Below are 144,179 nucleotides of genomic sequence, written 5' to 3' on the forward strand. Positions count from 1 at the left end.
ACCATTAATTCAATAGTTGAAAAGCCTTAAAAAAATATGGAGTCCAAAATAATGGTTAGAGTTGGTATTGAACACAGATTACAAGTTAGAATTGGTATTGCAGCACATCAGAAATGTAAAATAACAAAATTAACCTAGGTTTTAAGAATCCAAACACATGTCTGTAACATGTTTTCTGGAAAGAATACTCCATAACCTGTTCTTGAAAGACACTCCGAAATCATAACCATATGGGAATACTCTTTCTGAAATAGATTTTATAATATCTGGATTTACGGTTTCAAAAGTAAAAAATATCTTCGAGAAAGAATATTTCAGAATTATTTCTTTTATCTTCCAAATTTTCTATTCCAAAAATACCTTTTACTTACTAAATACTCCCTATTCCAAAACCACCAAAAACAGAGAAGGGTAATTTAAGTATTTAAAAAAATATAGTAGTGCAGAAACACCCCTCAATCAAATGATTATTTAACAACATTTCAGTAACACATCAAAGCTAAAACGAACACTCAAAAAGAAAACGTAACATATTTTTATCTTATTTGAAGAAATTGAGAAGAGATAAAATTTTATTTTTTTAGCAGAAAAATAGATTTTCTTATAACTAATAAAATTATGTTTTTTTAAAAATATTTTCCTTATGCAGCCTGGTCCATGAGTTACCTCTTATGCGGAACAGGCCCGCGAGCCAACCTGTGAAATGAGCCTGCACTCCTTGCACATGCAGGACGGACCAGCCTGTAATGCCACTCCCAATTGTCGATTGGCAGTAACAATGCATTGATACAAATGCGGTTATTTCATTCATAACAAAATGTTTGCTAAGATGTTTTTCTACCATTCAGCTTCGCTACTAGCCATTTCAAGAGCAACAAACTCATATTCTATTTGATCTTGCAATAATTTTTTGCCTGACAAATCTCCATGTAACTGCATCACTCCCAAGTGTAAACACATAACCACTAGTGGATTTTGTCACTTCTGAATCAGAGATCCAATTAGCATTATTGTACCCTTCTAGCACAATGGGAAATCTACTGTACTCAATGACATAATCCATTATACCTCTCAAGTATTTCTTAAGTCTTGCAAGCGCATCCCAATGATCCTTATGTTTAATTAAATACACTTTGGTGTATCTAGAAAAATCATCTATAAATGTTACAAAATAATTTTTACAACCTCTAGACATGGTTTGTTTTAAATCAGCAAGATCGGTGTGAATTAAACCCAGAAGTTCAATTTGACGTTTTACAAAATGAAATATTTCTTCATTATTTTAGATTCTACACATATATCACATTTACTATTTTTGTTTGTCATGCATGTTGATTAATCCTAATCGTTTTAATTTCGTAACCTAGGAATAATTCACATGTCCTAATCTAGCATGCCACACACCATACAAATCAATAATATAAGAAGATTCATATTCATTAATAACTTCATAAATGTTCAATACAAAAAGACCATGATCACAATATCCCTCACCCACAAAAATATTATTTTGTTAGGTATAATTACCTTTTTGGTCCCTACATTTGAGGTCAACATTCAATTTCATAAAGTGGCTTTTAAAAAAAATCAATTTGGTCCCAAATTTTTTTAAAAAGGTTTAATTTGGTCCCTTTCGTTAAGTTTCCAACAATGACGTTAACTATTGATGATGTGGCACACAATGATGATGGTGGTAGTTTGTACACGTGGACTGAACGAGACTGCAGAGTGAGAAACTAAAGAAAAGTAAAGAATAAACTCACCTCAGTCAAAAAAAGGTAAAGGGAGAATAAGATGGGTAGATTGCGAGTCCAACAAGGACGATGAATGCGACCAAAGTCTTTCACAACATTCCAAAGAGGCAGCAAGAACAACTTCTTCAATGCTGATGGTGGTAGCGTGGTTGTAGATGAGTGAATTGAATGAACTAGAAAGTGGTGAGTAAAGTAATATATTTTTCTCTCATGATTTAATATATAATAATACTATTTAAACATTAACTATTTTTATTAATTATATGCATCCAGGTTCAGTGTCAACCCTACCATCGGATGTGCCCAAGATCGTTGCCACCACAATTGGGAATTCTGCTGGTTTGAACTTTATGTAGAGCATGGGAGCTTTGATGTTTCAAATTTATGATACAGGTTGAAGCTGTGCTGCTTTTGGTTTGGGCTTAGTCTAGGTTGTTTAGAATTCTTGTACAGATCATTCCTTGTCCCTTGCACAAGCTTGCTCAATCTATTTCAAAAGAGAAAAGTGTTTTTCTAAGCAAAGAGAAAAACAATCGGTTGATTCCTCGAAATAATCAGTTGTTTGTCACTTAGCTTGTTTGAAAGTTTTAAAACTGTTTTTGGCTTGGTTAAATAACTAACTAACCAATTCAACCGGTTAAAACAACTATTCAACCAGTTGATTGTCACATTTTCATAACAGCTTTTTGAAAACCTGTTAATCTGTTTTGTAATCAAATCTTAACTGTTTTGGTTCATGATTGCTACCTTAAACGATTAATTCTGAGAGCTATAAAATGGCTTTGCTTTCAAAGTAAAATACAACAACAAGATATCAAATATAGTGAGATTGAGATTGATTTTGAAAAGTTTTTCAAGAGTTTTTTGCAAGATTGTTGAATAGCTTTGCTCTGGTTCAAGGTCTGATATTAGGATCTTTCTGATTCCTGTAAACTCAGGTATATTCTATTCCTTTCATGATTCTTGTATTTGTTCTTTTATAAACTTGTAAAGTGTGTGTGAAATCCTGTAAAGTCAGAGGTTGTTCTGGCTAGAGGTGTGTGTTTGGCAAAGAGGGTGAGTGGTTCTTGTGGTTTCAAGATCTACTATTTGTGGTTGTGTAATTTGTGAGTGATTACTAGTGGAACCCAGTGGTTGTTCTCATTCCTTATAAACTGTTTGTTTTAATTATGCTTTTGTTGCTGCTATAAACAACCGGTTAAAACGAAGTTTCAATCGATTGAAAATCTGCAAACAGTTTATTTTACATTGTTTGATTGGCTTCCTTGATTGCTTAATCTGTGATTTTTTTTTATAAAGGTTCATTCTTATAAAAGATACAAAAATATAATCTTATTGTAGTATTAAATTTATTTTTTAAAATAATATCAGAGTTATATAAAAGTTTGTTAGATTTAAAGGTTGATACATCACATAAACTCTCAGAAAAATATGCTTTAAATGGTTTACGAAGTTATTTGTATATAATAATTATTTAGGAAAAATAATATTTATAGAATTAAGTGATGATAAGTTGATTTTAGAAATTGAGGTATTTAGTTAATTGAATTTAAAATTAGATTTAACCATAAATGTTATATTAATCAATTTTGCAAGTATATATCATTAATAAGAACATGTTAAAGGCACGTTGAAAAAAATAAATATTAACTAAAATGTATGCTTCCATTTAAATCAATTCTATTCAAGACGAATTATACATAAACTCAATTAATATATTCACAAATAACCACAATTTTTGATAATACATGTTGTATAAGTTGATATGTTGCAATCCTTGCATATTTTGTGGTTGTATTGAAAATTTTGGATAGGATGAAGTCATTGTTCTTGATTAATGAAACTAGGAACAACACTAGTGTTAATGTCATCTAGGGTTACGTCGTGGATACTTTTTCTCTTCTTATTTTTCTTTAGGCCATTTTGATAATGCATATACTTTTGAGCGTGACTTGCAATTTGAGTTGAAGTTTTTGATGGAATGTAACGTTTTGAAATGCTTTTCCAATCTCCTGGGCTACAATTTTGGAGTCCAATAAGAAATAACCTGTAATGAAAAACCTCAAAGTTAATTCATCAAAAACTTTAATTTAAATTTGATCTTACAAAAAATGTATTTGTAACTTAATATTTATATATAATTTTATACATCTAAAAAATAAGACTAAAAAGTTGATAATAATAAATTCATCAAATTTAACATAAAATTTAATAAAATATATTATATTTCTATAAAACATTTTTTTTAATTAAAATCAAATAATCTCACACTAGCTCTTGGAATTTTTAGCCATTTATATACCCAATATAACGTAGAAACAAGGAAAATAAAATACTAGAATTTCATTGAAAATGTACCTATGTTCATTTTCTGTCCAGCGCTCATAACGCTTGTGATGTGACTTCGATACGGGAGGTGTTGAGTGATTTAAATAGTTAGGCATTTGAACCCAACCAGATAGAACATGTTCAGATATAATAGTGTTTGGTGATATGGCAGAAACATGAGTGGCAGGAACCGTGGAAGGAGTAGGAGCGTGATTGTAACAAAATACGTTAGGGGAAATAGGTTGAGTGGTTAGTGTAGGAAATCACTCCTAAATTGAAGTAGATTCATGAGGTGAAACATTTGATATAGAGATCGTACTTGTTCCAACACAAACCTTTATAGAAGAAGATGTTCAAAATTGAAGTTATTAAAATCATCAATCTAGTCATAAAAATACTAAATTAAGTATCATAACTTAAGAAACTACAAAAATTTTACTTTCAAAATTAATAACATTTGCTACGATGAAAATGTTTTAACTCTTCAAGAATTTAAAATAATATATATAATATGTTAACAAATTTCATAATATCTAATAATGATGTCAAATAAATATATATATATATAAATATTTTTTGAATAATTTTAATATATCCTATTAAAATTCATAATTTTCGTGATGAAACATTATCAAATATCAATTATATAAGATGATTATGTGAGTAGTCATTATCATTAATTAAAATATTATATGAATAATTAAATTAAAAGGAATTCAAAATATTGAAATAAAATTAAAAGATGATAATAAGAATAGGAAAAACAAATATTATATTGAAAAAATTGTTAAAACTCAATTTTAAATCAGAAGAATTTGTAGATATAAAATACCTCATTATTAGTAGAAATCAATTCGTCACCAGTGAAGCCAAACATCTTATTGATATCATCATCAGTTATAAAAACGACGTTATCGTCTTTTTTCCACTCATCGGTCAATCCTAATATCCTATCGATTTCATCATCAAAAGAAATGATATCAGTACTATCATTATTGACTTCACAATCAATTATAGAAATAACATCATTGTTTTGGTTAGTCATTATTCTTCTTTCTTTTTCAATCACTAATCACTTAAACTCAATATTATTTTTTTCTCTCTTATACTCTCCTTTGGAATGTGTTTTCTCATCACACACTTCTTCTATCTATAAGAAATTGTTTGAAAAGAAGATTTTAAATAATATTTTTCTTTAAAATTAAAGATACGATTATAAATTTAATATTTAAATATTTAGGATTTATATAGATATTATATTTCATGAAATTTATTTAAATTCAAATTGTAAATACTTTTTTATTGTAGGTTTTAATTTTTTTAAAATTTAATTTATAGTTTATTTATTTTTAAATTTGAAACGTATCACACATACACAGTAAGAATAAATTTTGAGTGATATTAATTTTTATCAGAAACTTTTTTTCCCTAAAAATGCATACTATAACTTTAACATTCGTTCTTTGATTAATATTATAATTAATATTAAAAGACAATATTACTGAAAAATAGGCACCCCGAATATTTGAATAAAAAAACTAGAAGAATTCTCATTGAAGGAAAAACTTGTATTATTACTACTTTAGAATATATTACAAATGTTCTAATAATATCTAATTTCTAAAATAAAATTAATTGTCCAATGACATATTTTTTTCAATTATTGTAGAAATAATTGACTGATAATTTCCAATATTTGTCACATTTATGAGAATGAAGAAATGAAAAAAATTAAACTTTAAATTAATTTCAAAAAGAAAATTATAATATTTTTAACCAATTATTACTTTTTTTGGCTAGAAATTAATTTTTTTAAAATTTTTAATTTAAAATAAATAACTACTAAAAATTTTATATTTTAATGTTATAAAGGATCAAATTGAAAAATAAGTATACAAAAAGAAATCTTCTTTTATATATTGTTATGTTTAAAAGTCTTTAATGATAAAAATAACCTCTTATACTAAAAAGAAGTTAAAGAACCTTAAAAAATAATTTATAAATTATTTATGCATTGAAATTAATCACTCTTATTAACATACTTAACCAACTAACATAAATATTCTATGAACCATTAACTTAATATAATTAGTTACTTTATTAAAGAGAATTAACTCACTTGGTGTTTTTTAAGGATATGTCGTGAATACTTTTTCTTTTCTTATTTTTCTTTAGGCCATTTTGATGAAGCCTGTATTTTTTAGCGTGACTTGCAATTTGAGTTGGAGTTTTTGATGGAATACAATCTTTTGAAATTTTTTTCCAATTTCCCGGAGTACAATTTTGAAGTCCAATAAGAAATAACCTGTAATGAAAAACCTCAAAATTAATTCATCAAAAACTTTAATTTAAATTCAATCTTACAAAAATGTATTTGTAATTTAATATTTATATCTAATTGTATACATCCAAAAAATAAGACTAAAAAGTTGATCTCATAATTAGTAATAAGTTAATCAAATTTAATAAAATAAAATATATTTCTAAAAACACATCCTTTTTTAATTAAAATCAAATAACGTTGAAATTAACTCTTTGAATTTTTAAACATTTATATATCCATTATAACATAGAAAGGAAAACAAATATAAGAATTTCATTGAAAATGTACCTATGTTCATTTTCTGTCCAGTGCTCATATTGCTTGTGATGTGACTTCAATACGGGAGGTGTTGAGTGATTTGAATAGTTAGGCATTTGAACCCAACCAGACGGGACATGTTCGGATGTAATAGTGTTTGGTGATATAGCAGAAACATGAGTGGTAGAAACCTTGGAAGGAGTAGGAGCGTGATTGTAACAAAACACATCAGGGGAGATAGGTTGAATGGTAGGTGTAGGAAACTCAGAAGCAGCTTTCCCATTATCCTTAAATGGTGTAGATTGATAAGGTGAAACATTTGATATAGAAACCCTACTTGCTCTAACACAAACCTTTATAGAAGAAGTAATTCAAACTTAAAGTCATTAAAATCATTAATTTAGTCATAAAAATATTAAATTAAGTATCATAACTTAAGAAACTACAAAATTTTACTTTTGAAATTAAAAATATTTGGTATGATGAAAATGTTTTAGCTCTTCAAGGATTTAAAAAAATATATATAATATGTTAATAACTTTCACAATGATGTATATTATTATTTTAATTAAAAAGTTTTTTACTTTTATTTTTATTATTTAAATATAATATTTTATTATTAATAGGTTATCAAATTGTTATTTAAAAAATGTGTGTTCCAAATGATTATATTTCAATTTAAAATTCAAAATATTTAATTTTTCTTGTTTAGTTAAAGTTTTAAAAAATAGCATTCACTTAACTCTTTAAGTGTTTTTCTTAAATTTAAATTTTTGCAAGATTGTTTATGGGAAGAAAGTGAAAATCTCATTTTTCTTACTTGTTGAATTTTTAAATGCGATAAATATATATATTACTTTATTAAATTGTTTAATTCGAGAAATGATAAAAAGCTATGATAAAAATATGACCTAATAATAATTGTAATAATAATGGTACATGAGTAGTCGTTATGATTATTTAAAAAAATTATATGAATAATTAAAATAATTAAAATTCATTGGAATCATAATTTGTCACTTAGGCTTCTAAAAAAATAATAAAATAAAAAATAAAATAAATAAAATTAAATAAAATAAAATAAATAAAATAAAATAAAATAAAATAAAAATAACAGAAAATAACAGAAAAATAAAAATAAAACAAATAAAAATAACAAATAACATAAAAATAACAAATAACATAAAATAACAAATCAAATCAAATCAAATCAAATAACTAAAATAATAAAATAAAAAATAAAAAAATAAAATAAAATAAATAAAATAAAATAAAATAAAATATAAATAATATAAAATAACATAAAATAACAAATAAAATAAAAAATAATAATTAAAATAAAATAAAATAAAAGGAGTTCAAAATCTTGAAATAAAATTGGAAAATGATTATAACAATAGAAAAAAATATCCTATTGAAAAAATTATTAAAACTCGACGTGTAAACCTTAAATTCAAAAAAATATAAAGAAGAATTTATCAATATAAAATACCTCATTACTAGTAGAAATGATTTCATCATCGGTCATGTCAAACATCTCATTCATATCATCATCAGTTATACTAACGACATCATCGTCTTTTTTTCACTCATCATCACCAGTCAAGCCAAACATCTCATTAATATCATCATCAGTCATAGAAACAACATCATCGTCTTTTTTCCACTCATCGGTTAATCCCAAAATCCTATCGATTTCATCATCAATAGAAATAATGTCACTATTATCATTATTGATTTCACAATCCATGGTAGAAATGAAATCACTGTTTTGGTTAGTCATTATTCTTCTCTCTTTTTCAATCAATAACCACTTAAACTTAATATGATTTTTGTTCTCTGTTATACTCTTTTCTTCTTCGGAATGTGTTTTCTTACGACACTCTTCTTCTATTTATAAGAAATGAAATTGTTGAAATGAAAAGAAGATTTTAAAAATATTTTTTCTTTTACAATTAAACAATTTTATTTAATAAATGTACTGGACAGGAGTGCTCATGTGATCAGGACTTTGGTCCAAGTATTTGGGTATGGTCAGCTCGGTGGAGAATAATTAAAATAGGGAAAATAATAAGTTTAATCATATGGTAATATAATGTTGTTAGTTAAATATATATGTCGATATATTAAGCTGTTAGAATAGAATATATGTGAATATATACAAAGTTGTTGGTTAAATAAATATACGCATAGAGTTGTTATATTGAATAGATGGAGATATTATACGGTGAGCACCCAAGAATAGAATAAAGGTGTACGAGATTCTCTTTTGTTGTTAGCCCGTGAGTAAAGGTGTCCGTAGGACGAATATTTTTCTATTATATATGCTTTCAGTTGAGATTATATTCTCATGAATAAAAGCTGTTAAGGGATAGCTATAAAAGGGGCTTGAGACCCCGATAAAGGTATGTTGTTTCTGAGTATTAGAAACTAGAACTAATTATTATTGTATGCTCTCACTAACTTGATCGCTTGATCGCCAGAGTGTGATGAACTGGTAGAGTCCCCTCTGTCTCACTGGAGTGCACCAAGAGGAGACAGATTAGAAGCATTGCTCATCCAGACAATTCGAAGGTCAACCAGCAAGAACAATGAATAACTTAGTTATTATTGTTTATATTTAAATATGTGAAGCAATTCTGTTATGTAAATATTTTCTATTAGGATCCACTTAAATTTAAGTTGTTGATATTTCTTAGGATTTAGATAGATATTTTATCTTTAAATTTATTCAAAAAAAAAATATTTATTTTATCTTAAATTCATTCAAATAGATTATCAAAAACTAAAATACCAATTTACTTAAGATGTAGTTTATTCCAACCACGTTTAACTTAAAATATACGGGGAAATGAAATGTATTATTATTAATTGTTATAAATGATTAATTAATAATAATTTATAAATATGTAACAATTTATTTATTTAATATAAATCTATAACTCTATAGTAATTAATAACAGTATCCAGTTTTGTAATTTTTTGGTGTGTATATTTTTAATTATTTTGCTTTTTATAATCTAATAAATATTTCATCTATATAATGGAAATGTAGTTACTATAAAAAAATATTTGACAGACTATAGCCTTTTTTTTAATAATAAATTGATAAATGAAACTTACTAAATTATATCTAACATAATATGTCTATTTTTTTCATGGTATGTTTTAGGTTTAGTTATAGTTATTGTCGATAGAGATGACAATGCGAGACAGGCCTTGCGGGTCGGTCTGCAACCCGCTACTAAAAAGCGCAAGGTAAACTTATTAATCTAGTCCACTAAACCGCTTAGGCCCACCTCGCATAATTAGCAATCCACATGGACCAACAACGGAACGGTTTCGCCCGCTAGCGCGCATAAATAAAAAAAAATTATTTTATTTTCCCTTAAAACAAGAATCATACCTCCACTCACTAATTAATGTAGTGTAACATTTATTTTATTATATTTAAAAAATTGAGTTTAATGCAATAAAAAAAGGAACATTTTGTTTTAATCATCTAAGGGTTAATATTAAGAGTGATAGTGAATTTAATTTTAAGTAAACTTATATTTAAAATTTATTAATAAAAATAAATATAAAAAAGAGATTTCAATAAGATACTTGTTAAAAAAAATAGTCATTTTCATTAAAATATTTTATAACAAAACTTTGATAAGATATTCTAATACATTTACATACACATATAGGAAAAATAATCAAGCCTTCTAACAAGACTCATACTTGAATTCAGATGTTAGTTATCATGTGAATTTATTTTGGAAGTGTTATTTTGGTTCTTTGGAAGCTTTATTTTATTTCTTTTCTACATAAAAAAAATGAAAAATTCATGGCATGAGCCAAGGCTGAGGAAACTCGAAGATATATATCAATACAAAATGCATCTAGCTTCACTGCCCCCAGTGAAAAATATTGTACCTAGAAAAAGAAGAGAAAAACTTACAGGCCTAAATCATGTTTACAAGTGTCCTTTGCAACATTCTACCTTCCCAGTGATTATCAATTAAATTCTAACCAACAGGAAAGGTACCATTTTAGCACCAGATTACACACAAATTAGTTACATGTTGAAGGTCGTGGTTTTGGAGGCATATAATAAGAATTACCACAATCAATTGGAGTTTGCATAAGTGGATTCCACCGGTCGAATATTATCCGGCCACCTCTACCCATTCGGCCGCGCAATCTGTACGACGCAGGTGACACCCCATTTGTTGCAATAGAATCTGGTGGCATAATGCCTGCCATGGCCAACTTCTCTGGAAGCAGAGGCTTGGTGAACAATAAAACTGGCTCAAGTGGATCCTGCATAATCCCATGCCACACAACAACTCATCAACAACCATGCTCAACTACGAGGGTTGGTGTATAGAATGTTGAGTTGTGCGAATAACAACTCTTTGCCATGCAATCACACATGGGTGGTCAAAATTGAATTAACTACATAAATCATTTAGGATTATACCATCAAGAATTGCTCTTCTTGTGCACTCACATGATACAGTTCTTTCTAGATAGATAGGTAGATAGATAAAAAATTAAATACCAGTTTATGAGGCCACCCATGCGGGACATATCTTCTCCTAAACTCTTGCTTTGTGCTGGCTGCAGGAACCATGGGCAGGTTGGTGTCATGGGAAGGCAAACTCTGTACTGCAGACCGTGTTCGAGGAAAGCGGTTTGTCATGACATCATCCGAATCAAAATATTCCTCTTCACTTGAAACAAACTTGGAAGAGAAGGCAGTAAAGCCAGAGAATGCCAAGTTGTCTTCCAAAAATTCGGTTTCATGCTGAAATAGAGAATTACACATTGGTTCATAGGTTCAAAAAATATGCTCGCAACGGATACAAGCCAAAAGAATAATTCTAAACTCCACAGCGCTAATAAATTATAAAATTGATCCAGCAAGGTGCATCAAATAGCATAGTTATATACAAATTCTTACTCCTTTTTTTTCTTTTTTGAGCCTTCTTATTCTTAGTCAACCACTAAGAACTAGAGCATGGAGATTGCTTATTACAACTCTGATTAGCAGATAATATACTTAGTGCAGATGGCCAAAACCAACAAATAAGAGTAAATAAATTCTCATTGTTTTCACTGTGTGAGGTCTCAAAATATATACGAGAAGGTTTGTATTCTAACTCAACGAACCAAAGACAAAAGCAATCCAGTCAAGATTCAACCAAACACGGGAATTAACACTAAGGATCGGCTCTAAACAGCCAGTAGATTCAACATAATAAACATACAAAAGAATATCCATACCTTGTACTTCATTTGCATCCTTTGCAACGTAACTTCACTCTCCATTACTTCTCTTTTTTTCTCCTCCCTCTGGTCATCATTGTATATCAACACAATAAGTATTAAGTATGAAGACAAAAAAGGATATAAATACGGTACAACACCCATGAAATAACTTGAAAGTCACACCTTGATCAAAGCTTCCAACAAGCTCTTAGCTTGGTCAAGGTTGCGCCTGACCTGTTCGTGATGAAAGCTTCAAATAAGTTTTCTAGTACTATATATTGCATCAGAAACACTCTAGTTGGGAAGAAAGAAATCTATCTCTTTAGCCATTGATTTCTTCAGAAAGACAATATGAATTATTAACATTTTTTACATCAACATTCCTAAAACATAATGAAATGAATTAAAATCATTCTTTTTTAGTATAACTGACAATTATATCAATAATAGCAGCAATACCATCTATTGTACAAACAACAGTATAAACAACAGATCAAAGTAAGAAAGTATTAGAAAGTGGGTCTTAGGCTTAAATCCACTTTACAAAATTGACTTGCAAGATTAATTTTGTACCCACTTTTATATTATAATATAGTCATATCTCTAGTTAATTTTAGATGTCCAATATACCCCCTTCACACCGAGAACTAGACGTCTTAAGTGTGGGAATAGGTATTTATGAGTGGTTTGATTGCAGATGACACGATATGCTCTATACACCTTACTAGAATAGGCTCCAATGCTATATTAGAAATAACTCAATCTTATAAAACCAACTTGCAAGTTGAGGTTTGTATCTTTAGATATTATAAATTGGTCAACGATGAGCAATTTCCAACAGAAACCATAAGCTAAAACTTGTGTTTCCATTTCCAAATTGTTTCTTTTTCAAGTGAATTTGCAATTACTTCAACACCAGATTATTCAATTTCATTAATCTAGCTGTAACTTGTCTTATCCACCAAATGGATTTCATTAAAGCATGTCAGCGAAAGAAAATTCATGACAAATGACACTTCAGTTAGATGAGAACTTTTGTTTACCAAATACTATGTTGCCTTTCAAAAAATATACAGCAAACAAGCCACGCACTAAATTATTGGATATATCACTTGAATTATTCCTTTTCTTAGGTCAAATCATGACCACATGGAACAAGGGTCATACGTCTTTCAAGAAACTCAACATTCTCTGAAACAATAATTAGGGAAAAGAAACCTCTACAAATCCTTTAAAAAACTTTTAATCCCTTTCTTTTAAGTAATAATTCATAGTGTAAGGGAAAACCACAAGTTCATAAAATCATTATCGCACACTTAACCAACAGTTGCCTAAGAATCATAATCAATTAGAAGAGCTGACCTGGCGAAGCTTTTCAAATGACTGCACATTGTTCTCCCTCCTTTGCATCTGAAGAGAACAATGTAAGGGCTTAAGTCAACCAAAAACCATTCCAAGTCTTAAATAAACTCATGCCTTTGAGGAAAAAGCATTTACCCAACACTGAGGTACAATGAAAACATGAGCCAAGTTTTCCACCTACCCTTCTTGTGTGAAGTCTGTGGGCCTTCTCCCTTGGCCGAAAGACATTATACGGGTTGGTGTCGTTAACCGGAGGAGGTGGCTGTATGCAAAAATACAGTTCATCTTGTCAAAATTCTTCACAATATAGGCTTGCCCAGCATACTACTTTAGGCAAACAAGCATAGATATAGGCCCCCTCCCCTCCCCCATGAGCAAAACAAATAAAAACAAAAAATATTGAGTACTATGTTAGCAGCAAACTACAGAGTAAGATAACAGGAAAATAATATATTAGTTATAATGTTCTAAAGTCTAACCTGCAAACGTCGCAAAACAGGCTTTTGCCATCGTTCTCGCTGCCCCCAAAAACACGCAAACAAGGGAAAAGATATTTGTCAGATACTAACTAATAAAAGGAAATAAAAAATTACCAACCATAATTTTAATAGCATGAATACGCAATGCCATAATATACTTTGTAGCACAACTTAGGCACTTTGGATCTATCACATAAAGTGACATAGGAACAGACATAAATCAAATGTTTCAAGCTAGGTGGATGAAATGGAGACATTTTCAAGTGTTATTTTTCTTTTTCAATGGTGCAATTCAAACACAGGAAAACTTTCTGGAAAACAATAAGATCCAATGCATCATGGTACAAAATATTTAGTAAAGAGCAAACAGGTATGTGCTTAGCGTTATTGATATAAAAATGTTGTGGTGGATAAGTGGAGTTAACTTGTCAAATGGAAGTGTGATGCCACCATGGCAGAATAGCACGACAGTTTAGATTCCTTCTACTATTTTACATGGATTACACAGCATTTTACAGTGTCATCCACCATTTTCTACGATTGTCATTGCCACATGGCAAACATTGGTCACTTTTTAAAAAATATTATAAAGACCAACTAGGGCAGCTTTTACAACCTTTTCTGTTATCATTTTGTTATGATCAACTCTGACAATCTTGTCTCACCACTACCAGGAGACAACCACCAAGGTGTCTTCGTCAGTTATTCCCTTTCTTTTGTTTTTCCTGTCCTCATTTTTATTTTCTTCCTTCCATATCACAACCTCATGTCTATTTATTCGGATGTTTTTTCTTCTTCCTTTCAACTCCCGTGACCACAAGTGTCATTAGTTTTTGTTATTTAATTTTAGTAGACTTTAATTCATCCACCATGTTTACACTATTTATCTGCAACGTCATCCATATCATGTGGCAGGCTTCAGATTTCCATTATTGTCAACCATCCCCAGCTGAATGTTGGCGAAAATAAAAGACAGGACAGGGAATGAATGCATTTGATAAAAAGTAGAGCCAGCATCTATTGGGCAAATGATGGTACAATCTAGCTTGAGATCATTGGGACATATGAGGGTAAAACTAATAAAAACCCTATTAAAACAGTCTATGCTTAATTAAAGGTAGAGAAAGACAATGTAAAACTCAGAGAAGTCACTAAAAAGGACAAATATCTAAATAGCATTTGTTATGGCCAAAAACAACCAAGGTTATAAGACTCGAGAGTCTACATAGACTTGTGAGAAGTCTGTAAACTCAACTCGTAAACCCAACTCGTAAGAGTCTACTTCGTATAAAATTTCAATAAAAAAAATATTCATAATACCAATTTTACAATATTGAAATAAAGAAGTTTATATACCAACAAGTCCATTAAGACTTTAACTTCTTATGGTACTAAAACATAAGGTTCATAATCATATCTAGTCCCAGCAAGATGACGTTTGAATCTGAAAAGGTCTCCATTAAATGTCTTTGAAGAGTAATTACATCTCACTTTTTTTCCATTATGCAAAACATCTCTTCCGTGTTTCCATCCAACATTTGTTCTATTTCCCACAACATTTTATTTCTAGGTGGACGTGATGAAGATGTACCAACACTGCTAAAATTTGAACCAGTTCCCAACATCACTAAACTTTACCTGCTAGACACAATCAATAAAAAAGTAATTATATTAACTTTGTTTCCAGCCACACTAAACAAATCCCCCCAAATCACTTTATTCCCGAAACCTCCATGCTTTTTAATTTATGCATGAAATCTCCATCCCGAAACCACACATGCCACTACCATTTCTTATTCTCCATTCACCATTCACCCCAAACAAAATCACGAACCCAAACCCAACCTCAAATTCCCATTCACCCTAACCCCAAACAAAATTGTGAAACCTAGCTATGACACAGAACCAGAGTATCTAACTGAAAACGAAGGTAGAACGAGACAACGGTGCTAGGCGAGGCGACGAGACGCGAAATGACGGTAGGGCAATTGTTACACGACGCAAGACGATAGTGAGAGACGACAAGGTGACGGTGAGCAACGGCGAGGTGAGAAGGAAAACCTCAAATGAAACACGAACCAGGACAAGTACAAAGCAATAAAAGTCTAAAATCGTTCACTCAGCTTGAGAATCGCGGGTTTAATTGATTCTACCAAGTCTATCTCGAGTTTGCTGAAAAACGAGTTTGTTCACATGTTGACTCGTGACCCAAGAGTAGACTCTTAAACTCGGACGAGTTAACTTGCAAGTTTGATAACAATGAGAACACAATGGCTCGATTCACTCGCATCAAGTACGGGATAAAATTCAAGAGTCCTTTTTCACATGTCAAAGGCGCATGCTCGTCAACTTCACATTGTTCTTCGAGCCACCTCTCTAGGCAGGAAAATTATGTGCAAGTTCTTGTCACATATCAAGAGTGTTGTTGATGAGCTCCCTCCATGAAGAACATATTGATGTGATTTTGGAAGTATTACCTAAAGATAATGCACCATTAGTTTTAGTTATTGATAGCATATTCAAGAATACTCCAACTCTTGAACTTGAGGCTCTTGTGCATTGTGCATGAATCTTAGGCCAATAGGTTTCAAAAACAATCATAATCTTAATGGTGGATAATGTTTGTGGTAGTGATAGCCATGTACAGAGATTGAGGTGGCAACAATGGTGGTTGTCATGGCGATGGTTCTGGCATAGACCATGAAGGATGTTTTATGAACTTCCAACTTCAAATTTGCTTGAAGTATGGTCACACTGCCAATATTTGCTTTTGTAAAGCTAATGCAAATTATCAACCTAGTGAATCTCTTGTCTCTATAATCCTACAACATTGCAACCTACCTAATTCAACACATCCCTGTCCAACACCAAGACTTTTAAAAACTTGGGTCAATCACAACTTGGAGATTCCAAATCAAGAGACTAATACCATCTCACTCAGCTACTCCTAGTGTTATGCTTGCTACTGCTTCTTCACAAGTTGTTGCTAACTCTACATGGATCCATGACTAAGATGCATTTTTTAATGTTACTGGTGAGCCTGATAATGTACATCAATTGACTCAACTTGAGCCTGAACCAAATTTTCAATAAAACACCATAATATAAATTTCTAAGGACCTCTAGTTGTGCTTGTTTCTGTTTGAGATCCTATACCACTCAATCTTGATTTTCACAAGATTGTTTTCTTGGGATATTTCCTGGGAAACTCAACATCTCAGAAGGGCTATAATTGTCTCTCTGCTCCAAGCAGAATTTACATTCTAAGGATGTGATCTTTATTGAAAAAGTTTCCTTACTCTGAAATTTTCAAGAAAAGGCCCACTAATGCTATCTCGCTCCCTATACTTCACTTTTAACCTAGACCTGTCTCTCCACCATGTCTTAAATCTTCCTCTCTCTTCTCCAAACCACGCACCTCAAAGTTATGTCTCCACCTTCACAACAGCTTGTCCCTTCCTCTGAAAACAATTATCAAAATATGGGTGTAAATATTGCATATTGTACAAATGGAGTCTAGTGTTGAAATATGAGTGTAAATATTGCACAATTAACGTACAATAAATATAGATTGATTGGATAATAAATATAGATTTGTTTGCAAGAAATCCCTAAAATTAAGAGATTGGGATTAGGAGTTTATTTGGTATATTTGCTCAAAATTTAAAGTCTTCGTGTCTAGAGATTTATTTCCTTTTATTAGGCTTTCGATTTTCCTTTTAAATACTTTAAATACCAACATATTGTTTCTTTTTTAGATTAAGAAAAGTAATTCCATAATTATTGCTTGCGACCTACACATTTTTTCACATGGTATCAGAGCTCAAGGTTTTCCCTAGAGCCCTGATCTCTCTTTTTACCACTTACCACGTTCATTGCCATTTTATCTTCAAGATGCAGCCTTTAATTGCTACAGTTTCATCATAAGAGCCTTTATTACTATTTTCTCTTCTATATAAAATCACCCATCGACAAAGGGAGGATTAAATATGGAGAAGATAAAAAGACAGAAAGACCTATTGGGAACACTTAGGAAACCCTTTTAATTGTACTCTCTTGCTCTCTCTGCCAGTATTTCTTGTACGAGTGTCTCATTTAATGTTAACTCTAGGATTGTGGATTTGGGAGCTACGGATCATGACATACTTGCCTTAACTCTTTCATTCTTATACCCAAGTTTGTCAAACTCGAGAGTCTACGTAGACTCGTAAGAGTTTACTTCATATGAAAAAAAAAATATTTAAAAAAAAAAAGAGCACTCCAAATAAAAAAAAGCACTCCAACTTAAAAAACACTAAAAAAACATAGCACTCCAGCTAAAAAACAAAGCACTCCAAATAAAAAATCTGCACCAAGGTTCCCCCAATTTAATGCACCCCAATTAAATAAAAACGCCCAATTTAATGCAGCCCAATTAAAAAAAAAACAAACCAACCCTAATTCCCCACGTATTAAGCATAAACCTGTAATGCACCACTCAAAAGACAGCACCATCAACAACCAAAACAGAGTAACTGCAGCACCACCCACCTCTAACTTATATGAGATCACCACCGCAGAACACTACTCTAATGAACGCACCGCAACCCGCGACCACCCGCACGAACGCCACCACTGCGCGACCTCCACACGACCACCAACATCACCACCGCACGATCAGAGAAGACGCAACAACCATGAAAACGAATGTGAACCCTAAACGACCCTTCAGAACGACACTGTATTGGATTAAAACAAATACCCATCAGAACTCGCCAACTTGGAGCAGACTCGCGAGTTTAACCGAGTTCATCGAGTTTACTCTGAGTCTGCTAAGTTTACTCAAAACCGAGTTTACTACCGAGTTAACTCGGTTAGGGTGGGTGGAAATGTTAACTCGAATGAGTAAGCGAGTTCACTCACGAGTTTGACAACCATGCTTATACCCCATCTCCAAGCAATGGGAAAATCATTGTTGCCAATGGTTCTTTGGCTACAGTGGTAGGATATGGAGATATTTATTTATCTTCAAAACTTATTCTTAAAAATGTTCTACGTGTCCCAAAACTTCAACAAGTCTTACTCCATAAAAAAACACATCACCTCTATTGTTTTGCAATGTTTTCCCCATCTTTGTGTGTTTTCCAGAAGCAAGACTCGGGGAGGAGGATTGGACTTGCTAAGGAAAGAAATGGACTTTACTACCTAGAACCATCCCAAGAATCCAAAGTTGATCAACCCATGTCTCTACTAAACATATCAAATAAAGAAACTCTTTGGTTATACCACTATCACCTAGGACATCCATCATTTTTTGTTTTAAAAATTATGTTTCCACATTTATTTGAAAATCTACATACCTCAAACTTGCATTGTGAGGCTTCTAAATTAGTTAAACACACTCGTGTATCTTTTCCCATTAGCAATAATAAAAGCTCACAACCTTTCCAATTAATCCAGTGATATATGGGGACCATCTATTATACCTAATATCTCTAGGGAGCGTTAGTTTGTAAGATTTATGTACTTTTTCTTCCAGAAAAAGTTTAATCGAATCAAGATCTGATTTACCACATTCCAGGTCTGGATCCAATGGTCAGATGTGCTGACCAAGCTTCTCTCTCCAGCCAAAAGGCAAACTCAATGTGAAAGGGTTTTATGAAGAATCTTCACCTTGAGTTTAAGGGGGAGCGGATTACAGCATAAATATACATTTTTCATTGTTTTAAAATAGAATAATCTTAGTTGCCAACTCTAAAGTTTGTTAGTCTGTTATCAACCCTTGTACAGCTGAACCAATGAGGGCAGCCACTATAAATGCTCCCTGTGTATTCTGTTTGGTTGAATGAAATGAAAAACTCCATTCTCAGATAAATTCTCTCTAAAATGCTTAAAGAATTAGACATAGCAAAAAATTTGTACTCACGGGTATTGTTCAAACCCATCCCAATATTAATAAAGAATGCCGAAATTGACCGGACAGGAGTATGGGTATGGGTAGTCCCGATCTTTCAAATCAGAACAAGGATGAGGATGAGTATGTACATATGTGTTCAGTCCTCATCCTCACCCATGCTAGTTTTAAATTACTAAAACATTTTTAGTTTATTTGGTACTTTATTTTGAAATTTATGCAATTATAATTTCTTTATTCTTATTTGGCATTGAAGAGAAGAAAATGTGACAATTGACATTGAGTTCTTAAAATTATTTTTCTTAGACGTGTGTACAAGTATATGACAAGAATGGAGATGGGACACAAATTTCATACCCATCGACTATTGGGGACAGGGATGGGTATGAGATTTTACTTCAGGGACAAGGATGGGTATAGCCAAACCCACACCTACTCTGCCTTGTTTATCATCCCTACAAAATATGTATGAAGACCTGGTATGGTACACCTTCCATATTCCTAATGAAGGTCATTATTGAAAGTCATTCACAAAGTTATATATAGATAAAAAAAGAGGCATGCCCCTCATAAATGATGATAACATGATGTTGATTCCATACCTTCTCTTTCCAATAATCATATACAGACTGGATAAGTGAATATTTGAAGCCCTGCGCTTGTAAGGCCTAACAAATAAAGGAGACAACTTTTGATAAGCCCAAAAAGAATCATATACATGATACAAGCAAAGTAATATAATATTTGCATTGCAGAACAATGAAACCAAAAGCATTCTGAAATTTGAAAGATCGTCCTACATACCAGGAACAATAAATTAATAGATAATAACCTAGATATGGAAATCTTTGAAGAAAACCAATAATTCATCAGCATCAGGTTAAAAAAGACTACTAAATCATATTGAGGTTTTCATCTAACATGAAAACTGTACAAATACATCCAAAAATAATATTAAACTTAAAAATTACACCTTCATCATTCACATAAAATGTTCAGTTTTCGCACTCAGATCCTTGAAAGAAAAACACTTGAATAACAGGAAATATCCATGATTTGTCTTTACAAGAGTATTGAGATTGAGTTTGAAAATCGGTGCATAAACATCTAGCCAGAACAATGTAATCAGTCCGCTTTCATTACAGACAGGTTAAAAAATGTTACGATAAGCCCAACTGGTCCTACACATAACAGCTAAAAAGAGTTGGTTTTTGACAGCAGATCAAATCCCCTACAACAAAGTATCAAACCATTACCACTTCCATTCTCCTTAATTAAATGAACTGCAGAAAAAAGTGACAGGTTTAGCCTCTTAAAATTTGGGCTTAAGGCCTAACTCAATCCCATAAAACTAATTTATAAGGTGAGAACTGCCCAGGCTCTACATGTACTGCTTAGACAATGAGACTAAACATAACCCAACACACCCAGCACAATGAAGGCAGACCAAGGCTTGGGCCTATAGTGCGGGCAAAGCAAGTGATCCAATAATGCATAGGACAGAGTCTAATATTAAAATTTGACTTCAGCTCTAATTCAACTTTACAAAACTGACTTGTGAGGTAAAGATTGACGCCTTACAGTATTACTTCAGCCATATCTTTAGAGTATGTGGGACTACAAACACCCCTCACCAGCACAATGAAGGTGCTGGAGCCAGCAATAAAAGACAGACCAATGACATGCAAGTAAGGCAAGATGGGGGTGGTTAAAAATAAAAACAACTTTTCAACATAGCCCTTAACACTTCAAGCTAATTCAGTTTTCCATGCAAAATATAAAAACCACTCTAGGAAAAAGTAGCTGAAACAAAGAAAAATATGCAACAAAGCAGTCCAGTCTCTTTTCATATCAGTGGAAAAAATCAATCAAAACAAACATGAGAGTCTATGAAAAATGTTAGAGCAAAGATATACTAAAAAATTTGAGAACTGTATAAACTATAAGCTGCACGCAGTCTATATCTCCTAACCCATTTCTGCACTAGGGCTACACATAGCACACAGATTAAGCGTAAATGCTATATAAGGTTCTGAATTTCCATCAATATAATTGTATTACTGGAAATTTGCTGTAACTTGCTCAAGGCATGTGTGAAGGACTATGGATGAAAATAATACTTAATGACCTTAAAATAAAGGTTGACATCCCTATGCAATTGTACTATGATAACAAGTCAACCATGAGCATTGCCCATAATCTAATCCAACATGATAGGACCAAACATATTGAAATTGACAGGAACTTCATCAAAGATAATCTTGACAGGGACCTAATAGTTACAACTCATGTCCCTAGAGTATTTCAGATAGGAGACATTTTCACTAAAGGACTTCCTCCAAGCAAATTTCAGGATCTTCAAGATCTTGTATGCAATTTGGGAATGATTGATATTCATTTACCAACATGAGGCGGGGTGTTGTAAATAGCAAAGTATTAGGATTAAAAATATTCTCAATATCTCCACAGTAATTAGGAAAAAATATCTTCACAATCTCCATATTCATTTCAACATCTTTTTATTTCCTTTTTTAAAGGTTTTGATTATAAAAATAGAGATGATAAGAATGTAATTGGTGTGTTATCAATAAAATATTTTTTTATTTTCTTACATAGTTCAAGTACATTCTTGCTCTTCTTGATTCTGGATCCGCATCAATGATCAATCCCAAATTGGATGAAAATATGCAATAAAAATTTCTTACTTTATTTTGGTTAATCTGTCTATATTACAACCAGTATCATAGATCAAAATCTCTAACAAAGTATGCGATGCACCAATGAAGCATGATTTTGTTCCAGATCTTAGCATTTAGGTTTTAGCATAAAGTATAAGACTTCCATCACATTCAATACATTTAGGCTTTTCAAATATAAAGGACTTTCTCCTTAGAAAATATAGTCAATCAATTCCTACCATTAGTTCACACTAATATTAATGGTCTGAATTTCTCAAAAAATGGTCCATGAAGGTTGGGATTTTTATATTACTGGAGTGTGCTGCTAACTGGTTTTCGAAATAATCAAATTTCGGTCATGATGCATAACCCTTTTTCTTGTTCTTGTAAACTTTATTTCTCAGAGGGTTAATGATAAGTCCACCAAGTGAGGTTCTCGACATCCAAACAAAGAAAATACAAAAGGAGTTCAACAAATTTCGTTCACTCTATTATAGAAGGATTCCAAACAACCTGCAGGTCATTTCTGTAGAATTCTACATGTAGGACCATTAATATAAAAATACATACTTCCTAGCTAGAACATTAATGACTAATCATTCAAGAACCATAGGGACAACTGCTTGTTCTTAGTAAATAAAGTACAAAAGAATTAAGTTCAGTAATAACTAGACCACCCAACACAAAAAAAAAAACTTATTCAAGATGGATTATGAACAGGTGAAGACACAATAAATTTTTTTGACCTCAATAGCAGTATCAAGCCGTAGTTGCACAGGAATTGGTGAACCAAGAGTAGGTGTTATAAGTCCAGCTCTTTCTCGAGCTTTATGATCCAATACCTCCAACTTGAAAAGAAGACTCTCAAACCTATCCACCAAATAAATTAAATGAAAACTGAAAGAACCAAAAACACAATGGAATAAGAATTAAGCAAACCAAACAGAGGAATAAAAATACTTGTTGGGCTGCAACACAAGACTTTCAAGTTGGTGAAGTGTTAGGTTAAACTCAAAATTAAACAGAAACACATTTAAACACTAACAAAATCATTATGTTGAACATCTTAACCGTAATCAACTAGTTTACATGAGTAGAATTTGGATTGTCTTGCTTTTGCCTCTTTTTAACATAATGCTATTTTGTTTCAAATTTCTAAGGGCGCACTCAGATAAACAACTTAATTAAAGACTTGTTGAATAAGTACTTATATATAAGTTGTTTCTATAATCAAAGAAAAGATAGGGTTAAACTGTTTTCATATAAGTATTAAGTTATAAGTTGTTTTCATAAGTTATCTTGAAAAGCCTGTTGAAATAAGCTAAAAACATCTTATGGACATATAATAAGTCATTTCCATAAACTCTAACAAACACTTATACCAGTGCTTATGTCATAAAATAAACCTACATAAGTTGTAAATATGCTCTTTCAAACCCACCCTATATCTACTTATAAGTACAAATACAATAAAAAAAAGCTGATGCATTGCAAAAGAAATGAGAGTTAACAAATTCAGCTAAACCAAGATCAATAGGATGCCCTGATTTTAAGAGGTCTAGAATATATAATGCATTTGATAAAATAATGGAAAAAAGAAAAAAGCAGCAGATATATGTTGGAACACAAAACATTATCTTATCATATCTTAGATAACTTAATTTATCCTCTAGGTTTATCTTCCCCGTATCTTCATTTTCTCTTAGGATTAGTTACCATATTTCTTTATCTTATCATGATTTCTTTCCCTAATAAGAGGACTATGAGTTAGAAGTCTAAGTTTAATGAACATATCAAACACATCAATACATTGTAATATATTTCTTCAACTAATAGAATATTATACAAAATCTCTCTACTCCCTGTTCTAGCCTTCAATACATAAAACTCCATAATATCAATGTAGTACAATCCTCTGTGAACTGTCCCATCACTACTACATTGTTAAGCTCCTTAAAATTTGGAGTTCGTCTTTCTTGCCATATCAACCCTATGTATCTTCTCACTGTTTGCTCCCTATAGCTTTTGGATGGTCATACCACTTTGCCTAGCACTATTTACCTCCTGCTTCATCATTTTGCTCTCTCTTTTTGCTGGTTGGTTACTTTGTCCTCTAAAGAAATAGTTGACATCAACTTACTATTTCTAGTTTTGCTTGGCTCTCCCTACTTTGCCTTTGAACTCATTTGGAGGGTCCTCTTGTTTGGATGTGTGTTGCTATTTGTTGCTGTTTGGTGACTGTTGTTTGTAGATCCTTTCAAGTGTGACTGTAATTGATCTGTTGCATCCTTTTGTTGTTTGATGGATACACTAGTCTTGTTTTTCCGTTGTGTTTTTGCCCCTCTTGTTTGGCTGTTTGGCAGCTGCATTTCCTACACATCACCTGTTTGATAATAGCTCTCACTTTTTAACTTGTTCTCTCCATAACCTCTATGTTAGTGCTTGTTATTTCTACAGCATCTATTTCTCTCTTTTGGTTTGCCCTAGTTTTACTTTTGTTTGTCTACAACAATAGGTACTCTAGTTTGGTTTTCAAATTGTCTTCTACGACATGTGATACTGATTTTGAGGGAGAGAAAGGACGAAGGTATTGCCCATTGCTTTTGTCCAAAAACTTTTATTCTCTCTATTCTATCCTTCACTGTCTAAAACTCTACAGTTGCAACAAACAACTTATAAAGATGAATACCCTTAAACTGAAACCAACCACTAGAACCACAAATAAATAAATTAAAAGAATCAAGCCAGAAATAAGAACAAAAGATTACATTTCAGGTGCCAAAATCCTCCTCTCCTCATTAAAATCATAAAGCCAATCCTCATCTTCGTTATCTAAGTCATACTCAACAAACTCTCCAATCTCAGCCCGAGCTGCAATAAATAAAAGAACTATCAGTACAAGAAATGGAATTTACAAGAGAACCTTCCAAAATTATTTTTAACATAACTAAATGATCTAAGAAGTGGCAGTACCTCCTCTTGCCCGCAAATAGGAAGTTGGTTGAGAGAAAGTGCAAGAATAGTCCCTTTCATATGTATCCACAATAACAAACTGAGGAGTAGGTATTTCCGCAGCCAATTTCTTGCTGGGAGTTGGATGATGTACCTAAGAATAATAAATAGAAATTACTGAAAAAAGCAACAATATTTCAACCACAAACACATTATCAACTGGTTCCTTTCCTACAATCAATTTTTAATAGAGGAGCCACATCCATACTTTGTCCCTAAATATTGACATTTCAACTACCGAGGCTTCTAATCTGCAAAATATTTAGACTAACTTATCGTTATCAGGATAATAATGACTTAATAAATTAAATACGAATAGTGTAGGTTAGCATGGTGAACATCTTTTCTATTTGAACAAGGGGAAGTGCTAGTTAGATATACTGCAACAGTCATTGCCTTGACGCTGAGTACATAGCATGTAGCTGGAAACTACTAGAACACTGATACAAATAATTGATAAACACTCGGATTTAAACAATTCAACAGAGCGGCATACACCAAAAAGTTAACAAACAGAATACTGGAAAACAGGGTACAATGACAAAACACCACGAACAGTCCATACCTCATGTTCAACCTCAGGAGCAGGAACAGCACGTAACAATTGGGAATTCCGGGTAGAAGCAGGTGCCTCATCGTCTTCAAAGTCCTTGATGGACTTGACAATGGGGAGCTTCTTGTGAATGTCAAGTGGTCGAGGCCTGAAAGACAATCTACTCATTTCCACTCATCTACTTATTCCCCCAACATTTCCACTGTGTTTGAGTCTTCCAACGCCACCACGTTTTTCTATCCCAAGGTTTGAAACCACATGTGAGAGTGTCTTAATCCCTGTGAAGCGAAAAACATATCCCAAACACACAATGTGAAAATTCAAATGTTGTATCCCCTACGAACACAACCAAAGTGCACAAATTCAAATGCCTTATCACATATCATCACAACCAATACTCACCGAAAATTCAAAAAATTAAATGCCTTAAGTGTCTCAACCCAACCCATACACAAGGGCACTGCATAGCACAATTTCAAAATCCCCAGAGGAAAAAATTATATTTGGGGGCCCAAAACAGGGAGAGTTGAGGCATTTAAAGAGCAACCATTCACATATATATTGAATCCCTATGCTCACAAAAGTTCCCCAGTTCGAAAATTTCACAGATGCATACCGAAAGTAGAGAAGAAAATGAAATAATTGATTGAAAGGAGTTTGAGAATTGGGAAAACCTAGCAAGGCAGTGATTTGTGGTTCCACCAATTTGGGGAATCTGCGTTAGATTTGTGTGACTGTGTTTGATGCGTAGACAAACCCTAACCCTAAATTGATCGAACTTTTTTTCTCAATTTTTTCTACCTTGTTGTTTCATCTCCTTGCCCTCTTTTTTCCCCGCGTTTCAGATAGCTCCACTACCCTCTTCTTTTTCTCTTTTGAATTTAAATATAACAATTTATTTCATAAGTTTAATAAATAATAAGTTATTAAAGAATATTTAGCTAACATTGCACTTCTCATCCAATCCATGAGTGTTCAATGTTTCAAAAACAAATAAAAGAAGAAAATTAAAAAATATAAATTAGATTACTTTTAATTTTCAGTCTGAAAATATATATATATATATATATATGATTTAGGAGAAAAACATCATAAAATAAAAATATAAAACATTCGTTTCCAACAAACTTGGAATGATAAACGAGAAATGTCTCTTCATCACCAAACCTTAGCAACTTTCTTTCACTCATACATTCACGGAAGCTAACCAATATAGGAGAAGAAGATTTTAGGTTTAACATTTTTTTCCACTGTGATTTTTTTAATTTGGTTTTGCTATTTTAAATGTTTATCTTTTAAAAATATAATCTTTCTTGTCAAATTTAAGTTTGTGTTACATGTGAAAAAAATTTAAAAAATCCAAGAGGGTCATTTTTTGAATAGATTTTTCTCACTCTCGCATTAAAGAGTCAAATGAATCATTATGTGAAGCTTGTGAGCGAGTCTAAGAGGGTGTTTAGAAGATGTCTAAACCATTGGATTTGAAGATATCCTCCAACATAGTATTTTTTCACAATGACTTGAGACCTGACATTAAGATGATTGGATGTAGAAGTTAGAGGAACTATGATGGTTGTATATGCAGAATAAGCAACAAGAATCATTAATGTCCTAACATCAACAGACTACCAAGTGTAGCGTGATAGACAAGTTGTTTAGAGGAATGGAATGTTTGATCTCAATACCACTTATGCAATCTTGGCTTAGAAAAAAAGTTGACACAGTAAATTAATCAAGAAGATGTTTAAGTTGCCTCAACAACTGCATGCTATCAATACTTCTCCAATGCATTGATTACAAAAAGTTTATTCAAGCAACCCATAAAGATCACTTTCCTTTACCCTTTTATGGATCAAGTGCTTAAGAGACTTGTTGGACAAGCTTTCTACTATTTTTTGGATGGCTACTCATGTTATAAGCAAATTGTAGTAGATCCAATAGATCAAGAAAAGATTGCCTTCACTTGTCCATTTGGAGTTTTTTGCTAACAAAAAAATTACTTTTGGTTTGTACAATGCACCAACCACATTTCAAAGATGCATGTTGACCATATTTTCAAACATGGAGGAGAAATGTATTGAGGTTTTCATGGATGATATTTTAGTTTTTAGACCTTCATTTGATGAGTGCCTCGAGAATTTAGATGCGGTCTTAAAGAGATGTAGTGATACCAATATGATGTTTAATTGGGAGAAGTGTCATGTCATGGTTATATAAGGTATTTTCTCAGGGCAAAGTTTCACCAAAAGGCATAGAGGTGGACTAGGCCAAAGTAGAGATTATTAAAAAGCTTCCACCACTAATAAATGTCAAAGGCATTAGCAACTTTGGGACATGTAGGATTTTACAGATAATTCATCAAAGATTTTTTAAAGATTGCTAAACCAATCAGCAACCTCCTAAATAAAGATGCACCTTTTAATTTTGATGAAGAATGTTTGCATGCTTTTGAATTATTAAAACAAAAATTGATTTCAACCCCTATGATCACTACATCAGATTGGACTAATGATTTTGAACTAGTTTGATGCTAGTGATTATACATTTGGGGCCATGTTGGGACAAAGAAGATCAAGATTTTTTCGTGTCATATACTATGATAGTAAAATTTTAAATGAAAAACAAATAAATTATGCAACAACTAAAAATAATTACTGGCTATAGTGTATGCATTGAAAAAAATTAGATCTTATTTGATTGGATAAAAAGTAACAATATATATTGATCATGCTACAATAAAATACTCGTTGAACAAACCTGATTCTAAACCTAGACTGATAAGATGGGTGCTTTTATTGCAGGAATTCAATATAGAAATTACAGACAAAAAAGGATGTGAAAAATTGGTTGCAAGCCACCTCTCAAGACTTGTGAATGAAGAGGTTACCACAAAGGAAGTAGAAATCTAGGAGAAATTCCCTAATGAAAAGTTGTTAATAGTTTAGGAAAGACCTTAGTTTGTAGGCTTAGCAAACTTCAAAACCACAAGAGTAGTTCATGAAGAATATGATTGGCACCAAAGGAAAAATTTATTTAGAGACATTAAACAATATATCTAAGATGATCCATATATTTTCAAAATAGGTGTTGATAAGTATCTTGTGGCATTGTCATAAGTCTCCATATGGTGGTCACTTCAATGGAGAAAGAACTGCAACTAAGGTGTTGCAATCTAAGTTTTACTAGCCAACTATATTCAAATATGCACATGCTTATGTGATGAATGCCATAGATCAATGGGAGTTTCTAGGAGACGTGAGATGCCTATGAACAATATTATAGAAGTAAAAGCATTTGATTATTGGGGTATTGACTTTGTTGGACCTTTTCTCATTTCATTCTCTAATTAATATATCTTATTAGTTGTGGATTATGTTACACGTTGGGTAGAAGTAGTGGCAGCAGCTAAAGCAAATGGAAAAACTGTGACGAAATTTTGAAAAAGAATTGAATGTTCAAACTTAAAGAATACATTGTAGGAGAAGTTCCTTTGTGATGAAAAAATCGAGCTTGAAAGGTTTAAGCGCAAAATCAAATAGCTTGGAAGAATTTTACAATTTATTGAATAATGAAAAAGCACAGTCTTTTAAATGAAATAAGTGTCCTGGTATCTCAATTAGAAAGTGTTGAAGCAAAACTAGGTAACCTGGAAAGAAGGTTTACAAAATTGAAAGAAAAATATGTTGATATGGAGAAATACAAAGAAATTAGAGTCAATCAAGTAAAATAATCTCATTTGTTGCTTTTGGAACAAAAAGAAAAGGTGAATGAATTGCGACCCAAATTAGAAGCCCCTTATAAATTTACAAATGTCCTTGAAGCTATCAAGAAGTTGAGGGCAGAACCAAAGGCCAATGAACCAAAGGCCAATGACAAGTATCTGTCATCTTTTGTTATTATTGATGAGAGTGTAGGAAATACTTCAAACAATCTGACTACGGGGTTCAATAATTTTTTTTGTGGCAATAAGAAACTTTGTTCATATGTTGTACTTGAAAATAGTGGTTATGATTTGATAAAAGACACTAAATGGAATGTTGTCAAGCTAGTGAAAATTATTGGTTATATTGGCATAACTCTGATACCAATTTGTGAGCATAAAATATATTTTATTTTACTGCTCCTTTTCAAATAAGAATACCATCTCTATAAATAGTCTCACAATAGACTTTTCAAATTCTACATGTTCTCTTATAACAATTGTACTATAAATTACATTTAAAATCATAGTATAACTGACATATAAAACCAAAATTAAAGGTAATAATTATCGGTCATTCAAATTTTCAAAACAAAACTAATGACAACTTTGAGTTTAATGCTTTAACAGATAATCACCACCATCTACACCAAGAGAGGCAAAAGAAATCCAACCTATTTTAGTATAGGGGATAAATAAGAAGGAAACAACTTCTTAACAAGAGCCAAGTAGCACAACTTTGTGCAACTGGAATCAAAAGCCATCCTTCCTGAGAAGATAGTGGAATTACTCCTTGATGAGTATGAGGAATTCATTAAAGAGATCTCAAGAAATAATTGGAGCATACTAGCCAACCTAACTTCCAATTTGAACGAGAAAATTGTGAGAGAATTTTATGCAAATGCTTATCTATTAAAGCCTAATGATGTTGCTAGAATCTCTTGGGTCATAGAGTTAAAAATTGATTATGACAAAGATGTAAGTATTTGCAAACATAACTATAATAGACAAAGGAAGAAGTTAGAGACTTTAAGAGGATTAAAAAAAAAATATTCTTCCTAACAAAGTGGCAAAGCATTTTTGCATATTTGGAAAGAACTTTGAGTTGGGAAGATTAGGGAAACCTCGAAAAATATTGAAAGCAAACATGAAGACCTTCTCCCAAATTTGGGACACATTCCTTTTTGCTAAGATTTTTCCTAGCACACATGTGTGTGATGTCAACCTAGACAAGGCAAAATTATCCCCCTTTCTAATTCAAAAGGTGGTGGTAGATATAGCTGAAATCATTTTGAATGAAATGCATACATTTGTTTTATCCTAATCCACTGTTAGGGGTACTACTAAGCCCCTCAGATTCCCAGGTATGATAAATGGATTGTGCAAGGAAAAAAGGGTTGAAATCCCTAATCATCCCATGAAGAGGTTGAGACTTCCATTGGACAAATCATATATTGTGACACACTATATAAATCCCTTAACTATAGTATAAGGTAAGAGCCAACACCAAGAACAAGTCATACTTCTCTAGACCACAAATAGATCTAAGAACAAATGAGCAATATCAATATATTTTACATTCTGAAGAAATTAGAACATAATTGTCTCATGTCGAACAGTAGCTAGTAGTGAATCATAAAGCTTACACCACCTTGTTTGATACATTTATATGTATAGACATCAACACCAACATCCATTCTCGCTAATTTTTTCAAATGAATTCGGAAGATTTTTAGTATGCCTTGGGGATAGGCCAAACACTTAAAATATTGAAGGTGCTACTAAACCTGAAGAGAATGAACAAATAGATGGTGTAGGTCCATCTCAAATTGTTGGATCTGAACCAAAACAATATGAACGAGTTGCACCTCCCCCAAACAGTCAATACCATCTAAAATAACACATGGAGTGGAGGAAGCTAACTTTTATGAGACCGAGGATAAAAAGTTATTTGACAAGTCTGAAGATGATTTGGAGGAAGAGACTGAGGTAGATAATTGTTTATTTTTTTATATTTAAACTACTATTTTACTTTTAAGTTTGTAGAATTTTAGTTGTCAATTTAAGTTTTATTGATTTCATGTTTGTTTTAAACTTCATTTTTCAATTCTTGTTTTGAGAAATAGTACTAGATTTTCTTTTGTATGATGAACAAAACTCATGAATGATAACTATTTTCAATTGTATCTAGTGTTAGTTATTGGGCGGAGCAATAATTAGGACTAAAATGGCAAAGAATTCAGTAATTTCACCTTTAGGGAGTTGTTATCAGAGACCAATAGATCACTAAATTGAAAGAATTAGGATGCATGAACATGGACTAACACAATAACAACACACAATGTGAGACCCAACCTAGTGAGGTGAGAGTGCTGAAAGAAATATCAAAGTGAGAAAGAGTAATAATGATCACCATCAAGTGATCTCATGTAGTTTTGTGTTGAATTTTTTACTGATATTAAGTAAGCACAAGCACTAGTGCAAAAAAGACATTTTACACCAATTTTATGAGGCATTTTACATCGGTCCTTTCACTGATGTAGATGTGGACGTTATAAAATGTCAATTAGATATAACATCGGTTAAGCAACCAATGTTATATGTAGCCCCATATTACACCGATTATTAGAGCCAATCAATGTTATTTAGGGGCTTAATATGTGCAAAGTGTGAGGCACATATTACACCAGTTAAGGTAACAACCGATGTAATATGTGCCTCTGGAGCACTTTTTTTTTAATGAATTGAGCCCCCATATTACACCGATTAATGTATTAACTGGTGTAAAATGTGCCATTTTTTTATAAATTTAACAAATTGTGCTTTTTCCCAAAATTTATAAACCTGTAAATTTAATAAAGCCAGAATACCTGCCATATTGATTTGTATATATAGAGAAATATAAAGATGGGCAATTGAAACTAATCAAAATTGTATAATTACATCTAGTGAAAATGTACATATGTTAGAAAGTTACAAATCATTGAATGTATTGATTTCTAAGTTGTAGAAAGTACTTGGCCCATTCCTGATGGATTTGTTCAACACTTTGTGTGCTTAGTTCCTTATTCAAATCTATTTTGGTCCCTAATTGAAAGACTAAAACGACTATTTTTTAGGCTTTATGAATGGTTTTTAAATCTCTAATTAAAGAGAGAGATCAGATTACAAAAGATCAAAAGGTTTTTCAAAGATTGCAAGATTGCTTAAAGCTTTGCATTGGTTAAGAGTGGAATAGGATCTGTTGTATTCGTTGTGTATCAGGTGTGATCCTTCCTATTCTTTGTTGTTTTTTAATTCATATTTGTAAAAGTGTAAGATACTGGAGTCTACAGTCAGAGGGTGTTCTGACCTGTAGTGGTTGTGTTTCAAAGAGGGTGAGTGTTCTTGAAAGGTTCAAGATCACCTCTTTGGTGCTTGTGTTGTGTAATCTGTGTTTGATTTCTTAGTGAAATACCCAGGGGTTTCTGGGGACTGAATGTAGCTTAGGTTAAGAGTGAACCAGTATAATCCTTGTGTGTTGAATCTTTCTATCCCTCACTCCTATTAAAATTGTTTGATATGTGATTTTGCAAAGTGCTGATAAAAACAATCGGTTGATTCGCATAAACAACCGATTGATTTTTTGGAATCAAATTAAAACAGTTTTGTTGTTTGGCTGATCTAATTGCTTCTTCAGTAATTCTGCATTAATATTCATTCTTGGCACTTTCGAAAATCTTTCATTAAACAATTCTCCCCCTCTTGTTTAAGGCCTATAATTCTAACACAGAATAATCCTACGTTGTTCAGGGTCTCAGGGCCCTTTTATAACACTCATCGGTCCTTCTTCAGGAATTTGTAACAACATCATAAATTGTCATTATATCGTCTCTGGTTTTTATTAAACTTGGGCTAAAAGAGAGAACATAATTAACTAACTCAGATGTATCAAATATTAAGTTGTTTTCTATTTTTCGTTACCTTAGCGCGCAACGTTTCATGTACTTACTATTTGTCAAACTCGACCTCTTTAAATTGTACAATCTCTATTGGGCCTGACCTATTGGGCTGAAGAGACAAGATCTACACGATCGGGTCCTAACCCGATCACGATAGAACGGTACAAATACTTATGAATTTTGCATTTATCATATAATTTGTAAAAATCTCTTTCCAGTAATTCTTGATCATAAAAACAATATTTTAATTCAAAAAATAACGTGTTGAAATTAATTCATATATTTGTTTCTTTTAAAACAGATTTAGATCTTTTCACTGATTTAGAAGATCATTTTCTAAGATCGGTTTATTGATTTAGAAGAGTTTAAACATATTGATTTTTTGTATTAGTGTTGTTTCGGTACCACCAATATAGTCTCACATCGCTCAAGAGTCGAGACTAAAGACATTTTATAAACTCTTTCCTCCTTCAACCCTCTGAGGCACCTTTTAAGTTCAAAACCGTGACGGAGCACCAACCTCCAAAGCGGATAATACCTCGGATGCGATGATTGACCCTAGCGATGCTATCTCTCATCTTGGGGTTAGAACATAACTCTGAACTGAATTACTAAAAGAAACCCCCACTGACTTGAGTGTCGAAGTATCTTTGCAGGTACCCCACCCTCTCGAACATCAGATGAAATAGTGGCAAGCATGAACAGGTAGGAGCAATTCGGTATGGGATATTCAGTCTCAGATAAGTTGTAAGAACATGTGCATTTCAACTACAAAATCAATATGTTGTTTTGGAAAATAATCTGTTAGGATTCTTTTTGAATTGTTGTAAACAATTATTTATGAATTTTTTTATGTACAATTCACCCTCTGTTGAACTTAACTTCCCCTTATTTCAACATCTATGACTCTTGCATACACACAAATAGGAATTTTTTTTTTGAAGTTTCTTTTGAGGAAGATTTGTTAAAGATATTTGAAAAATCTCTAGGTAGGAAAAACTTGGTTCTTAAGCGGTCCTAGTGACTCACCTCTCTTTTTTCATAGAGAACTCAGAAAAAATTTAACCTTTTGACCTTGTAAGAAACTTCCAACCTTGAAAACCATTTGTGAATTTTTTTATTACTCTCTGATGAATCAAACCATTGTGATTTTTTTTATTCAACAATAAGTGATCATTCTCTTCATTATTCTTGTGTGCATGAGTCAGAGTGATCATAAGGGAGAATTTGCAAGAGATTAAAATAAGAAAGAAATTATAGATTATATAAGGGACATGTTTTCTCAGATAATGAGAATTTAAGAAAAACTTAGGGGCAAATACAGAGAGGGTTCAAATAAAAAAACAAGAAAATTATAGGGACCTTTACTGCCAAAGAGAAAAAAAGGGTGTGTAGCAATCCTTACTATATTCATTCCTATCAACCACCTCTTAAGCATCATTATAAGCCTAAAAATTCCCCTTATTCTATAGAGCCTGATTTGTACCTTCCCTCTTTTGATGGAAATAAAAATATTGAGGCATATTTAGAAAGGGAGACAATGGTTTATGAAAATTTTGAAAACCACCAAGTGAAATATTTTAGAAGATAATCCATGGTTACCTTAGGTTTTCAAGAACATGCCATGTCTTGGTGGAAACAAAGGCAAAATGATGTTAGGATTGATAGAAAATCAGAAATTTTGAATTGGAATGAATTGAAGGTGTGTATGAGAAGAAATTTGCAATCAAAGCTCACAGAGTATACTTCGCAGAGTGAAGAATTTACAAAGTTTAACACACAACCCAACTAATTAGACACTTTGTGATGGAGGATCATCCAACCATATCCAACCACCACAACTCTGGCTAAGATAAGAGAAGAGAATAATTCACAATTGAAGACATTCTTTCTCTTAGCCCTTTAGAAATTGTAAATAGTATAATAGGATTTTCAGTTTTAAGCTTTGTATTCTAAGTCATGCATAGAATTGGAAGAATATGCACTTAGACCTAGGGTTAGAAAGTTCATACAATAGCTCCTATAAACTCTAACTTGTCATGCAATCTAGGGTTTCGATAGCTTTCTTAGCACACTACTTGATCCAATTTTCCCTATTAATAAGGTTCATCTCCGTGTAATATTCAGACCTTGAATGAGAATAAAGAAACTCTGCACAATTCATATTTCAATTACTTTTGTGTCTCACTTTATTCCTTGTTAGAGTCCCATGTGAACTATCTTAGAAGCATCAAGAAGTTAGCTCAACCTCTTTTTGTTCTATGTGTGAATCCATACACACTTCATATATCCATGGTAAATTCCATTCATCATTCAACTTCGCTACAAAACTGCAAACTCCATGCATCATTATGCTTGGAACGTCTAAGGACCGAGCCAATTTGCATCACTCTATGTAGCATATATAATTTTGTACAAATAAAACTTTCTTTCACGTTCTCACAAACTTGCATTTCTCTTGTTGTTCTTTTGTATTGTTTCTATATTTTTCTTTTTCATCTTCATGGTCTTTATATAGCTTGCAGAAGATGATTGTTGAAGATTGTGCATTGCACTTCATCACATAGACGTTAGACGCTCCATATGAAAACTTTTGCTTTGATGATTTCTTGCACATCTTGAATGCGTGTTGTAATTTGAATACTTTCTATCTTTTTATGAATTTGAACATTGACGTTTTTAATCCATTTAACTTTAAATCTATTCGAATTTACACTTTAACACCTTATTGTCATTAGAGGCTATATAAGACTACTTCTGCTCTGATGATATCTTTGCATATCTTAACCAATTAATATCACGCATTTTGAATTTGAAATGTTTCTTTACATGCAAATATTTGAATGTTAAAGATTAATTCTATTATAATCAAAGTCTGCACAAATTACCTATTGTAGCACCTTTGTTTTTCCTTTAGACGCTCTATATGGAAACACGTGATTTGATCTAACTTCACATCTTCACTTTTGTTAGCAATTTCTAAAAAAAGAATAAACATCATATCAATAATAATCATCATTAGAAAGCATGGGAGTCACTAGATAATATTCTTTTATTTTCATAATCATAAATTATAAAAACCTTCTATTATAAAATTTTTACTGGTAATATATTTTCAAAAACCTTATAAGTTTGTATAAGTTTTAAATGTTGAAGAATATCAAACTTTAACATATATTTATTTCATCAAAATATAATTTTGAAAAATGCATTAACACTATAGTTGAATATACCTTTGTTTTTTGAAAACATTCTAGTTTAACATTGTATTTTGAAAACTCTCTAATACTGATTTCATTTTTACCAGTGAAGTGTATTAGTATATAAAATACTTTATAACCATCCTAAAATATATATTTCATTCAAAAATAATCAAGACAATCAAGATATGCATTTTTTCAATATGCTCTATTTTATGTTCATAATACGAAAATTCTCTAGAAAACATAATCAATTGTTCTCATAAAAACTTTGTCTTATCTGATTTAATATTTTCAAATGAGGCTCTAAAATATTCAACTAGTGTTAGAAATAATTCTTAGAACACTAATATTGAGTTCAAACACTTTCTGATACATTAGATCGTCTAATGTGTAGAAGAGAACATGATAGTTTGACATGCAGAAAATGAATTGATCGTCTAAGAGGTTCATGGTAACTATTTCTTCTAACTTGTCTTGTTCTTTGGAATCATTTAGCATGTTTGAGCATCCAAAGACCATCTAAGATATTAAACTGTAAAATTTGATTTTACTCATTTGAACCCGGTGACCATGTAACAAGCTTAACTCTGAGAGAGATTGTTTAACAGTTTTAATACTTCAAGACTGACTAATAGGTTTAATCTTAATAAACTGTCTAGAGTGCTTATGTTTATGTTTGCACATAAAGTAGCTTTGTTAAAAACCATAATACATCTTATAGTGTTTGTTATCATAAAAACTCATAGACTCTCTTATCATGAAACCGTTTAATGGGTATTAGATCCTTTAACAGGTAATAGATCGTCATGAGTCTTAACAAATTGTAGCATAAACTAAAAACAAGGGAAATGAAACAAAAACAATGAAATTAAATTTTTAGACAATCTAATCTACAATCACCTATTAGATCGTCTAACAATTGTTATGAAGAAAGTAACATGAGTTGTGCAAGAGGGTATACAAAGAGAGAGCGATAAAGAAAGAGAGTGAGGGCGTTAAACATAAATATTAGAAACGTAAATGATAGAAATTTAAATTGTGAAAACTGTAAATGATTGAAATATAAAGTATAGGAAAAGAAAATTGCAAGGAATGTAGGTAGGAAAAATAAAGTTCAGAAAACATAAAATAGAGCGTCGTGGGAATGTAAATTGAAATTGAATTAAACTGAAATCAGAATTAACAAAACTTGTAAGCTGAAAATGTAAAGTGCGAAAACTTAAACGATCAAGAATTGAAACAAAATTAAAAAAAAAAGAAAATTTAATACTAGAATGAAAAACACGAATAAAAAACCATGATTAGTAATCTTCAACTTCAATTTGCAAGAGACTCAAATATGGAGTCCTTGTTATTGAAAAAGAGACAACTAATTAGTTTGTATCATCTTAAAAAAGCACTTTCAATCGAAAATAGAGTTTTGAAAAGATTTTGAAGAAGAAAACACTAAAACAAAGTATCATCAAACATGATTTTTTATTAGTTATTACCTATTTCCATAACTAAATTCAAGTTGAATGATAAAGTGAAGAATGTAAAAGGGTAGAGGGAAGAAGAATTGCGAGAGAAAATGAAGGATAAAAATGAAGAACTAAACTACCTTATTATCGCGTTGAAGTGTCAAATCTACTTGCTATCTAAGTCATGTGCCTTTATATGTATGTTTCTCTTCAACTTATCTCTATTTATAGAGTTTTGAAGCTTTACAAATGGATCTTGAATCAGGTCCACAAATACGTTCTAAAACTATCTAAACTAACTTCAACTTCTTCCTTAAGTGCTCTGTTATGCATCTAGTGCTAGTTGACCAAGAATCTTTGATCTTCAATTGCATATTTTGCAAATTTTTTCTTAAACTCAACTTCTTATATTATTCATTGTATAAATGTATTTATTCAAGCTTCTAAGATCAAAGTGAAATTCAAAAAATGTTCCTACAATTAATCAAAGCATCTGTTAGACGGTTTAAACAAAATTTAAGCTATAAAATGCAATTTTTATTATGCTTTTATTGAAATCCTAAATTTATATAGAAAATACAAATCTAAACTATAAACAAAAAACAAGTACAGAAGAAACCCCAAGGAAATGTAGTTAGCCTAAAAAAATTTATCAAAACCGAGAGTTATCAACCATCAATAAGTATAAAAAGGTTTCATGATAGACGACCTAACAGATCATATGAGCTTTTAACTTGAATTCAACTTATAAACAAGTTGTAATGATGAAATGATTTTTAGATAAAATTTAAGTTTTTAAATCTTTATTCTCGACGTCCATAATATCTGGACGTTTTATTACCAAGGGTCTTATAATAAACTACTTAGGAAACAAGAAATCTAAGCATTTATGATTAATTGTATACGTTGAAGCTTTGATGTCTTTTTTAGTTCACATAGTCGTTAGACGCTCAATATCGAAACTCTTTAATATGATTGACTCTTTTGTGCCTTGGACTTTAAATGTATTTTGAATTCTTTTTTTCGTTGTTGATGACTATTTTTCGACAAGTGTATCGCATCCGAAGTAATAATTTGTCCCTAAGGACGAATATCGAACTCACAAGGAATATTTGAATTATCAAGTATAAAATTCACTAAATAGAAAACAAAATAATGAAGTTCGTTGGAAGTTTGTTATGATTACGGGAATTGTAAAGAAAGCAAGTTAAAGAGTTTGTTGGTTCAATTGGGAAAATTAGGATTGAGATTCATCCTTCTTACTCTTTTGTATTTTGGAAAGCATAGTACTATTTTGTCCTTTGATTGATATTGATGCCCATATAAAATTCATTTATATTGATTCCTCACATAAAATTATTAAGAGAGTCTCCTAAATATCGATTTCTCGCATATTTATAAAAACTCTTTAGCATTACGATCAGATGTTGATAGCAATTAACATTTCAATTATATTCTTATCATTCAAATATGTTAAACATTATCATTTGGGTCAGAAACTTAGAGATACTTTTCTGTCAAATCTAAGGATCTTAATCATGGTAAACAAGCATTACAAATAAAATGACAATACCAATAATCAATCAAGAACAAAATATTATATTTAAATATCACCTCAATACATAAGAGTTTGAACAAATTACTCTCAATCCCAAATGGTAGAATTAGTCACTCCTGTTGACCATTATAAGCATGGAAAACAAGAAAATAAGATCTAGGATAGTTCTCCTTGACGACAGCCTCCTCTGGGGTTTTCTAACACATTTTATTCTCCTAATTGATATCTAAGGTTGTGCCTCATATTTAATCTAGTTGGACTTGGGCTAAGTGACTTCTCACCTAGGCGTGACTAAGCTCGCTTGGGCAAGATCCCTTAGGAGCTTCTAGCTTAGGCGAGTTTGAGTGAGTGTTTAGAGCATTCTAGCTTTCCCTTTATATCTTGTATTTTCTTCGTTTGCCCTTTCATCTCCATTTTTTCCTATAATCCTGAAATTAACACAAATTTGGGAATAATCATTTGTATTCATATTATAATCACAAAATATGTAAAAATATTTAAATTCATAAATTAAGGGTTATCATATCATTATTTTATCAATTAATATCCATAAGTATTTGTATTTTAATATGAAATATTACTGAAATATGACACTTATCAGTTGTCCAAATGTCAATGTTGTAATCTTGGGTATCTTTAATAATATCCTTTGTTGTGATGCATTTTTCATCATCTTCTTCTCATCAAACGTTGAATATGGTAACTTCTACTTTAATCATATATTGCATGTCCTTGAGCATGTGAAAGAATTTGAATCGTTTCCTTTGAATTATTTGATGTGAACTTTAACCCTTTAATGCTTCGTGACTGCATCTTCAATTATTTTTGTCACGTTGTTTCTCCATGAATGCAGTACACACTTGATAAAGAAACTTTAGCTTTGTTAATATATGTGCGCAATTATCATTTGATATTTGCATCAATGCATTTTGCATTCCTTTTATACTTATGATTATTTGAACATTGAATATATATTTCCGTAAAAGGTTGAATCATGTTCTTTATTTCTTTATCACATACTCGTTCTTTCAAATTGTTTCCTTAACTAGATGAATTACAACATTGTGTTTGATCTATTTAAAATTGATTTTTCATACTTGTTTCACTACATATCCTTCATTCTTGTATCAAATGTTGGAATTGGAATGTTATGGTATAAGCTATGAATACTTATTTGACCCATGATTGCATTTGAGAGTAAATTTGTTACGTGTGCTTCCTCTAAGCAATGACTGCATGACACTTTAATGTTTTATTGCACAAATCTCGTTCATCAACTCACGGTTTCCTTAATCAAACACGGAGTATGGAAACTCTAGATATTGACTTTGTGTACATCTTTATGTTCCTAAAATACATTTAGAAACCTTTCATAAATCTCAACAATCAATATAATCTTTAAATTAAAGCATGGGTATCACTACAAAACAATATCTTCGAATTATCAAGTCTTTCTATTCTTAGATATTAATTCAAATGTATTATCAAGATATTACAGGTTTATACTTAGATTAATTCTTTTCATTATAAACATAATTCCTCTTAGATATTTTCCACAAAACATATTTCAAAAAATCTTTTAATGTGTATGCAGGTTCGGTGATTCATGCCATGTCGGATGAGCAAGATATGCGGAAGATGGGGGGGCTTGCCTCCTCGTTCCCTTTTACCTATGCCATGATGCTCATGGGCAGCTTATCTCTAATTGGATTTCCTTTTCTAACTGGATTTTATTCCAAAGATGTGATATTAGAGCTCACATGTGTGCTCTGTTTTTCGAAATCTTTCTAATACAAATTTAATATTGGTTAATAACGCACAATTATATGTATAAACATTTAAGAAAATGTTTTCATTCATCAAGCATTTAAAGCACATGATATATTCATTTAACGTTGTGCTTTATTTAACTTTCTACTGTTAAAACATTCTATTATTTTTTTACTCAATTCGTTTTGATTTTATCTTTGACTTGAATGCATTTGCAATATCAAAAGGAGTTTAGAAAACATTTTATAATCATTTGATCATGTAAGTAATTAAATTATTGAGTATGGAAACTTCCCTGTCAAATGATCATCCAATGCACATTATCATCTGTCATTTTTTACATAATCTTCGTCTGATTTGTTATAGAGTTTTCATCGTTTGGAACTTTAGTGTTAACTCTTTCTAACATATGCGCTCAACTTTGCTACATTGAGTTCTTCTGTAGACATTGTTTGATGCTTTAGGAGACCTCCATATAACTCTTCAATATTTGAACATCATCTAGTGAGTTTCTCTGAGACATCATTTGTCATTTCTTCATATATAAATCGTTTAGTACTTTCAATGAAGACAAGTTTTTTGTTCATTTCAACACATGTTCATTTCTGCACATTGTTTGACAAGTTCAGTTAAGACTTAGTCTGTCTTTTGATCTTTTGTTCATAATGGTGTTTGACATTGTCTAACACTTTGTGTGAGATCATCTTTATCTTTTGTTGAGACAATTGTCTAGCATTCATTCTTTGCAACTTTTAGCTCATGTATTGTTTGATACTTCCAATTTTGAAGATTATGTCTTAGTGTGCTATATATTACATTGTTTAATGTGTTCTGTGAGTGTTTATTTGTTCATAATTTCTGCTTAGCTCTCATGATCCCTTGATATATGATTTCAAATGGTTTTGTACATGAGTGGTCTTGGTTATACATATTGTAAAGTAACAGACAATTTATCACCCATAAACTGAGAGTCTATGAATTTTAATGATAACAAAGCACTATAAGATGTGTTATATGTATGACCAAGTTCACTCATGTACAACACAAAAAAAAAAAACAATTTGCCTTCGTAAAAAGTAATTTTTTTGAGAAATATTTACTCTTTGTCCCAAAAGAAAATAGATGACAATTTCTTCTTAACGTTTCATTTTCTAGTGGGTTAAATATGAGTACTTTAGTAAATCACCATGAAGACAAAGATACATTTTTTCCCTCTCGATAGGCTTTCCCTCAGAAAACGAAAATCACCATTTTGTTTCACCAAAACCTTCATCATTTTCTCTACACTAAACCCCTAGAAGAAGAATGGCTTTCAAAACTCTTTTTTCCTCAACAATCAATGGGCCAACATCATTAGACACTACTCTCCTTGTAGAAAGGCATTGTGCACTCCAAGACTTAGATGAACATGGGATTGAAATCAACATTGATCTAGAAAGATGTGGAATTCGTGGCTTTTTCCTTCAGCCTTAACCCATCTATCCTGAAATGATAAGGATGTTTTGGAGAAATTTAAAATTGATAGAGAACAGAGCCATTATCTCCACTGTACTAGGAAAAGAGGTAACTTTAAATCAGGAAAGTATCTCAGCTACTATCCAATGTGAGAGAATACCAAATTGCTTCTTCCCTGAATGGGAAAAGATCTACACAGGCACTGGTATTGCAAGCTTTAAGATGACTTATTTTCAGAAAACCTAATAGGAAAAGAAACTGTATACGAGAAGCTATGGGATATGGGAAAAATATGGCACCAAATTTGTTAAAAATGTATTTTCCCAAAGGGTGGGTTAAAGGACCAAGTTACTGAATATGGCAGATTTGTGATTTTCCACCTTCCATTTAAGAGAGGAAGGGAGATGACTTTGTACTTATAGAGGTAGGATGATACGTAAGACATATGAAGTGTTTAGTAAAAAGTAAAAGAAAAAAAAAACATTCTTCCCTTGTGACATATAAATGGCTCGAAATAGCAAAGATTGACGTTACACTCAATTAGTCTAATCCATAATAATTAACAAATTTTACCCTTGGTTGGTTGTGCATTATTGGCTGAAATTAGTGAGTGATTGGAATTGACTCAATTGTTTTCTTTCCTCTTGTTTCTACTAAATATAGCACCTTATACTTGAACCAACAATTTGAGAATCACACTTACTTGTATTAGTTTGACACAATTAAATTAATTAAAACCAATTATGTAAATTTAATATGTTAATTTTCATTCCAATCTAGATACATATTTATATAAAATAATTTTATTTACATGTTAATGTACTCAAAATATTACTCATTAAAGATTAAATCTAAACTTTGTAGATAAAAATCATCTTCAAAACGTCAAACATAATTTTAACAAATCTCACATAAATACCATTTTTGAAATATCAAATTTTGTCATTAAATCTATCATCTCCTTGACCCATTTCAAGCTTCTAAGATGATATGTCTTTATCATATTTATTTCTAATAGAAAAAACTTCTCTTTTTCTATTTTTCTAGCATACCAATCAAAACCATCACACATCTCATATAACCTAAAAATATAATCAAACTCTAGGAACAAATCTCAACTTATAAGTTGAATTCAACGTAAAATCTAGTTTCTAAGCACATATCAAGTTCCTTAGTACTCTTGAATCACAATTTTACCAGAGGCGTTTCACCTTTAGGACACTTCTAGTGCGACACCAAAAAAGATGCTTGATTCAAATTATTTTGACATAGTTTTATTTTTATTAACTATCTAAAGGCACTTTCGAAAAATGAGTTTTTTTAAATGCAACTCCCTAAAATACACAAACAGTCTTGCAACAGATAAAGCCAAGCTTCAATGTTAACCCGAAGGAAACCAATCTAAAGCAAAGCCTCATCAAGTGCACACACCCTAAATACTTTTTCTATAGCCACAGAAAGTACTGTTAAGTACTGCTAAGTAATTTTAATGTCATCAAGGAAAAGAAGCAGCAAATAAAATTCCAGAAGTCAAAATTTTGGATGTTGTTAAACAAAATGTGTGGTTCCAACAAATACTGCAAAAAAAATATCCTCCATTAAAGCTAGCAGCATCTCAGGCTTCTGTGACTGGATAATCAAATACTACATCTTTTCCAGTAAGCTTCCTGTAAACTCCAGAAAAAGTCTCCAGCTTGTACTCAGTGTTATTGCGCTCCTTGGGATCCAAGAAAACCTTACATTTAAAAGGTTGTAAAAAAAACAATTTATAAGTTACATGAGATGGGAAATGTCAAAAAATAAATTCAAATTAATGAAAACTTCACAAGCAATTACCTTCATAATTTTTGACCCATCAATTCTATATCTGGTCCTTTTGCCAACAATCTCTGCAGGATACACAACATCCTCTAGCATGGCATCATGGACAGAAGTCAATGTCCGGGTCCGGGGACGCTGAACGGCAGAGCCCTTCTTTGGTGGCCGCAAGATCCTCCTTGTGGCAATCAAAATAACATCCTGTCATTTGATATACATTCTTCAGTTAATAATACAATTTAGTGTTCCTGGAACTCAATATAATCATAAAGTGATATGGTAAATATGTACATAAAGGGGGAAAATAGAAAAGAAAACCAAAAAGACAAACTTTTCATATCAAGATATATTGCAGTAAAATACAACCTTCCCGCTAAATTTCTTCTCCAACTCTCTGACAAGTCGGAGATGAATCTTGTGGAATGCTTTGCTCAATCTGAAAGGCACATAGATGACTACAGCCTTGCGATTATTCGCCACATCCATTTGACTGCACGAGAAAATGTTCTTCTGATAAGAAAAACTTTTATGAGCAGGAATACATCAATTGATTATTTGCAACACCCTTCTTACATTGCTTGATTTATATAGAGATCTTTCAAGTCACTTTTCAGCTCCTGGTTGGTATTCTCCAAGTCAAATAAGTACTGCACAGTCATAAAATAACAGGGTTTCAAAATTAAGAATAATCATGAATTCGTGAAATAAATTCATTCTAACAACGAGAAAGAGGGCAATAACCTGTGCAACTGTCTCCTCAAGTTCAGTGGGCTCTGCATCCTTATCCTTGAGAATTTTCTTCCTCGAAGTGTACATTTTGTTCAATCTGTTTCACCACATAAGGGCCAATATCAGAACCTTAGCTTAGGAAACAAAAATAAGAATCACAGTGAACAGCGTTCCCTAAACCCTATTACACGGCAAGTGACAACCAACCCGTCTTCACAAGGTTAAGGGCAAATAAATTAAAAAAACTGCAAAACTAAAAAAGCAGAAATAAAAACCACCAAACTCAAAATTTTCAGAAGGAAGACTCAGACAAAAGAAAGTGTCAGCAACTAATAGTCTTCCACCTCTCCATAAAAGCAAAATCAGAGTGAATATATTTTACGAAATCCTACTACGAACAAATCTGACATCAACCCAAACCAATATTCATCAAGGTTGTAAGGGTAGAAAAACTTAAAAGCTGCATAACCACAAACCCAAAGGAATAAACACCATCAATCTCCGAATTTTCACTACAATAAGCATGAGAATTTTCACTAGAACAAACACGAAACAGTGCTTCTATATCTACCCCTTAAATTCTCACTAGTTACCAGGCACAATATCAGCATACTCTGGATGATACATTACATAAATTAATTGTTCAAAAACCCTAATTACAATTACAATTGAACAATTGAGAAGAGTAAATTGCAATGATTTGAAATCACTAAAATATCAAATTCAAAGAAAATAAAAACAGGCTTGATTAAAAATTTCTGTAACTTAGAATTAATTGAAAAAAAGTGAAGGGTTAAGTGAGAGAAAAAGTTGAATAATAGGAGATAGAGAGTGAGTAACAGGCTTGCCTTCGCCTTCACTTTCAGTTTAGCAGACCACGGAGAGAGAAAATGGAGGCGATGGGAGGTTTTTATAAGTAACAGCTTAGCTTTCAGGATTGGAGGTTGCCCTAATTTTAGATACACAGAGAGACAACATAATCCCCTATAATCTATACCTATATTTATATTTTCTAATTAAGGGTTTATTTGTATGTATTTTTACTTCTTAATTTTATCTTTATATAAATATTTATTTTATTAAACATTTTAGTTATTTTATATTTTTTTACCATTTGTTAAATAATCTTATAATTAGTTGGAAATTGTTTTTTTTTTACTTTTTAAAAATTAATATTTTGTCAAAGTAGTTACCAAAAATTGAATTTTGAATTATGGAATAATTTTAAACATAATTTATAACTGTAATTAGGAAGCAGAATTTGATTCTTCATTGTCAAATATGTTCTGAAAAAGTCATATTTTTATCATAATTTGTCGAATTTATAGATTGAATTGAGAATAGAATTGGGGTTCACATTTTGTATGATGCTCTCAATCTATCGGCATGCATTTGGTTTTGTTCTTTTAGTGTGAACTCTTTATTTTTTTTCTTTTAATTAGAACTCTTTGAATGAAGTATAATATTAAATTTTTCTTTAGATGGAAGACTATATAAAAATAAAAAATTGATATTATGAAAGATTAAATGAAGATAAAATTTGATATTCGTGATTTTTTTTCTACATCAAAATAAATAAAATTATTGTTAACGAATATCTAAATTAATTAAGTTATAACAATATATACAATTTTTTTTTTACGTATTCTTATCAAAAATTTAAAAAAAAAAGAGTTATTATCATTGCTAAGTATTATAATTTATTTGATTTTTATAAGAAAAATAAAAATCAAATTATAACGTAAAATAAATAAATAAAAGTAACAAAAATGCACATGAAAGTAATGAGAGTGGAAGAAGAGAAAACAAAAAGAAAGAAGTTTTTCCTTTAGGCAAAAGAAAATGGAAGTTATTACTCTCCTATCCTTTTTTTTTCTCTTTTTTTTTCTCACAAAAGTTATTTTCTCTTCTCCCACTCCCTAGGTTCCCACTCTCTCTCCACTTCTTCTCCCAACATAAATAATTTATATATTTACATAATTTTGTTTTGTTGGATACTTACACATCAGAAAAGCAGTTTTTAAAACAAAAATATACTATCATTCTTAAAATCTAATTCACATTTAATAAAAATTTCAAATGCTCATAATAAAATAATAAAATAAGTATTAGTATAAGAATAAAATAGGAAATAAAATGTGATGATGAATATTTTTATATATAGGTATAGATTATCATATTTATATTTGTATTTATTAACATAAATTATAAATTTATACTCTTAATATAAGTACAGTATGCAAATAATAATATCTTATTTGATTTTAAATATTAGTTTTCATACAATTTGTCTTTTATTCAGTGATTATTCACAAACATGATAAGTACTATATAGGATCCAAATTTTGATTAAAATCCTTACTATATTTTAAAAGAATTACAAAATTTTAAAAATAAAATAAAAAATATTTAAATAGATATGTATTTATTATAGTTTTATATTTTATTTATTTAATAAATAAATATAGAAGAAAAGAAAATATGTTGGAAATATTTATTTCAAAATTATTTTGTGGTTGAATACTTTTCTAAAGATTTGAATTGAATGTTGTTGTAACGGTAATAAGATTTAATTAGAAATCAGTTGTCAAAGAAAGTGATAAATGGATCAAACATTTAGATTAAAAATATTAAATATTGTACATATTTGATTTGATAATATATATATATATATATATATATCTTAATTAAGAAATATGTTTAAATAAATATTTGTTTGATTGATTCAGATTCAGATTTAAGAAAAGAAAACAATGGGATGGGGAAATTAAAAGCTACCATTGTTCACAAAGAAGTTGCAAAATATTAACAAAATTTATTTACTTATTATTGTTATTATTTAATAGATAAAAGATGATTATATATATATATATAATTACCACATTCTCTCTAATTAAAAAAAAATAGAGAAAAAAAATAGGAACACTAACATTGCGAATTTAAAAACATGCATTGATTAGAACAAACTAATTATCACTGCTCTACTCTTGAAGATGACAATGATCTCCCTCTGGATTAATCTAATACAATTATATATTTTATGTCAAACTATTAATAAAAAAGACAAATTAATTAAATATTGGTAAAAAAAAGAAAAGAAGAAGAATAAAGTGTTTTGTCATCATTTCAGACACTTTTTGTTTATTCTAGAATTTTCGGTTTCCGAATACACATTTACTGGTTGGGTGTTGCAATTGTGAAGCCACCCACAAATACAAGGCACAAAAGTCTTAAAACAGAGGTCAAACAATATAAATTCATGCGCGGCAAGTATTTTTGTGGGCTTGCAATACAAAAACGCAATGCATGTAAAGAAGATGGAACAATTGAAACAAAACAATAAAATAATAGAAAAAAAGGAGGATGAGGTTTGAGATAAGTTAATATTGTAACTGATGAGTTTAAGGAACAATGATTAATATAGGAATCGTAATTAACATAGTAACCGGAACCGCAATTAAGAGTGAGAGAAGTGAGAAGTTTTGATAGAGAGAAAAGTAGAGAGTGTTGATAGAGAGAAAAATGAGAAGTTTTGAAGGAAGTTTTGTTTCATTTTATTAGAAGAAAAAAAAGTGAATAAAAAAATGACGGGAATGTCCAAAATAAGAATAAAATGACAAAAAACCTCTTATTATATATTTTAAAATAATAAAATAAAATATTGGTATAAGGATAAAATGAGAAAGTAAATGTGTACACAAAAAAGCGTGGAGAATCCTCTTTATATATAGGTATAAATATATTTACATAATGTATATTTAAATTTGAATATAATATAATTATTGATTTTTCTAAAATGTGTTTCTATCATAAAAAAAAAACAACAACGGTTTAAAATTTTATTAGAAATAAAAAATATTTATGCAAAATATATATATATATAAACAAAAGTTGAAGGAGACAATTTTTTATCTTTTAATAGGGTGTTTCTTATTTTCTTATTGCACCACATTAAATTTCTACTTACATCCCATCAAAATCTTTTTGCACACCATCATCAATTTTAAAATTTAATTTTCATAACATAAAAGTCAATTGCAGAAATAAAAATTTAGAAGAGGATTTTTTTATTGAAATAATCTTTTCATAATTACTATTTTACCTTCTTATTGGAATTATTATATTTTCCATATAAATGTATATAGAAAGTGTATCAATGTATAATATACATGGTAAAAATAAGGCAATAAAATGGTAGATAGGCATAACATATGAAGTAGCGAATTATATGGAGCATGTCTCTCTGACGGTATATAAACAGTAGGCATGCGTTGGATGAATATACAAAAATATTCTTTTCATAATATTTGATATGGTATGGGATCATTCTTCTACATGACATAAAGATTATTTGTTGCCACCTTGCGCCAATCAATCCACTCCTAGCCAAGGTTCTCTCCCAAGTACAAGATACCCACTTTCTCATTTTATTTCTTATTCCAACTTATTTTCGGCTCACAACAATTTTTTAGCTAACATTTGTACGCATAGAGAGCCTTCATCATATGATCAACTCATTCTTTCTCCCCACTGGAAGGAAGCCATGGAATCTAAATTATTAGCATTGACATAAAACAACACCCAGAGCATTGTTTCATTACCAGCTGGCGACAAACCCATAGGATGTCGATGGGTTTATAAAATAAAATGTAGGTCAGATGGGAGCATCGAACGATAGAAGGTGCGCTTAGTCGCCAAAGACTACACGCAAGTGGAAGAGATTGACTATATTGTGACTTGTTCTCCTACTACTAAACTTACGACATTACGTTGTCTTTTGACTGTTGCAGCTGCTAGAAACTGGTTCACCTACCAACTTGACGTAAAAAATGCATTTTTGCACGATGACCTTCATGGAACTTCCTCCCGGATTTCGCCGACAAGGGGAAAATTTGGTTTGTCGACTTCATAAGTCTTTGTATGGATTAAAACAAGCATCCCAAAACTGGTTTGCTACTTTCTCTAAGGTTATCCAAAAGGCAAGATATATTCAATCAAAAGTAGATTATTCTTTATTTAACAAGACTGTTGGATCATCTTTCACACTTGTCTTGCTATATGTCGATGATAAATCAAGCATCTTAAGGAATTTTTACTCCAACATTTTCGAATCAATGATCTTAACACCTTAAAATGTTTTCTAGGAATTGAATTTTCTCAGTCTAAACATGACATTTTTATGTCTCAAAGAAAATATGTGATGGACATTTTGGACGATACAGGTTTAACTGGGACAAACCCGGAGAAGTTCCCCATTGAGCAAAATTTAAAACTCACTTTTACTAATGGTGATTTATTACGTGACCCAACTAAATATCATAAGTTAGTTGGAAGACTCATTTACCTCACCATCACTAGGCCAAATATTGTTTATTTAGTTAGAGCTTTAAGCCAGTTTATTGCAAGAGTCTCGCAAAACACACTGGGATGCAACATTACGATTTCTAGAGTACATTAAGGGGACACCTGGACAATGATTATTACTTCCATTTGATAATAATCTTAAGATGAAAGCCTATTGTGATTCAAATTGGATTTATTACTCACTCTTACCGATGGTGATTTATTACATGACCCAACTAAATATCACACGTTAGTTCATTTACCTCGCTGTCACTAGGCTAAATATTATTTACTCAGATAGAACTTTAAGCCAGTTTATGCAAGGGTCTCTCAAAACACACTGGGATGCAACATTATGGGTTCTGAAGTACATAAAGGGGACACTTGGGCAATGATTATTATTTTCCTCTAATAATGATCTTAAGATGAAAGCCTATTGTGATTCAGATTGAGGAGGATGCCATATTACTCTAAAACTATTGCATTTTCCTAGAAAATTCATTAGTATCTTAAGGATAATTAGTTAGTATACAATGACTCTTTTTGTTTTGTTATGATTTATGATACAATTGACGCGTTTATATGATAACAAAATGATTTATTACTAAGATTAGGTTTAATTTGGTTTGATCATAAATTTTCTCTCTATTTATTGATCAGGTATATGGTAATTGTCTAGAAGTATAACATTGAAGCAAACAAATAAATAGATGAATTCTCGTTAGAAACTTCACCAAGATTATTTGTGCAACTTACTAATAGATATATTTGTCTGTATTTTCCTGAAACACAAGTTCGTAGCTAAACTCGCAAGTTTACATTTGATTTATTAATTCAAGGATTATTGTGTCAGTAATTACCCACTAATCATTTTATTGGTAAAGGTGAAAACAATACTTTCCATCTGTGTTTATCCATTTGAAGTTCTATTTGATAATTTGCACACACAAAATTGTCACTAAAAAGCTATTATAAGTTATTGTTGTAATTAAAGTTGATCTTTAAAGCCTTTTAAAAATATATTTATTAGTTGATATTTTAAGTTATCAATTCTTTATTAAACTTTAACATTTTTAAAATATCGTACTGAAGAAAATGGATAAAGGTGTATATCCAAATCAATATATTTTCATACTTTACTATTACTATTATTATTATTATTATTATTTTAATTTAAAAAAATCAGTTTTAAGAAAGACTTTAAAATGCAAAATGGCGGAAAGGGTGGGAAACAGAGGTCATGCTAATAGGGTGGGGTCAGGGAAGTGAAAACGATTTCTCTTCGTTCTTCTTCTCCAACTTTTCGCATGGACTTGGTTAAAAGGATATGATTAAGGTTTTCCAAAAACGGACAAGGGTGAAGGACGTTTTTATCTCAAGAAGATTAAACAAATGGGGGAAGAGGTTTGGTTTCGTGAGGTTTTTCGATGTTAGAGATGAAAGGAGCCTGGAGAGAGATCTGGACCAGATTTACATTGGAAGTAGGAAACTGTACGTGAACATTCCGAAATATAGAAGACATCAGTATGGTCCAAAAAAGGAGGAGAGGAGGATGCCGTGGGAACTGCCAAGAGAACGTCAGGTGACAGCAAGGAAGAGCGTTACGAAGGAAGATGAGACCATTAGGAAACATGGAGGCAAGGAGATCTGGGTGGAGAAGAGTGGAAAGAGGACCTATGCTGAAGCTGTTTCAGGTGAATACCAGGACGGATGGAAGGGCGTGGCTTTTAAAACACAACACCTTTCTCTACCCTGGATGAAAAGAAGTGTAGTAGGGACCCTTGACAATGGAATGGATTTTGGCATGTTGGGAGAGGAGCTTGTGAAGGGAGGAATGTCAATGATAAGAGCGAGATCCTTAGGTGATAATCTTGTTCTGATAACCCTAAGAGAGGGGGAGGTGATGGAGGTTATTATGAAGAATAACAAAGAGTGGTTCGACGCTATGTTTACAGATGTTAAACCATGGTCGTTGGATAGTGGTGCAAGTCATAAATCTGTCTGGGTGAAATGTTATGGGGTGCCATTACCGTTCTGAAATAAGGATTGCTTCTCCAAAGTGGTCGGAGAGATTTCCAAGGCGGCCAAGCTAGTGTCCATCGAAAACTCTACGTTAACATGGGAGGTCCTTGAATACGCAAGGCTGAAAGTCCGGGTTCAGAATCTTGGTAGTGTCAAGCTAGTGAGGAAAATGCGGATTAACAAACATGTATGTAGTATTTTCATCGAAGAGGAGGCCATTGGATGTGAAGGACGAGGGTATAATGGCAATCCATATGTGGAAGACTCCACTGATAGTGTGTCCTCCATGGATACATATGTAGAAGATACCGACTTCTCTGAGGTGAATGGCGAGGAGAAGGGCAGTTAGAGGTTCAGGGATGATTGCTGACCAGAAGGGGGAGAAGGCAGAGAAAAGATTGGGGGAGACAATGAACAGTACCCGAAAAAGTCAAACTTCCGTTTTGAGGGATCTACCTCGAAAAGTAAGGGCTATCAGGGCAAAGGTGGTATTTCTTATATGAATGGAGAAAGTGTGGGTCAGGCGGCAAATGAAAGTAATCTCTGTGTCTGTCTACCTGCCCCAGACTGTGTATGGACCAGCTATAGCAACCCTACTCTAGCTGACTTAGCTAAAGTGGTGGTTGAAATAGAATGCTTGAGTAACCAAAAGGAATTCTCTGAAGGTTTGGGTCGGGTATGCAGGAGCGAGGCCCAGTTGAGCGGCGATGGGTCCCATGGATCAACCCAAAAGAACGTAAGGAATGAGGAGTTAGTGATCCAGACAATGTTTGAGGGTTCTGAGACAGGGGAATCACATAACGAAGGAGATAAGTTGAAAAGAACGCAGGTAGAGGGATCGGAAGTGAGAGCTAGTTTAGAAGAATGGCAGGCTCATAACAAAAGGTTAAGTCCCAAAAAGGCAAATGAAATACAATACGGTGCGAGCAGTGGGGAAAGGGGGTTGCAAATCTGCATCGTGATGCAAGGAGGTAGTGAACATGATGAAGTTGCAGGTGCAATGGTTTCGGCGGCGCGGATATCTAACCTGGTAGGCGGCGAAGTTGGAATCTCCGAGAGAAGCAAATCAAGCTCTCCACTGCGCCATCGTAAGAAGAAAGGGTTAACGGAATTGGGGGACTCTTGCCCTTTTCCGAGGCGGTCTGGAAGGATTAAAGCAAGAATGCCTCAAGCAGGGGCAATGGCTCACAATACAGACAAAATCTCATCATCCTCTATTTCTGACAAAAACATCTATATGTGTAATTCACGCTTAGATGAACCTGATGATCGGGCAGGACCATCCAAGCTATGGGAAGTGGGAAAACAAGTCGGGATTAGGTGCCGCAAGGGAGAAAATGAGGTTGTAAGAGAGTATGGGAATATGGAAGTCAGAGATTCAGAGGTTGTTTCACGCTCTGAGACGGGTAATAAAAACTTGTCTTAATGATTATTGTGAACTTAAATATTAGAGGTGTGGGGGGAAGCTCAAAAGCGAGGTATTTGAGACAAGTTATTGCTTGTCAGGGGGCGGATCTTGTGTGTCTGCAAGAAACAAAGGCTAAGGAGTTCTCGGCAGCAAGATGTTATTCCTTGTGGGGGGATAACAAAGTAGGATGGGTTCATTACGAAGGCGTTAATGGTAGTGGCAGTTTGTTGTCCATGTGGCACGAAGAAGCGTTTCTCTATGCAAACCACGTCATGGGGGAAGGGCTTCATTGCAGTTTTCGGCAACCATGTTAAAACCAACACTAGTTGTGTAGTGGTCAATGTTTATGCTGCTTGTTCCTTGAGTGAGAAGAAGACCCTTTGGGAGGATCTGTCTAACCTTAAAGCGGCTTCACAAGAGTTGGTATGGTGCCTGTATGGTGATTTCAACGCCATCAGAAGCCGGAATGAGAGGAAAGGTGTAAGGGAGAGGGCTAGTCAATCAGGTGAGATTATTGGATTTAATAGTTTCATCGATACCAACTCTTTTCTCGAATTGCCTTTAGTAGGGAAGAAATTCACTTGGTTTAAGGCTAATGGAACGACAAAGAGCAGATTAGACCGAGTTCTTGTTTCGGAAGCGTGGATGGAGATATGGCCTATGAGTAAACAGTATATGCAGAGAAGGGAAGTCTCGGACCACTGTGCAATAGTGGTAAAGTATGTGGAAAAGAATTGGGGGCCCAAACCTTTCCGATCCATCGATGCGTGGTTTATGGAAAAGGGGTTTAGTGAGATGGTCAAGAATAACTGGTTATCATACCCTGTGCAAGGGAGTGTTTTCATAAAGATCAAGGAGAAATTGAAGCTTTTGAAAGGTGATCTAAAAGTCTGGAATAGGGATGAGTTTGGCAACATCCAAACAAACAAGATGAGGATTCTGCAGGAATTGGAGGCCTTAGATTCCCATGATTGCATCAACGACCTTGGGGAAGATGATAGGCTGAAGAGGTATGAGTTGGTAGGTCGCTTGAAGGAAACTGAAAAGAAACTAGACTCCCTCATTTGTCAAAAAGCTAGAGCAAAATGGTTCAAGTACGGGGACACGTGTACCAAGTTTTTTCACTCATCTCTGAGGTGGAGAAGACTTAGAAATGAGGTGAAAGGGGTTGAGGTTGGTGGTATCTGGTGCGAGGAACCTTGTACAGTGCGTCAAGAAGCCAAGAAACTTTTTGAAAACAGATTTACGGCTACGAAGGACTTTGGTGTTAGACTTGATATGGTTGATTTTAAGTCCCTATCCAGGGAGGATAATATTTCCCTAACAGCCGCTTTTTCTGAGCAAGAGATTAGAGATGTGGTGTGGCTTTGTGATGGTTCGAAGAGCCCAGGGCCAGATAGTTTTAACATGAACTTTATCAAGAAAAGCTGGGGGGGTTCTAAAAGACGACATAGTGGCAGCGACGACCATTTTTCATGAAAATGGGCACATTCCAAATGGTTGTAATGCCTCCTTCGTAGCTTTTATACCCAAGGTAAAAGATCCGGTTATGCTTGAGCAATACAGACCTATCTCCCTTGTAGGTGCAGTTTACAAAATTATTTCGAAAGTTTTAGCGGGAAGGATGAAGAAAGTCATCGACTCTGTCATTGATGAATGCCAATCGGCTTTCTTAAAGAATAAATGGATTCTGGACAGTGTGCTCTTGGCCAACGAGGTGGTAGAGGACCTGAGGAGGGGTGGAAAGAGTGGTTTGTGTTTTAAGGTGGGTTTTGAAAAAGCCTACGTGATATGATTCCAAATTCTCATCACTACGACTCAGTCAGATGGGAGTTCCTATATGAAATGTTAAATAGGATGGGGTTCGATAACAGATGGGTCAGGTGGATCAAAGGCTGCCTGGAAAGCGCAACGGTGTTTGTGCTTGTCAATGGTAGCCCTACTGAGGAATTCAAGCCGTCGAGAGGGTTAAGGCAGGGCGATCCTCTCGCTCCTCTTTTGTTTATAGTGGTTGCGGAAGGGCTGGCTGGGCTGGTAAGGCAAGGTGTGAAGGCAAATCTCCTATCTGGTATAAAAGTAGGAAGAAAAGAGGTAGAAATTACCATCCTTCAGTACGCAGATGACACTCTTTTTCTATGCCAGGACTCCTTCAGTAATGTTATCACCTTGAAGTCTATTCTTAGGGGGTTTGAGCTAGCCTCAGGGTTGAAGATTAACTTCCATAAGTCAAAACTAGTAGGCATAAATGTCTTGGAAAGCAATTTGGACTGCTATGCAAAGACTCTGAACTGTGGCCAGATGGTTGTACCTTTCAACTATCTAGGCTTAAAAGTGGGGGGTAATCCGAGGAAGAAAAAATTCTGGGAACCTGTCCTAAAAAAACTAAAGTCAAGACTTAGTGTGTGGAAAGGGAGGTTTCTCTCAATGGCAGGCAGACTGTGCTTAATCAAATATGTGTTATTTGCTACACCGCTCTACTACCTGTCTCTTTTCAAAGCACCAGAGGTGCTCTGTAAAAGCATCATTAGCATTTAAAGGAGGTTCCTATGGGGGTGGGGAAAGGAGAAGATGTCTATATCTTGGGTTAGCTGGAGAGACTTGTGCAGAACAAAAGAGGAAGGTGGACTGGGAATCAGAGACATTCGGAAGTTCAATTATGCTCTTATGGCAAAGTGGATGTGGCGGTATAGCTCTGACGAGAAAGGGAGGTGGAAGGAAGTGATTGAATCGAAGTATGGTCTGGGTATTAATAGTGATTTTGTGCCTATTAAATATCAGTCATGGTGGTGGAGGGATTTGACGAGCATATATAGGGAGGGAGGAGGAGACGGGTGGTTCCAAGACGAAGTTGGATGGAGAATAGGGAGTGGAGATAAAAAAATTTTTTGGGAGGATGTGTGGGTAGGAAATTCAAAGCTAAAAAATTTGTTCCCGAGACTATACTCCCTATCGTTAAACCAAGGCCACAAGTTGGAAGAAGTGGGAGAATGGGAAGGATCGATATGGAGGTGGTCCTTAAGATGGAGGAGAGGTAGATTTGAGTGGGAAACCTCATTAGAAGCTGAGTTGGAAGGCCTCCTATCCAGGGTCAAAGTAAGGAAGGATGAAAAGGATGCTCTCGAGTGGAGATGTGAGGCTAATGGCTGCTTCACAGTGAGCTCCGCGTATGAGTACCTAGTCAGGACGACTAGGGCCCCTCAAATTGATGTCTTCAAACACCTTTGGAAGACGAAGACGTTCCCCAATGTTATATTCACAACCTGGAGGGTGTTGCTGAACAAAATTCCAACTAGGATGTGGTTGAGAAGGAGAGGGATTCCACTAGACACATATGTATGTGCTCTTTGTGAACTTAAGGAAGAGTCCTGCCAACATCTCTTCCTGGAGTGTAAGGTTGCTAGTCGTGTATGGGATCTATGCCTTAGATGGATTGGAATTCTCTACGTCCAACATAACGATGTTAGGAATCATTTTGAAAGTTTTATGTTGACCCAGGGCAGTAATAAACAAAATCAGATCTGGAAAGGGGTTTGGGCTACCATTATACGATGTTTGTGGAATCATAGGAATTCAGTAGCTTTTAATCAAGGTGTTGTGGATGAGGAAGAAGTCCTTCAAAAGGCCCAACTAAAGTCATGGTTATGGTTAAAACATAAGGGGAATAAGTTTACCTACTCTTTTTCTTATTGGGTGTTGAACCCAATGATTTGTATTAGTAGCTATAAGTAGTATCTGTGTTGCAGTGGAAGGTTTAAAGTTTGCTGGTTGGTGGCGGAATAGAGAAAGGAAGGGGGTTAGTTTTTAATGGTGAACCTACATGCTGTACAGAGGATGGCGGTGGAGTTGAGTGGATGTATGAGTGGTTGAATTTGGAGCAGAGATCTTGCTGGCAGAATGAGTTGAGGTCCGAGAAAGGTGCTAGTTTCGAGCTAAGACCGGTTAGATAAAAATCTTGTTCCCCTATTCTCTGTTTGAATCAGCTTTAGGCCCTTGTAGGTGCAAGTATATTCAGGTCACGGGTGTGAATGTGCTGGAATTGTATGGAAGCACCTCAGGCACTGCAGAAGCTAGTTTTCAAAAGAAAGGAATTAAAGTCCTCTCATGGCTTGGATGGGAATGGCGTGCCCATTGGAAGAAAGGCTGGTGGTGGGATTCCAATGCTGGTTGCAGTTCGTCAATGGAATAATCAGTATGAGTCTGCGGTTGACTCTGATGAAGGTGTCTTTGGTAGATGATGGGAGTGAGTTGAAGGAAGTGATCTGGGTGGCTGTGGAGCTGTGGGGCTGATCTCGGGATGGTTAGGATTTTATGCTGGAGACACCTTGCACGGTTGAGAGTAAGTACTGGTAATTTCTTAGGACTGTGCTGAACCGCAGTGGATATAGTGCTGACAGTGGAGAGTGGTGTTCATGGTTCAGAAAACTTTTCAAATGGCAATATCATCTTGGTTGTTTAGACAAGGATCGTGGTGCGAACGCTATGAAAAGGTAAAAGGTGCAAGTGCAGGTCATGGACGGAAGTGGAGTGAAGGTGCTGAAGCAATAAGCAGGGATAAAGAAGGAAGGCGGCCTGTGGCTAAATGAATGTAGGAGTTTTTTTTTTGGGTTTGTATATAGTGATGCAGGAAAGAAGTTGGGTACGTATGTGGGTTCTATAGCCTTACGACATCTTTTTGGGGGTTTGATCACGTTTGCTGCACCTTTCGAGATGTTTTGGTTCTGTGTAAATGTGTGAGCTGGTGGGTTAAATACCCACTATGTGTGATGTTGGCTACTTGTCTGTTGGGTGTGCCTCTGTTCATATCCTATGGAGAAGTATCTTTATTTAGTGTATACGGGTTGGGATACCCCTGAAGTATCCCATTAATTTAATTTATTTCATTGCTGATAAAAAAAAGAAAGACTTTAAAAGTTATTATAGCTTGCGTTATTAAATTTTACAATTTTAAAAGAACATTAGTTTCCATTAAATCATTTTCTACTAAAATATCTCATCATTACTTTTACTTAAGGAATGGAACTTGGTTAATAGTTATATATTTTATAAAATTATTATTATCAATAAAATACATTTTTTTCCTATTTTTTATATTATTTATTTAATAAATATAAAGAATTAGTTTTTTTTACGTAGTTATAATATAATAATAATAATAATAATAATTATTATTATTATTATTAGAGATGGAATGTTTCATTTATTATAAAAAAGCATGATAAATATTTATACATGAATATAACGTGAATTGAATTTGATATAACTTCTTTATATGTAATAAACATTTATTTGATAATATCTCGTAGTAATAAAGTGTACTAAAAAAAATGGAATCTATTTGGTAAATACTTTACAAATGTTTCAAGGTTGTTTCTCCCTGCACCATATCATTTAATATATGTACCCAACATAAATTTTAAAACCCAACATTGCCCTTATGTTTTTTGAAATGCTACAAAGGAGTATTGTGTTACTGTGGTGTGTGTTTTGAAGCCCTTATCTTTTTGGAAATGCTACACAGGAGTGTTGTGTTAGTGTGGTGTGTGTTTTGAATGGAAGTGGTGGTGGTGTAGTGAGTTGCAACAATGATAATGTTGCAGTGATTTTTTCTGCAACAGTGGCAATGGTGCTCACTTCTACTCCAGTGACAGATCCTTCTCTCTACGCAACCATCTTCCTCTTTGTTGCTGCTACCGTGCAACAAACTTAGTGGTTCATACAGTGTTCAGTGCATATTGTTGGTGCCTCAATGAAAGTAGGGTTTTATATCATTAAGGGCAAATAAGTCTTTTTAAATAATGGTATTGGGTGCAGTCTTAATTGATATGGTGCAAGGAGAATGATGGAGATCAAGCCCAAGAGAACATGGAGGCCACTCATCAAGCTCAAGAAGAGGTGGAGGCACAAATGGAGGACGCCCATGGAGGTCAAAGTCCACCTCAAAGGATTACAAGAAGCATGTTCAAAGCCTTGGGAGCTAGAGGACATTTATTTTCTCTTTTTGTAGTGTCTTTAGTTGAAGGTGCTTAGAGGGAAACCTTAGAAACCTCTTTTTTATATAGCATCTTTTAGGTTTTTAAATAGGAGCTTTAGGGGGGTGTATTAGTAGATAGGTGTAGGAGTAGAATAGGGGGTGCCAAAGTAAAGGAAGGGATCACACCTTCCTTGCTTGGCAATTAGCGCCGGTTCTAGATAGCTTTTGGAGGGAATTTTGAATTGTTTAGCTTTCATTTTTCAGCACCTTAGGCTATAAATAGAGGTGCCTTCCTTGTAAAATTCAGATTTGAATTCATCTAAAGAAACTATACTCAAAATTGGAGTGAGCATTTGGAGAGCTTTTGAGCTTCTACTCTAGTCTTATCTTGAAGGACCATGGTTTCCTCAAGTGGCGGCTTCCACACTCATCTAGGAGCATCCATACTTCTAGTGGCGTGATCATCCAACCTATCTTCCATCTTCATGAGCATTCTCTTCTCTTTCCTTTCTTCTCTTTCAATTACTCTTGTTGTCTTGTGTTCTTGAGCAATTTTTTGGTTCGGCTGTCCTTAATTTTCCAGCACCTATGTTTTGGTTTTCTAAATTCTGTTCAGCACATTTGTTTGTGGTTTAATTCTGTTCGGTCCTCTCTTTTATAATTCCTTTGTTGATTCAATTTGATAATATTTGGTTCATCCAAATGAGTTTGGGAATTGGTACTTGTATTGGTGAGTTCTTGACTTAGAACCATGATCCAACTTCTAAGAAAGTGCCTCTACATTTTCCAGCTCAAGGTGATTCCTCAAAGTGTCAAGAATCTTGTTCTATGTGGCTATTGGAATCACATCAGAGAATCTGCCATGTTTCAATTTATATGGAAAGGAGCCCATAAATCCATCCTATGTGCGAAACAAAAATAAGATAAAATAATGTTTCTTAAATTGAGCTAAGCCCATCACAATTGAACATGTACATCAAATTGGATTCAAAACCCTAATTTACATAATTGTTGGATACGGCTGTTCTCTAGTGCATCAACAACTTACAATCTAAGGCTATAAAATGCAAAGAAAAGGAGATCACTAAGAGAATACAAAGATAACCAACATTAAATAATTTTGAAAGTCCCTTGGTGACAAGTTGGTGACAAGGGGACAAGAGTTTCAAAGAGTGGTGCAATAGTTATCCATTTGATGTCGAAGGTGAACTTATAGTCCACAAAAGGAGAGTGTGAAAAGAAAAACAATAGGAAAAGGAAGAATAAAAAAGAAGTTCTTATCACCATAAATTGTCTTCAGGTATCATTAATGGCAAATTGTAGTAATGATAGGTTTCACCAATTATACGCTTTCATTTACTTTTTTTCAATTGGCAAACACATTCACTTTTGAAGAGAAAATTTTCATACATAAGATTTGTTGGTATTTATTAGCGATTGCTAAAAATTTTGTAGGTGACGAGGGAAAGAAGCAATCAAAGTAAGTACTTTATTTATTATCATGAATTTTTTCTTTGTTATTTTGATTATTCTTTTGTAATTAAGTTTGTTTCTTGAACAGGTACTTATAGTTATGAGTTTACATTTTTTTCAGTAAATTTTTTTAAATAAAAAATAAATCAATTTATGAAGTTTTAGATTATTGTTGGGATGAATGAAATACATGCATATACTTATTTAGTATATTTTTAGTGAAGAGGTAAAATGGTTATTATTTTTTGCTACAGGAATGCATTCTTTCATTGCACAATATTTTTTTTGTCAATGTATTTAATATGCAAAATTGTATTTCCTTCACCGTATACTTTTGGAACCCTTTCTGAAACAAATTGAAGACATTATTTTCCTTCATGTTACCATAAGATTTGATCCTAGAGGTTAGACTCTTTATCGTCCTTTCTTTTTTCACACTTAATCCCTTTTTATTATCAATTTTTTTATTCTTATATTAAAATATCAAATATCAAATCAAGATATATTCATTATTATATTTTTAAATATATAAATGACCTCAATTGTGAAGAACTTATACTTCTTAACACTAATATTAAGTTTTCTTTTCCATTTTGGATTTGCATTGTTGTAGTTTATATTCGATTATTTCAAATAGTATGACTTTTGGTATGTTACTCAACTAATCATGATACATTTATATATATATATATATAATATGTATATATTAGTTCATGAATGATTGATATTTTGTAGATTTTGAACACAACAATTTTTAAGTCCACATATGTTATAAACATATTGGTGAATTATACCTCCTCAACCATTTTTTGCAACTTCATGTTTTCGTAATCATCCTCATCACAGGAATCCTCAATATCACAATCCACATGGTCATCTTCAAAATAAGAATGATTAATAATCACAATTCGATTCATTAGTTGGTTGTTCCCCTTTTTCTCTTGCTCTTCCAATCACTCCCCACCAAGGATTTGAACATATTGGTAAAGAGTAAGAGAAAGAGTAAGAGAAAGAGTAAGAGAAAGAGGATAAATATCTGAGTGTTTTTCCAAATTGTAATCATGAATCATTATAACTCTGAAGATGACCATGTGAACTGTGACATTGAGGATTCTTGAGATGTGGATGATCACGAAAATATCAAGTATAAAATAGTTAAGGAATCACATGTACACCATTAATTCTCATAAGATCCAATGTGTTTAATTTTATTGCCATTTGAAAATACAAGTATATACCATTTTTTAGATATATTAGTAAATGTCATGACTATGAATAGATGAAAAGAAGACAAAATTTATGAATATATATATATATATATATATATATATATATATATAACTATGTGGATTATGCCAATTAGTGAGATTCTACTAAGTGCATTTGGGAACTTGATAAACAGACATAAAAATTGCCATATCTTTCATCGTAGTTGGAAAGACAATCATAAGGACTATATTACTGACATGGTAAAGTTGATTCATGTCTAGTATAATTTTTTAAAGTATTTTTCTTGAATAGTTTTACGTGTTGTAATATGTCTCACAAAATCTTTTTTGTTAATTACACTCATGATTGAGTAAAATTTATTTTGTAAATGAATTGATTGAACAAACGAGACATGTACCAATACATAACTTAAGTATGAAACGAAGACAATGTAAACATGAATTGAAATAAAATGATATAAACTTTTAAGACCTAGTAGAACACAATTTTTCACATCCCTAATCCTAGGGTTGATCCATATCAATATCGTGATTTAGTACATTTTGGTGTTCTTAGAAGGATCAGTACATAATGTAATTACTTTTTGGTTAATATAGTTTTTCTAATTGTTATATTTTTATATCCACTAGTTATAGAAAATATGAGGACAAAAATTGATAAGAACTAAGAATCTTCCAAGACATATTAATTAGATTATGTGTCTTTAGTATTGTCTCATATCATATTTGTTTTAGTGTTCTTTTATTCGATCTAATTATATATAGGATTGTTATTCAACCGAATCCTCAAGCACAATATAATTTATATTGGTACTCAAACTTAAAAAGGTGAAAACATTATTACTAAAATGATTGTTGTTATGATTGTATGAAGTTTTTTCAATTTGTATGTTTTAAAATAAGTTTAATTACCCTTTTAGTTCCTATATTAAAGGTCAAAAATCAATTTCATCCATTTATTTTAAAAAATTCAATGTCACCCGTAACATTTCTTTAAAAGTTTAATTTGGTCTAAACTTTTTTAAAGCAATTCAAAGTGGTAGTCCCAACTTTTTTAAAACGATTTAATATGGTTAGAACACATATAATTCAACGTGTAGTAGTAGAATTGTTGAAGTAAATTAATTTAATGAGATAGAAGGAACCATATTGAATTGTTTTAAAATAAATTTGGATTATATTGAACATTTTAAAATTAGAGGGATGAAATTGGTTTTTTTCCCCTTAATATAGGAACTAAAAAGGTAATTAAGCCTTTAAAATAAAAGGACACACATGGTTTCATAATCATAACCTTTTTAAAATGGCTTATTACCTTATAAAAATAAGTTGTCTATAACCCATAAGTCATATTTTAGTAATCTCTCCACTAATTTTATATGTAGTGTGAAATAGATCTTATGGACTTATTATCGTCATATATATGGGAGTTTCTTTGTTTAATGTAGCTCTTTGTGCTTGCTACTTCACGGAAACATGGATATAGTTAGACTCAAATTTGATTCTTGAAAAGGAAAACTATTATCTTTAACGGGAAGAGTTCAACTTGTAAATACTATCATATTAGGTATGTTGCTATATATTTTTCTAATATATTCTTGGTCTATGTCATTATTGAATGAATTAAATACTTTAATTTAAAACTTTATCTTAATAGGCGATGTTATTGTAAAGGAGGCTAGTGACTCTTAAATGGGATAAATTGTGTTTATTGCGCAAGGAGGGCTTTTTAAGAGTGACCTCTATCAAAGTTCTCCATAGAGTTGTAATCGTAAAACTCACTTAGGATTTCTTATTTTCTAATTATGCCTATTATACCTTTATGCACTCCATGATATCAAAAAAATATAGATAAAAATTGTGTCTTAGGTTGTGATGTGATTCCAATAGCCACATAGAACAAGATTCTTGACACTTTGAGGAATCACCTTGAGCTGGAAAATGTAGAGGCACTTTCTTAGAAGTTGGATCATAGTTCTAAGATCAAGAACTCACCAAAACAAGTACCAAATCCCAAACTCATTTGGATGAACCAAATATTGTCAAATTGAATCAACAAAGGAGAAGGAAAAGAACAAACCGAACAGAATTGAACTTCAAAACAAAAGAACCGAACAGAATTTAAAAACTAAACAGAAAATAGGTGCTGGAAAATTAAAGGAACCGAAACAAAAACAACTCAAAACTCAAGGCAATAAGAACAAATTGAAGAAGAAGAAAGGAAGGAGAAGAGAATGCTCATGAAGATGGAGGAATGGTTGGATGATCACGCCACTAGAAGAATGGATGCTCCTAGATGAGTGTGGAAGCCGCCACTTGAGGAAACCATGGTCCTTCAAGATAAGACTAGAGAAGAAGCTCAAAGCTCTCCAAATGCTCACTCCAATTTTGAGTATAGTTTCTTTAGATAAAATTCAAATCTGAATTTTACAAAGGAAGCACCTCTATTTATAGCCTAAGGTGCTGAAAAATAGGTGGGAAATTTCAAATAAACTCATTTGAAATTCCCACCAAAAACAAGTCACATGGGAGGTGTGACCTTTTTCTACTATGACACCTCCCAAAAACTACACCTACACCACTCTCCTAAGTCACATGGACAATGTGACTTTATTTTACATTTTCACACACCTTTATTTAATAACCACACCTCCTAAAACTATACAAGAGTATTTCAAAGCTTGGCCTTGCCCCTCATGGGATGGATTTGGGCTCTTTGGGCTTTGGCCTTCTTGGGCTTGGGCTTGGGCTTTGGGCTTGGGCCTCATCTTTATTTTATGTCTTCTTTTAATTTTGAGAAGACTAGAAGGAAGAACTTCAAATGTGAGGGTGGATGTCCTCTTCCTCCATTAATAAAAGCCTCCTTTATTTGATTCTCATCAGGTTGGGTGTACACCCTCTTCCATTTTGCCTCGAATATCAATTTATATATGATAAGTGTTATATTTCAGTAATATTAAAATACATGCACTTATGAATATTAATTGATAAAACAACTGTAATATAATCCCTAATTTATGAATTTAAACTTTTTTACATACTTTGTGATTATAATTTGAATAAGAACAATTTATTCTCAAATTTGTGTTAATTTCAGGATTCTAGGGAAGAATGGAGATGAAAATGCAAAAGGAGAATAAACAAAGATAAAAAGGAAAAGTTAGAACGCTCCAACACTCGCCCAAGCCAGAAGCTCCAGAGGATCTCACCCAAGCGAGCCCAATCACGCTTGGGTGAGAAGTCACTTAGCCCAAGCCCGACTAGGTTAAATATGAGGCGTGAGGCACAACCCTAGATTAGGAATGGGGAGAATAGAAGGTGTTAGAAACATCATGGATCTTCTTTTCTTGCTTTCCATGCTTGTAATGACCATCATGAGTGGCTAATTCTACCTTTTAGGTTTGAGAGTAATCTGTTCAAACTCTTATGTATTGAGGTGATATTTAAATATAACATTCTACTCTTGATTGATGATTGGTATTGTCATTTTATTTGTAATGCTTGGTTACTATGATCAAGATCCTTAGATTTGACTGGAAAATACTTATAAGTTTCTGACCCAAATGATAATGCTTAACATATTTGAATGTTAGGAATATATTTGAAATGTTAATTCTTATCAACATCGAATCGTAATGCTAAGGAGTTTTTATAAATATATGAAGAATCAATATTTAGGAAACATTATTAATAATTTTGTATGCGAGGAATCAATATGAATGATTTTTATATGTGGATAAATGTCAATCAAGATGAAATGTTATATGCGAGGAATTGATATAAATAAATTTTATATGGGCATCAACATCAATCAAAGGATAGAATATTATTATGCTATTCAAAATACATAAGAGTAAGAAGAATGGACCCCAAATCAAAATTTTCCCAATTGAACCTACAAACTCTTTAACTTGCTTTCTTTACAATTCTTGCAATCATTATAACAAACTCCCAACAAACTTTGTTATTTTGTTTTCTCTTTAGTAAATCTTATACTTGATAATTCAACTATTCCTTGTGGGTTTGATATTCTTCCTTAGGGACAAATTATTACTTCTAATGTGGTACACTTGCCGTAACATAGTCATCAAGTTTTTATATTTTTGATTGCCGCCATATTATTCATATTTTTGTAATAGTTTCTGTTCCCAGCAGCCTTCAATGCAATTGTCCTCACATGCTTGTCCTCATTCTCTTGAACACTTAGCTTGTTCATCTCTAACTCGTGCTCTCTCCTCTTTCTAAACAATGATGCAGTGGTCATGGAGGTTAGATCCTTTGATTCAAATATGGCAGTAACCTTGGGCTGCCATGATCTATCAAGACACTTGAGAATTTTGATATTAAACTCCTCTTTATCAAATGTTTTCCCAAGACTCATAAGATGATTTACAATGTGAGTAAACTGTTTTTGCACTTCTACAATTGTTTTTCCCTTTTGCATTCTGAACATCTCATATTCTTGTATGAGAGTGTGCTTCCTTTCCCTTTTCACATCATTGATGCCTTCATGAGTTACTTCAAGAGTATCACACATCTCCTTTGCTGATTCACATTGAGACACCCTGAAAAACTCGTCAGAACTTAGTGCAGATGTAATAATATTCTTAGCAATCATATTGGGCCTTTTTACTTTCTTGCTTAGACCATTGGGACCAAGGTTTTTCATAAATTACTTTTTCATTTTCAATCATAGGGATAAAAAGACCATTTTTAATTGCATCCTAAATACCTTTGTTAATAGATTCAACAAAGATTTTCATCCTTACCTACCAAAATTGGTAATTTACACCACAAAACAATGGTGGTCTATTTATATAAGCACCTTCCCCAAAAGGTAGTTTATCAGTCATAAAAACAGATTTTTGGATCAAAACTTGAGTAACTTTCAAGAACCTAGCTCTCATACAAATTGTTAGAATTGTAGGCCTAAAACAAGACGAGGGTGAATTTTTTTTAAACGTTTTTTACAAACTTTGAAGGTATGGAGAAAGCCAATGAAGAATCAAAGCCAAAGGAGTGAAAATGCTCAAGTTACAAACTGTTTTAGTTGATTTCAAGAAAATCAATCAGTTGTTTTTGCGATTCAACCGATTGTTTTTATCAGCAGTTTATAAAAACAAATTAAAACAGATATAATTGAGATTAGGGAAAGAGAGAATCATACAAAAAAATTTATATTGGTTCACTTTTACATTCATAAATACAAAAACTTCCAAAACTTAATCAATCAATTGTCTTATTCGAAAACTTTGATTTATATGACTTAAAATCATCACATAAGATTCAAAAACATTTAAGTAATGTCAGAAAGCATTATAAGATTATAAAGATAAAGTGTAGACACTCCCTAATATGTTAGACTGTTTAATGCGTAGAAGACTAAGTGACCGTATATTGTGTATAAACTCTAGTGATTGTCTAATGTGACCATTAACATTGTTTCATTGAGTTTTCCTTGAGCTTTGGAGACATTTGAGTTGGTATGTCTTTAGAGATCGTTTAACGAGAATGAAAGCTTAATCGTTTGATATATTTATGATAACGATATATTTTATAGTATGTTGAGTATCCAATGATCATTTAACATGGTTACTTTAGTGAAACTGTCTATTGTGTCTACTTTAGTGAGATTTTCTATTCGATGGATAATGTAAATTTTCTATCATTTAGTCTTTGGTTTATACACATGAGTGAACTTTGTTAAATCCTTTAACACTTCTTATAATATTTATTATAATAAAAAATCATAGACTCTCTTATCGCGAAACCATCTAATAAGTATTAGGTCGTCTATAAGTATTAGATCGTCTAACATGTACTGAATTGTCTAGCGTGTCAACAATGATATCATTAAACTTATTTCCTATGTTTAGTCTATACGTTATACCATTTTTATATTACTTTTGTTTATAATGGTAGGGAGAATTTTTTGTGTATTCATTACATGAAGTTGAAAAAGTATAAGTCTTATAGAGTCTCAATCATCATTAAAAAAAGTAAGATTATTGATCAAACTGAAAAAAAGAAAAACTTTGTTGCGTGAAATTTTTTGGAATGAGGTATTTTGATGATAAACTAAATATTTTAAGTGTTTATTGTTTTCATGGATGGATGAATTTAAATCATGCATGTAAATAATGTTAGAATATATGGCCTTAAACGAGAGGGGGGTGAATTGTTTAAGAGAGGTCTTTGAAAACTTTTTGAGTTTTAACAAAATTCTTTGTGTGAATCCAGAACAAGAATCTAGTTAGCCAAGAATATAAGCAATTAAACAACAAAACAACAGAAAAACAATCGGTTGTTTCTTCAAAACAATCGGTTGTTTATACCAGTAAAGCTTAAAAACAGAATTAAATGAGTTTAGAGTAAGAGAGAGATACACCAACAGTTTATATTGGTTCACTCTTAAGCCAAGAGCTACATCCAGTCTCCATAAAACCACTGGGTAATCCACTATGTAATCAAACCAGATTACAACACACAAATCACCAAAGTAAGTGACCTTGAACCCTTCAAGAAACACACTCCCTTTGGCAAAACACACCAAGAGTATTGATCTTGACCACCTCAAGAGCACACAACACTCCTTGGCAACACAACACTAATACAGTAGGTTGAGAAGGGATTACACTTGTTCACAGTACAAACTGAAATCAATACAATTGCAATCCTATTCCACTCTCTTTGAAAACCCAAAGCTTGATGTGAATGTTCAAATCTTAGAATCAATTTTGTCACAACTGAAAAACTCAAATCTGTTTCTCTTTTATGTTTGAAAATATAAACAAACCATTTATATTTTCCAAAGATTGGTCAAAGCAATTAATGAAGGAACGTATTCAGTTGAAAATCATTTAAAGCACATTCAAGAACCAAAACATAATTCTGTTAAGATTTTCAAATAAACAATCGGTTGAAACCACAAAACAACCGCGATTGTTTGGTTTGACAATTAAGTCAACCAAACTAAAACAGTTTTCAACATTTTCAAAACTCTTAAGAATGTTGATTCGACAAAACAACAAGTTGTTTTTCACTTAGTTGAAAAAACACTTTATTTTCTAAAAGGTTTTAAATCACATCAGTTTTAAATTCAACAAATGAGTGTATCACATTCTATTCTACCCAGATCTCTCCCAAACACAACAACAACACTAGCCTTACATCAAACACTTGAATTTGGATTCTACAAAGTACTTGATTACTCTTGATCAACAAATATGTTTGAATTATATTAAGCATCATAGCAAACCCAGATTTGAATTTAAATATATTTCACAAATATATCTGATTTGTTGAGATGGAGACATTTAATTCTTTATTTATTTACTAAAATGATAAATTAGTTGTTCAAATTATGTTTTAATAAAAAATAATATTATGCGTAAAAGAATAAAAATAAAAATAAAGAGGAAAGACATATTATTTTTCATTTAATACCTAACAAAATTTCACACGTGAATAGATAATTAAGTTATATAAACATAAAATAAAAATAAAAATAAAGGAAAGAGAGATTATATTTTATCTAATACCCAAATAAATTTGGTCACATCAGGTCTATATAAAAAATAAATTAGGTTATAGAAACATTTCAATAAAAAAAGTAAAGAAAGAAAGATGTTACTTCTATCTCATACCTAAAAAATGTGCTTAGGTTATAGTAACTTCATCTTTTACTCTTCAATTGAAACATTTAAAATTATAAAACCATACAATAAAAATAAAAATAAAAAGCAACACACCAAGGTTTTTGCTTACCCTAATATTGATTGATTTTTATTGGTGTTATCTCTTCTACCTTTCTCTCTCAACCTTTTCCTATATCCATACTATCAAACACATACAAGTTATTTTAATTTTTGTTTCCAAATTTTTTTAAGTTTTATTTTTCAATTTGGTGTTAAAAAAAATAAGGAAAATAAAAAGAGTTTTCACCCTTTTCCAATACATACTCCGTCATAAATGCTAGAATTGAGAAATGTGAATATTTTTTGTTTAAATACAACAAGTGTTAATAAAATAAAAAAAATCCTATATCTTTTTATATATAAGTATAAGTTGAAGATTTTTTTTTATCTTAAATTTGAGTGATTAAGAAATAACTAAATGTAATTTATTTATTTTAAAATTTAAAAATAAACACATTGGAAGGAGGGCCCAAAATTTTACTCAGGGCCCATATCATCGAACGCAAAGGACGAAGCAATGAAACTTGAGGAAGAAGAGAAAACATGAACCTCTCTTCTTGTGTCCGATCGAAGAAACCAGCCATGGATTTGTGTTCGTGATTTGAGTCACGCTACGCTCACTTCGATTTGAATCCCAACACTCTTTACTTTCCCCAACCCATTTTTTTTTTCTCTCCAAGTGCTTCCCACAATGATGTCCCCGAACCGCGTCTCAGAGGATCGGGGCAACCCACCTCATCATTTCAGGTAAATTTTCCTCCTTTTCGAAAAATTTTGCCAAAATCGTTTCTGGGTGTGCCCCACTTTTGCTCTTTTCTTTTTGAATGACTTTGAACGGTTTAATTTTTGAGGCTATTTGCTTGCTGTTCAATTGGGAGTGTGGCTAGGTGCATTGAAGTGTTCCAATGCTTTTACTGTTTCCTAATGTGCTAACTGTTATACGAACTGGGTTGGAGCTAATTGGCCATCTTTTGGATAGTTACTGGAAGCATTGGTATTTTGCGGTGGAGTATCTTTGTGTAGAGGGAAAAATTGAAGTTAGTACTAGAGCAAAGACAATGCTCTCAATGGTTACAATTTAGTCTCTAGCTTGGTTCAGCTTATTTTGACGTAATAGTGGGTTTATTTTATTTTCTTTCTGAGAGCAATTTTGAGAAATAAGTAATTATTTTCAAGAAATAGTCTCTTACTAAATATTTACTGCATACTTGGAGGGAGAGCTTCGCCGCCTGTAGTGATTCTACCGAGCTCGAGCAGAATTGTTTTTAGTGGATGATATGTGCGATCTGTACAGAGAAAAGTAGTATCTTAAATTTAATCCATTAGCATGTGTCAAAGAAGCAATATAAAACTCATTTTTGTCTTCACCTAATTGTTTAAGCTTTTGAGATAGTTATGATAATGTATCTGAGGTTTTAGGATCAAGTGGTCTAGAGCATGATCCTTGTTGTCTCTGTTTGTCTAACTAAAAAGTTGAATTGTAGTACGAGCCAAAGGGAGGTACATGTATTATCCAAGCTTTAGGTGCTAAGAGATCTTGCTTGAAGGGTATTATTAGAGATGTAATACAAAAGCATTCATGTGACTCTACTGATTAACTTAAGCTTTTGTGATAGTTGATTTAGGATAGCGTCTATGGTGGTTGACTGATTATACTGTTTTATTGATCACGTGTTGTGGCATTCTGCTTTTAGTGGTTTTGCATAAGACTTTCTCAGTGACATTCTACTATACCAAACTGGTTAGCGTTTGTGTCCTAATTTGAATATTTATAGAGGAGGGTTGTCTGTTGAAATTTTTAACTTCACTAGCTCTTATTGGGCTGATTGTACATTTCAATTTGTAGACAGACACCCTTGCAGATAATCCATATTGTTGCGAATTTCATGAGGATATGGTCAATATACTCCATGTACCGCTACTTCGTGCAGACTGGTGCTTCTGTTGTTCTTTTTCTGTTTGCCTGCCTGGCTCCAGCGTCCATCCTATTTTTGATTTTGCAGAAGCCTTGGAAGGGCAGACCCCTTTCTAATACGCAGGTGAATTTAATTTTTAATCTCTGCAAAGAATAAACTAAGAAAAAAGCATTGAATTTCATTAAAGGTTATCATGAAAGCACATTCCTTACTAGTACCATCTGTCTTTTCAGGTTGTTCCGTCTATAATAAATGGTGGTATAACAGCACTGTATCTGGTCTTGTGGGGAAAGGGACTGAAATCTTGTGGACCAGCTAGGTTGGTTTTATATTCTGAAAGAAAATTGGAGTAGATAACTTTAATGTGTCAAGTGCCAAGTCTTAATTGCTTCGAGTTGTGTGACATTATGGCTGAGGCTCATTAATTTAAATCACTGATTCCAATTTGTCATAAAGTCCAATTGAATCATTGATGTCGTCCAACCATTTTATAGCTATTTCTTGATCATATTAGTATTGAGGTGTTGATGGTGCTTTGATTTTAATGCGAACATTATTTTTATTGCTAAATCAACTCAATATAATTATTCTTATTCTTATTAATTTAGAGCAATATTGGCTGAGTATTCTGGTGCTGTTCTTGGAGTACTTTCGGCAGTGTTATATGGCAGGAGAGCTCATTTGTGGAAAAAGGTAACCCTTTACAGATCCTCATGTTGTTAGGTATACTATACAAGTTACACCATGAAACCATGTTCTCAATTCAATTCTGATATGACATTTTTATTCTTTTCTTTTTCCTCTCATTCATTGTATATGAACTAGCAATGCTATTATAAATATGAGGACCTAAGAGATGGGAATCAAGCTCTTCAATTCATTTTCTATTCTTTTGTATTCATCTCAAGTTGGTATCAGAGTGGGTTGACCCTGCTCTGCTAGTTTTGCGGTTGTCCAGTCTCCGCTGCTGTTGTACAGTAAACACCTATCTGGTTCGTCTCATTGAGGTACAATGATTCCACTGTGTTTTATTGCTATCTGTTGTCATCTACTGTCTGTCGCAGTCTGTTGTCGTCTGCTACTATCTGTCACCATTTGCCACCATTTGCTGCCGTTGTCTCCTGCCATCTGCCACCGTCCATTGTTGTCGCCTAACCATTTTTCTCCTACAACCACCAGATCTACTGTGTCTTGCCGTGTGACGTCCAACACTCCTGGTCACGTCCTTTGACTCTTTGCCATGTGCCGCCACATGCAACTTCATTGCTTACTGCAGCTCGGTGCGTGAAAGCCACGTGCCACCTTCCCCACAACGGAGCAACTCTGCATCTCCACCACAATGGTCACTGGATCTCCTTGTCCTTGTTTTGACCCCTGTTTCTCCGATTTCAGCCTTGGTTGAGAGGCTTATCTCTCCTTTGTCTCTCAGGCTTTATCCTCTCTCTTGTACTCTTCCTCCACTACCATTTGCTATCTTTTACAGTTTGCATTGGCTGTGGTATGTAGAAGTGTTGTTGTTTCTGACTATTGCTACTCAATATATTTTTGAGAGAGATTCAAGTTGCTGGTAATTATTGGTTTGCTACTATGAGTGTTGGTGTTGGATATTGGATTTGTGAAGGAACAAAGGTCAAATACAGTTAACTTTTTGAGATTGGTCTAGGATGAAGGGTCTTAAATCCTATTATGTTTCTTGCTAAAAATGCATTAAAAAATGGGGAAGAAATCATAATTTTACCCACAAAAAATCTCGAAACAACATTGCAGGAATGAAAAAGGTTTTTGAAGCTTATCATGGTATTGCCACTATAGCATATGAATTTCTGCTCTATATTTTGAATCCCACATAAGCCCAGGGTTGCTATACTCAGCTTCGTATGGATCACTATTGACTACTATGATCTAAGCCCAGGCTGTACTATAATATATTAAATAATGTGATTTGTTGTTGGTTGTGTGATTAACGTGTTTGAAAAATGAGTAGGATTGTCTCTAATCCAGTGTATACTTTCTTATTTTGGACCAGATAGGTGGCCTAGTTGCCATGCTGGCATCTTTATACCTGTTATCAGAAGGATGGGCTACAGCAACGTATTCTCCATTCTATATCCTACTCAAACTGTTCTTTGTATCTTAAATTCACAAAGTTTTCTTCTAAAATATCTTTTCTTCCAAGTACTCTTTTCTTCTCTGTCAAGTGTTTCATACCTTTCATCTTTTTTACGAGTGTTGTAAACTTAACCAGAATTTACCTTGGGAAGATAGAGATAGTTCTGAGTCTCAGAATGAACCAGTTTTGGGCCTGAAGTTAATGTTAATACCTATAATTGCTGGTATTCTATCTGCACTGAGGAGAGTGATTGCTCGGCGTGTTTCAATCAAGGTACATTTGTGCAGTTAGCACTTCATACTTTGAGTTTGGTGCAAGGTGCTTTGTGTGTGTCCATAACCCAGAACAATTTTTTCTTTCAGAATCAACTTAAAAGGCGGCTGCATGCTTTAACTATTGCTTCTGCAACATGTTTTATGTTTCCTATTGCCATGTGGGACGTGATCATAGTGAGTTCTGTTATTTTCACTTTAAGGTTATATTAGATAGGGTTATGTCTTCTGTGGAATTCTTATACTGTTTGTAGTTTTGGCTTGTTTGACATTTGGCAATTTTTGTTTCTCACTCCTCTTTCTGGTCCTTCAGGGCTCATCATCCGAATCTGATAACAGTAAAAAGTTGCCGTTCTCTGCTTGGGCCTTCTTCAGCACTATTCTATTTGGAAACATTGTGATATTCTACGCTGACAGTATTGCAGAGGAGAGGTATGTCATGAATGATGTTAATCTTGCCATGAGTAAAGGCTAAGCAAGTACTAGGAAGGTGCTAATGCATTTTGAAATTGGGTTTCATATGCTCTTTAGATTATCAGAGAAGGTTCTATAAAATAGCTTTTAACTAATGGCATTGCAGCAGTAGTATTCATCTCATCCTCATTGGAAAGTATTATTCAATTTTTAGTTTTATGAAATTATAAATCCTTTTGTGTAGAAAACAATTAATTGACATCTGTCTGACTTCATTAAATGACTATGAAAAAAGGTGCAAATCTAAAATTGATCTGGTATGCTCTGAATTATATTTGGATTTTGAAGTTCTGTGTTGTAAATAATATAATGGATGGCATTTGGAACATTTTGAATGTTGTGAAGTAGCTCATGATTCATACTCTCCTTTTGTAGATTGCACATGGTTTTCTCCTCACCAAGGCATTTAGCAGCAGCTGGTGCATGCATCATCATAATGGAGAATGTGTACAAGATGGATTTTTCTCTTGCAGGATTCACAATATGCTGCTTAATATTAGGTTTTGGTATGTTTAGCAGTTCATTTTTAATATTAATGTTCTCTTTAAATTTGTTTTTTCATGGATTGTTTTTCAAACTGAACTTGTAGATGATAATTCTTTGTCAAACCTTTCTAAGTTATTTTTTTTTGTATGTTAGTATTGCAATTTGATTTTCAGAGAAATATTTTAGAATTAACCACTTAAGTGCAGTAACTAGATAGTAAATACTAAGATACTCTACGTGTAGTAGTTAAAAGTTCTATGTATACTCATGGGACCTGTATTCAATTCCCTCCTAAGGCACTATGATGTTAACAATAAATACTAAGGCACTATGATGTATGTGAAAAAATGTGTAGGCAGTAAGCAATAATTATGGAATTACTTTTCTTGATCTCAAAAAGAAACAATACGTTGGTATTTAAAGGAAAAAAAAAATGAAATCCTAATAAAAGGAAATAAATCTCCTGACATGAAGCCTCTAAATTTGGTACCAAATAAACTTCAAATCCCAATTCCTTAATTTTTGGGATTTCTTGCAAACAAATCTATATATATTATCCAATCAATCTATATTTATTGTACAGTAAATGTGCAATATTTACATCCAATCAATCTCCTGACATGAAGCCTCTAAATTTGGTACCAAATAAACTTCAAATCCCAATTCCTTAATTTTTGGGATTTCTTGCAAACAAATCTATATATATTATCCAATCAATCTATATTTATTGTACAGTAAATGTGCAATATTTACATCCATATTTCAACACCCCTCAAGCCGAGGAATAAATGTCCTCCATTCCCAGCTTGGTTATGAGATTATGGAAGTCTGAGGTATTGACTCCTCTTGTCAGCACATCAGCCACCTGTTGCTTGGACGGAATGTATGACATGCATTCTAAACCTTCCTCTAAATTTTCCTTAATGAAGTGTCTATCTATTCCTATATGTTTTGTTCTGTCATGCTTAATGGGATCATGTGCAATGTCTATTACTGACTTATTATCACAGTAGAGCTTCATCGATCCCTCCAAATTAATCTTAAAGTCGTCTAAGATAATTTTTAGCTATAATAAACTCACATAGCCCTTGTGCATGGACCTGAATTCTGATTCCACAAATGACCTTGCCACGACATTCTATTTTTTGCTTCTCTATGTCACTAAGTTCCCACCTAGGAAAGTACAATATCCAGTTGTCGATCTTCTATCAACAAGAGAACCTGCATAATCTGCATCAGTTTAGGCTTCAAGAGTCAGTCTTCCATTTCTTTTGAACAGTATTCCTTTTCCAGGGCTTCCCTTCAAGTAATGTAGAATTCTATAAAACTTGAAGATGAGTTTCCTTCGGTTCATGCATAAGCTAACTGATGACACTCACTGAATGAGCAATGTCGTGAGTGAGCCTAGTATATTAATTTTCCAACCAGTCTTTGATACATCTTTTTGTCTACTGTTGATTCCTCTTCAGCCTTACGTACCTCGTGATTGGGTTCCATTGGAGTTGACAATGGTTTGCACCCATTTTTCCTAGTTTCTATTCTACTATTTAATCAGTTATAGATTTTTGTTGAGATATGAAAATTCCTTGAATAGAGTAGGCTACCTGCAGATCAAGGTCATTTGGAGAGTTGAGAGTGTTCTCAGTTTCTGGTTCAATTTTGTTTGTAGTTTTAGGTTCAGAACTTGAATTGGATTCACGGACTTGCCTTGGGTGGTGTTAAGCAAGTGCCTATTTTCCTCTTTGTGACTCCATTCTGTTGGGGAGTATACACAGTCACGAATAATCCCTTTGGATTGAAAAGAAGTAGACACAATTTGGTTGAAATAATCCCTAGCATTGTTAGACTTAAATCTTTTTATGTTGACCCCAGATTTATTTTGAATCATTGAATGAAAAATGGGAATAGCAATGCTCATGTCAGATTCTTGATTAAGCAAATAGAGCCAAGTAACCCTCCATAGCGCAATAATCAAGAAAGATTACTAATCAATGTGCCCCCAGAGATATTAGGTATAGTAGATGGTCCCCATATATCACTATGGATTAATTGGAAACTTGTGAGCTTCTATTGTTGCTAATGGGAAAAGATACTCGAGTGTATTTAGCGAATTCACAAGCCTCACAATGCAGGTTTCAGGTATCTAGATTTTCAAATAAAAGGGGAAACATAATTTTGAAAACAAAAACTGATGGATGTCCTAAGCGATAGTGGTATAACCAAATAGTGTCTTTAAAAGAAACAATACATTAGTATTAAAAGGAAAAACGAAACCTAATAAAAGGAATTAAATCTCCTGAAATAAAGGAAATAAATCTCTAGACATAAGAACACTAATTCTGGAGCAAATATGCTAAATAAACTCCTATTCCCAATCCCTTAATTCTAGGAATTTCTCACAAATAAATCTATATTTATTATCCAATCAATCTATATTTATTGTACAGTAAATGTGCAATATTTACACCCATATTTCAACAATGTACTCTGTAGTTTTTTGTTACAAGTTCTCTCACTTTTAGTAAAAGTACTTGATGATGTAAAGTGCTTATAGCTCACTCTGACAAAGATGAGTTTTTAGCCAGTCTTTGATGATCGGTCCATATGCAATAACACTCCTGATGACCCATTCTTGAGATAGGACTGCAAAATAGAAAAAGTGAATGAGAAAACATCTCCCAACTCTTCAATGCAGTTTTCATATCTTAATAGATTTTGGACAAGAAATTGATTGCCAAGTGGCATTAACTTGTTTAGAAAATTGTCTTGGAAAGTAAAAAGTGAGAAGGAAATCAAACTGACCGTAACTTGGCTTCTCAGATTCTGTATACATTGGTTTCATCCCCTGGAATTTAAATGAAGTCTATATACATTGGTTTTTTTATTGCCTTTTCTTACTAGTAATAACCTGATTTTATAGGAATCTAATTTTTTTAAGGATTTTTTGTTTCTGTTCTTCTCTTTTAGTAGTTAATCTTAAATGCTCAATGTAATGGAATTATGTAGGAATATATGAAGCAACTTCATTGGAGCGCAATAGAAAAGATTCCATTCGAAATTCAGATTCATCAATTAGAGAATTTGATGATCCAATCCAGATGTCAGCCCTACCTACTTGATGTATGTGTATTTTATTCCTTCAACTTCTTATTATGAAATGTGAATTTATTGCCAATTGTTTGCTTGGTCCATGTTTATCAGTGGGTGCGTATCTGTCTTGAGCTTCTTCTTAATTCATTTGACAGCAATTTTTTATGATGAGTGTATCAATATTGTGCTACTGATTCTAACATGGGGTGAGGCTGATTACCAGTTTTTGTAATATCTGTTTATGTCTGTTTAATGTTCAATGCGAGCAATAATCATATAAACAACTAAAAATATATAGGCACATAAGTTAGAATATTAATAATTGATAGAGAACAAGAAATATGCATGATAGAAATTGGTATAGAGGAGCGTTAGCAGCACACTTTCTAACAATTTATCTAATATACTTCACTATTGGGTTGAAATTTATTAAAAACTATACGATCAGTACAGTCATTAAATGGGAAGTGATACCCACCAAAATTTGTAATATCCAATAAATTTCAGCCAACTTACAGAATGGAAGTTCCTTACAATGGAAGCAGATTCTATGGAGATGTATGCAACCTAAAGTTTTACAGAGCATAAATGAAAAATGAACAGAAATGGATGAGAGAGATTGAATCCATAGGTGCGCTCTCTCTCCTCCAATTGTATAATATATGCTAACTGAATTCCCATACAAAATCTTTCATCTGCAAATTCATGTTCTTGACTCGCATGAGCCTACTCCTTTCCACCATTTTAGCTTTGACTGTCATGTGGCCATTACTAACCAACTCTTCCACCGTGTCTCCCGAAGTAGCATTTGTTATGATTCCCCCTCCATTACAACCAACCTTGCCCTGAAGGTTGAATTGGGGATAAACCTTTGCTAAGACAGTGATGTAACATTAGAACTGTCCAATCCTTCCCATTGAACTAAGTATTGTTGTATCTGTTGGTTTCTAAGAATAGTGACACGAGATTACAGTAGGTTGAATCACAGCATTTTGTTCATTAGAAGTGATAGGTAGAGGCACATAAGGATGATGTGTTCTCCATGACAAGGCTTAAGTTGAGATACATGAAATACAGAATGGATTTTGGTTGAAGGTGGTAACAAAAGCTTATAACCTGACCAACTCTCTATGGTGGGAAAAGGACCAAAGTAACTGAAGCTTAACTTTTTTAAAAAGGCACAGAATGGTGCCTATAAGGCTGCAGTTTCACCAAAACTTATCGCCTATTTGAAATGCCACATGCTTCCTCCTTTGATCAGCATACTTTTATTTGTATCTGCTGGGCTCTGAAGATTAGTCTTTACTTTCCCCAGTATAATATCTCTAGAAATCAATTGTTCTTGAACTGATTTCGGATCTGAATTATCAGGGACATATCTCACCAATTGATGAGGGTCTCTACCATACATAGCCTTGAATGGAGTCATGCCTATGCTTGTGTTGTACGAAGTGTTATACCAAAATTCATCCCAAGGATGTAGTTTGGCTCATTCTTGAGGAGCATCAAAGGTAAAACATCTGACATACATCTTTAAGCATTTGTTTGGAGCTTCAGACTGCCCATCTGATTGAGGATGATAGACTGTTGACGTTCTTAAAGTTCTGCCACTTAATTTCAGTAGGTGCTGCCAAAACTGACTAGTCAAGACCTTATCTGTATTAGAAACTATGGATTTAGGGATCGCGTGCAACTTCACCACCATTTGCTTGAAAGATTTTGCCACCTGTTTACTAGTATAGTCAGCTTTTAAAGTGTGAAGTGAGCATACTTGGATAGCCTGTCAATGACCATATACCTCAAATACTTGGGTTAATCTCAATACCAAGTTTGGAAACACTACTCAGCCAAGTGCAATGTTAACAAAGTCGAATTCTCAAGGAACTGGAAATACTTCTTGGATACCAGATTCTATTGCAAGCTTTCATGTGACTAGTGAACCACAAAATATCAAACAACCTAATCAGTTTTTATAGTTCAAATCAGATATTCATAGGCAATGATGAAGGTTTAAGTATTTATGGTGCTGATAATTGAGAGGTGATGCGGATAATCTTAAGACCAATGCTAGCTACCCTCCCTTTCAAATACTGTCATTGGTTGAAATTGATTGAAAACCTTCAATTTTGGTGGGTCCTAGGTTTCATTCAATGACTCTCTTGATTTAAACTAATAAAAGAAAGAGTTAGAGGTACTAGCATTCTGTAATTTTAATGACATCGTCTGTGTTCAGTATTGGTACCAAAAATATGGACTGTGCTGACTTATAGTATCATTTTGTGTACTAGTTGTTGCAGGCAAGATGTTATCTGTTGTGAGATGTGTTTTGTTGTCCACGTTTTGGAAGCTCCAGCATCTAGTTTGCTACACCAAATTCTTGATGATTGATCTTATCTTTGTGGGGTTGAGAATCAATTTTGACCTACCAAGTTCATTATTTTGCTTCCTACAAGATCATTACTAGTCTGGTAGTTTTTCTGTGTAGTTTAGGAGTAATTTTGAATCATGAAAAAAGCAGCAGCATTGTTCCTGGTCGTTGTAGATGTTCTTTGAATCTTGTCATAATTGAATCACCCACATAAGCTAACTAACTACACATTGTAATGAAATTATGAATATGCCAAACTGTTGATTTTTCCTGTATATCATTTTCCTTCTTTCTCTCTGTATATCTTGTTTTCTTAAAAGCGTGTTTAGATTGGGGAGGATTTGACAAAGTGGATTTAGAGTGATTTCAAAGGAAAGTGTGAAGAAAGTGAGGTTGTTTATGTTAGAGTGAATTTGCGATGAAAGTTTATTGAAATTTGTGAATGATATGATGGTTGTGAGAGGATTTTTAATTTTTTTAAAATATGTAAAAATGTAAATTTACAAATTTACTCTTGTCTTTAAAAATATTTAAATAATAAAATATTTAGTTTTTTTTTTTTAATTTGAGTTAACTAAAATTTTATAAATTATTTTCGGTACAGTTAAATAATTATTTTTGGAAAAAATACCAGTTACTTAACATGGTCGGAAAATGAAAAAAAGAAAGTATATTTTATGATCTCCTTTTTACCTGTGTGTATGATGATGGATTACACTCGAATTATCAATGTTTTTAAACAAAATATTAATTAATAGTTTGACTGTGGTTAAGCCGATGTAATAAGTAATAATAAAATAATTTATAAGTAATATTAATTAAATATAGCATCATAATTTTATAACTCTAAAATCTAATAAAATATCATTTTACAAGACGTTAAGTTCAAAATATACGTAGAAGTTCAGATCAAACATATCATAATATTTGAATTTGAATTTTAATAATTTGACAATATTCATTAAGACTATAAAGTTTACGTCTAGAATAAAGAATGATAAAGCAGTATCATGTAAGATTATTAAAAATAAGATAAAAAAAAATCAATATAAATGAGTAAATTGACGTTTTTAACAAAATAATTTATACTTATTTTGTAATTTTTATTAAATGCTATTTTATGTAGTCTTTAAATATTCTTTCAAATTTTTAAAATCGTAAAGTAAAAGAATTCTAGCTCGAACCAATTTTCTTGATCCATTTTGAACTGTTTTAATAACTATGGAAAGTACATGACAATTGTAGATTTTCCTTTTTTTCACTTTTATAAACATTAAAATTATCATTTTTCCTTTTCCTTTATGAAAAAGTGCTTTTTGGACTGTCAAATAATTTGGATAAGAAAATTTCTATATTTATATAATTTGAAACTAAAATATACTTTTCAATGGTATAATTTGAAATATTTATTTATTTTTTTAATTGCACAATTCAAAATTATTTTTTTTTTCATGAAAAATTTCTAGTAGTATAACTCAAATCTTTCAAATTGTATAATTTAAAAGTTATATTTTTATTTTATTTTCAGATTTTGTAATCTTTTGGAGTATGTAATAGATGGTACAATTTGAAACTATATTTTGAATTGTAAAATCTAAAATACTTTTTTCCTCGAATCCATAAATAATACAACACAGAAAAAAAATAATGACAACAATGATAATGATATAGAAATAAATTACCATGACAATTCTGTTTCATTTTCCCTTTCTTTTTATTTTTATTTGCGTTTTATGGAAAAGAAAATAGTTAGGAAATAAATAAGTACATTTTAATTGTGGCTTTTGTTTCCTCCACTCATTTCTTTTTGTATAAAAATAAATGACCACTTTGTTTTTTTTTGTTTTTATTTTATTTTATAACAGTCATAGTTTTCGAAATTTCTTTCCTATGATAGTGCAATTTGAACGAATTTTAGGACAATATCAAATAATAATTTGAGTTTGACTATTCCTGCGGAATATATTTTTTTAGAACAAAACGGTATGAATTTTGAATTGTAATATAAAAAAATACTATATTAAAAAGAATTGTAAAATATATAATCTGAAATATTTTTTTTAAGTTACAAATTGAGAAATCAAAAACCATTTTCAAAATACATAATCTATGTAATTATGAATTTCAAATTTTACAATCTTAAACACTTTTTGTTTTTTTTTTTCAATTCCACAGCTTGTAAAATAAATATAGGGTATTGGGTCTTGTCCAATTGATTCCATCCCAGACTTATTCATTTAATTCGTATTAATTTTATAATAAAGTGTTATCTTAAATTTATCTGGTTCTAACTATGCTTTATATAACTTAAAAGATTATATCTATTCTTTCAGAATATACCATCCATGTATTAATTGAAACTTGAATTATTATTTCATTCTCAACTTTACAATTAAAAAACCCTTTAAAAATCATAATTGTTATAAAATTAAAAAGAATAAAATGGTTATTTTAAGATAAATGAGATATAAAAAAATTTATAAATTATAGTGGCGCATGAAGAAAATTCCTTTAGTTTTTTTTAACCAAATGTGCAGTTTACGGCCATTCTATGAACCCAACCTATTTATTTCTGGAGACTTTTTTCTGTACCCTCATAAATTTCTTTTCTAGTCCCACAAATATAATCCATACTTTACTTTTTATAAATGAAAAAATAATTTTTAAATTATATAAATATTTTTTTTTAAATTGTATAATTCAAAAGTATTTTTTATTTTATTTTTAAATTGTGCAATTTAGATTTTTGTTTTTACTTTTAGATTGTACAATTTAAATTTTTTTTATTTCCAGATTAAGTAATCCATAAATTAATTTTTAGTTTTAAATTGTATAATTCAAAATAATATTTTGCATGTAAAAAAATTCTATAGAACACAATCAAAAGTCAATTTTTACTTGTGATTATACTATTTAGAAGTTTGCTTGACTTTTAGATGGTGCAATTTGAAAATTATTTTTTATTTAAAATATCTTTCGAATTGCACTCATTTTTCATAAAAAAGTTTTTGTATTTGTATAATCTGAGAGTTCTGGATTGTACAATTTAGAACACTTTCTTTTTTGAGTCCATCCATGACAACACACAGACAAGGCGGTGACCACTACAACAGGGTGACAATGGTGATAACAATAAGGGAGGCAATTTTGTATTTTAACCATCCGTATGGGGTACACATAGAAACTATGAGGGTTCCTTTTACTTCCTTTAGTTTTCTTTTCTAATTTTCTCATATTGAGGATAGCTACAAATACATTTTAGTAATTTTTCTTTGTAGCATACACTCTTTTACCACTTTTCTTTGTTTATTTTCATTCTTGTGTTAATAGTTATTTTTCTTGTATGGGCGAGAAATGGTCTTCCTCATAGTCTCAAATTAGTGTCAAATTTCTTTTTGGGTGATATCATCGCTTCACTCAGCAACTACCTTTTTAGGTCTGGGATAAGGGGAGTCATATCTGCAAAATGTTCTTTGACGCTCAAGTCAACTTTGATTGTTGATAGTGATAAATGTTATTAAAACGTAACATTTACTTGTCCCAAATCAATCTATTTATAGATTTGTATTAGGTCTCTGCATGGATGAGCCTCGATCAGTACATTATTATGATTAGCCTTATATTCTGAAAATGCGGTTAGTTTATGATATTGATTTAGGATTAGTGTTGTTGTTAATTATATTGTCTCATCGATTTTCTGATATGTCTTAGCGTTGCTTCCGAGACCATTTTGGTTAATTTTGTTGTCATCAATTAGATGTGTCGAGGTGACCTCGACTATTTGGTTTTGCTCATGTGGTTTCTACCATATACAGTCTTGGTCATATATGGTACATTAGCCCCCAGACTCGAGAACTTTGCTCGAGACTTTTATTTGCAAGAAAATTTTACTTGTTTTCGTTGATAGGTGTTTTACCATTTGGCCAAGATATACTCAACTACATACTAGTCACTAGACTCCTGACTCGAGGGGTGTGTCCTGAAGAGTCTAGAAGAATCTTGATACATTAGATGGAGATCTGAAATGTCATCACTCTATAAAGATCCCAGGTGATCTATCACTCATTAAACCGAAAGTCTAATTTTTTTTATAATGATAACAAATGCTAAAAGACGTGTAGTATGTATAACCATGTTCACTCATGTACAAAACAAATGAGATGTCACTTGATCGTATGAACCAAGATAAGATCCAAGTAAAATATAACTTTTCTTTCTAAAAAAAAACTTTAGAAAATTCTCTAGAATTTCAACTCTCATTTAATATCATCCAAAGTTATTTACAAAGACAACTAGGAGTTATTTATAGTCATATGCCTAAGCTAAATGAGATTCAAATGCATATAGAAATAAAAAGAAATCCTAACCTAGTAGTTTTGTATAGTTGGCCAAAAATTACAAATTTGATGGAGGGAAAATTTAAATTTCAAAATTTAAATAAAAGAAATAAAAGAAATTGGTCCAAAAACGGAGAACATGCTTCTCACACTTGGTCATACTTTCCTTGATCCCTTCACATATGTCTTGCCTTTATTTTGACTTTGTCTGACCTCGAGGCATGTGCTTAGTTGAAAGAAGCTCCTAAATGGGTTGGATGCTTTCATTCCTACCATTGAACTTCCTAACTTGCTTTCATTCCTACCATTGAACTTCCTAACTTATTTCAATGTAATAGGTCCAATTACAAAAATTATTAATTGCATCTACTTTTACAATGAAAAAAAAAATTAAAGTAAATTCTCATTTTCTAAAATTTACAAACAAAATCAAATACAATCTTCATGAATTTATCTATTTAAAATTACTTTAGATTTTTGCAGTCCATGCACTCATATTCTCCATTCTTGAAAAAAATTCATCCATGCATTTCAGAAGATCTATATGTTGAACAGGATATTCCTAATTGGATTCTAAATGAGTCTGGTCATTTCACTCTTAAATCGGCTATGACTTTTTTCTTGGAACCAGGAGTTCCAGATGGTTGGGGTAAATTCATTTGGTCTTCATCTATTCTGCCTTCCAAAACCCTAGTACTCTGGAAAAATTTTCATGGGCGACTTCCTACAGATCAACATATTCAGAATAAGGGTTTGCATATATGTTCTATGTGTTCGCTTTGTGAAAAGCAAGAGGAATCTATTCAACACCTATTTTTTGAATGTTCTAACGCATTGCATATTTGGAGTTGGGTACGACAAATTTTTCTTACTTCTCATTTCTCTAATAAGGATGATCTACTTTCTTTTATTAAGAATGATGGTAGTCCTTTGGTTAAATTGATTAAGCTTGCGGTGATAACCTTTTCTATATGGATGATATGGCGTGTGAAGAATTATGCTAGATTTCAGGATAAGATTGGGGTTTCTAAGGCTATTTCGATAATTAAAGATTTAACTTGTCTAGTGGGAAATTAGTCTAAAGCTTCAATGAAGAATGATATGTTGGACTTCAACGTGATTAAGTTTTTCGGTATTAAGACTCGTAGTGGTAAAGTTCTTCGTCCTCTTCCTATTAGATGAGAATTTCCTTCACGAGGCTGGGTCAAAATTAATACTGATGGGGCTGCTAGGGGGTATCCTGGTCTTGCTACTTGTGGAGGTATTTTTCGTGGGAGTATGGGAGAATTTATTGGTGCTTTTTCAGCGTTTCTTAAAGTTCAAACTGCTTTGGTTGCTGAGTTTTATGGAGTTGTACATGCTATGGAGGAAGCTCAAAAAATGGGACTTACTAATGTCTGGCTTGAATGTGATTCTGCCTTGGTTTGTGCTGCGTTTACTGTTAGGACTAATGTTCCGTGGATGCTTCAGAATCGATGTAATACTTGTCTTAATTTTTGTGGGACAATCAGGTTTAGGGTAACTCATATTTTTCGTGAAGGGAATGCGTGTGCTAATAAGTTGGCTAATTTAGGATTTATTCATAGAGAATCTTTTCATTGGTATAATAGACTCCCAGCTAGTCTGTTCTTAGAATTCTTTATGAATAGGTATAATCTACCTATGTATCGTTTGTGTTAACATATGGGTTTTGGTCTAGTGCCCCCATATTTTTGTATTTTCTTTCTTTTCTCTTTTTTTAATAATATTTTTTTTCATGTGATGGCAGATGATTGTTGTTACTTGAGGTGTCAGCTTAGCTGAGATGTCAAGTTGCATAGTGATGCCTAACACGAAAACTTTATAAAAAAAAAAGAAGAAATTAAGGTTAAGTTAAATCAAGAAGAGCATGAATTGGTTTTGAAAACTTCTTAAAGATATTAATCGCTTCTTAAAATCTTTTAAAAACAAATCTAATAATGATTAATTGCGAAATCAAGATCGATAAAGATTGAACATTTACTTTAGGTAATTTGATATATTTGGTACATTAAGTTGAAATAGTCAATTTAGTTATTATTGTTATCAAAATTATCTGTATAAAAATTATGTAATGCATGACAAGGTTGAAGTTTGTGCCAAACAATGTTTTATTAAATTTTTTCATGTTGGTTAATGCAAGAATTGACACAAAATTGTATTTTTTTTTTATGTTAATTCTTGTTTTAACTGACGTAAAAGCTTTCATTTTCTAACGATCACAATCAAAGTAAAATGAACTTCTTACACAAAATGATTAATCGACATAAATTAAGTATTTTTTTTAAGTTACTCGTCTGTATAAGTTATCAAAGTGACATAATCTGATCCAAATAACTAACTTAAATGACTATTTTTCACTAGTACTAATAATTGTCATTTCCTTAATCAACATACCTCTTTTATTGGAGACAATTAGATGTTATATTTTCAAGCATTGAAAATAATATCTTTTAAGTTAAATATTTAGTTTTTTTTTTGTCTCAATAATTTTAATTAATACATTAATTTGATTATGACAATTAGTCTACTACTTTTTTAAATTAAATACATTAACGTGCTAATTTTGACAGTTATACATATAGTTAGGCATACAAATATCTAAAAAAACATACATATTAAATATTAGAATTTTTTAAAATATCAATTTCAAAGATATCAAAAAAAGTTATTTAAAATTACCTAAAAACTAAATGAGAAAAACATAACTTTTATAAAAAGTTCGTTATTTATATAACAAATGACATGCTATATTTTAAATAAGCACCGTGATACAATATCAGGAATATTTGGATAAACATTTTTCAATAAATACACTTTTATGAAATAAACATAATGAACTAAATTTTTTAGACACTACTAAAAAGTTATTAAACAAAAATTATTTTTAAAAAAATAATAATTAATTATTATATTAACTAAATTAGATAATAATTTAAAGAGTTAAAATATTATTAGTATCTAAATTAGTTTTTATTATTTTATTAATAATATTTTTTTTTTAAATTTTAAAATAATGTATAATATAATCAATATGCAAACTGGAGAAAAAGATGTAAATGAACTAGAAAAGATAATTTATACAAGATAATTTATACACTTGAGATTGAATTAAAAGTACTAACAATATGATATTTTGATTGAGGAGGGAAAACAATTCCAATGAGAATTACAAGGTTAAAAACTTGAAGATGAGTTTCTGAAGTTGTTAAACTTGAAATGAAATTGTTCTTTGGTTTCTTCTATAATCCATGGTTGTTTTGTCTGCTACTTTTAGTGATTGCTTTGGTGATGAGATGAGTGAGAACCCCAATAGGGCAAAAGAACAAGCACAGACAAACTGAATGCCGTGTCTCAATTTCATTCTCAAGTCCTTCCAGAAAAACATGCCTGGATTTATAGACACATATATGTCAAACCAAATCAATGAGAAAACAATTTACCAATACGAAGGAGGAACATTATCACTCTAAAAAATTATTAAATAAATAAAAAAAAATAATAATTAATTAAAATTAATATTATTTTATAAATTAAAAATATTATTGATATTTAAATTAGTTTGTATTATTAATAAATAATTTTTAAATTAATATTTAATTAATTATCAATGTTTTAACTATCAATTATTTAAATTCTAAAACTGATAATTAAAATTTTGATAACTAATTATATATTAATTTAAAAATTATTTACTAATAATAGAAACTAATTTAGATATCAATATTTTTTTTTATTTACTAACATAATATATAATTTAGTAAATATAATAACTTTTTTTTACAATTGATTTTTATCTAATTGCATGGAATGATACATGGAAACAAAACAAAAGAGGAAGATAGGTTTTTATTGACTAAATTTAGTTGTAGTGCTTTGATTATTTTATTAACTTTTATTGTATTAAGGAAGAGAACAGTCAAATAGGTTATATTGATCCATGGACAGCTCCATTACATCCCTAGAGAAGAAATCTAAACAAGTAATTAGAATTAACTTTTGTCTAGATACACTGAACAGACGAGCAATTTCTTAAGGTTGACACAAAGGATGTATATATAGCATACTTATGTTATTAACCTCATGAATGCAGTTACAAGTAAACATAAAAACATATTCTCTCTTGGTGGGACTGTGATTTTCTAATGGATTACTACGTTGAATGCGTGGAATCATTAACATGTCACTAACTAACTCATAAGCTTTCTTGGTAGAAAAACTACCATTTAGTTTTTTACTCCAAATGACATCATGCTCCCCCAAAGATTCAATCAAATCACATATCTCCTTAAACAATCACTCCATTACTGGAATCAATTTATCTTCCACTCTCTGTATTAAATAACAAAATCAACCACTACCACATATATTGTTATTTATAATGGATAAATTCTTGCAACTAGCATTATTATCCCGTGACAAAAACCATGGCTAAAGTCATAATGGAATCATAGCCTTTAACTTGTTGTGAGCTTCCGTATAAATAGTTAAATCCCAATGAATTGTGTTGCAGAGCTGTTATGATCTTAAATAAAAAGAGTTGCAATTTAATTTTAAGTTATAAATTTTGGTCTAGTAGTAAGAGTTTGATCCAAAAATTGGTATCAGAATCAAAATCACGAGTTTGCTTTTCAGCGAGGCAATTGTTGAGGAAAATATTGTTATAGGTGTCATCAATTATCTCGTAGTATAAACACGTAGACTAACTCATTATCAAATTGTGACATTTGTGCTACCACATTCTTAAATAAAAAGAGTAGTGATTTAACTATAGGCTATAACTTTTGTTCTAATATTAAGTGCCCAATCCAACATAATCGATTCTTCACATATGATATGATGACCAATAATAACACCCTATGGTGTTAAATGGATTAATCAAAGAAGTTGTCTATATATATATATATTTCTTATAATGTTTAGGAATTAGAGTGAAATAATATTTCCACATTTGTAGACAATAAAGACTCAAATAAGAATATTTGACTACTTGATTTGTAAGAACTAATTCTTTTAATTAGTTGTTGATTTTTTGTAATTTTTTTACTCATGGTTGTATTTAATTTTGAATAAAGATGTCTTTTAAAAAATATGGACTAGATATAATCTTGGAAACTACCTAGCAAAACCAAATTATCAGGGATAAAATAGAAATAACTTAAGAAAGCAAAAAAACTATTTATAAAAGAAGAAAAAAAATTAAAGTTTGAGGAAGGTGATCATGTATTCTTAAGAGTTTTTTCTCATATTGGTATTTTAAAGTTTTCATTGTATTGGGAGAGTTGTACAAGCTCAAAATTTGAGTATGAGATTTGTTGGTCCCTTTCAAATTCTTGATATAGTTGACCAAGTAGCTTATAAAGTTGCATTGCCACCACCCTTGTCTATCATCATAATGTTTTCCATGTTTCTGAACTTTGGAAATACATAATATGTTATTAAGTGTCTTTTTGTTAAAACCCAACCTTATGAACCCGAACCTGTTTGAATTCTTTATCACAATGACAAATACACTTAGAAACAAGACCATTCATTTATTAAAGGTAATTTGGACGGGACATTGTGTGGAAGAAGCTTACAAGAGAAGGAAAAATACATATGATTTCACTATTCATACCTTTTTGAGTAATATATGTATGTTTTTCCAATTTTTGAGGACAACATTTATATAAGGAGGGAGGGAGGGACAACATTTGAGGACATATAAGGAGGGAGGGAGGGACAACACTTGAGGACAAAATTATTTTTCACGATTTTAGGTAGGAGAGTAACTTAGGCTCTTTTAAACATAGTTGTAGAATGCCTTTACTCAAGAAAATTCGTTCAATCGTTTTCAACCCGCCCAACCCTTTTAAATTCCACTTATTCGTTTTCAATCCACTCAGCCATTTTCAAATGTGATTAGCGAATATTGTTGTTAAGTGCCCTAATTTTCAACCTCGGGAGTTGATCTTTTGTGATAATTGAGATCACCTCAGTGGATTAGTATCTACTCAACATAGTAAGGTGGTGACAAGGTAATTTTTGGTGATATGTTCAACGAATTTGGATATGTTTAGGGAATTGGAATTTGTAAGTTAGGTATAATTAGTCATAAGTTGTTTTCTTATCTCTTTTTGCATAAAATAGAGCTAAGAGCTAAGGGATACAATTTTTCCTTACCACCTGAGATACGAGGATCACAAGATTCTTCCTTCTCTCCTTTTCCTTTTTGAATCCAAACCAACAAGAAGATGACCAAGGACTCAAATTACCATTCACACTATGAAAAGTCATCTCAACTTTCATGTGAAGACCCCACCAAGGATCTAGCAGACCTCACCAGAAAGAGAAATGAGCAAAAAACCAGGACATCAAATGTTCTTCCTTCTAGTCTTCTTAAGAATAAAACAAGTTGTAAATAAATTGGGCTAACTTTAAGGGGTCCAAATAGCAAGATAGGCTAGAATAGGTGCCTTTAGCATAATAAGGGGGTGTAGTTACCATTTGAACTTGTTTTTGAACTAGTTTTTAGAAGAAGTGGCTTAAGGTGTGGTTTTTACGTAGTCAAACCCTAAAGGCAGCCCCCTCATACATTTACCATCCTACCCTTGCTTTTCGTTTTCCAAGACACCATCTCCTATAAATAGGGTGCCTTCCTCCTTGTATTTTCATGTTGAATTTTATAGAAGAAGGAAAACTCGCACAAATTGTGTGAGGCTAGTTTGCTCTAAACATTAGGTCTTATCTTGAGTGAGTTGAGAACTCTCAAGTGGCGACACACTCTACACTCATCTTGGAGAACCACACTCCAAGTAGCGTTTCCAACTCTCTTCCATCACCATAAGCATTCTTCCTTTCATCTCTTCTACCATTTCCATACGCCACTTTCATTTGTGTTTCCTATATTTGTTTTGCTTCATTCTTCAATTCGGTTTCCATCATGCTATTGTGTTTCCTTTCATGTCTTTCAATTTTCGCACTATGCATCATTGTCACCTTATTATGTGATTTTCCTTTTTGCCTTTGGAAGTGAACCTTCACCCTTACTTAACCACTTGGTTAGGTTCTTGTCCAGTGGGAATCTTCCATAGGTCTCACCATATAATTGTTAAAAATCTCAATAATAAGTAAAGTGGCACCTCTAAAATGGAAGAATCTAAAATCAACTCACATCACTTGCGCATATCCACTATTTCCTTTCATCTTTCTCTTTAAGTTCTATCAATCATTCATCATTTTAGGTGAGTGGTTCTCCTATCTTCATCTTTTCTTTTATGTGGTATGAGATGTGACCTAGAATAAATATAGGGTCATCGGTTGTGAAACCCTAACCCTTGGAATCATTTTCAAAGATATATGTTGTTTTTTAAACCTTCCTTCAGAGTTATTTCTACTATCACTACTCAAAAGTAGTACTTATATATAAAGACATTTGAGTATAATATTATATCTTATGAAATATTTTGAGAGATATTGAATGTTGTCATTCCATTTAAATTGAAACCAAGTTCCTAATGGGTTGAAGCTTTATGTGTGGTCCTTATTTCATGAGTTGTTGAAGAAAACATTGTAATGTATGCTTGTTAAAAACATATCCATAAAAAGATATACTACAAGAAAATCATTAAATAGAAACCAATTTTAGAGACAAAAAATAATTAGTTACTATATTGACTAAATTAGAGACTAAAAAAATTATTGGTTTCTAAATTAGTTTTTCATTATTGATAAGTACTTTCTAAATTGGTATCTAATTAGCTACCAATGTTTTTGCTACCAAATTTAGAATCTAAATAATTGGTAGTTAAAACCTTGTTAGCTAATTAGATACCAATTTAGAAACTATTTATGAATAATTGAAACTAATTTAGAAACCAATAATTTTTCCAGTCTCTAACATGGTCTCTAATTTAGTCAATATAACAACTAATTATTTTTTGTCTCTAAAATTGGTTTCTATTTAATGATTTTCTTGTAGTGATATTTACATCTCTGTCATTGAGTAACTTCCTAAGTTGCCTAGTAATGAACATCATTTTTCTCACACTTAGAACATTTAGTGATAGTTTTCCTGGACTAAAAATATGTATAAATCACTATCTTATATAGGATTCATCTAATTGTGTTTATTTTGGCCTTAACTTTTGTAATTGTGAATTTTGTATTTTTAGTCACAATATACAGTATAATATTACATGGAGTAGACGATATGAGTAGAGGATTTAGAGAATAAAATTTACAATATCACATAAACGGAATTGAAAACAAATCATTTGCAAAAATAAGAAGAAACAAAATTCGCGATAAAACTGGATATATGAATTTGTGAACAATATATGAACCAAAATATAATTTTGAGATCCTTGGACTAAAGAAACTTATAAAAATATGTAAGCTTCAAGGAGAAATCTTCAAGCTTCACTCTGGATATGTTCGTAAAACAAAAAAAATTAGTGTTTTCTTATTTTTGTCTTTGTAATTCTTTTGTTTTTCTTTCAGATGGAATGCTAAACTCTTTTGGGTTGATTTTCCTGTGATTTTACAATGATTTATGAAGTTTTAGTTCAATAAAGTGCTTGTTCTTAAAATTCTTTGTAGCAGATTGTGTTAGATAGTGTGATCTTTTTTAATTTTGGTTTCGGTTGAAGAATTGGTTTTAAATGTTTGTTGGTAATTCAAAAAAATTCTTAAATTTTAGTTCTTGCTTAGTTTGTTGTAATCAATATTTTGTTTTCTTAATTCAAGAGATAAAAGATAAACATCTTATGAGTAGATGCATGGAGACAAGTAAGATACTGAATACATCAGTAGACGTTTGTTATGCTAATAAGATTCTGTTGAATTTGATTAACGCTTGTTTGATTAAGTTCAACTTTGTGTGTGAATTGAAAGAATGATAATCTTAAGATAATCAATGACGAATTCACTGCTAAATGAACTTGAGAGCGAACCTTCTTTCTTTACTATTTTTCATCGTCTATTTTAGGTTTTTGTACTAAACATCCTTAAACCCCTTTTTATCTTTGCTATTATTTCTAACTTTTATTTTTTTTAGATGAATTACAAACACTAATTGACAGGATTTACTATTGAATTCGTTGGGAGACAACTTGGGATTAACTAACCCTACTTATACTATCATCTCTTTGGTGTTAAACAATCTAGCAGTGCATTAGATGGTCTACACTGAATGTGCTTTTATTTTGATTGTAAAACAATAATGAACACCTATTCATTTTTTTTGGAAAGATCTTTGTATATTTTCCTTTTCTAAATTGATATGTACATTTATCTAGTTTTATAACATACTTAACCACTATACTTTATCTATTAGTTTTGTACTATTTTTTTTGGACAAAAAAATGTATACCAATTGTTATATAAATGTTACTTTATGGTAAATTTTTTTACTAACATATATTGTTGTATATCTTATGCTCATATTCTCTATAGGGTGTTACATTATCTCTTTATATTGGTGATCTTTTTGTTGTAAGAAGTCACATGAAATTAGTTGACATGTTTGAATAAGATATGAAAAATGCTTTTGAAATGAAACACTTCGAAATGATGACATTCTTCCTGGGTATGTAGGTTTAACAAAAGCAAAATGCAACATTTGTATGTAATAAAAAGATGTAAAATAGGTTCTTATGAAGTTCAAGATGAAGAGATGTTGTAACATCCAAACTTTGTTTAGGATACTAGGTAGGAAAGTCCCCTCGCCTTTTTTAAACATGGTTTCAAAGTGCCTTCAATAAGAAAAAATTGCTTAGCGGGTTGACTCTGCTCAACAAAATTATGCAAAAAAAGGTTTTGGAAGTTTTTCCACATAATTACGTTCAATCTAGCTCAGATATGCTCAATCCATTTTCAACACTGCGCCAAAATTTCCTCTGCAACAAATTGAGAATTGGGAATTAAGTGTAGGTTAGATCCGCTCAGTGCAGGATAACTTGGCTTAGCCAGTTTTCTACACTACCCAAAAAATTGCCTCTAGAGTACATCCGCTCAATACACGGAGGCTACACTCATCAAATTTTCCTTATTGAATATATATTTTTTTCCATTCTTTCTCTTTGGAGTGAATCTGCTCAAGGCACAAGGGCTACGCCTAGCGGATTTAAGGGGTGGTAACATAACTTTTAGCAATCTTCGTAGTGTTTTGGGATTCGCTCAACAAATTGACCCCTCTTAGTTTATTATAAATAACCTTAAGTTTTTATTTCTACATATTTTGATACATAACAAAGTTGAGAACTAAGAGAGAAAATGTCCCCTTACCACCTAAAGCACAAGGAATCAAGAGATTCTTCTTTCTTCCATCTTTCCTTGCTTCTCCATCACTTCTTCTCCTCAGCCTCTTCAAGTTCTAATGACCAATTTTCTGTCTAGGTGAGTGATTCTCTTATTTTCATCATATTTCTCCTTTTATGGTAAGAAGTGTGACATAGGAGAAGTATAGGGGCATGGTTATGAAACCTAGCCCCTAGAATCATTTCCTAATGAGATATATTGTCTTTTAAACCTTTCTTATGAGGTATTCCTAGAATCACCATTATTCTTTCATATGAAGATTTTTTAGTATAATATTATGCCTTATGAAATATTTTATGAGAATTTTTTAAAGTTACTGAGTATAGTTAATTTTTAAGTATAGTTAATTTTTCACAAGTTGCTTAGAAAATAAATGGTAAAGTATGCTTGCAAAACATGTATCATTCAAAGAGCATTCATATGTCTGTTTTTGAATAAATTTGAGAGGATATAAGAGCCTCCTAGGTTTGAATTCCTTAGGGGGTATAAACATTGGGAATTAATGACACAAAGGAGAAGGACACCTCTTAGAAAGTTTGAACTCAACATTATGCCAAGAGGATGGAAGAAGAAAAGTTAAATATATTTTTAGAGACAAACACACCTTATTATTTCTTGAGTTAAATTCAATTACTTAGATATATGTGAGATATGATTTCTTTTATTGCTTTTGAAATAGCAACTTGTGAAATGTTTAATGATGTACTAATTTATTGTATGTTATATTTCCACTCACGAAGTTAATCTCACACAGTTTTATATATTCCATATGAACATGTTTGGAAGTAAACTATACAGTATGAAGTATGAAACAACTTTTAGGTTTCATTCAACTTCTGAGTTTATAAGTTAACTTTTGTAAAGATCTTTGTATTAATTTCCCTTTTGTTAACAAATATGTATAATTATTTGGATAAACTTTTAGTTTGATCTTGTAAGTATGTTATGTAAATGTTTCTTTGTGTAAAATTCTTTATTCACATATGTTATTATTTATGTTATGCCTAAATCCTCACTAAGGTGTTTTGGAAGTAAACCAGTTGCTCTTTCGATGAATCAAAACGAGAAATTTCACAAAGAAAATGGATCTGAAGGGGTTGATGAAGGTTGTACAAAATTTTGATAGGATGTTTGATGTACTTAACAACAACTACAACTAGGCCATATATTATACATGCTATAAGTTTACTATCAAGGTACATGCATTGCGCTAGATAAATTCAATTTCAGGCAGCAAGAAAGATTCTTAGATATGTAAAAGGCTCAATTGATATTGGAATAAGGTCCAACCAAGTTAAAAATTTCAATGTTCTTAGATATTTTGATAGTATACCTAAGACTATTGTTTTACTCTCGATTCTAGATTTTTCTCATGATGTTCAAAATAGTAAGAAATTATAACTTAAACCTTTGTTGTTGTTGAGTATGAACCAAACTCTTTGGTTTAGAAAACTAATGAAAAACTTGCACGTGGAACAGACACAAAGCATATAGGTATTGGTTGACGTCCAAGTTGTTGAACAAGATGGTTTGATGTCTCCAAATCTAAGTGGAAAAGCTTGAAGACCTTGCTGTTGTGTGTGTGTGTTGCCTAGTTGTTTGAAACTTGTTAATTCACTCCTTAAGATGATCCAAATTCATTTGAATCTTTAACATTTTGAAAAAATGGGTTTTCTAAAAGGAAGTGAAATTTCAAGAGGTTGAAATTTTGAATAAATAGGTTGTTTGACACTTAGTGGATTTTAAAATGATTTGGAAAAGCTTTGTCTTTGCCTTTACTGTCAAACAAATTTCAACAGATGGAAATTTCGAATCAACAGGTTGTTAGACACTTAGTAAATTTTAAAATGATTTGGAAAAACTTTGCCTTTGCCTTTGCTGTCAAACAAAAATCAATCGATTGTTTCGATAAATCAATCGATTCTTTTTATGAAACCTTAACATAATTTTTTAAGTGGTTTTTCTGTTTTAAATGATTCCAACAGCTTTTGGTTTTTTGTTTTAACTGTTTTAACCATTTGATTGAAAGATAAAAAGGTTGTTTACGCTCCTATGCATGAAAAATGTGAGAGAGATCAATCAAAAACAATTTTCAAGTTTTCAAAGAGCTTTTGGATCATCTAAAGTGTGGAATAAGATTGGGTCTTGTATTTTGAACTTTAATCTTGTGATTTACCCAAGCGTATTCTATTCCCTACTTCCTTGATAATTGTATTTCTGTACTTGTGTTGCCAATAAGTGTTGTGTGTTCTTGAGGGGATCAAGATCAACATTCTTGGTGAGGTTTTTGCCAAGGAGTGGTGTGTGTTCTTGAGGGGTTCAAGATCATCATTGTTGGTGTGTGTAGCTTGTAATCTAAGGTTGATTACGTAATGAATTCTCAATGATTTCTGAGGACTGAATGTAGATCTTGGTTAAGAGTGAACCAATATAAACATTCTGTGTGAATCTCTCTATACTTACACTCTTTACCTACTCCTATCCTTAGGTCAGATGAATTTTGAGAAACATTTTGAATAAAAAATAATATAATTACTACAATTGTATTTATTCTCGAGAGCTCCTCAATCATGTATTAATCCTTATATGATTAAAAAATGCCCCTATCATAACTTATTAATCGATATGGGATTCATCATCGTTCTGGAAATGTGACATGCCACTTCAGAATGGTCGCTAAAGTGACATATCTAAATATATGTCACATCATTACTATAAGTTTAGGATGAAAATCAACAATTTTGTATTTTATAGAACTAAAATCAAATTCAATTATATTTATAATGACTATAAACGTACTTAATTCAAAACAAAATTAAAGATTTATAACCTTGCAGCATAGAGATCAATAACCAAAAGGTGAATCCAAGCTGAGGCTAAAGTGATCTCACTGGAGAACATTTTCCCTATACTAGTCAGCTGCACCAAGTATAAAGGAAGATAGCACAGTAATATATCAATGTTTTGGACATGGAAGTTTAACTTTAGGCTTAATAGCACTTTTAGTACTCAAGAATTGTAATTGTGTGATTTTGGTTCCATGTTTCATTTAGACCATTTGGCTAAAAGTATAGAAAATTGAGATTTGAGTCTCTCAAATTTCATGTGTTAACTGAGATATCAGAACTTTGTAATTTAAATCCCTCCACCAATTGGAACTTGGTGAGGTGAGAAAGACTTTTTGCATGTTTAGAAAGCCAAAATTGCACAACTATGATATTTGGATAGGGACTAAGATGGTACAATTAATCCTTATGAGGCCAAAAGTGCAGTTAAGTCTTAACTTTATTGATGAATACATACCTCTGGTAGCAAATATTTGCTTGCAAAAATAAGTCCAGTTGTCTCAGGGGTCCAAGAAAGGTGCAATAAATATGCATATAGAACACCAAGCCCTATATATGGTACACTACTTTCCATACACTTCTTAGTCTGCATTTTTTGATTCCAGGAAAATGAATCAGGCACATCACATGAATTACAGAAATAAAATTCTATTAGATGAAAGAATATCAGAACACACCAAACATATATATACTCTAGTTCTGTAGGACAAATATATAGAAAGAAGAAAAAGCATACATGCATATCAGCTTATAACATAGAAACATACTAATTCAGATTTTGGAGCTACAACCATGAGTGTGTAAAATGGAAGCACAGCTGTTGTTCCTAGTGTAAAGGCAGTGCTAGCAAGTTCTGATCCTGACAACCCTACATTATGAAGGTAGAAAAATGAATATAGGAAACTTATATAGCTCTATTCATTTTCCTAAAATGCAGACTATAAATAAGTTGAAGATATGAAGCTTGTTATACCAGAACAAGGAATATTCAATTAGATTAATACAGAGAGCATAAATGATACTTAGGGAGTTTATGATAATTTAATGTTACTGTTTGTCATGTGTATAATAGACACCCTCATTCACATTATATTTTGCATGAAAATAGAAACCATAGAAACAAACTTTTGTACACTAAAACCAAAATGGTTTTAGGAAATTCAGACCCTCAAATGAATTCCCCTATGCCTGATGAGAGAAGAAAGTGAAAAGAAGACAGAAAAGAAGATTTCCAACCTAGCAGAATGAACAAGTTCCAAATTTTTATCAGGTATAACATTTGCTCTCTTCCAATATGTACTTTAAATGTTAAAAGGTCAATTTATAGATAATTGTTTTTGCTTTGAGTGTGTATATAAATCCTTTATGCTGTAATTTTACAAGTTAAAAAACTAAATTTGCTAGTAGGATAAAATAAACAATTTTAACATAAGAATCAAAGTATCCAAATATCTAACACTTGTAACAGAAATTGCTCACAAGCAATTGGTTGTCCTATTGAATTGTAAATGGTATCAGTTAAACAATAAAGTGAGAATAAATTGCACCAATGTACTATATTGATCAGAATCCAAGGGAAAATTTCGTGGGGAAAATTGACAGTACACACTCAAAGAAACTTATTTTTGCAAGGTGGCAGGTGATAACACCATATTTGTGCAAAACCAGAATGCTAAAAGTGTAACTTTATGAGAGTTCTTAAATTGATTTGGACCAGCACCTGGCACACTAATCTTGATATGGTGAAAATGATTATCAAAATTAGTAAACGTGGCACAAAATAAGCATTACATGAAGCATATACACGACGGGCTTTTCGAAAAGGAACCAATGTCAAGATTTTTGGTTTCATAGCAACTCTTGATCCTCCTATGAAACTCCAATCTCTGATTAAGCTGACTCTACTTCTCTGACTAAGTGGACTCTGGTTACAAAGTTCAGGCTGAGCACCATTACTTCTGATAGGGAAAGGAAACTTTTGCTCCTTCTCAACTGTACCACAAGATTTTTTAGCCTGCCACAAGTGATTAATCTATAAGAAATACACATGTTTCAATTGTAAGCAACTTTCTTGAACACTCAAATACACATGTTATCTAACCATCAGAGTAAATAAACTACAAGATCCATCTAAACCTCTTGAAATAACCAAGTTGTGAAAATGATCATTGAATTACATCAGTCCTGTTTAATATGCCCATGAAAGTACCTTTTGAACAAAAACCATACAAGTTTTATATGTGCAAGACAATTTTGTGAAACAAAGAACAAATTTTTGACATAGCCATTTGCATATAAACAAGTGCATAGAATGGCAAACATATATCACCAATATGAAAACATGCTTAAGTGCCACTTTCTTTTGTAATGTTATATTCATTCAAGTCCAAAACATCCAACATTAAAATGAAGAAAGAAACACTGAGAGAGAGCATTTATCAGAGACTGGAAACTGTACCTTCAATGGTAATGGAGAATGGCAGAAGAAAGAAGAGAAAGCCATGATTGAAGCAAAACCAAAAAATTGACACCCAATAGTACTTACATTGAGCAGCAATGGCTAAATCATATATAATATAATATAATGCATAGCAGATAAAGGTGACAGGACTTTCCACTTGATGAGAAACAAAGTAGAAGAAAAACAAAACCAGAAAAAAAAAAGATAGAAAAGAGTAAATGTCCACTAATTGCAAAGAGTTAGAGTTGTATGGAAGACAGGTAAAGGCATATAGCACCAAAAAGTTTGCTAAAAAAAAGGACAGCATCTACAATCCACTTGCATCATCTTTTGTCTGTTACACACTTATATTTCTCTGTTGGAGTTATAATTCAGTTCTTTATTAAGATGGTTACGTATCCTAGAGTTGACCAAGGGAAGAAAGTAAAGAGTTAATTGGTCACTTTTACCACTTGCCTTGCTTTCTTTTCCTTCATGTAAAATGTGCATTTATATAACGGCAAACATCAAATTACAGCTATATCACTTTAGATAAAAAGCAAACGTGTCATAATTTTATATCATGATTATTAATGTCCAATTTCTTTCAAAATGAATAATAATAATAATAACGGAATCAAATTATTTATATTTTAGTACTATTTACAAAATATTATGTCAATACTGATATATAAATAAGATAGTAAATCATTTTAAGTTAATATAACAGTTGGTATATAGCATCTATTAAAAACAAACTTTCAACCTAATATAGTGAACTTTTGAAAAAAAATTATGATTGAATTAAAATTTATTAAATGGTGTATTACAATACCATGAAAGTAATTATTTATTTTCAACTTTACTCTCTTCCTGTATATCATTGCTATTTTTACCTAAAATAATAAAGTTTTTTATAACAAAAGAAAGAAAAAATTTTAACCACGCTCAAAAAACACTTGTTAAAGCCTTTGAAAGGATTTTTTTTTTCTTGAAAAGAATATCAAAATTGTAGATATTGGTGTAAGGAACTCTTTATAATATGTGTTTTTTTTATGGTTATATAGAATATCTTCTAACTACTAGTTAGAAGGGTCACCTTCTAGTTCCCAGGAGATGTAGATATGTGTGATAGTATGAGTCTTTTATAACTCATTTGGTGAACCGGTAGTTTGGTGCATACAAAATCCAACCATATCTTAGTTTTAATCATTTAAATGAATTTATTTTAAATTCAAATCCATATTTTTGAATTTTAAATCCAATCCATTGGATATGGATTAGATATAGATTATAGATTTTGATTTGGTCCGATCCAAGTTAAGCCAAGATAATCCAGTCGATGTCGAGCCGAATGGGCCCGGGCCGATGTCTAACCGAATAGTCCTGGACCCATATCAAGCTGAGCATGCCCGAGCTGATTTCGAGCCAGGCGCGCTTGGGCCGTTGTCGAGCCGAGCATTCCCGAGTCGATGTCGAGTTGAGCTGGCTCGGGCCGATATCGAGTCGAGCAACCCGGGCTGATGTCGAGTCGTCGGGCCCGCGCCGATGTCGATCTGAACGGGCCAGGCTAATGTCGAGCTGAGCAAGCTCAGGCCGATGTCAAGCTGAACGGGCACGGGCCGATGTCCAGTGGAGCGGGCCTGGGCTGATGTCGAGTCGATTGGGCCCGGGCCAATGTCGAACTGAACCAGCCTGAGCCAATGTCGAGTCTTCCGAGCCCGGGCTAATGTCGAGTTGAACGGGCCCGAGTCGATGTCGAGTGGAGCAGGCCCGGGTTTATGTCGAGTCGATTAGGCCCTTGCCAATGTCGAGCCGAGAAGGCTCGGGTCGATGTTAAGTCGAGCGGGCTCAAGCCGATGTCGAGTTGTCCGGGCCCAGGCCATTGTTGAGTCGTCTAGGCCCAAACCGATGTCGAGTCGTCCGGGCCCAGACCGATGTCGAGTCGTCCGGGCCCGGACTGATGTCGAGTCGACCGGGTTCAGGTCGATGTCGAGTCATCCCGGCTTGAGCCGATGTCGAGTGGAGAGGGCTCGGGCCGATGTTGAATCATCTAGGCCCGGGCCATTGTCTAGTCAATTGGGGCCGGGCCGATGTCGAGCCGAGCCGACCCAAGCCAATAGTCTCCCAGGCCCGGGCTGATGTCGAGCTAAATGGGCTCGGGCCGATGTCGAGTCTTCCGGGTCCGGACCGATGTCGAGTCGTCCGGGTTCAGGATGATGTCGAGCCGATGTCGAGCCGAGCGGGCCCAGGTCAATGTCAAATCGATTGGGCCCTGGCTAATGTCGAGCCGAGTGGGCCCGGACCGATGTCAAGCCGAGCGGGCCCGAGTCTATGTTGAGTCAAACGGGCTCGGGCTGATGTCGAGTCGTCTGGGCCCGGGCCGATGTTGAGTCGTCTGGGCTCGGGCCGATGTCGAACCGAGTTGGTCCGCGTTCAGGTTGAGTCGGCTTAGGCCCGGTTCGAACCAAGTTAGTTTGTGTTCATATCAAAATGGATTTAATGTAATTGAGAAAGTGGATTTAATCTAATTAACAAAATGGATTGAATCTAGATTTAATCCACTTTAAATGGATTTAAAAAAGATCCATTTAAATTTGATCTACTGAAAATGGATATGGATTTTAAATCCAATCCATTTATTTGTATTTGGATTAGATCTAGATTAGAATTTGAAAAGTTCAATCCATGACCACCCCTATTAGTTTGTTATTCTTTTTTGTATTTCTAACTAACTTGTAACGATATTTTTAACATGACCACCCCTATTAGTTAGTTATTCTTTTTTGTATTTCTAACTAACTTGTAACGATGTTTTTAACCCAGTTGTAATTATTGTAAGTTGTAAAGAATACAATGAAGTTCCTTATGTAACCCTTATGACAAAATATATGAGCAACCATTCCTCTTTATCTTGTTTTGTGTATTTTTTCTCTGTCGTCTCTTGTTGATGTGATTTGCAATCAATAATGCATTGTTTTTGTCATTGTTCTTCGAACTCATTTCGAAACAAGGTGTATAACAAAATGGTATCTATGAGACAAAAGGTAAAATACACAAGAAGGGATGGTTGAATTGTGTATTAAAAAATTTCATAACAATTTGTAAGAAGAATGTCTAATATTATCAATAAAACCAAGTTTTAGTTGATAGATTCACTATCAAGATATTTTCACAAATCTTGTTTAGAAAGAAACTCCTTCTTTATCGAGTTTAATAGAACTTTATAATACGTAATTTGAAAGAGTTAAAGGGGAAGAAAGAATTACACTTTAGATTCTAATACTTGTTCGGCTATAACTGAAATTATATATGTCAAATTCTTGATCAACACAATCAAGTTCCACTAAGCATACTAATTCTGCAAGATGCAAACTGAGTATTCTTTGGACCTCAACTACTTCTAGATAAACAACTGAGTATTTTCGGGAATAGTGATCACTCTTAGCTACGATACTGAGTATTCTTTGGAACAACAATCACTCTTTGACTAAAAACTTGACTACATGAGAAATGATCAAAATATCATAGGGTAGTTAACTAAAAGAGAGTTAATATTTATGTTCACTCTTTTAGGTTACTAAAAAACACTAACGCCTTCTATCAACAGGTTAGATTGCAAACTTTTTTTATAACCTCCTCTTTGTCCCATAGCAAGTGGAACTCCAAGGATTTGAAAATTCTTCCACTAACCAAACTTCTTAAGAATGTCTTTATCCTTTCCCAAGAAAGGTTCCTTGAGGAGGAAACTTAAGAAGGAATGCTCTCCTTTAATGACCTTTGTAAAAATAAGAAAGTTTCTTAAAGCAACATTCAATTCTCATTCACCAAAAGTTATTTTTATAGAAAACCAAGGGAAGTTAATTATAGAATGGAATAACTTCTCTAGCACTCAAGTCTAGATGATGAAAGACTAATTTCACTTTTCACATTACTTTGGAGACTCCCATGGTATAAAAATTGTCTTTGGAAAGAGTTATTTTAAGTGATGTGGGACCTTTACTTGAAGCTTTCTCCACTACCTTTTAGATGTCTCTTTCTCTTGTCTTCGACACCCCTTCTTAGCTCAAAAGGAGTCCCATAGTTGGCCCAAATTGACGTCTAAATCCATTTAAGGTCTACTAAAAGAGAATTAAAAATATTACAAACAGTTTTAAACCCATAAAAATATTTACAAGACTAAGAAGAAGGGATTTTTTTAATATTCTGATGTCCTCGATGATAAAGGTTGCAATAAATGCTCTTCATGCAACATTTAATACAAACTTCTTCTTGGAGAAACATTCTTATCCCCCTTTTAAGTGCAAGTTCTTTCCATATTTGTACGTCAAGTAAGAAGAGTTTCGATATAAAGAATCCTCAAATCCTCAAATTTAGAAATCTTTATCCACTCACATGTTCATTCCACATTCACCAATGAGGCACGACCAAAGCATACAAGAGACCATGACACCATCTTCAATCCAAAACCTTAACGCAATAGGGTTTTTGGTCTTCATTCTTATATACTACTCATCTTGTTCATTCCTATTCAATGTGAGACTCAAACTCACACTTGCAATCCAAACAATCTCCCCTTCACGTGAGTTTCATCGAGATTGGTACACTTCCCCTCAAGCAATAGTAGTGACCCACTTGTTCTACCATTTACCACAAAGGGACACGCTTACATGAAACCTGTGTCAAGAAGACTTTTGATACAATAAATCCTTAAATCTCGGGGAAATTTTCATTCCACATTCATCAAACAAATTTTTTTGGTTCTTTCGAGGGGAAATGTTGACGTAATTTGGCACCATTGAGCCATGAGCAAACCATATAAGAGATCAAGACACCATCTTCAACCCAAAACCTTAGGCAATGAGTTTGTAGGTCTTCTTTTTTATATATTGCTCATTCATACTTAATGTGGAACTCAAAATGATACTTGAAATCTTAGCAATATCCCTTTCAAGTATGAGTTTCTTCCACATAGGTACACTCTCTCAAGCAATATCATTGACTGATAAGTGTCATAATTTAGTAATATTTCATACATAAAGATAGACACTAATGTACTTTAATTGATAAAATAGTTATAATTCAACCTTTAATTTAGGAACTCGAACCTCACATATTTAAATGTTAGGAATAGATTTGAAATGTTAATTGTTTTATAACATCGGTTCATAATGATAAGGATATTTTATAAATATGGATGCGATGAATCGATATTTAGGAGACTCTCTTAATAATTTTATATCCGAGGAATCAATATGAATATTTTTATATGTGCATCAATATCAATCAATATTTTATAATTATAATCTTTTGTAAAAATACATGAGTGAGAAGGATGACCCCAATCCCAATTTAATCATATAAATCCTTTACTTTATTTAATTTCTTGCAAATTCACCATACAAACAACATTTTTCAACAAACTTTTATATATTGTGAATATTATACTTGAGAATTCAACTATTTCTTGTGAATTCGATATTCGTCCTTAGAGACAAATTATTAATTTTGGCTCAGTACACTTGCCGTAAAAATAAGAGTCATCAAGTTTTTCGCATTGTTATCTAGGAACAACTTTGTTTAAAATTTGAAAGTATAATTTGCTAATCATTGTGAATATTTTTAAAGTTTTTTATTTTTTTTAGATGTGAATATTTTTTAATGATTTTAGTTTTTGTAGATGTGAATATTTTTCTAAGTTTTTGTTGTGAATATTTTTTAAAACTTTTGTTTTTCTAGATGTGAATATTTTTTTAAAGTTTTTTGTTTTTTTAATCATTATTTTTCTTAGTTTTTCTTTAGTGTATTTATTTTATTTAGTTTAGTTTAGTTTTTTATTTTTATATTTAATTATATTATATTTAAGTTTAGTTTTAAGTTTTTTTTAGTTTACGTAGTTATTTTTAATTTATTTTAGTTAGTTCTTTATAATTATAAGTTGTTGTTTTATTTTTCTTTTATTTTTATTTTATTTTATTCCTAGTATTTATTTATTTTTTATTTTAAGTAAGTATTTTTTTTCTTATTTTGTTAAAAAAATTTAGTTTTATTATTTTATTTTACTTTTATTCTTAGTTTTATTTTAAGGAAGTTTTTATTTTTTTATATAACTCTTATCTTTTATTTTTCTGAATTTTTTGTTATTTTGTTTTTTTTTAGTTTTATTTGGTTAATTAATTTTAATTATACTCTTCTTGTTTTTTTTTCTTTTACTTTTTAAAAAAAAAATTAGTTATCTTTCTTCTTTATTTTAAATTTTTGGTTTTTTTTTATGAAAAAATTTATTTTTTATTTTTATACTAATTCTTGCTTGAGTTGTCTTATGATATTAAAAAGACAGGTTTTTAGAGATCAATTGCATAGTTAGATTTAGAAATTGAGAAGACAGTTCAAAAGAATAGAAATAAAAAAAAAAAGTAACATGGTTAAGGAATGACAATCACCACCCAGAAGAACACTTGTTAAATGTTATAGAGTAGTGGAGTTGGAGGACCCAGTGTTACACAAAAGCTGGGTAGTGAAAAAGCGGAAGCCTTATTTAGGTGGAGAAATTGAAAGGATCATCATGCTTATTTTGTTGAAGGAGCTATAAAGGAACAGACATCAAGCTATATGACGTTAAACAAGCACTTGCTCAGAGGCAACCGAGTATTTTAATTACTATGTTTTGTTTTTGTGTGTGTTGTTGAGTTTTTGTTTAAGTTATGTGTTGTGTGGTGAAACCAAGTTTAATGACCCTGAAACAGTTCAGACCGTATATTGCATGACCTGAGGACAAGTATTATTTTTCCAAAGGGGTAGGTTTAGTAGATGAAGCAAGACCATTACAGTTATAACAATTGACATTTAAAATTTGTTACTAACATTCAAATATATTAAGCATAAAAATTTGGGACTGAAACTTAGAGATACTTTTCAGTCAAATCTAAGGATCTTGATCATGGTAAACAAGCATTACAAATAAAATGACATACCAATCATCAATCAAGAACAAAATATTACATTTAAATATCACCTCAATATATAAGAGTCTGAACATAGTACTCTCAATTTCAAAGGGTAGAATTAGCCACTCATGTTGGCCATTACAAGCATGGAAAAGAAGATCTAGGATGTTTCCCCTTAACGGTTTCCTCCTCTAGGGTTTTCTAACACCTTATATTTTTCCATTGATTTCTAGGGTTGTACCTCACGCCTTATATTTAACCTAGTTGGGCTTAGGTTAAGTGACTTCTCGCTTGGGCGAGTTGGATGAAAAATGCCCAATGTTTCTGGAGTGATCTTGCCTGGGCAAGATTGAGCTCGGTTGGGTGAGATCTTTTAGAGCTTCTGGCTTAGGTGAGTGTTTGGAGCATTTCATCTTTCCCTTTTTATCATGTATATTCTCCTTTTGCCCTTTCATCTCTATTCTTCCCTAAAATTATGAAATTAACACAAATTTGGGAATAAATCCTTCTTATTCATATATAATAAAAAAAATATGTAAAAAAGTTTAAATTCATAAAGTAGGGGTTATATTATAGTTATTTTATCAATTAATATCCATATGTGTTTGTATTTTAATATGAAATATTATTGAAATATTACACTTATCAATTGTGGTACGTGAAAACTAACAAGATGATTAGTTGGAACAGAGAATGACAAGCAATAAGGAATTAGATTAAGGAAGCCAAGTAAGTGTGTGTGAATCTTAAACAGTTTGAGAGTTTCACTAATTAATTGATAATTGTGGTTGCTTGGTTTTTTATTTTATGTTACATCACGGAAAATGATTAAGGCATTTGTATTAATTAAAAACCTAGGGCCAAATAACCAACATTTGTTTAAATTGATTATATCTTTTTGGTAGCCCTCTTTGAGCCTAGAATTTTTTTTTTTGTCTATTATTATTGCACCCTGAACCTTAACTGATATACTTTCCTACCTATTGACATGTTTAAGGAGGGAGAACATAGATGCAATTTATATATAGAAGGGAATGGTTGGTTTCAGTTGTTTGAATAATTTAAGTTTAAATAAATTATTTGGTTGGAAATAGGAATAATCTATTTCTATTGTCATTGATTTAAAAAAATATAAAAAAAAGAAGAAAAAAAGAAGAGAAGAAAAAAAACGTTAATGTTGAAATCATGAATAAATAAAAAAAATGGGGAAAAGTATTAAAGCCGAAGAAATTGATGATTAGATAGAACATATGTACTGTATTGTAGGTATGATCTTTTTCTTTTAAGTGTGCATTTTGTTATATGAAAAAACAATATATTTTGGAAGCCCAATATCATTATAACCTTGTAGAAGACCTTAAGATTAATGTTTCTAATATGATTGTGATATGAAGGTAAAATGAAAAGCAATTTTGATTTGTTAGGATTCAGTATAAATTGAGAGAAACACTTATGTGTGAGAATATGAGAAGAAATTCCTTGATAAATTGTCATTTCATTGTTTTAGTTGTTATCCTGAAAGTTGATTGTGTCTATATCTTGTCATATTTGAAGTTGGAAACACCATAAATTTCTAATTTAATCTATTGTTTAATAAATAAAGTTGTTTTGATATTAAACTAAAATATGATTTATTTATATTTATTTACTTTGCTTGTGGACAAACAAGATTCTAGGTTGGAGGGACTTGATAAGTGTTGTAATTCAATAATATTTCATACAAAAAGATAGGCATGTATGGACTTTAATTGATAAAATAGTTATAATTCAACCTCTAATTTAGGAATTTGAATTTTTCTACATATTTTTGGATTATGAGATGAATAAGAATGATTTATTCCCAATTTTGTGTTATTTTCAGGAATTTAAGGAGAGATGAAACATATGAATATATTATGAATAAAGATATCACTTAGCCTAAGCCCAATTAGGTTAAATAGAAGATGTGAGGCATAATCCTAGATATCATTGGGATCATTGGGAGGAACCAATGGAAGTAAACCCTACCGGAGGCAGCCGTTAAGGAGAAACACTTTGGATCTTTTTTTCTTGTTGTCCATACTTGCAATAGCCACCATGAGTGGCTAATTCTTTTCTTTAGGATTGGGAGTAATATGTTCAAACTCTTATATATTGAGGTGATATTTATCTATAATATGCAGTTCTCGATTGATGATTGATATTATCATTTTATTCTCAAAGCTTGAAACTATTCATGATTTTGATCCTTAGATTTGACTAGAAAGTACTTCTAAGCATCTAACTTAAATGATAATGCTTAACATATTGAATGTTAGGAAAAATTTGAAATGTTAATTTCTTTATAACAATTGTTCGTAATGATAAACAGTTTTTATAAATATGCATGCGATGAATCAATATTTAGGAGACTCTCTTAATAGTTTTTTATGAGCGAAATCAATATGAATGATTTTTATATGTGCATCAATATCAATCAAGATTGAATATTATAATCTTTTGTAAAAATACAGACGAATGAGAAGGATGAACCCCAATCTCAATTTACTCATACAAATATTTTACTTTACTTTATTTAATTTCTTGCAAATTCACCATACAAACAACATTTTCCAACAAACTTTTATTTATGGTCTTATATTTATTGAATATTATACTTGAGAATTCAACTGTTCCTTGTGGGTTCGATATCCGCCTGAGGGACAAATTATTACTTTTGACTTAGTACACTTGGCGTAGAAAAAGAGTCATCACTGACCCACTTATACTGCCATTTACTGCAAAGGGACACGCTTACCCAAAACCCTTGTCAAGAGAACTTTTGATACAAGGAATCCTTAAATCTATGAATTTTCACCCATTCACGTGTTCATTCCACATTCACTACATTTGTTTGTTTGGACTTTTGTGAGGGAAAATGTTGAGGAGATTTGACACCAACAAGCCATGAGAAAACCATATAAGAGAGCAAGGCATAATATCCAACCCAAAACCTTAGGTTATGGGTCTTTTTTTTCCTTTATACTACTCATCTTCTTCATTCCTACTCAATGTGGGACTCAAAATTACTCTTGGAATCTTAACAGTATCCGCAACAAAATTCCACCAAGATCTACCTAAAAGATAACCAAGTACCACCACCAACACATATTTTTTACCTTCCGCAAGAACACCACCAGCATTATCCAAGAATGCTTCCAAGGTTCACCTCAAAACTCATCCTAACCCATCTAAGACCCTTCCTAAGCCAGACGGGGTTCCTTCCCCATCCATCTTAGGCTTAGTCGTGACGAAGCAAGCCCAATTAAACCTAGAAACCATCCAAGAAACCCTTTCTTGGAGGCTTGACTTTTCTTGATCTTATCTGTGCTTTGAAGCTTGAATGGAAGGTCACCCATCTTCAAGAAACCTCTAAAGAAACTCCCATCATCATTGTTCTATATCAGTTGAGCAAAACTAATTTTGTTGAGCAAAATAAGTTGATTATGTTGTTTTTGTAAAAACTTTAAGCTGCTTCCGATGTTACACAAACTCTTTTGTACTTTTGGCTCCCAAAAATGCTCTAAGAGATATGAGTCGTATAGTTTGGAAGTATTGTATTTCAGTTGATGAGGATACTAAGAAACTTCAATGCAAATATTTTCCAAAGGTATTAATTGAGGGAGTTTACTAGTAGAAGCATCACTTGGTTGGTACTCAAAAGGATATTGGAGCTTGTAAGGGCGTTATCGATGGAATGAAGAAGAACATGTGCGAAATTGTTGTTGATTTAAAAAAAAGTTTGATTAAGATATCAAGCCTTAATAAAAAGAAGGAAAGTGTAGACATTGATGATAAAAGAAAAATGAATAAAGCAATTAACACTAACAATCCTAAAAATATTTTTGAGAAAATAGTAATTAGCACACAAGTCATCATTAATGCCATGTTTAAGAAAGTGTTAATAGGAAACGTGTTATAACTTTCAATGTGACAAAAAGTGGAGACTTTAATGTTGTGTTTGATTTGGTTTTAAGCCATGATGTTGGATTTAGGCCCTATCATATCATGATATCAAAGTCCAATTTGAAGGAAGAATTAAAAAGTACATCCCTTACTTTACGATCATGTAAAGATTAATAGAAGAAAACAGGATGTGTAATTATGATTGATTGTTAAACTAATAAGAAAAAAGGGACAACTATAAAATCCTAGTGAAAAAACCTAAAGGGAACCATGTTTTTGAAGTCGTGGATGCATCTTCAATATCTAAAACATTTGGAAAAAAAATTTAAGATGAGGTATACAATTGTTAAAGAGGTGGGGGAAGACAATGGGTTTCAGGTTGTTCCAAGTTGTTTTGAGACTAAAAACAAAAAATTAGCTCAAAGCAATATATTTTGATTAGCTATTTTCTTTTGTAAGACATCATTAACTTCACATGTTGCAACCTATATCCTTAACCTATATTATTGTCTTAGCTTTAAAACTTGTTTGGAAGTGAAAAGAAGTCTAATTGAATGTCTAACAAAGATGATAAAGGACGAGGATGAAAAAAAAGTTTGATTGGTGTTCAAATTGAGCTAAATATTTTGGTTGTCTCTTGACCAAATTAATTTAAAGACTCCATCCATCAAATTAGTGAGAATCTTATAGTGACGAACATTTAGAAATTAAAAACGTTGTCATTCATGTATTGAATTTGGCTTTTTAGATCCTCCTGATTTGATCATAATTGGAGTTTCTTTGTGATAATAAGTTATAACACACAACTAACAAGAAAATCATTTCAAATTAATCATAATGATTTGCCATAAAATAATAAGTGGACTATGGAAGATGAGAATGGATAACATGAAATATTATATTAACTTGGATTTGGAGGAAAACATGTTTCCATCTTTGGATTTGGATGTAAATATGGTTCTAATCCAAGTGGTAAAAGATAAATCTACACCTTAAAATGATTTAGACATTAATGTTTTGAATGATAAAACAGATGGAATTAGAAATGATGAAATTAAATATCTCTTAATAAATTATGATTTTAACTTACAAGATTTATTTACATTAGATGAATTATTCTTTTGTAACTAAGTAGGAAATTATTCCTCTCTGATGGCACCGTTAAGATGTGATACAATAATCCAAACACACTAAGTTGATTGGAACTTGGTTAGTCACAAACCAAGAGAATGTAAAATACTAAAAGGAAAAAGACACACCATGTTGTCACACATCTATTTTAGTATTCTGCACCATGCCAAACAATTTTTTTTCTTATTATGTAAAGTTTTAAGATATATAAAAATTAAATGTACAGAAGAAATAGAAAAAAAGAAGTATATATATAAACCTTGTATGTTATATACATAAAACAAGGTTATGGTGTATTGGCTAAACTTAAGCAGCAAAAAATAGACAACTTTAAAGGTAGCTTTCTATTTTCCATTGCTTGAAACAATCTGAATAAAAATACTCATCTATCAGAAGATATCAAAAATAATTTATCAGTATTAGGAGGAAGGTTGGTTCTGTTTCAAGGAGTGTTCATCAAGCCAAGAGATGATGTCACCAAAAACTTCAATTATTACTTCATCAGGTTCACCCTCCAGAAGAGCATGGTAGGCATCTTCATAAAGCTTAAGCTTCTTATCTGAACAGCTTGCATTCTCATACAAGGTTTTGCTCACTGATGGATCAGTCACAGTGTCTGCCTTTCCATGAAGGATCAATAATGGTAGAGAAACCTGCAATCATAATCAATTACATGTGAAGATGCATAAATTTTATTACATTTACAGAATATGGTCCAGATGAAAACAGGGAAATTTCGGATTTAAACAGTAGTTCTAAGAAGAACACTTGATCAAACTAAAAGCACGAGGAACTATTAGATAGTCCAGTTGTTCCAACCACACAGTATTATTAGTTGAAGATCATAATATAATTAAGAGAGGAAGATCAATTGAAATGCCCAATATATGAAGTAGAGTGGTGTCTTTGGAAGCCAGAGCAAAAGGGTAGTCTTGAAAGGATCACTATTCAATGTTTCTGCATAATCCTCAAGACATGACTTACTAACGATTCTTAAACATCAGGAAATTTTAAGGGTATTGCCTGACATGTTTTAAGGGTTGTTATAGGATTTATATGCACCAGTTTCAACTAGTGAACTAGTTTTAGATGAAATATATTCCTACACTAGCATCCTTGCCTTTGCCACAAAAGATTTGTGCTGTGATCCTTTTGGACATATGACTTTTACCAAAATTTCTTCCAACCACTTAGTTTAGACAAACCAGAAGATCAGAACATACTTCTTTCAATCGCCGTTCAATTTCTTGAGTAGTTCTAAGCATTTCTACAGCACTCTGCAAGCGTGGTTTATCCTTGTAAGCAATAACATTGTAAGCAGTCTGCAAAGACATTAGAAACGTGTGAATCTCTACTACCTAACACACATTACCAAAAAAACAAATGCATGAAAACAATTGGAGAAAAATGGAGTCAATAAGAGGCGCGGAAGGAAAGATGAATCTTTGATTAACATTAGCTGAGCAAAAGTAACATTCTGTTGGACTACATCACAAAATACAAACCTGTTCCTTCTTCTTTAAATCTCTGAATGCTGCCTCTGCTAAATCCTTGTTTGGAACCAATTTATGCTTTGGTAAAACATTGGCTAAACCAATCAAGATATTAGTGAGCAACTTTGGTGGAACCATGTCATCTGCAATCTACACAGATTTTCTGGTCAAAGGGAGATCAAAGCAAAGAATAGCCAGAACTCCATACATGATAGTGTTCAAGAAAAATACCTTACACATAGGTGCAACAAGAATGGCGCCATCCCATGCCTTAGGTTGCTTCAGGTGTATCTTTAATACAACAGCTCCACCCATGGACTGTCCAAATAGGAAGCTGGGAAGAGAACGGAACTCTGGATTTTCTGCAACATGAACAAAATCTTTTGAATGAATACAACGGAATCAACATGTAAGTAATGAGAGGATGAGAAGGATAGAGATCAAAGGCTAATGCTGAGTAGTTTGAGAGAAGCAATCACAAAGAATCATATTGATTGGTTAAAAGATGATGAGTGAGATACAATGGTGTTTGATCTATTGAGAACTTACTAGTAACTAACCATCAACAAACTAACTGATCACCACCTACTAACAAACCATTCAATCTCCTAATACAGTATTCCTTGGTATTAAATTGTTTAACTTGTTTCCCCAGAAAAATCAAATAGATGTAACATTTAGAATTTCTTAAGAATGTTTCAATGTGTCCACTAAAGTCACAGTTCTATTTTCCAGGTAAAGAAGAATATAGGCAAACACTAACAACTAAGCTAAATGCCTTTTTCTGAACACTTAATCACACTCATGGGTCACCAGCTGAGATATTTCCTTCATTAGAAACACAACTCATAGCTTATCAATTCATCATGCCAAGAGCTCACCAATAATTCCCTGTAAGTCTATTTGCAGGACATCTATTTGACAGATTCACTTTAGCTACTGCCTTGATTGTATATATATATATATATATATATATATATATATATATATAATATCCTTGAAAAGCAATCAAAAATATTTTTGCTTAGACCCTTTGGTGTCTAATTCTACTCATTTCCTACTCAATACCATTGGAAGACAGCTCATTAATTTACTGTTATTTTTTCTGATATTCTTCATATTTTGAGCAGTGAATAATAGTATAGACTACTTTCAGAAGGAATGGATCAAATACTTTATACAAAAGTAAATACTAGTTTAAGATCCCTTAACTCTGTCCAAACTAAAAAGTAAGCATAATCACAAACCACCAGGACGCAATGTACTATTGAAGAATTTCATGACTTGGGGGTTGATGGGAGTATAGGTAGGTTACCTTTGATTTTAGAGTAATGCTCAATAACATCATCAACAAGTCCATCAAAACTGGGAATAAAGCAATGAAGACCTTCTGAAAGACCAAATCCTGGATAATCCATGGCAAAAACTGCATATCCAGATGATGCCATCTTTCTAGCAATTCCTGCAAAAAGTCCATGATACCATTGAGTTGCTAATCCTCAAGATAAATGAATTTAGTTACTTACAACTACCAAGTCTAAGTACCAGCTACATGCCTTCAAAGAAAAAGGAGCAAGTGTCTCCATAACCATGACAGTAAAACAGTGCTGCTTTGGGCGTAGATGCTTCAGGAATCCAACTTTTGCAGAAAATTTCTAGTCCCTTTGAGTTCTTCTCATATGACTGTTGCATACCACACAAATTAAGTGATAATCATATGTCAATAGCAAAACAGGACAATAGTTGGCATTGATGATGATTCATAGAAATAGTTAGCCAATCATCAGTTTTCTTAGTAACTACTCAGAAGAAACATAAATTGCATGAAAGCGTTGAAGACTAATTTTTTCACTAACCTCTTCCATTTTTATTCCATCACATGGAGTCTGAAAAACAGCAAACACAAAAGAATGGATGTTAACATTTAAAGGAACTAAAATTGCACTGATTTAAAGTGAAATAAAATATCAGTTAAAACAATCACTGCACCCCCAACAAAAATTATCCCTGCACCAAAACGTTAAATATCAAAAGACAAGACTATGAAAATGGCAATAAATTGATGGGTTGAAACAGAATGGAGAAAAAAAATGTACAGATCTAATTGCATATGGTAGAGTCCAAGAAAAAAACAACCTAATATGTTTAAGGAACATTAACTACTCAAGAAATTCACTCAACTATGTTAATTATTGTGAATCCCAACATGTTCCTGAGATGTCTTTTCAAAATCTCTGTAACACAATTTTTATTGGGTCATTCATGTCACACATTTACACTAGAAATTGGAGCCAGTTTGCACCAGTAAATGCTCAGAAGTCACAACCAATGAAAAACTTAGAAAAATAAAAAAGCTTCAACATTCCACTCACCGTGCTCATGTAAGAATTGCTCCAATGATTATTTCAGTAAATTTAATCGTTTGAATAATTGGGTAAATGAGCATTATATTTATACAACAATGACTTTAGAAATTGACATTTTTTTACCCTAAATTATTGAATAACATAGTCAAATAATATTAAATTAAATAGTGTTTTGAATTTTGAAAGGGTACCTACCTGACACTTTTCCTCTTGTAACTATATACTATTGTAGTTGTATTGAAGGCTGACCCCGTTGCATTTAAGTACAGAGTTCCCAATTCTACTACATTTAATGGCTACAGTAGAAACCACGCTCTCCCTTATGACAAATTATAATTTAAGTGTTCATCACTCATCTCATTTCAATTTGAATTTTAAAAATTAGCCTTAAGAATTCATCCATATAATCAAGTTTAACAGAAACTATACTAAAATCACTTTTTTTTTGCTTAAAAAATTAGGGTAAACTATTTTGAAGAGGAATTCATCTTACAATTAATAGCTGCAACAGAACATAACAAACAAACCCTCCCTACCCATTACCAAAAAGAAGCTAAGTCAGAACAGTATCTTCCTCTTTCCAAAGGATTTGGCACTGCAAACCAGAAATCTGAAAGTCAAAGTTTCAAATCTATTTAACCATGTTGAACATGTTCAACAACCATGTAGTCCACCAATTAATATCCTTAGCATTAAGAAAGAGAAAAATAAGAAAAAAGAAAGGCCAAAACCAAATATTTTGCAAGTCCCTCATAATCAAACAGCAAAAAGTTCACTCACAAGACAAAAATCAAGCATATTGGAAACAAAAAAAATGGTTTAGAATTACTCAATTCCACAAACAACACCAAAACAAAAGAAACAAAACAAAACCAAACCTTAAACAATATGTGATCAATTCCAAGCTGAATATCCTTGAAGGCCTCACGTGCCCGCCTTCTGGCACCCACTTCATCCATATTTGCATTCAAAATCTTCTTCAATCCTCTATCAACACCTGGTAACACCATTGATCTTGACACCCTTATGACCTCTCTCCTATTATTCCTCTTCCTCTGCAGACTTGCTCTGAATTCTGCACCACCCCAAACACTTGGATTCAACCTGATCTATGTACCCAGAAACATAATCATAGGAAACAGACTCTGACACACCCCTTTTGGAAAAAAATATGTAGATATTAAAAAGAACACTGGGTAATGAGAATAGAATATCGAAAAGAATAACTTTTTTTTTCTTTCACTTTTACTAGTTTTTATGCAAATGCCAACCATTCAAAGGGTGGCACCGGTAAAGCTCTGAGGGTCTGTGATGCACTATGGATTTAATCATTATTTTATTGGAAACAACATGAATGGGATCCGCAAAGTATGGAATATCTGACTCAGGAAAAAAGATAAGATATGTGGTGAAGAAACTATACCCAATAACCAAGTAAATTTTAAAAATAAATACATAAATAAAGGAAAATGTGAATGAAATTACCAGAGTATTTTATTTTGGATTTCAATTTTCTCAATACGAAAGTTGATAACTTTGAATCTGGGAATTCTCCCTTTTTTCAAAGAGGTTTCTCTTTTAATTATCTAGTTTATTTTTAAGAGATATATTCTGACACCAATTCAACTGAAGAATTTTTTATTATGCATGGTGGGATTTGACTACGGTTGAAGAAAAATCTTTAAAAAAAGTAAAGAGCAGAAAAGTAGTGAGTTTTTCTTTGTTTTCATTGGTTTTCTTACTGTGGAAGCAAGAATTTGACTAAAGTTATAAAATTATTTTGGATTTTTGTTCGTATATATGATTTTGGATTAGATACGTAATGTTTATGATTTGAAGCGGTGACAGAATAAAGAAAGAAGATGGTGGACAATTGACTTTTGACAACCTATCAGAATTTAAATGAGCATTATTTAATTAATACGAAAGTTGTAAAAAATTAAAATAAAATTGTTATCATAATATTTATATATAATGTTTTTAAGATTTTACTTATGCGAATTAGTGCATAAATTTTTAACAAAACTAATCCACAATTTTTATTGCATTAGTCTATTTTAACTTTTATTTTTAGGTGGATCAAAATAGACCGAGCAACCACATTTTTATTTTTATATTAATTTAATTTAAAGATATTTTTACTCTTGTAATAAATTACAAGGTATTATCTTTAAGGAAGGCCATTAAAAATTAATGATTTAAATTTATAGCACTTAATAATAGAGATTGAAGTTTGTAACTTCTTTTTCATATATATTTTTTACTCCTTTTTACTGGTATTTGTATATTGGTTAAACAACTTTTTAAATATTTTTATATGGAAAAAATTAACCAGATTTATTATAAAATTATAACGATTAATAAAAATTAAAATATTTTATAACTACTATTATATACATATATATTATCATTATATCATATCATTATCCTTATAAAAGAAATAAATTTTTATCATTATAAGAAATATATATTTTGTTAACTATTTTTCTATCTTTAATTAGAAAATTTTACTTTTTAAGAAAATAAATTATTTAATACAATACATAATTAAAAAGTCTTTTTCTCTCCTAAAAAAATAACTACATACGTTATTTCCTTCAAAATAATCACCACATATTCCTTAAAATAAAATTATATATGTTTCTAAATTATATTATTTTCATATTTTTAATATCATTCTCAGATAGTTACATGTAATAAAAGTGTTTCCAAGTGCATGTTTTTATTACTTTTTAATTATAATTTTACTTCTTATTTTAAAGGAAAATTACAAACATTCTTAATATACAATTTTAACATTATAAAAATTAATAAAAAATAGATTTTATGACTTATTTTTCTAACTTTAATACAAATTTTAGGAATATTTTTTTAATTCATTTATTTATTACAATTATTTTTTAAAATGTGATATTTTTTTATTATTATAAAAAAAGATAGACATGTAAGTGTGTGGCCGTGTGTATTTTCAATAATAGTAGTATTTCGAAAATCATTAAATTATGCATCATGGTTTACTTTTCGATGTTATACTCTACTAGTATTTTAGTATTTTTTTTATTAATAAATTAAATGTTTAATTTATATAATTAAATTTTACAATAAATGAACTATGGTGTAATTAAATTTTATAATAAATAAATAATTTAACATATAAAAATAATTTATATAATAATATATTATTATTTTTAGTTATTGATAATTTATTTAAGAAATATTTAATTCATGCAAAAACTAAATATTAAAAATGATAAATTAAGGAAAATATTTAAAATTAATTTCGTTCAACATAATTATTTCTTTTATATAGATAACCACATTTCTTCCATAGCATAGCTATTTTTTCCATAAGTCCACCCTCATGTGTCCTCCTTTTGAGCTTGATAGATGTGAGAAGAATCAATGTCATCTTTATAGATTTCTTTTATGTGATCAAAGCCCAAGTAGGTAATATCTAATGTATGCCTTCTTGAAAGAGCATCCCCAACCACATTAGCTTTACCTTGCTATGTTTGATCACATAAGGAAATTGCTCAATAAACTCTACACATTTGACATGTCTCTTGTTGAGCTTGCTTTGGCCTTTCAAATATTTTAGGGATTCATGATAACTATGTATCACAAATTCCTTTGGGAAAAGATAATGTTGCCAATTTTGTAAGGCTCTCACAAGAGCATAAAGTTCCTTATCATAGGCTGATTAATAGAGATGACTTCCTGAGTTTCTCACTAAAGTAAGCTATGGGGTGATCCTATTGAAGGAGGATAGCCCTAATGCCTATGTTGGAGGCATCACATTCAATTTCAAATGTCTTAGTAAAGTTGGAAAGTGCTAAAATGGATGCCTTGGTCAATTTATCTTTAAAAGTTTCAAAAGTTTTTTCTTGTTTTTTGCCCCATTTAAACACTACATCCTTCTTTACTATGGCATTGAGAGGTGCGACAATGGTACTAAAGTCCTTTACAAACCTTCTATAAAAACTAGCAAGTCCATGAAAGTTTTGTACCTCACTAACATTGGTGGGTGTAGGCCAATATCTAATTGTTACCTTTTTCTTTATCCACCTGCATCCCTTTTGAACTCATAACAAATCCTAGGAAGTATGTGGTCTATTGCAGACACACATTTAGTTGGATTAACATACAATTTTTACTTCTTAAGGGTTTCTAAGACTTGCCTAACATACTCTGGACAAGCTATAGATAAACTTTGTATTGAAAATCATTGTTGCTTAAAGACATCAAACTTTATATCATAGTCTATTAAACTGATACACAGAAGCAAAACAATTTAAGATGGGCTCTGCAAATTGAATGCTCCCCTTGAGCTTGTGGACTTTAATCTTTTTAACTAGTCTGAAATTATTATAGCAAACATTTTAATCCATTAAGGCTCTGCAAATTGATCCTTAAACTCACATTTATTGTCTTCTTTGATGATTAATGTAAGTTATGGATAGCTAGCATCCCATGTTCATGATGTTTATTTTAATTTTTTTAGTGTAATTTGCCTCAAAGTCACCTTTATTGCCTTCTTTGATGATTAATGTAAGTTGGTGATCATAAGATTGAAGCTTGATTTGTTTCTATGTTCTTTCAAGAAAAAAAAAAACATTTTAAGATCAAAACATAATAAAGAAAAAGTTGACATTTTCCCCTTTTAAAGCATGCCAGAAAGAAACAGAAAGATTTCACTAAAATCTTTAAACCGAAAGGTTGGTAACAAAAACTAGTGTAGGAATTTTATTAAAAAAGGAAAAGAAAAATTTCTTTCCCAAAATTTGGCAATTACAATATTACTAGTAGAATGTAGGAAGAGGTGAATGGCATAATTTGGGTTAAACATCAGTAACAAATCATAGACCTATTTTGAATCTTTGGATAGAAGATACTTCATTTCAAAACACAAAAATGAACAAGTGCATTTAAAGAAGGTAAAACTATGTATTTCCTATATCAGTGTTACAGTGAGAAACACTTTTACATACACCTTCACTTTACAAGTTTACATCATACTGTAAGTTCCTGAGAAAGAGATCACAAAATAGAATGAATGGAAATAAAAAATAATAAAAGATAGATCACACAACCATTGCCAGAGCCTCTCAAAGCCATTCAATTAATAAAGAACAATTCCAAATTTAAGGAAGCAATATTTCCACAACACCAACATTCAAAACTTTCTGTGGTGTCCTGAAACTGTCTTTCCCATCACCTTGTTACTCCTTCCTCCACCTCTACCTTCACCATTGATGGCAATGGCTGTAGCAGAAGACAAACCCTTAAGTTCAGCAATGCAGGCATAGCTCTTCCGTGCCATCACACTACCACCACCACCTTTCTTCTTCTCCCCTCCACTCACTGACTTGCTCCCCCTTGAACTCAACACCACCCCATTGTCACTCTTGCTCGGTGGTGTCATTGAAGGCAAAGCGTTCCCAGGCTTCCTATTCTCTTTTCTTAATGAAGCAGAAAAATCTGGCACTGACTGAGCAACAGAAAAGGACCCTTTTGAGTGACTCTCACAAGCTTGAAACTTGACCTGTTTCTTCCTTGGTGGTGTTGGAGGTTTTATGGATGGTTCCAATACCTGAGCCTTTTGTTGCTGGTCTTGCATCAAGCACTTCACGTGCAACCTGGATTTTCTCAACTGGGCATATGCAGTGTAGTTGGGTCCTCTCTCCAATACGAAACTGTCCACTGAGGTGAGTCTCAGAGGAAAAGGGTTGTCAGAAATGGAATTCTGGTTGAGGATCAGTGATATGGGATCAAGGGCATGCAAGAGAGGCTCAAAATTGGGGTTTGGTTGATGGGTTTCAGGCTGTGAGATGTTGCTGTTTGTGTTTGTGTCAGCCATGATTAATGATAAGAATATTTGAAGAAATTGAAGGTTTCAGCAATCTCTTTTCTCTTTTTTGTATCTGTGGCTGATTGAGTAATCAACAGTTTAATACAACTTATTCTTGGGATTATTTGCCTTTCACCAATGGAACTTCACAAAGTGAAAAGGTTTAATTTAGCAACGGTCTAAATCTTAGGTGGAAGTGGGTAGTGAGAGACAAAAAAAAAAAGGTAACTTTGTTACTTTGATTTTGGTATGCGTAATGATGGGTTACTAACGTTCAACTTGGTTTAGATCTTGTTGAAGAATCTACAAGTCTTTGTGCATCTTGGATTCTATATTAAACTGTAAATAATTAGTTATCAAAATAAATATCGTGAGATGGATGCATATGATTACTGAATCAATTGATATTCTTAGCATGTTGAAAACTATGTTCGATATTATTGACAGTGTCAACTATGTATAAAACAATTCGCAAGTCTTTTTCAATATCTATCTATAATACAAATGGAATTCATTTAGACGAAAACTTTCTCAAAGTTTCAACATCAAAAAAAATTTCACACAAAAAATTCAAAATGAAATTTTACCATAAGAGGAATATTATACACTCTCAATCAATGAGTACCAAATTATGGTTCTTTCTAAGCGCGACAAGTGGCACCTTTACAAGACTCCACATCTCACACTATTATTTACTTTTTTTTACCCTCTCTCATCCTCACTTTCTGGTCCATGTCACTAAAAAAATAACTCACTTTTAGCGACTATCAAATTCGGTTGCTAAAAGCACTATAATGGTCGCTAAACATATTTGCGACCGAAACAATCACCAAATAAAGATGGAAGCGAAAATCCTAGTCGCAAAGCCTTTAACGACCGAATTATAAAGTAGCCGCTAATTTGCAACCGAAATTTCGGTGGCTAAATCGATTGCAGGAAATTTGGTCACCAAAATTTAGAAACTAAATTAACAACCGAAATTTTGGTTGCTAAATTCGTCGCAGATAAATTTAGTCACCAAAATTCGGAAACCAAATTAGCAATCAAAAATATCGATGGCTAAATCAATTGCAAAAAATTTGGTCACCAAAATTCAAAACCCAAATTAGGTACCCAAATTTCGGTGGCTAAATTGGTGGTTGAAATAGAAGGTGATAGCGACCACCGTTTTCAGTCGCTAAAAAAAAACTTTTGGTGGCTAATTCAATGGCTAAATAAAGACCCCTATAGCGACATATTTGATTTCGGTGGCTATATAGCCACCAAATCGATTTTGGTGGCTATTTTTATATGTATTATGAATACCTATTTAAAATTGTATTTTGACCATTTTATAAAAAAGAAATCAAACCTGCTTATAAATACTCAAAATTCAATCAAGCTAAATAGAAATGAACTTCAAATACATAGTTTAAGAAGGAGTTGTACTCAAACTAAAGGTAAATCGTACTACACAACTAAAACTGTTGAAAACTAGTTAAAAGAGTCAAATCTATTATATAATTCAACATACAACTAATCTTCTTCTGAACTGTCATCTCTAATGTGGTCTTCTTTATGATGTCCACCGATAGTAGGATTTGAAGAGCCTAATGCAGGATTATTCATTTGAATGTGTTGTAGGATGACTTGCATCTGCTTATCTTGTTTGCGCATGCGTTCACTTTGCTTTTCATGAGTTTTCATCAATAGCTCCATATTTTCTTCAAGTGTCCGCTCCTTGACATGTTTTGTCATAAGTTCATCATTTAACTTTTGAATAATCTCACGCATTTCTTCTATTTGATGGACTACTGGAGCTTGACTTGTAGCAGAGTGAGCACTTGTTGAACTATTAAACCTTTTGCTCAATACACCAAGACCATAGATATTCCCTTTTTATTTCCACCTCCAACAACATCGATGTATATTTCATTGTTATCAATAGAGGCAACATGAGAGTTTTGCGAAGATGCGTTTTCAAGCATTTGTTGTTGTTGGGCTTCTTCTCGACGTTTCTTATATTTCTCCTGAAAATAAAGTCAAATTGATTATTGCGAAGAAAACATATAGTAAAAATTAAATAATCACTTAAATTTTAAACATACCGCAAGGTCGCGAGTCTTGTCATTGACCCATTGTTCAATCTTCAATTTCTTTGTTCTCTCTACAATCTCCCAAGCAATTGGTTGTCATTCAAGCTCCTTAATCTACATAAATTTAATAAAAAGATATAATAGATTGTATTTAAATTAAATATAGAAAGAGAAGAAATGTAATAATATTACCATTTTCTCAAAGTGAGTCGCGGTAGATATGGAACCCCCACAGTAGGCTGAGGCTCCCTTCTTAACAGCCCGATTTGCCTTGGCAATAACACTCTTGTTCTAGAATTTTGTAGAACTCCAATGCTGGTCCAAGGTTGCTCGAACAAGTGGTGGAATCTAGGTCCCCTTATCTTGACCATGCCTAACTTTACTCATAGTATTTTTAAAGATACAGGAGGTTTTTGTATGCAATTTTAAAAAGATGGGTGTGAATTAAAGAAATAGATAATGTATGAGGTGAAGTAGTGAAAGAGAGAGAAGAGAAGTGGAAGAATGACATGTATATAAATGAAGTAGGAGGAAGCAGGGTGGCGATGCAGAGCCCCTGACACAACATTCATCAGCTACCTAATATAAAAAACAACACCCACTCTTATTAGAACCATACTTCTTGGAAACTTCAAGTTCAACTTGTATATAATAAGCTACAAGTTTGCTTCCTAATGACGATCCACAAAATCTATATTTTATCCACATTTTCCAAACTCAATATATATTATATATTCATCCCTCTCACCTTCTTGTGTAAATCAATAATATATATATAACTTTGGGCCGCAACTCATCTAATATATGATATGTAAGAACAATCAATCATAAAAAACAAAGCTAGTTCTCACCTTTTAATGTTATATCAAAAATACTACTAACCTTTTTTTTTTCAGCACATCAACTATTTTTAAGCCTCTCTCTATACCCATACTAGCATATTTTCATTCTTTAATTTTGAAGAGTTTTAAAATTTTAGTCTTATAGATATACTACTAATTTAACACTTCAATAATTTTAGGGAGCAATATAGTACTGGCTCAATGATGTCTATATTAAAAAAGTACTTTTTACTTTGTCAATTGTTTGTATATGGACCAATAATCTTGTTTTAGAGAAATAAATAATAAATTTATTTAACTACTCTCGGAGTCTCAGTCTTTCTATTTTGGACATTTTTTAATTTTAGTTTCCAATTTTTCTAAGAACTAGTATAGTTTCTTTATTTTTAAAACTAACAAACTTATTTTATTATATAATTTTATGACGTGAATTCTTTAGCGTTTATATAAACATTGTATAAGTTTTGACACTAAAAAATGATGTATAATGTGAATTCTATGTAATCTGAATCAAACACAATAAATCATTTAATATCCTAAGCAAATGCTAATATTGGAATCTTGATAAGTGTCTAATTTTAGTAATATTTCATATTAAAATATAGGCACTTATGAGGATTTATTGCTAATTTACATATAAAATAATCTCTAATTTATGAATTTATACCTTTTTATATTTTTTATGATCTTTATTTGAATAAGAGCATTTTATTTTCAAATTTGGTGTTAATTGCAGATTTCTAAGGAAGATTGAAGATTTGGAATAAAGGAGAATAATTTGAGCTAAAAAGATAAAGTCGGAAGGTCCCAGAATGGAAAAAGATGCAAAGAAAGATTGGGTCTTTTTTTATGTTTTATCATTTAGCCCATTAGCGCGACACAGGAAGCAACCTAACCCTAGAAAACTAGGATAAATAGAGGGCTAGAGGCTCAACCCTAGGGTGCCAGATTGAGAGGAAAACACCATAGAGTGAATCGTAACCCAATTGGGAGAATGAAAGGTGCTAGAAGTATGCGTGACTAATTCTACCCTTTGGGATTGAGAGTAATCTGCTCAAACTCTTATGTATTAAGGTGATATTTTATATATTAATATTCGATTCTTGATTGATTATTGGTATTGTTGTTTTACTTTTAACTTTCCGTGACAAATGGAGAATCTTAAATCTGACCGAGAGGTATTTTTAGGGTTCAGACCTAAACATCAATACTTAGCATATTTGAGTGCTAGAGATAAACTTGAAATGTTAATTGCCATTAACGTCTGAGTGTTATTTCTAAGTTGTTTTTATAAGTATGCGAGAGATCAATATTTAGAAAACATTCTTAAGAATTTTATATGCAAGAGATCGATATAAATAAATTTTCTACGGGCATCAATTTCAATAAAAGAACTTAATATTAACATGCTAATCAAAATACATGAGAGTGGAAGAGATGAAACCTAATCCCTATTTTTCCAATTGAAGCAACTAATTCTTTGTTTGATTTCTTATTGATCAGTGCCAACATCATCACTTCAAACTCTTTTTATTCTTCTGTTGTTATATTTAGCGAATATTGTACTCGATAATTCACTGTTCCTCTGCTCGCCTTCGTTTGTGGCAACGCCCTCCACCCGCAACTTCCTCATCTTCCTCTCGCACCTTCATTTGCCCACCACCTGCAGGTTCCTCCTCCTTCTCCAATGACTCTGTGTTTTATGAAAATTTACCCACTTCAATGCCCTAAAAAACAACACTAACTCTCTTAAGCTTGAAGTAGAACATAGTGAGAGAACTTTTTTAAAATAATAATAATATTCAAGAATTTATGACACACAAACTTTTCAATAGGTAAAATAAAATTGATTTTGAATCAACATCCCAATGTTTTATCTAATTACATTATTTATTTTTTCAATGCGTAAAATAAAATTGATTTTGAATCAACATCTCAATGTTTTATCTAACTACATTATTTTAAGAAATTACAAACTCATGAATATATAGAGTGTGATCCTTGTATAGTTTTTTAAAATAAAAATGAATTATTATTATTCTTATTATTATCAGTAGTAAAATAAACAATTATATTTAGTGACCAAAAGAAATTCGGTGGGTAAAATATAAATTTATTTGGTGGCTAAAATATAAATTTATTTGGTGGCAAAAATAAAAAAAAAATATTTAGCGACCACAAACAAAAATAAATAAATTTGGTAGCTGATTCGGTGGAAAAAAATAAACAATTATATTTAGTGACCAAAGGAAAATCGGTGGCTAAACAATAAACATATTTGGTGGCTAATTCGGTGACAAAAAATAAGCAATACTATTTAGCGATCGAATTAAAATCGATGGCTAAAAAGGAAACCTAATCAGTGGCTAATTCGGTCGCAAATATATTTTTCCCAATTTATTCAAAACAGCCACCACTTTAGCGACCAATGATTTTGTCACTCTCATGTTCGGTCGCTGGTTCGGTCGCAGAATTAACTAACATCATTAATAATTCAGTTGATTGTTATTTCAGTCGCAAATTTGACACTACAGGTATCCCAATGGCTATTTCGGTTGCAAATTGCGACTACTTGTTTTCGGCCGCAGAATTCAATGACTAAATTGTTATTTTCTTATAGTGTGTACTCCATTTCTCTCTGAATGCCTTTGTCCATCTATTCTCTCAAAGGCACCGTGGAGTACGATCTTTGCCTTATTTTTGTAAGGTTGTCAAAGGATTGACTGATCTTCTGCTGCAAGTTTTACCTAAATAGTAATACGTACTTTATCTTTTTTTTTGTCTAATGTGTCGTTCTTTTGTCGTTGTTGCTGGACCTTAATATTTTTTTGAAAGTATTTTAAAGTCATTATTTTTACTTATTTTACATTTTTGAAGAAACAAATTTTGTATTAGGGTCTTTTACTTTCATTTAAGCCTAATCTGTAAATTGTTTTTCAAAAGTTTTGCAACTGAGCACATGTATGTACTAATGATCTTTTTTTCTAATAACTACTTTAAACATAAGTTGTATTGGCACGTAGTTTTGAATTTTGAAATGATAATGACGATGATATTTACACTATGTATAGGGTGTTGTATTCAGTCTTTCATTCATTTTGTTTTTGTTCTTTTCATTCTCCATGGACTTGGTTATAGAAGCATGAACAGGTAATCTTTGAACACCATGCATGTGACAAAATTATTTGTATGGTAATATTATGTTCCAGTATTTTATTATCAATTTTTCCATTTTTCAAATCCCTTTCGCAGGAGCTCAATGGTGTTTTAAATCATGTGTTCGTTTTACTTGGCAACAAATTGTATAAAAAACAACGTTTTTTATGCCATTTATGTATCTTAGTCTTTGAATGTGATTTTGGTTGCATATTGTGATATGTTCTTCTCAATTCTATTCACTTTGTATTAGAGGTTTTTAACGCCATTATTGTATTTTAATCATCGAAATGATTTTGGTTGCATCTGTTATTTTGATTTGTGCATCTCATTTCTATTCACTTTGTATTACAGGTTTTTAATGCCATTAACATATTTTAATCATCCAACGTGATTTGGTTGCATTTATTACTTATATTTGTTCATCTCATATTTTTACTCTGCATTATAGGTTTTTAATTCCATTTTTTATATCTTATTGTTTGAACTTTGATTTTGGTTGCATTTGTTATTGCTATTTCTTCATCATTTTTTTTCACTCTGTATTACAGTCACTACAAAAAAAAACTTGTATGTGGTGGTGGTTATAATATGGTGGTTATTAAAAACTGCCACAATTAGTTGTATAATACGACAACTCATAAGCACCATAATGTTCCTTTGAAATGTTGCATGTACAACTGCCATAATTATCCTTTGAAATGAAAATTCTCCCGCGTTTCGTTCCCTTTGTAACCTTCCTCTTTCCCAATGTTTTTTTCGTATTCCCCTCTTTCACTCTTAAAAAATATGCAACCTTGACTCTTTTGTTGTATTCCCTCACTGAACCTTAACTTTCCTCGGTCAATGAACATTACCCCCTCACTCATCAAGCTTCCTTGCAATTATTGCCCTATTTCGTAAACCATCACTCTCACATTTCCCCAATTCGTATTCAAAGCACCTTGCCCCATTTCGTATTCCCCTTCTCTCAATGAATGCTTATCACCGTAATCGTTCTCACCACCACCCTTATCTTCTCACTCTCACTCTCACCGAAAAACCTTCACATTCTCACTCGCACGAGAAGCCCTTCACAGTCTCACCCCAAACCCCTCTTCTCACTTGCACCGAAAACCACTCTTCTCACTCTCACCAAAAACCATCTCACCCCTCTCACTCTTCTCAGTGCAATTTCTAGCCACCATTACCGCTGCTTGTCGCAAGAGGTACGTCGTCGTAATTATCCTCTCTTTTTTTCATGGTTATGTTTTTGTGTGTATTTATTTTTCCGAATATGATTTTGAAATTGGGTGGAATATATTGTTTGTTAAATACAGTTTAAGGTATGGGCTGAAATGCATTGAATATGATTTTGAAGATGTGAATTTGATTAAAAAGACCATAGAGGAAAATAAAGAGTGGTTTGAATCAATTACCCCTTGGGAGAAAGACTTTACGGTGTCGGAAAAATTTGTTTGGGCTCGAATTAGAGGGCTACCCTTGAATCTGTGGAGTTGACATAGTTTGGAAAGTATTGTGGCTATGGTAGGAACTCTTGTAGAAATTGATAAGGATACATTAGAGATGGAAGAACTAGAATTTGCAAGAGTCTTAATTAAATTGCCTGTAGTAAGAGATGTTCGTTGGACAAATTGCATGAAGGTTAATGAGACTATCTATCAAATAGCTATTGAAAAAGAACCTGTCAATAAAATTAGAAGAAGTCAATTTGGCGAATGGGGAATTAATTCTGATGACGAACTTGGTAGTTTCGCAGGGAGAGAGGGTGGTGCATCAGAAGAGTCAGAGTTCGGTAGCAATTTAAATTTCCATTGTGGTGTAGGGGAGGACACGACGGTGGAGGAAGCGGAAGAGCTCCGCCGCAGGGAGGTACGAAACCAGTATGTGGCTACAACAGTTAGGTGTGATGACGTGGAAGCTCAGGAATTAAGTGGGAAACAATATGATAAACACCTTAATGAGGCAACTAATGGGTTAGGTGGCCAAGATGGGTGTATTAATGTGGTAGGTGATAAAGTAGAGGGGCTGTCTAGAGATTATAACGTTGCATTTAATGAGGTAGGTGGGCAGAGGCAAACCCTAATTGAGATTAAAAGTCTATTTCTTGATATTGGGCCTCTTGAGTGTGATTGGGCCCAATTTCAATCTTTAGAGAGGGGGGTGTGTCTAGTTGGAACTGGCCCAATACTTAGTGAATCAGAATTATCTGGTGTGGGAAGTAGGGCTGACGTGGCCCTAGGTCAACCTTGCAGCGTCCACCATTCACAACAGGTTGCGGCCGTCGGCGACGACGGAGCTTCGGTAGTGGCAGCGTCTGCGTGGTGGGGCTCGTCTGCACACACGACAACCACGACAACGGCACCGTCGGTCGCGCGATGTGGTCCACGAACGGAGGACGCCTCCGCCGGCCACGATGACGTGATTCTGGCCTCCGCTTGCGGGCTCAGGCACGATGTCGATACGGAGGCTCCTCTTGTCGTTGACGTATCTTCTTCTACCTGTGGTTCTCCAATGGCCACTGCACGTGTCGCTAAGTCGGAGGTCTCTCCGAATTGCCCAGCCACGCCTACTCCGCATGCTGGAGACACTGATTTGGTGGTGGCGGAAACGTCATCGGAGTCTGGTAGCAACCCTACGTATTCCTTGGTGGTCCGTAGACCGTTGTGCATGGCTGCAACTTTTTCTGGGGGCACCTCCGTGAACCCTGTGGGGAACATGCTTTTTCACCATCAAGGTATTGTGTTACCCAGTCCCGGACAAAGGGCGATGGAAGTTGGAGAATGTAGCAACAGTAAGACACAAGAGGTGGGGCCTACACGTTTCGATGGATTCAAAGAACTTTCTCACAAAACGAATGTAAGGTTAGTATCTAGTTCTACTGTCTTTACTAATAATGATACTAATAACTGTTTGGTCTGGTTAAATAACGGGAAGGTGGAAGCAGATAGAATATGGAATTCAGGAAAGAAGGTAGGATACTCTCGGTTTGGAAATGAGGCTGATATTTTAAACAAGTTAAAAAGTTTGGAAGAAAGGGACAACGGGAATGAGGGTTTAGGTTGGGTTGGGAGGAATGATAAAAAGGAAGTATATTAGTGAGCTCATTAAAGAACAACAAATTGGTTTTATCTGCCTGCAGGAAACAAAATGCGAACATTTTAGTAAGGAAAAGTGTTATCAAATGTGGGGATCAAATGAAATCGACTAGATTGAGGTTGGAGTAGTTAATAATGGTGGAGGAATAATCATGATGTGGAAGAAAAACTGTTTTGAATTAAAAGGGTTTAGATGTGGGAACAACTATTCAATTATTGAAGGAGTATGGAAGGTAGGAAAGCCATTGGAAGTAATAATAGTTAATATTTACTGTGGAGGGTCTTTAAGAGAAAAGAGAAGTATTTGGGACGAGATATGTGAGATAAGGAAAAACCACCGAATAAAAATGTGGTGTGTAGCTGGAGATTTTAATTCCATTAGATGTGATGGGGAGATAAGAGGTCAAAATTATAATGTAAATTATGGAAGTGAAATACAAAGCTTTAATAAGTTTATTGAGGAGTCTAGTCTGGTTGATATTCCTTTGGTGGGTAGAAAGTTTACTTGGTACAAACCTAATGGGACAGTGAAGAGCATAATAGATAGAGTTCTAGTCTCCCTTGAATGGTTAGAGAAGTGGCCGGGAAGTAAATTGTATGCGGAAGGGAGATCGGTTTCAGACCATTGTGCTTTAGTGTTAAAGGAGATAAATATCGACTGGGGTCCAAAACCGTTTAGATGTCTTGATGTGTGGCAAAAAGACGGTTGGTTTAAGGAATTTGTAAGGAATAAGTGGGCAAGCTATGATATCAGGGGAAACGGTTTGTACGTTTTAAAGGAGAAATTGAAAAGGTTAAAGTTTGATATAAGGAATTGGAACAAACACATCTTTGGAGATGTTAATAAACAAAGAGTGGAATTGGAAAAGAGAGTCCAAGATCTGGATGGAAAAGATGACGAGGGGGAGTTGAGTGTGGAAGATAGAGAAGAGAGGAGACAAATGTTAGCTAACCTGGGGCAAGTCCGAGCAAAGCAAGAGGCGATTTTACAGCAATAAGCAAGATTCAGTTGGTTAAGTCAGGGGGATTTGAATACAAAATTTTATCATTCAAGCATTAAGTGGAGGAGGATGTTTAACGGGATTAATGGCCTCAAGGTCGGAGATCAGTGGTGCGAAGACCCAACCAAAGTAAAGGATAGAGTGAAGGAATTTTTTGATGGCAGATTTAGTGGGGGGGGGAGTCCTCTGGTTAGATTGGATAATGTTCGGTTTAAGGGTATATCTAGGAAGGACAATGTAATGTTGGTTGGAAGTATTTCTGAAGAGGAAGTTAAGAAAGCAGTCTGGAATTATGACAGTTCCAAAAGTCCTGGACCGGATGGTTTTAACTTTGGCTTTATAAAATTCAGATGGGATTTTTTAAAAGGAGATGTTGTGAGTGCGGTACAAAGGTTTGCAGAGGGTGGAAGTTGGCCGAAAGGTTCTAACGCCTCATTTATTACCCTTGTTCCAAAGGTTGCAAATCCACAACAACTGAATGAGTTTAGACCGATCTCTTTGGTGGGTTGTGTGTATAAAATTATCTCTAAAATCCTTTCTTCAAGGTTAAAAAGGGTACTAAACAAAGTTATTGATCCCAGACAGTCTGCTTTCTTGGAAGGAAGAGGTTTGTTGAACAGTGTGTTAGTGGCTAACGAGACACTAGAGGAGATAAAAAGGAAAAAGAAAGAATGTGTGGTGTTTAAGGTGGACTATGAAAAGGCATACGACTCAGTTAGCTGGGAGTTTATTTACTACATGATGGGAAGATTGGGCTTTTGTGGTAAGTGGATTGATTGGATAAAAAATTGTTTAGAATCATCCTCAATATCTATGTTAGTAAATGGAAGCCCTACAACTGAGTTTAAACCTTTGAAGGGCCTAAGACAAGGGGATCCTTTAGCACCGTTCCTTTTTCTAATTGCGGTTGAAGGACTTGCAGGGGTAGTTAGGCAGGCGGAAGAAAAGAAGCTAGTAGAAAGTATTGAAGTCAGGGAAAAACGAGTAAAGGTGTGCATGTTGCAATATGCAGACAACACTCTTTTCTTCTGTAAAGCCTCAACCCAAAGTGTTTTGATTCTAAAGGCTATTCTGAAATGCTTTGAACTTGCTTATGGTCTTAAGGTTAACTACTCCAAGAGTAAGGTTGGCGGAGTGGGTGTGAATATAAATCAGACGATGACTTTCGCCTCAATCCTTAACTGTGACATTATGAAGGCCCCTTTTAGTTACTTGGGGGTGTTGGTAGGTGGGAATCATAAGAGGTGTGCCTTTTGGGAAGGTGTGATCACTAAGTTACGGAATAGGCTGAGCGCGTGGAAAGGGAAAACCCTCTCTTTGGCAGGCAGTGTATGTCTTATCAAATTGGTGCTTACGTCCCTACCGCTTTTCTATGTCTCCATTTTTTGTATGCCGGTAACTGTGTTGAGGGAAGTGAAAAGGTTACAAAAAACTTTTTGTGGGAGTGGGGGTCAGAGAACTGGAAAATTGCTTGGGTGGCGTGGGATAAGATTTGTCAATCGAAAGATAATGGCGGATTAGGGGTCATTGACATAGAAAAGTTTAACTTGGCTCTTCTAGGGAAATGGATCTGGAGACTTAAGTCTGAAGAGAGCGCTTTATGGAAGGATATTATAGAGTCTAAGTACGGTGGGTGAAGGGGTTTAAGATCTCAAGATCAGTCTTGTAAGGAGTCAATGTGGTGGAGGGACCTCAGGAAAGTTTGGCACTTAGAGGGGTGGGGAATTGATTTTGAAGATAGAGGTCGGTGGGAAGTAGGAGATGGGAAAGAAATCAGATTATGGGAGGATAAGTGGTTGGAAAACATCCCTCTAATGCATAAATTCCCTAGATTATATTCAATCTCCTTGGATACTGGCTGTACTCTTTCACAAGTTGGGGGTTGGAGTAATAATGATTGGTCGTGGAAACTGCGGTGGAGAAGAAATCTTTTTGTGTGGGAATCCAGTCTGCTTGATCTTCTAATGCAGAAGTTGGATACCAAAAGGTTAACAAGAGAGGGTGGAGTTAAACCTGATAAATGGCTCAGGAGGGATGTGGATTATACGGATTTCTCTGTGAAGGTAGCATATAAGTGCCTCATGGGGGAGGAGTCTGTAGTGGGGGAGGATTTGTTTGCGAATTTTTGGACTTTAAAGACCTTACCTTTGGCACATTTTTTTGGCTTGGAGGGTGTTACGTAATGCTATTCCTACTAAGGACAATCTTTCGAGACGCGGTATACCTTTGATGTGAGATCGATGCCCTCTGTGTGGTGTGGAAGAAGAGTCGGTAAGACATTTATTTTTTGAGTGTAAGATTTCTTGGAGAATTTGGGGTATGTGTCTCATGTGGCTGGGTTTCCCTTTGGTGCTACATTGTGATGCACAAATGCACTTTAGGATGTTCAAACCTCTTGGTTTGAACCACGCAGTTATCAGGTGCTGGGGGGTATTTGGGTAGGTTTTGTGAGTGAAATTTGGAATCACAGGAATAGGGTTGTGTTTGAGAATGGGCGGGTGGATCTAGTGGAGGTATTTACCGTGGCACAAAGGAAGACTTGGTCTTAGGTCACAATAAAAGAAAAATCGGTTGTTTTCTCTTACTCAGACTAGTGTTTGGATCCTATTTGTTGTATGAGGTATTTGAAAGTCTGATTAATTGTGTTTTTAACTAACGTTCTTTTCTAGTTTTGGTAGTTGTGGTGTGGTTTGCGCAGGTTCCTTCGGTAACTCTTATATGCAAGGCTAGAATGAGGCTTGGAAAGTTTTGAGTGGTTGTGCAGGTTGTCTTGGTAATTCCTATCTGGCAGGTTCAGACTGATGATTCTGCTCTGTACTGCGGTAAAGGAAGTGTTTATGTTGTATGCTTATCGGTTTTGTGTTGTATCTTAATGGTGTTTGAATTGTGGCAAAAGGATTTGAGGTGTTTTCTGGTTACTTCTGTGGCTAGTTTGGGAGGTTGTTTTGTGTACACTGTAGGGTATAATTGGCTTACGATCTCTTCTCATAAGGGTCTGTTTGTCGTTGTTAGTACTTGGGTCTTTGGTACAACTCAGTCTGTTACAAAGTTATGGTTTAGTTGTTGGATGGTGTGTCTTGTATTTTTGAGTTTGTCTCTTGGGTAAGGCCCTTCAGCTTGATGACAATGATCTTGTTTTGTTGTTGGATGCATGTCTTTATTTGAGGGTGTGACCGCTTTGGTGGGATGAGACAACTGTATCTGGTGGGTTTCTATATCTTGGTTTGGCTTTTTACCTTGATATGTAGTACAATGTTTGTCCGATCCTTAGTTGGTAGGGTTCTAGGATCATGTAATTTGGGGTTTTGTATAAGGGTTGAGACACCCCTGAAGTGTCTCTTTTTATTTTATTTATTCTTTGTTGATAAAAAAAATGATTTATCATACTTGAATGTTGGTTGAAATTTTCCTTCCACTATTCAACAGTTTTTTATTTTTTGTATTGTTTTTACTTTTGGTGCTTAGAGGTGTCTTAATTTTTCGTTTTACTCTTGCTTGGTTTTACTAAAAAAAAAAACATTAGCTTTACCCTGATGAAAAGGTATTATGTGCCTTACAAAATGATAGAATTTACAATGTTTTAACAATTTTTCTTTCTAATTGAAAGTTTTCTTTTATAAGTTTATTTTGTCATCTTATGGTCAATCTCAAAGAAAATTTATATTACTATTATTTAGTGGGAGTTCCTGCAATTCAATACCTTTGCTTGATTCCCTCTTTATTCAATTATCGTGACTCATAATTCCCTATCCTTGCTCCAAGTTTTTTTCACAAATGCACTGCATTTAACTTTATCTCACCCTAAAAAAACAAAACACTTTTATATAATAATAGTATTTTTCACGCTGAGTGGCCTTCAAAGGGCATATATTCCACCTTAAATTCAACATTTTTATTTTCCAATGTCATAATTATTTTTACATAGTAGAGAAGTATTACATTAACAATATACTATTTTATTTTGTGATTTTATGGTTTAAATGTACATCAATATATTCAATTGTAGATGAATAATCTAATTAGTACTTTTTTTAGATTGACTTTACTTTTAACCTTTTATTTTATCAATTAACAGTAAAAAAAATAATATCAGTACAAACTGAAAGAACAGTAAAAAATAATAAATCTTAAAACAGATAAAAAACTTAATTAACTACAAAATCTGAAAAGTAATACTTGTGACATTAAATTGCAATTGAAATTGAAATTGGTATATGTTGGGTTTAATAGTGCCAAAGTTCAAGAGGGGGGGTGAATTGACCTTTTAAAACCTTCTCGCAGAAACAGTGTTTATCACCGTTTACAGAAAATAAATCGATTTATTTGAAATTGAACAGATTTATTTTGGCACTGTTTGTGTTTGAAAAACGTTTATACAGTCAAGATTATCACAAGATTATGCAGATTGATTTTCCAGATACACACACTGATATACTGATGAAGAACAGTGAATCACAGAACAGCAAACTTCAATTTTAAGCAATTGATTAAGGTTCAATTAATAGCTTTGACAATTTCTTGAGTAACCTATCACAATCAATCTGTTCCAGTGGCTTTTAACAAATTTTATATGTTCTTATCATAATTAAACAACTTTTCCAGAAATTAAGAACAGGATGAATCGAGCCCAGAAAGAACAGATTTATTATTGATTGAACAGATTTATTTCTTGACAGTTTAACAGTTATGCAGAAATTAAAGTGCAGAGATTAAGGGAGAATGAACACAAAGCAATTATACTGGTTCACTCCACTGAGCTACATCCAGTCTTCACCTAAACCAAGGTGAAATTCACTAAATCACAATTCCAACAACACAAATCCCATTGTTCTTGAACCCTACAAGAACTTAGGTACACTTGCTGAAAAAACCTATTTCAGCACACACACTCTTCAAGAAACCCTATCAAGAAGAGTGTACAACCAAACTTTTACAAGAAATGAAAAGTGAAACGACTACACCTGATTGAGGATGCAGAAATCTGCCTTAAACCAATAGAACAGATTGCTAGAACAGTAATAGCACCTCTCACCAAGCTTTTTGGAACCAAACAAGAACAAGCACTTTGTGATTTTCGAAATCTTTGAAGAATAGATGTTAATTCCTTGTAAATCCTCAATTCTCTGATGCAAAACTTGTTTTTACAATTGTATGATCGATTATTAGACTCATAAACAAGTTTTCATTTTATAGAAAACCAACTTATAACAGAATTTTGAAAAACAGTTAAAGTTGTTATAAAATGAACATATTGAAAATAAAATGAACAGATTTATTTTCAAAAAGCAGTTAGAGAATTTGTTAAGTGAGGAGACTTAGTCAACCATTCTGGTGCAGAGATAAAACTGAAAAACGTTTAAGCTGGACATGGCACCAGAGACAAAAAGAATCTATTCATTTACAAATGAACAGATTCATTTTTCAAAACGAAAACAGAAAAGCTTAACTATTTAAACACAGTCGTTTTGAAAGGTAGAAGACTTAGTCAAAATACATGATGCACAAAATCTAATTTTCACAAGACTTAGCCAAGGCATCAGTTTAAAAATGAATCTGTTTATTTAGAAAAGAACAGATTTATTTTTATGCAGTAAACGTGTTTTTTGTAAAACATGTGAAAAACAGTTTAAGAAACCTTATGCTTGTTCTTATCACATGGCCAGGGTAGGAGGTGAGTTACTCAGCAAAAAACCCACTCTTAAACAACCTCAAAACACTACCTAAGACACACTTAAAGCAAAAGGAAATATACATGAATTGTACATAGAAGTCTTCATCAAACACATGTCTTGAAGGGGCAGCAACCATCTTCAACAGTATATGCATATGAAAGAAAATTGCAGATAAATATATAAATATAAGTAAAACAGACCTGGAATCTTTGTATTAAATAAGAAAATCTAAGCAAAAGTGGTGTGTAAATTCTAAAATGTGATAAAAAGAAAGACATCTATAAAGCATGAGTTAATTTTAAGCCAGTGTCCATGCTATGCACAAAGGCACATATGCAGAATAAACTTGCATTTGAGTATAACATATACTTTTCTCTCATATTATACCTTGAATTTCATGTATCTTTGTGTGCTTATATGAGAAGAATGTACTTATTTGTGAGTATTTTAGTTGTATGAATATCATTAGAATGTTATTATTTATGGGTATTTTAGTGCCTATTATGTGCTTATTTTAGTTGGTAGAAAGAATGGACCTGGTATTGGTCAAAATAGTATTTTCACATGGTGTAGTTGGTTGTTGGAATATCATAAAATAGTTGTATTTATGCAACAATACAAGTTTGATGGTATTTCATAATTGTTTGTATGATCAACATGTTTTCTATTTGATAATGGTTAATTATAGAATGGTTAAAAAATTTATAGAGACAACAATCAATCCAAACCAACTTGCAAAATATTGATTTGGAACTAATTTTATATTCAAGCATCCATATCTATTTTCAAGGGTATTGATTTCTTGTATGGTGTGTTTGTATGATCCAAGTACTTGCAAAATTTAATTTTTGTTTGTATGATCCATAAAATTCACCAAAAGCTAGTTTGGTAAATTTAGGTTTCAGTTAACTATTTCATGTAGTTAACGCGATATGAGTAATTTTTTGTTATGGTGTTTTGTTTTGTAGTCATGCCAATTGATAAAGGTTGGATTTCTAAACCACGAAACACCATTGAATATGCAAATAATTTGAATGAATTTTTGGAATTTGAATTTTGGACATGCTAATGGTGTTGTCATAAAGTCTTTGTGTTCAAAGTGTAGTTTCAAAAAGTGGCAAACAAGGGATGTAGTTAAAGAACACATAACATGTACAACTTTTTCTCAAAACTACCAAACTTGGTATAAAACGGTGAAGGACCAAGTGGAAATGAGTTTGTGGCTATTACTAGTGCGCATGTCATTGAAGATTTCATAGAATCTCATAATCCAATGGAAGATATGTTGAACGGTGCTTTTCGGTTTGTGGGGCACGATGGTGATCACATTAATAGGGCTACTCAAGATGATGGTGTACAAGATGATATGTTGCATGGTGAAGGAAATTCAAACTGTGATGTGTTGTTGAAGGAAAATAACGAACAATTATATGAAGGTTGTACAAAATATTCAAAGTTATCATTCATGTTGAAGTTGTATCATATAAAATGCATGTGTAGAAGGAGTGTTAAAGCAATGACCATGATTCTAGACTTGCTAAAGGATGTATTTGAACATGCTAAGTTTTCTAACTCATTTTATGAGGCCAAAAATGTGATTAACAAACTTGGTCTTAATTATGTCAAAATACCATCTTGTCTAAAAGATTGCATGCTATATTGGGGTGAAGAGAATGAAAGCTTAGAAGAATGTAAACGGTGCAAAACGCTTAAGTGAAAAGATACAGATAAGAAACAATATGCAAAATTCTTGCATTACTTTTCATTAAAGTTAATATTGCAACGATTGTTTATGAGTTCTAAGACAACTGAATCTATGACATGGCTTCCATCAGAAGATAACCCGGATAGGTTGATGAGGCATCCTAGAGATTCTGAGGCTTGGAAAATTTGATTTATTACATCCAGAATTTGCAAATGATCCTCGAAATGTATGATTGGACTTAGCTAGTGATGGCTTCAACCCTTTTGGAACCATGAGTACAAGCTATAGTATATTGCCAGTGGTTCTCATCCCATACAATTGTCCTCCTTGGGAGTGTATGAAGCAAGCCTTTTTCATCCTATCCATCATAATTCCTGGAAAACAAATGACAGGAAATGACATTGATGCCTACTTACAACCACTCACAAAAGAATTAAAGGAGCTCTGTTTTGATGGAGTGTACACATTTGATTATTAAAAAAAAAAAAAGAAATGTTTACATTGCGAGTGACTTTGTTATGGACAATTAGTGACTTCCTGGTGACTTTTCTATGGCAAGTGCATCATGTTGTCAGAAGTAATAATTTGTCCCTAGGGATGAATATCGAACCCATAAGGAATAGTTGAATAGTCAAGTAAAAGATTCACTAAATAGAAAGTAGAATAATAAAGTTTGTTGGAGTTTATTAAGATTGCAATGATTAATAAGAAAACAAGTCAAAGAGTTTGTTGCTTCAATTGAAAAGTAGGGATTGAGGTTCATATTTCTCACTCTTTTGTATTTTAATTAGTAAGATGGTATTGTGTCTGTTGATTGATATTGATGTCGTATAAAAATCATTTATATCGATTCCTCGCATATAAAATTATTAAGATGTCTCCTAAATATCGTTTCCTCGCATATTTATAAAAAAAAAATTATCATTAAGATTAGACGTTGATAACAATTAACATTTCAAATCTATTCATAGCATTCAAATATGTTAAGCATTATCATTTGGGTCAGAAACTTAGAAGTACTTTTCAGTCAAATGTAAATTTCGAGATCATGGTAAACCAAGCATTACAAATAAAACAATAATACAAATCATCAGTCAAGAATATAATATTATGTTTAGATATCATCTCAATATATAAGAGTTTGAACAAATTAATCCCAATCCTAAAGGGTAGAATTAGCCACACATGATGGCGGTTACAAACAGGGAGAACAAGAAAAGAAGATTCTGGATGTTTCTCCTTGACAGAGCTGCCTCTTCTAGGGTTTCTAACACCTCCTATTCTTCCAATTGGATTACAATTCACTCAATAGTATTTTCCTCTCAATCTTGCACGTTTAGGGTTATTTCTCAAGCCTCCTATTACACGCTTAAAATCGTCACTTTATACAATGTATTATATAGCATATGCTACAATGATTCTCAATTAATCGCCACATTATACTTTTTAACGGCTAGATCTGTGCCGGTTCGCAGTACCGCCACACACATATATTGTGACGGTTATAAACACCACTTTATACGAAAATAACCACCACCACATACACGTTTTCTTGTAGTGAGTTTTTTAACGTCATTTTTATATTTTAATCGCCGAACATGATTTTTGTTGCTTATATAGTGGAAGAAAAAAAATTCCGTTTAATTATGTTTTTTATTCATTTTCCATGTTGGCGTGTTTTTCACTCTTATAGATAGATTTTCCATAAGCGCTCTGACTTCGTCATTCGAACACCACAAGCATACTTTTTCAGGTTTTTATTTGGTATCCCTTTGAAGATATTTTGGCAACATGTAATTATGACCTTAACAAATATTTGTATTTGATGAGTTTATTTTTTATTGCAGTTATTAATGTTTGTTAATCCATTGCTTTCATTGATAGTTGAGCCACGTTAGGTTTGCGTGGAGATAAATTACTCATCATTTTTAGTGTTCTCATTAAATACATTTATTATGGTTTATTGCTTCATGTCATTCCATTCAAGTGTTTTGACTTGACCCTTACCATACCCCAAGCAAAGTCTTTTCGGCTCTTAATGTCATAATATATATTAATATTAATATCAATATTCATCTCTTTTTTGTTCTTAAAGAGTATTTTTATTGATATAATAGGTTTTCGCCTAGTCTTTTCTTAGAGTTATTTATTAATAGGTATAGATTACCTATGCACTACTTTTGTTAATATGTTGGTTTTGGTCTAATCCCCCCATATTTTCTTGTATTTCCTTTCTTTTTTTTCTTTAATAATAATTTTTTTCATGTGGTGTCAGATGATTGTTGTTACTTAAGGTGTCAGCCTAGCTAAAATGTCAAGTTTTATAGTGAGACCTAACATGAGAGCTTTTATAAAAAAAATATTAATTTCTTTTTTTAAATTTTTAAATTTTTAAAGTTATCTTAAGTTTTTATTTGTGAAACGTGGTAAATGTGCAAATATGGCAAATTCAGAAGACATAGTCGCACAAGAAACCAAGGACAGGTTCAACACCATGAACCTTAACAATGATGTATGTTTCATCTTCATTTTTAATAGTAACAATATTCTTTTACAAATTGTAATAAACAAGTAAAAGTTTATTTTTATTTTTTTAAAAGAAATTGACTTTATTAATCGTTAATCGGTATAGAATTTGAAATGAAACTTCGTCCAATATGATTTCTGGCTAAACAATAGAAACACTAACCATGTTGTAATGTACAACATAATTTTGTGTACTCATATTACCCAATGCTAATTGAATATAAGTACAAATGTCAAATACAAAATATAATATCTCTAAAATCATCATAATTCTAACAAATATTACATATCATATTTATTTAAGAATACATAATATCTCAAAATAACTATTTCGTCTTATTTACAAATATCTTCCTATGGTGAACTACATCGACTAAAACATTTCATACATTATAAGTAATAACTAAATAACCATGCCTAATATGGAAATTTACAAATAAAATACAAATATTATTAAAAAGAAAGTTGAACAACGTACTCCACAACAAAAAAACCATAAGCATAACTTGCGTAAAAAAATCTTAATCAATTAAAACAAAGGCATCAATATTACAAAATACTTTGAAATCACATAATTATATAATTAATTACTGGAAACAAACAAAACCTTGTTTGCATAGTATTTTAATCACGCTATTACACATTGAAACAAACACCACAACATTATTCAAATAATTGCAAAACTACACTAACCTTATGAAACAAATGTAGAACCAACAAAGTGCACCAATCCACAATGACCCATAATCTCATCCAAATAAAATATAATACCTAATTGCTATCTTCCTCGAAAAATAATACCAAATCGGTGTTAAGTCCCACGAGTTAGTCAATGAAACAATATTTAAAAAAAAAATCTGAATATTTTTAAATAAAAGTGAAACTAATTTGAGACCTTTCAAAAATAATAAAATATAAATTATAAATTATAAATAAAGAGATAAAAATCACCATTAAACAAAATTGAAAAAAAAATGATAAATAAAGATAAACCAAATCTTGGTTAATTAATCAAAAAAGATTATTTAATATTTTTATTTGACCTAATTGTCATTACAGCTGT

General features: G+C 32.3%; 9 protein-coding genes across 20 annotated transcripts; 3 read left to right on the top strand and 6 right to left on the bottom strand.

Moving 5' to 3' along the window:
- Positions 1-10,512: 10,512 nt before the first annotated feature.
- LOC137837213 (uncharacterized) lies at positions 10,513-27,054 on the bottom strand. Of its 2 annotated transcripts, none has more exons than XR_016520369.1 (13): positions 26,574-26,770; positions 25,912-26,177; positions 25,308-25,440; positions 25,103-25,205; positions 23,081-23,204; positions 20,259-20,324; positions 13,764-13,802; positions 13,420-13,546; positions 13,285-13,332; positions 12,106-12,156; positions 11,938-12,006; positions 11,213-11,458; positions 10,513-10,971 (listed from the first exon to the last, which is right to left on the bottom strand). XR_016520369.1 is itself a non-coding variant. In XM_068646141.2 (13 exons), exons 2-13 carry the CDS (start codon positions 26,065-26,067, stop codon positions 10,723-10,725), a joined length of 1,365 nt encoding a protein of 454 aa, XP_068502242.1. In that variant the 5' UTR covers positions 26,068-26,177; positions 26,574-27,054; the 3' UTR covers positions 10,513-10,722. The 2 variants fall into 2 exon arrangements, 1 of the variants encoding a protein (XP_068502242.1); XM_068646141.2 differs by having other exon boundaries at positions 13,466-13,546; positions 26,574-27,054.
- Positions 27,055-44,408: 17,354 nt separating this feature from the next.
- Positions 44,409-46,521, bottom strand: LOC137837214 (small ribosomal subunit protein eS7y). 3 transcript variants are annotated; one of them, XM_068646142.1, is made up of 6 exons: positions 46,382-46,521; positions 45,546-45,630; positions 45,378-45,451; positions 45,171-45,294; positions 44,823-45,005; positions 44,409-44,721 (listed from the first exon to the last, which is right to left on the bottom strand). In XM_068646142.1, the coding sequence occupies exons 2-6, from the start codon at positions 45,618-45,620 to the stop codon at positions 44,602-44,604; spliced, it is 576 nt and encodes a 191-aa protein (XP_068502243.1). In that variant the 5' UTR covers positions 45,621-45,630; positions 46,382-46,521; the 3' UTR covers positions 44,409-44,601. The 3 variants fall into 3 exon arrangements, with proteins under 3 accessions (XP_068502243.1, XP_068502244.1, XP_068502245.1); XM_068646143.1 differs by lacking the exon at positions 46,382-46,521 and adding an exon at positions 46,127-46,373; XM_068646144.1 differs by lacking the exon at positions 46,382-46,521 and adding an exon at positions 46,105-46,373.
- A 7,995-nt stretch (positions 46,522-54,516) lies between these two features.
- Positions 54,517-55,785, top strand: LOC137838265 (uncharacterized). Its single transcript, XM_068647516.2, has one exon. The coding sequence runs from the start codon at positions 54,517-54,519 to the stop codon at positions 55,783-55,785; it is 1,269 nt and encodes a 422-aa protein (XP_068503617.1).
- An 11,281-nt stretch (positions 55,786-67,066) lies between these two features.
- Positions 67,067-67,597, bottom strand: LOC137838266 (uncharacterized). Its single transcript, XM_068647517.1, has one exon. The coding sequence runs from the start codon at positions 67,595-67,597 to the stop codon at positions 67,067-67,069; it is 531 nt and encodes a 176-aa protein (XP_068503618.1).
- A 3,537-nt stretch (positions 67,598-71,134) lies between these two features.
- Positions 71,135-81,667, top strand: LOC137837215 (zinc transporter). 4 transcript variants are annotated; one of them, XR_011085393.2, is made up of 12 exons: positions 71,135-71,423; positions 72,523-72,715; positions 72,826-72,911; positions 73,201-73,285; positions 74,619-74,697; positions 74,845-74,975; positions 75,065-75,151; positions 75,288-75,406; positions 75,824-75,954; positions 78,941-79,054; positions 80,396-80,535; positions 81,313-81,667. XR_011085393.2 is itself a non-coding variant. In XM_068646145.2 (11 exons), the coding sequence occupies exons 1-10, from the start codon at positions 71,368-71,370 to the stop codon at positions 79,051-79,053; spliced, it is 1,080 nt and encodes a 359-aa protein (XP_068502246.1). In that variant the 5' UTR covers positions 71,135-71,367; the 3' UTR covers position 79,054; positions 81,313-81,667. The 4 variants fall into 4 exon arrangements, 2 of the variants coding, with proteins under 2 accessions (XP_068502246.1, XP_068502247.1); XR_011085396.2 differs by having other exon boundaries at positions 71,196-71,423; positions 72,527-72,715; XM_068646145.2 differs by lacking the exon at positions 80,396-80,535.
- Positions 81,668-88,789: 7,122 nt separating this feature from the next.
- Positions 88,790-101,573, bottom strand: LOC137837216 (protein ABA DEFICIENT 4, chloroplastic). 4 transcript variants are annotated; one of them, XM_068646148.1, is made up of 6 exons: positions 101,351-101,517; positions 100,684-100,906; positions 99,660-99,760; positions 99,350-99,478; positions 98,877-98,965; positions 88,790-89,137 (listed from the first exon to the last, which is right to left on the bottom strand). In XM_068646148.1, exons 1-6 carry the CDS (start codon positions 101,393-101,395, stop codon positions 88,990-88,992), a joined length of 735 nt encoding a protein of 244 aa, XP_068502249.1. In that variant the 5' UTR covers positions 101,396-101,517; the 3' UTR covers positions 88,790-88,989. The 4 variants fall into 4 exon arrangements, with proteins under 4 accessions (XP_068502249.1, XP_068502248.1, XP_090157876.1 ...); XM_068646147.2 differs by having other exon boundaries at positions 100,684-100,924; positions 101,351-101,472; XM_090301750.1 differs by lacking the exon at positions 98,877-98,965 and having other exon boundaries at positions 101,351-101,573.
- Positions 101,574-113,566: 11,993 nt separating this feature from the next.
- LOC137837218 (caffeoylshikimate esterase) lies at positions 113,567-118,725 on the bottom strand. Of its 3 annotated transcripts, XM_068646153.2 has the most exons (9): positions 118,465-118,580; positions 118,072-118,268; positions 116,684-116,713; positions 116,384-116,510; positions 116,143-116,289; positions 115,059-115,189; positions 114,840-114,977; positions 114,558-114,656; positions 113,567-113,987 (listed from the first exon to the last, which is right to left on the bottom strand). In XM_068646153.2, exons 1-9 carry the CDS (start codon positions 118,523-118,525, stop codon positions 113,754-113,756), a joined length of 1,164 nt encoding a protein of 387 aa, XP_068502254.1. In that variant the 5' UTR covers positions 118,526-118,580; the 3' UTR covers positions 113,567-113,753. The 3 variants fall into 3 exon arrangements, 2 of the variants coding, with proteins under 2 accessions (XP_068502254.1, XP_068502252.1); XR_011085397.1 differs by having other exon boundaries at positions 114,455-114,656; positions 118,072-118,623; XM_068646151.1 differs by having other exon boundaries at positions 118,072-118,725.
- Positions 118,726-122,117: 3,392 nt separating this feature from the next.
- Positions 122,118-123,276, bottom strand: LOC137836423 (uncharacterized). The gene has a single exon (XM_068645141.2). It carries the CDS (start codon positions 123,048-123,050, stop codon positions 122,367-122,369), a length of 684 nt encoding a protein of 227 aa, XP_068501242.1. The 5' UTR covers positions 123,051-123,276; the 3' UTR covers positions 122,118-122,366.
- A 9,283-nt stretch (positions 123,277-132,559) lies between these two features.
- Positions 132,560-133,210, top strand: LOC137838267 (uncharacterized). The gene has a single exon (XM_068647518.2). It carries the CDS (start codon positions 132,560-132,562, stop codon positions 133,208-133,210), a length of 651 nt encoding a protein of 216 aa, XP_068503619.1.
- Positions 133,211-144,179: the final 10,969 nt, after the last annotated feature.

The sequence above is a fragment of the Phaseolus vulgaris genome, chromosome 4 (genome assembly GCF_051622355.1).
Source record: "Phaseolus vulgaris cultivar YP4 chromosome 4, ASM5162235v1, whole genome shotgun sequence".
In the NCBI taxonomy this organism is placed as follows: Eukaryota; Viridiplantae; Streptophyta; class Magnoliopsida; order Fabales; family Fabaceae; genus Phaseolus; species Phaseolus vulgaris.

Coding starts and splice junctions, on each gene's coding strand:
- LOC137837213 (XM_068646141.2), bottom strand. CDS start 26,067: ATGAGTAGATTGTCTTTCAGGCCTCGACCACTTGACATTCACAAGAAG. Junction 25,206..25,307: donor CTATTTGCGGGCAAGAGGAG/GTACTGCCACTT, acceptor TATTTATTGCAG/CTCGGGCTGAGATTGGAGAG. Junction 23,205..25,102: donor AGGATTTTGGCACCTGAAAT/GTAATCTTTTGT, acceptor TTTGGTGGATAG/GTTTGAGAGTCTTCTTTTCA.
- LOC137837214 (XM_068646142.1), bottom strand. CDS start 45,620: ATGTACACTTCGAGGAAGAAAATTCTCAAGGATAAGGATGCAGAGCCC. Junction 45,452..45,545: donor TTGAGGAGACAGTTGCACAG/GTTATTGCCCTC, acceptor ATGACTGTGCAG/TACTTATTTGACTTGGAGAA. Junction 44,722..44,822: donor ATGGGTCAAAAATTATGAAG/GTAATTGCTTGT, acceptor TTTAAATGTAAG/GTTTTCTTGGATCCCAAGGA.
- LOC137838265 (XM_068647516.2), top strand. CDS start 54,517: ATGGTAGTGGCAGTTTGTTGTCCATGTGGCACGAAGAAGCGTTTCTCT.
- LOC137838266 (XM_068647517.1), bottom strand. CDS start 67,597: ATGATTGCTAAGAATATTATTACATCTGCACTAAGTTCTGACGAGTTT.
- LOC137837215 (XM_068646145.2), top strand. CDS start 71,368: ATGATGTCCCCGAACCGCGTCTCAGAGGATCGGGGCAACCCACCTCAT. Junction 73,286..74,618: donor GAGCTCATTTGTGGAAAAAG/GTAACCCTTTAC, acceptor ATTTTGGACCAG/ATAGGTGGCCTAGTTGCCAT. Junction 75,955..78,940: donor CTGCTTAATATTAGGTTTTG/GTATGTTTAGCA, acceptor GGAATTATGTAG/GAATATATGAAGCAACTTCA.
- LOC137837216 (XM_068646147.2), bottom strand. CDS start 101,395: ATGGCTTTCTCTTCTTTCTTCTGCCATTCTCCATTACCATTGAAG. Junction 99,761..100,683: donor CCGTCGTGTATATGCTTCAT/GTAATGCTTATT, acceptor TTCATAATGTAG/GGTTGTCAGGATCAGAACTT. Junction 99,479..99,659: donor TAGCTCCAAAATCTGAATTA/GTATGTTTCTAT, acceptor CAAAAAATGCAG/ACTAAGAAGTGTATGGAAAG.
- LOC137837218 (XM_068646153.2), bottom strand. CDS start 118,525: ATGATTAAATCCATAGTGCATCACAGACCCTCAGAGCTTTACCGGTGC. Junction 116,290..116,383: donor TTGCTCCTTTTTCTTTGAAG/GCATGTAGCTGG, acceptor GACTTTTTGCAG/GAATTGCTAGAAAGATGGCA. Junction 113,988..114,557: donor TTGAACGGCGATTGAAAGAA/GTATGTTCTGAT, acceptor TTATGATTGCAG/GTTTCTCTACCATTATTGAT.
- LOC137836423 (XM_068645141.2), bottom strand. CDS start 123,050: ATGGCTGACACAAACACAAACAGCAACATCTCACAGCCTGAAACCCAT.
- LOC137838267 (XM_068647518.2), top strand. CDS start 132,560: ATGTGGTGTGTAGCTGGAGATTTTAATTCCATTAGATGTGATGGGGAG.